The following is a 144,179-nucleotide window of genomic DNA, read 5'->3' as shown; positions in this document are numbered from 1 at the left end:
CTAACTAAGGGAAAGATTTCTGTCATTTTTGGTGTTTTTTTTTTTTAACGAGTAATGGCGGTGATCTGCAATTTTATTTGCGGGACTGCGACATTGCAGGGGACAGATCGGACCCTTGACTGACATTTTTGACACTTTTGGGGGTACCAGTGACATTACTACAGTAATCAGTGCTATACATATTCACTGTTACTGTAAAAATTACACTGGCAGGGAAGGGGTTAACTTTATTGGTGATGCAGGGGTTAAGTGTGTCCCTAGGGGCGTGCTTCTAACTGTAAAGGAGTGGCTAGTGATGTAACCACAGAGACAACTACATAGCAGGATTGTATGATCTCTGCAGTTAGATCAGGGAGAATGACAGGCGGCTTTATTTACATCAGCCGTCTGCCTTTCTCCCTCTCCACGGGGAGATCGTGAGTGACCGGCGGGCATCGGGTCCACCGGTCACACGCGCGGACTTGTTAGGGAACTAGCGGGGGCGGGAGCGCGTCTCCGGCGGCGCGTGCTCGCCCCCTAGAGGCTTTCAGGCTAGCGACGTAGTACTACATCACTTAGCCTGTACGGGGCTGACCAACGCAGTAAATAGTCGTGCGGCGGTCGGCAAGTGGTTAAGGGCCAGCACACATAAATTTTAGGCTTGCAAGCATGCCAAATGCAGATGCCTTTCATTGAATAGGAGTCAGAGATTTGTGTGGAATCTGTTTATGATGCATATATGATGCAAATAAATGTGATGCATGGCAATAAATGCATACTGCTCTGTTAGATCAACCATGATTTATATTACTCCACAAACTCATGTCAGGAGCAAAGAAAAAATTCCCATTTACACAACACCTTAGCCAATCCAAATCCTAACACGACACACAGGAAAGATGTGAGCTGTTTAAGACCACACTGGGGGATGAACAAGGGCTTGTGACTGTTGGAAGCTTGGTATTGGTCCCAATTTTAACAACTTGGATTACAGGTTAACTCTTTTATCTTTTACAATATTTGACATGTTACACCTATGTTTAGGGTGTAATATGGTGCCAAGCGTAACCCCCAAACCCCCAGGACTAGTAGTTCTCAGTGGAACATCAGTGCAGTGATCACTGAACTCATTTTCCATTGACCCTTTCTCCAGCTCACCAAATGAAAGTGGAAACTCATACCGAGAGAACTGTGTAGTTTGCCATTATTGATCTCTTTCTAAAAAGTCTAGTTGCCTAGAGACATGGTCAAGTGTGCAGGTCAAGATAGTCAGCAAGATAGCTCCATAATGGCCATAAAAACAGCAAGCGATAACAACCCAGAGGAGTGTTCAACATTTGTAGAGATTTTTCAATATGTTCAAGAGCCTCTGTAGGTTAAAGTTCACTTCATTTTTGCTAAAGAGATCTCCCTACAGGGAATGGTCCTTTTACTTTATAATATTCCCAAGACTTCCATGTGGCCATGGGGTGACTATGTACCTAAACCACACTAGAGGATATTTACTAAAACTGGTGCCCACAGAATCTGATGCAGCCGTGAATTGTAACCAATCAGCTTCTAACTTCAGCTATTTAAGTTAAGGTTTAAGAAAACCTTGAAGATGATTGGTTACTATGCAGAGCTGCACCAGATTCTCTGTGCACCAGTTTTAGTAAATCTTCCCAACTGTTTCTATGTCCGTTTTCTTTGTTTTTTTTTCCAACTGCAGGTAGTTGACAAACGTCGTGGGAAATTAGCAAACTGTAAATTTCCCATGTTTGCTACAATGGATTTTTATGTAACAGACCTACAATTCATTTACTCGTAGGCACAATACGAACATTTTCATGGGGTTAACAACTTGAGTATTATTGTTGAGGTGTAGAGACTACCCAGGAGACACCCTTAAAAAAAAAAAAAGTTTTAATTTGAAAAAGATTGTTTAGCAGTTGGGTGCCTCTTATTCATTCCTGAGCAAAGTGCTCTGATATAAAAATGCTGGCTTTGCTTGACAATGATTAGGGTGGTGCCACTCCATCCTGCCTTTTACACCTACCTATTGGTTACTGAACCCACCTACTATGCTCAAAGACCAATAAGTAAGAGAAGTTACCTATTCTCTTAGAGAGCAGGACTCTTCGAGGCAATGTTGCTATTTGCATAACAAATTACTTGGTGCTTCGTGGGTCCCCGTGTGCTTAGAATTGATGGAGACGTACGTGAAGGCAATGTAGGACCACTGTACACTTGTTTTTTTTAATGATAATAATAATAAAGTTCAAATTAAGTCTATAGACAATCTAAGGTGTGTGGTCACTGTTTCTATGGCTTGTTGATACTACAGTATATCCGTTAAAGAATATGTTAACCCAGTTAACCCAACATTTCATATTCCCATGGCACGCAGAAGGCAGGAAGGATCACTATGACACCTGAAAAGCAGGAAGGATACTAGGTGGTACATGGAAGGCAGGAAGGAAGGTCCACTATGGTACGTGGAAGAAAGGGATCACTATGGCACATGGAAGGCAGGAAGAAAGCACAACAATGGCACATGGAAGGCAGGAAGAAAGGACCACTATGGCACATTGAAGGCAGGAAGAAGCACTATGGTACATGGAAGGCAGGAACCAAGGATCACTATGGTACATCAAAGGCAGGAAGACTATTGCATATGGAAGGCAGGAAGACTATGGTACATGGAAGGCTGGAAGACTATGGCACATGGAAGGCTGGTAGACTGTGGCACATGGAAGGCAGGAAGACTATGGCACATGACAAATTGGAAGACTTTAGCCCATGGAAGGCTGGAAGACTATGGCAAATGGAAGGCTGGAAGACTATGGCACATGGAAGGCTGGTAGACTATGGCACATGGAAGGCTGGAAAACTATGGAACATAGAAGGCTGGAAGACTATGGCACATGGAAGGCTGGAAGACTATGGCACATGAAAGGCAGGAAGACTATGGAACATGGAAGGCTGGTAGACTGTGGCACATGGAAGGCAGGAAGACTATGGCACATGACAAATTGGAAGACTTTAGCCCATGGAAGGCTGGAAGACTATGGCACATGGAAGGCTGGTAGACTATGGCACATGTAAGGCAGGAAGACTATGACACATGGAAGGCAGGAAGACTATGGCACATAGAAGGCTGGAAGACTATGGAACATAGAAGGCTGGAAGACTATGGCACATGGAAGGCTGGGAGACTATGGCACATGAAAGGCAGGAAGACTATGGAACATGGAAGGCAGGAAGACTATGGCACATTTAAGGAAGAGATAGAGGGGAGAGATCACTCACTCAGGGCTGTATTGTCTGCAGAGGTTCAGGCATCAGGTAATCAGGATAGGAGTACTGGTTGAATTGAAATCTCCCGCCCACATCATCTTGTTAGGCACTGGTGCTGGGCTGAGGCTCCATGTCTAAGGCTGCATTCACACTTGAGCATAGCGTTTTACCGCGTTTTTTTACCGCGATTTTACAGTGATTTTTACCGCGATTTTTACTGCGATTTTACCGCGATTTTCAGGCGCTTTTTTTTCAGCCGTTTTTGGAGGCAGGCATTGACATCTATCAAAAACGCTGGTAATCAGCCCAAAAAGAAGCTCATGTACTTTTTTCAGCTACAGGCATTTTGCAAAATGCTCAGATGTGAACAGGGGCCTTTGTGGATGGGACCCCTGAATGGGGTTTTACTTGTTGGGCGTTTTGGAACGTTCTTTTTTAGCGTTTTTGGAGCTGAAAAACACTCAAAAACTCCCAGGTGTGAATGGAGCCTTAATGGACACAGGGAGCTGCGGCCTTCCATTTGCCATAGTCTTCCAGCCTTCTATGTTCTGAAAACACAATGCAATAAGGCTACCTGGACCTAGTCAGTATACAGAATGTATACTGACCACACCCCAGAAACATAATTTCCTGCTTGTGTGATTGGCTCACCAATTTTCCCAGAAGTCTGCACTAAAATGCAAGTCAGATTTCTGGCATCCCCTGCAACAAAAATGTCATTTTTGGTGAGATACTCCCAATAGGAACACGTCTAAAGGGATGCAGGCCCAGCAGCTTCCCTTATTAGAACCATGCAGCTGCCACAGCTGATTGATATGTAACCACTCCCATTAGACCCACTCAGCACATCAGCATCAGAGAAACAAACAGGGATTTTTTCAGAATAACAAAAGGTAGGAATCTGGAAACAAAGTTTGTTAAAATCCTTGTAATGTACAGAGATCACTCAGACGGGAATGTTTTTTTCTCAACAAAAATGGAGTTACGCTTTAATAATCTTCATTTGAAAATTGCATTTTATAATTATGCGGGTTATATTTGAGTAACATTAAAATTTGTTTGATGATCTGAATCATCAGTGGCCAGTTCTCTAGCTGTGAGAGCTCAGCCTGCTCTCCTCCAATGATCAGACTTGTCCTGACAGGTCCCCCATTCACAGCCATTTACTGGGAAGATGAGTGTGCTACTGTTTCTGCTCCCCCAAATCTTATGCAGCTGAGAAAAGAGGGTATCTGATTACTTACTAAAAAAAGGAAAAAGTTTAAATTTTTTTTATTTTTTTATCTATACACAAATGTTTTGCCTTTCATTTCTATTTTAAACTAAATAGGTTGTTTTACAAGGTGAGGGTTCACATATACTTATTATTATATGTAATTTGTGTTGTCACACTAAAGCCTTAATTCAACTTAAATGGTAAACTATGGACAACACTCCCAAATTGTGTTATGCAAGATTTTCTGCCAACACACTGCAGTGCGACACATTGGTGAGAAGAGATTTAGTTGAAAACAATTATTTTAGTAAAATGTACAACACTGCTTCTGGTGAGAACAAGCCCTAAAGCCAGCCAGTAGGAACCCGGCCAGGATTTGAACCATGTATGGGCTAGAGGAATGTACCCAAGTTAATCGAACGATCAACTTGGGTACAACCAGCCTGTCTTATTTTACATGTGATTGTTGCTAGTGGCTGTTATCCACTAGCAATAATCACTGTGTTCTCCTGGTGGGGACTGCTTCCCCTTCCCACCGCCGGGTTAACACAATGGCTCATCGGGAGGGATTCTCCCATCAACACTATCCCTTCGTTGCAGGAAAGAAAATCGCTTGGTCTATGGCTGACTTTATTTGTTTCCAGTTGTATTGCAGTTTAAACAGAAGATAGCATTTGGATATCTAAATGATCTGAATTGGTATGGATACCAATTCTTTAAAATGGTAACCTGTGGAGTATTTTATCCAGCAATTAATTTTCACAAATGTCTTTCATGCCAGCCAGTTGTCTATCATTTTTTTACCTAGAACATTGAAGATGTTGTTTGACTAGTCACATTTTTTTGTGAAACATTCATAGAATTTTCTACTTTTCCTACATGTTGTTGCATGTTGTTCCAGGTATGGACATGCTTGGAGTTTATTTATTTACCCATCTTTTCAAAATCATACTTTTCAGAAAATCAAAGTCAAACTTTAACACCCAACCTACCTTTCCAACATTAACCAGCTTCCGGAAGCAAATTAGCAGCCTGCATTTTTGAAATATGAAAAATTCTAGTATTATCCAGACAAACATACCTAGATCAATGAGTTTTCCCTGACAAATATCCACAACAAAGAGGACAAACAATTTGAAGTTGCACAAATCTATCTTTCCTTTAAAAGAGTTTTGTGTTAGTACGTTAAGGATTTTGTGAGATTTCCATTGCCCAATTGGCGACCTCTTCAGCACAGGGTCAAAACAAGGTCACCTGGTCAAGAGAGAAAGAGAAAGGAATGGTCTTTGTTCTACTTATCTCTCCTGTCCCTGGCTAACAAGACACACTTTGGAGAAGTTATGCCAGGAAAGGTGACTGCCAGTGACGGGCTATCAGGTCACTGTTAGGTCATAGGTTAATGGCCCGCCTTGTGACAAAACAAGATTCCAGGGGCAGATTAATGGTGCAAAAAATAAACTGTCTCTCCAGGTCTCTCTTGGCGCAAGTGAAGCCATGTTATGATACATCTCAAGAGCAGCCTAGAAATGAAGTGTTCCTGGATGTATCCTGTACAGGTTTCCAGTAAGGAAAGTGGAGCCATCACAGATCAGTACATCTCATCTTAGCCGTGCCAGGAGATGGCGGGGGTGGCTGTCTTCCAGGGCGTTATCAAACAAACAGCTCTTGGCCTTGATATAAAGGGGAACAAGAGATGACTCAGGACAGAGTATAACATCCTTCCTGTTATATGTTGTTGGAATGCACCTCAACTTACTCAAGTACGAAAAAAAGAGGCTGCGTTCAAACAAAATCCTCTTCACAGTTGTAAGAAGTGTAACACTCATCATTAGCCAACTGTGGACAAGTGGGCACAATCCAATCACTGAAAGATCTTTGTTTATGGATAATCTTGCTATAAATATGCATACATGGATTTATGTATGAAGGAAGGAGGGTCCAAGAGGAGCCAACAACTCTATTGAAAAAGGAAACAATAGAGATTGGCCAAATAAATGAAATCAGGCTAATCATTCATTTCTTCTGAAGCATCAGATGTCTTAACCTCCCTGGCGGTATTCCCAAGTGTGGCTCGGGGTGGGATTTCAGTGGCATTAGCGGTAACCCCGAACCACACTCGGGGTACCGCCAGGGAGCATTGCTGGATCCTGGTAGAGGTTACTTACCTTGTCACCGGGATCCCGCGATGTCTCACTGCAGCATACGGCGGCTGGATCTTACACCCGATGCTGTGAGCCCCGGCTTCTGTCTCCTGCGACGTGACGCTCGCAGGGGGGTGGAACCGGCGGCAAATTTGTAAAGTAAAACACACAAACACACTGATATATTGTAATCCTATTGGATTACATTGCAAAACAAAATAAATTGACATTAGTTTGCCCCCTAGTGCCCTTTCCTGCAGTTTTACTGTACTTTATATATATATCTATATATATAGATATATATATATATATATATATATTTATATATATATAGATAGATATGTATAGATTTACACATGTGTATATATATATATATATATATATATATATATGTGTATACACACAAATATATATATATATATATATATATACATAAATAATATATTTATACGTATATATATATATATATATATATATATATATATATATATATATATATATATATATACATATAATATGTATATGTATACGTATATGTATATGTATATATATATATATATTAACTAATTTATAGTTATTTATTATAATATAATTTATGATTTTGTGTTTCAAACTTTATCATACCCCGAGATGTTATAAAGAAGAACGCACAGTAAAAAAAAATCATATGTAAATAGTTGGTTTGGGCTGCTCGTCCTTAAGAATTACTAGCAAAATAATTGTACCGCTTTCAGCACCTAAAATCGGAAACAATCATACCGCCAGGGAGGTTAAGCTTTAGGTTAAGTATAATGATCATAGCTGAAATTGGTTAGAGTGGGTGGCAAATTTGGCAATCATACAGTCTTTTATCTAAATTACCAGTCTCCTAGTGGGATGCATAAATAAAGAATAATGGAAAGGGCTTTGATGCATACTCTTCCTAAAACGAATGTTGCCTCATTTGTGCTGAAAACCGCCTTAGGACTGACTAGATCAGATGCTACTCATAGATGGGTGGTAGTGTGGGCGGGTAGGAGAAGTTCCTCTTTGTGGGTTGTGCTCAATGATGTATAATGGCTGTTGACCCTCTTGGGGTTTAGGCTGCTGCCTTTTTTGGTACAGCCTTATGGTTGTTTCCACATGTAGACTTGGAAAAGTATCCAAAGAAATACAAGTTTAATGGTAGATTAAAACAGGGTTTATTGGAAGTGGGGAACAAGCATATAAAGCCAACCCGTTTTGGAGGAAAGGACTACCATTTCTTAAGGGCTATCTAGCAAACATTGCATATTTCTCCTGCTTGCTAGATAGCCCTGAAGAAGGGGGGGGGGGTCCTTTCCTCTGGCAATCGTTGGTTTGATAAATGTCTTTTAATCTGTATTTATTTGTATCCCGGATGCTCCTTCATTCCTACTTTTCCAAGTCTACATGTTGAAACTAATATTGCGGCACTCTCCCTCCAATGCTGGTTACTTGACCAAAGCCCTCTGTTGAAGTGGAGGATACATTTTAAGGTTAAACAGAAATCATGTCACCAAAATCTAAGGCTTTTGGTCACATTACTGACATAGCAGGGAGCCTAGACATGCATTTTGTTAGGGTAAGAACGGACCCTAGGGTTATAAATTACCGTTGTGTTTTTTGTTTTTCAGGTGCTTCACTGTAGCACAGAGTATTCAGATAAGTAAAAGGCAGCATATAGAAGAATGTGATAGTCTTCATCTTTTCTAAGCAGTAAAAGAGGAATCAATGCGGTATGACAGTAGATGACCTTCACTTATGTATTATCTTTAGCTTTTCGTGGAAGCCTAGCCTTGAACTAAGACCATTCCAAAGATTATTAGAGGAATAACGGTGACTAATATTTTCCAAGACGACCCTTGCACCTTCCACCTGCAGCTTACGTGTTTTCGGAAACAACTACACAGTTCTTCCTTAAAGAAACCCTTCACTGAGAGATTGTAGCGGCGGCCATTGCTAATGTGTCCCTCTGCAAATGCTAGCTGTTGGCTTGGCTGTGGCTTTAATACTTTGCGGAGGCATTGACCTATATATACATCAGGAGTTCTGACTTCACCATCTTTTGAAGTACAGGTTTCATCAGTGTAGGTTTGCTTTTATTTGGATAGTACTAAATTTGGTGAATAGCAGCAGATTATATATTTTTTTCCCTCTCTGTGACAATAACCCATGTCATAAAAGACTGGATGATTTAAAATCTGCAGGCCTGCCCAATTACTGATCGGTGCATTAGTGAACATGATAAGGATTTTGTGTTGTTTTTGGATAGTGGTGGCTGACTTGCCTGTCCCATGGTGACACGAAGAATCTTTTGGCACATTGCAGATGGTCTTTATCCCAACACTCAAACCACTGACAGCTTCTTAGCAATGGCACATTCCTCGAGCTTCACTTTGTGGAACAGAGGAGATAATTCATCACTGTGCCAGTGTGCCTGGAGACAGTTAGTCGGCAAACCAGTTCACAGTCATACTACAATAAATGTAGCACATAGTACCACTGTATTCCACATTACTTCGGTAATCAGAGCTCATATACTGCAGCATACATCAGTTTACAAAATCCTTACTTCAAGTTTTAATTGGTCCCTTAAAACAAAAATGGCAGCCTTCTTCCTTTGCACTATAGTACCTGTTATTGTATGCTTCAAGTGATCAGAGCTGTTATCTATATGTTTTCAATGTTACCTACCTGAAGCACTTTATTGTATTTATACTTTTTTTGATTACAATTAATTTTTTTTTTAATCATCTTTATTTATTTAGTTGTATAAAAATTCATACAAAACAAAAAGGAAACATAAAAAAGTTGCATATTGATTAAAGTTTATTTAAAATATTGAACAAGTAAATAAAAATGGCAACCGCTCAGATCAATTTATAACTAAGAAAAGCCTGGGAGGTACACGGAACAATACAAAACATTTCCCAGCACATTTACCTGCTAGTCAGCACATAAAACAAGTTAGCATTAACAAAAGATCATGTTGCATACATTTACAAATATACATAAAGCCATACTGCCACACCAAGGCACCTGAAAAGTGTGGCCCCTTGCTGTAGTCTAACTGAGCCCCTAAAGTGGGACTAATAGAGAAGTGAATAAATTGGCAGCATGTTTGCCTTTGAGTAAGTTCCTAATCTAGAAAATAGTACTATCAGCGTTTTGCCGATAAAAAAAATGGTGGTGATAATGGGTGCTGAAAAATGAAATTTTGCCACGATTTTACCACGTTGGCGGTGTGTTCTTCAGAGGTCGGGTGACTCAAAAAATGCATCCGAAACGCAACACAGTGGCTTTTTGATGCATTTATGCTGCGTTTTTGATGTATTTCAATGGGGAGTTGCGTTTTGGGTGCAGTTTTTTTTAACAGACCAAATATGGTTATCTGGTTAAATTCTGAAGTTCAGCTTTAACCACTTAAGCCCCGGAAGATTTTACCCCCTTCCTGACCAGGGGGTATTTTGCGATTCGGCACTGCGTGATTTTAACGGACAATTGCGCGGACGTGCGATGCTGTACCTAAACGAATTTGACGTCCTTTTTTTCTCACAAACAGAGCTTTCTTTTGGTGGTATTTGATCACCTGTGCGATTTTTTGATCATGCGCTATAAACAAAAAAAGAGCGTCAATTTTGCAAAAATAACAATATTTTTCACATTTTTTTATATGAAATTTCCCCCCCAAAAAAATGTAAAAATCTAAATTTTTTTAAATTTTCGGCCGATTTGTTTTATGCTACATATGTTTGGTAAAAAAAAATCGCAAAAAGTGTATTTTGATTGGTTTGCGCAAAAGTTATTGCGTTTACTAACAAAGGGAAAGATTTTTGTCATTTTTGTTGTTTTTTTTCTTAACGAGTAATGGCGGCAATCTGCGATTTTTTTTGCAGGACTGCGACATTGCGGCGGACAGATCGGACCCTTGACTGACATTTTTGACACTTTTAAAGTTACCAGTGACATTACTACAGTAATCAGTGCTATACATATGCGCTGTTACTGTAAAATGACACTGGTAGTGAAGGGGTTAACTTTATTTGAGAGGGAGGGGTGGTGTGTGTCCCTAGGGGCGTGATACCTACTGTGATTGGCTGTGGCTTGAAGTGTAGGAACAGTGATCAACGGTCCTACATAGTAGAACCGTATCATCACTGTTCATACACAGGGGAGAATGACAGGCGGCTTGTTTACATCAGCCGCCTGCCTTTCTCCCGCTGTCACGGACGATCGCGAGCGTCCGGCGGACATCGGGTCCACCGGGCACACGCGCGGGGGGGTCCGTGACCGCACGGGAGCGTGCCTCCGGCGGCGTGCACTCGCTCCCCAGAGCCTCACAGGCTAGTGACGTACCCATACGTCACTTTGCCTGTGAGGGGCTGACCGCCGCAATATATGTACTTGCGGCGGTCGGCAAGTGGTTAAGCACTTGCCGCCCTCCCACAGTAGATTTACTGCAGAGGGGTGGCACAGGCAGCCCGGACAGTGTATCTGTATGTCGCTGCCTGTCTTCTGGATTCAGGGCGTGCCTGTTGACCCGTTCTGTCATTGGCTACAACACAAGTTTTTCAGCAGGTCCCAGGCCAATTTTTGCCCGTGAACCTGCTAATTGGCTGTAGCCAATCACAGCACAGCTCTGTGTCTTGTTTACAAACACAGACACAGGGTCTGGCTGGTTCTTCTCTCCCTGAGCCCTTTTCGTTTGTGTGAGTAGAATCAGCACATTCAACCCTTTGATTACCCTCCAATTAACCCTTGATTGCCCTATCACCAGTGTCATTAGTGCAGTGTACAATATTTATTTACTGATCACTGTGTAAGTGTCACTAGCGACATCAGATAGCGTCAGAGTTAGTCAGTGAGTGCCTCTCCCAGCCAGGGTCAGCTAGCGCCAGATTGTCCGCCACACTTCACAGGCACACTATAAGTCGCTGATAATCCCCATTGCTAGTAAAGTGGCTGAATGGATCAGTATTTTGATCACAATCAGAACTATACTAGTGACCCCAGTAGTATGGTGTCCACAAAGATGCAGTTTGGTTTTTACCAGATATGTAGCAAAAATACATTTTGACCTAAATTTATGAAGACATTTTATTTATTTTGGATATGTTTTATAACAGAAAGTACAAAAAGTTGTTTTTTTTTTCAACATTTTCAGTATATTTTCATTTATATATTAAAATAAGAATCCCAGTTGTGATTAAATACCACCAAAAGAAAGCTCCTATTTGTGTGAAGAAATAATATAGATTTCAGTTGTGTACAGCATTGAATGACCACGCAATTGCCAGTTAAAGAAGCACAGTGATAAATAGCATTAACTGCTCTGGTTATGAAGGAGGTAAAACCTTCTGGAGATCAAGTGTTTAAAGATACGGAAAAACCTTAGAAGCCTAGACTGGCTTATTGGCAGCTATAGACCTCCAGAGTGCATCAAATCCGAACGAAAACTTCATACACTGATAGAATATTTATTTGAGAACATTTTTCCATCCTGCTCCTTCGAATTTTCCTGTCACTGCGGTCGAAAATGAATCTCAATTGGACCCCACTAATGATTAGAAATCTGAACGAGTCTTACTAAAACAAAAAACATTTGAAAAAAATTCTACTGGCGTGTATAGCAGGCTTTACATACAGACATACACACTCCGGTGCCAAACAACCTATACAAGTCGTTTTTTTTTCCAGTGTGGGAGGAAAACACATTATACTAAGCAGAACATCTCACTTGAAGATAGCATCTATGGTGGGATCTGAACTTAGGACCCCAATCACAATGCTAACCACATAGCAATGATGCTGTGGATTGATTTTGCAAACTATCCGATGATATATGCAGATAAGGTGTGAATTTAAGCCTGTGATCTATTCTGCCATTACTTGTATTGTTTAGTGTATGGTAAAAGAGATATCTTTTTTTTCTTTCTTTCTTTCTTTCTTTCTTTCTTTCTTTCTTTCTTTCTTTCTTTCTTTCTTTCTTTCTTTCTTTCTTTTCTTTCTTTCTTTCTTTCTTTCTCTCTCTTTCTTTTTCTCTCTCTCTTTTTCTCTCTTTCTCTTTTCTTCTCCCTCTCTCTTTCTTTCTCTCTCTTTTTTTCCCCTCTCTCACCTTTTCTTTCTTTCTTTCTTTCTTTCTTTCTTTCTTTCTTTCTTTCTTTCTTTCTTTCTTTCTTTCTTTCTTTCTTTCTTTCTTTCTTTCTTTCTTTCTTTCTTTCTTTCTTTCTTTCTTTCTTTCTTTCTTTCTTTCTTTCTTTCTCTTTCATTCTCTCACTCTCTTTTTGTCTTCTTTTCTCTCATCTTCTCTCTCTTTCTTTCTCTTAATCTCCCTTTTCTCTCTCTCTCTCTCTCTCTATTTCTCTTTTTCCCATTCTCTCTCTCTCTATCTCTCTCTTTCTCCCTCTTTTTCTCTTTCTTTCTTTCTTTCTTTCTTTCTTTCTTTCTTTCTTTCTTTCTTTCTTTCTTTCTTTCTTTCTTTCTTTCTTTCTTTCTCTTTCATTCTCTCACTCTCTTTTTGTCTTCCTTTCTCTCATCTTCTCTCTCTTTCTTTCTCTTACCCTCTTTCTTTCTCTTAATCTCCCTTTTCTCTCTCTCTCTTTTTTTCCCATTCTCTCTCTCTCTCTCTCTCTCTCTCATTCTCCCTCTTTTTCTCTTTCTTTCTTTCTTTCTTTCTTTCTTTCTTTCTTTCTTTCTTTCTTTCTTTCTTTCTTTCTTTCTTTCTCTCTCACTCTCTCTTTTTTTTCTCTCTCTTTCTCGCTCTGTCTATCTTTCCTTCTCTCTCTCTCTCGCTCTCTTTTTCTCTCTCTTTCTTTCTCTTACTCTCTCACTTTTTCTCTTATTCTTTCTTTCTATCTTTCGCACTGCCCCCGCAAGGACTGCCAGATTTACACTTTACGAGTTACCAGCACTCTATAGTAACAGAAAAATATGTTTACTTTATTCTTCCTCGGCTCGTTCCAATAATCAGTCCAGGGGTATTTAGCTGTTTTGTGTTTATTATAAATTAGGGATAGGAGAAGGGAATAGTAGGATACTTTAAATTAACTATGCACAATGGTTGAGGACTCCTATCTTCAGGTACAGCCAGGCTGTTGAATCACCCTGCCACTATGGGCGGATTTGGATTAAATCTCTTTTCCTAAGATGGCTTTGTGAACTAGCAATTATCTTCAGGATACTCTCCCTAGTATCCTCTTTCATTCTGCTGCCGACACCCACAAACTGGCTATCCTACACATAGGGTGGCCCCCTTCAGGTCAGGCCCCTTTGACACAAGTCCCTGTACTCATGATACTGTTCTCTCCAGTGTATCCCCCTCAGTCAGGTCTCCTGGTCCTCTGGGTTTAGCTTCTCTCATCCGTCCCTCTGGCCCTCAGGACGACCTCCTGAGACCGCATGCCTCTGCTACAGAGGAGGAGGCAGCTGCCCCCCTCCTTCCGGGACTCTGCTCTTCAGCCAAAGACTTTTATACAGCATCTCAGAATGCTGTATCAAAGCCTATGCACCCATTCATCAGGTTTCTTCTCACTGTCCAACATGCCTCCCTATTGGACCTGTGTGAAACACACTCCAGACTGAATGAATAGCATACTGAGCACAACAAGCAGACCTCACTAATCACAGATCTCTGGTAGGCAGAAAGCAATATAGCTTTACCTGCTGCCCCTCTGGTAAGCAGACAGAGCTCAAAACGATACTCTCCCACTATCACCTTTCTTTCTTTCTTTCTTTCTTTCTTTCTTTCTTTCTTTCTTTCTTTCTTTCTTTCTTTCTTTCTTTCTTTCTTTCTTTCTTTCTTTCTTTCTTTCTCTCCTTTTTCTCTTTCTTTCTCTTTTCTTCTCTCTCTCTCATTTTCTTTCTCTTACCCTCTCTTTCTTTCTCTTATTCTCCCTTTTTATTCTCTCTCTCACTCTCTCTCTCTCTCTCTCTCTCTCTTTCCCTTACTCTTTCTTTCTTTCTTTCTTTCTTTCTTTCTTTCTTTCTTTCTTTCTTTCTTTCTTTCTTTCTTTCTTTCTTTCTTTCTTTCTTTCTTTCTTTCTTTCTTTCTCTTTTCTTCTCTCTCTCTCTATCTTTCTCTTACTCTTTCTTTGTCTCTCTCTCTCTCACTTTTTCTCTTTCTTTCTCTCTTTCTCTCTCTCTCTATTTCTCTCACCCTTGTTTTCATTTTCTTTCTCTCTTTCTCTCTCTCTCTATTTCTCTCACCCTTGTTTTCATTTTCTTTCTCTCTCTCCTTCTCTCTTTCTCCTTTCTTCTCTATCTCTCTTTTTTCTCTTACTTTCTCTTTCTTTCCCCCTCCCTTTTTCTTTTTCTCTTTCTCTCTTTTTTTTCTTTCTCTCATTTTCTCTTTCTTACTCTCTCTTTTTCCCTTCCCCCTCTCTCTCTCTTTTTCTCTCCCCCCTCTCTCTCTTTTTCTCTTTCTCTCTCCTTTTCTCTCTCTCTTCCAAAGTGGGTTTGTTTGGTTTCTACAATTATCTTCTTTAATATGTAAGGCTTTAATAATATGAGCAAAAACGAGGAGCCTATGGTGTGGGTGTGTTTGGAAATACATTTCCTATATCTCATACAGGTGAGTACAGTGTTCCTAAATGACCAGATTACTGACTCAGGCAGGGTCCACACTGCTCCGACACGAGCACGCAGCCGTCAGGTCAGGAGAAGGGGGGACGAGAGAGCGCCCCCCTCCGGGACCATACCAGGCCATGCAATGGCCTCTTCTCAACAACCCTGGGCAATGACTGTGGGGATCTGTGGGCAGGGGGCTTATCGGAATCTGGAAGCCCTCTTTAACAAGAGAGCCCCAAGATCCTGCCCCCCCCCCATGTGAATGAGCATGGGGTACATTCTCCCACTACTAGTTCACCCAAAAAAGTGTCAAGAATAAATAAAAACAGTACATAGGTTTTTGAGAAAGTCCTTAAAAAGGAAGAATGTCCCATGTCGTAGCTCCAGGTGATGTCTTCTCCCTCTGGGTTTTCTGCCTCCACTGATGTCTTCTTCCTCTTGTTCTTCTGCTGGTTCTTCTCCCTCCACTAATGTCTTCTCCCAACGCTAGCTCCTGCTGATGTGTCGGCTTCCGCCGTCTGCCATTTCTTATATAGCCATGGGGTGTGGCCGTCTGGTAACATCATCCGGAGACCCAACCCCCTTGTGACATCACCGCCCCATCATGCCCCATGTGGTGAAATCATAAGAGGGCGAGATCTCCGGATGACGTCATCGGATGGCCACGGCCCATGGCTTTATAAGAAATGGCAGTCAGTGGAAGCTAGCATCGGGAGAAGACATCAGCAGAGGGAAAAGAACCGGCAGAAGAACCAGAGGAAGAAGACATCAGCGGAAGGAGAGGAACCGGAGGGAGAAGTACCAGAGAAAGAAGACATCACTGGAGAAAGAAGACACTGAGCTACGACGGGATTCTTCATTTTTAATAAAGGACTTATTTTTTGGCCTGGGGGTTCCCCTCAAAATCCATGCCAGACCGGAGGGTCGAATCGTCCTCTTAACTGATCGGACTTGTGCTCTGAGGATTGAAAGGGAACACCACGCCAAAATTAAAAAAAAAAAATGCGTGGGGTTCCCTTTCATGATCTTCAGAGCATGAGTCGGATTAGTGAAGATGATGATCTGATTCGATTTCAATGATATTGAATGGACTGAAAACAGACCAAAGTAGTGAAGGAACCTTTTTCAAAGTCGGAGCGTTTTGTGTCACACCAGGTAAGACAGCTCTCATAGGGAACCATTGATTTGATTTATACATGTCATGCAACATGTGCTTTCAAAGTAGGAGCGTATGTCTCACCAGTGTGAACCAGGCCTCACTGATACGGTGCGGGACACCGCATGTAATACATGCGGTGTCTCTGGGGTGCGATTTGAGCCATGGATTTGTATGGCTCAAATCACACTGCATTCGCACCCAACTGGTGCAGGAACCTTTTTTTGTTCGCACCAGAATCAGATCACATGGGTGTTAACATGCACATTAGGACGTTTAGAGGCATATTTTAAGTTCAGCATTTAGAGGCAGGAAAAAAAAAAAACCTTTGATTAGAGTTTTCTGGCAGAAAAAATGCTGACCACTTAAATGCACCTGAACACGTGAATAAAAACTCTCTATATGAGTGGTCTTTTTTTGCCAAGGAAACTGGTGTTTTTTTTTTAAGCCCCGTGTGCATGGAGCCTTAGGGATTAGTTCGAACAAACATTCTAAAACGTATATTATTAGTGCTGAAGAATTATCAGCATGCAGGAAAGCTTCTCATCATCAGGCAACTAAAACTGCGCTTGGAAGAATAAGTTTGCAGCTGGCGTTTGACATCCCTCTGTGACTGTAGTAAGCATTGGTGGTTTTCATTTTTTTTCTCTTCATCTGACAATAGAGCTCTGAATAGCCAGCTTAACTTTCACTTCCTCCCACATGAGTGTGTTTATCCTTCACTTTCTGGTGGCCATAGTTGCTTAGAACAATATCGGCTTTATTTGATACAGATAGAAGTGGTTTGTAGTTGCACTGGCCCTAATACAAACATTGTAAGCTGCATGTTTATGCATTTGAAATAACATTACAGCCTCCCTAGAAAAATAGCAGATTGGGGCCGAGCCTGCAAAATATAGCAACAACAAGGATTTAGTTCAAGGTTAGGCTGGGGATCCCTTATCTGATCCATGCCTGTAATTTATCACATGGAAGCCATCATTAGTGTCAAGCTGTTTTATTACCCACTAACCTAACACTGAAAGCTGTTTTATTAAGAGTCAAGTGTGATGTCACTGATGGGAGAGTGATTTACTACACACAGGGGGCTTTGGTGGGAGTCTTGGGGAACTCAGGAAAGACTGTCCAGTAAACTGTAGAGCAGGACAAGTCGTGATTGGTAGATGAGAAATATCGCAGAGATGATTAATATTTTACATTGAATATTCTCAGCCTTGTGCTTAAAAGGACTAGCATACTTCCCAACTTTCAGAGATGGGAACGAGGGACACCTCTTATCGCCAGAATGTTTCAATCAGTTCACATTAGACTATCAGTACGTCATTTGCAAATGATGCATTTTCTTGGATTTTCAGACACCTACAACTACTTGGACTACTTGAAAAAACTTCCCAGTGAGATTGCTGTCTTCTCATTCCTCAAATGCTGGTTGCCTGGCGGTCATGATGACCCTCTGACTCCAATGAAATAAGTCACTGACAGAGAACACTATACTTGTTAGCAACAGCAATTCCCGCATTTTACTGCTGCAGGTATAACGTTTTCCAACCACATATGCAGGTGCAACGGTGTGCCTGCATTTTTGCATGATTTTGTGCATAATTTTAAGGCAGGCCATTCATTTGTATTTATTTATCAGAGGTACTTACATAGCACCGTCAATTTATGCAGATCTTTACACATATATTGTTCATTCACATCAGTCCCTGCCCTCAAGGCATGACCTTTTCTTTAAAATTACACAAAGGAAGAACATGATTCTTTCTTTAAAATCACACTGCTCCAAAATGCCTCCAAAAGGGGTGCTCATTTTTTGTGCGTTGAGGGAATGCATGCACTTTTGCACAGATTTCCACAACACACAAAATATGTACCTAGCCCAAAAGGCTTGTTGCTTGTTTATAAATCTCCCATGGGAGAATAGAGCCAGTTCACACTACCAGAAAGCCGCCCCGTGACTTGAAGAGACTTGTTTAGAGACTTGGAAGAGACTTGGAAGAGACTTGTGCACTACTTTGAAGAGACAGGCGACTTTGTCTGTGGGGAATGCCTGGCTAATATCTTTCTTCTTCCTGGAAAGTCTGATAACAAGTCGCTTCAATTAAGATAAGGAGGCGACTCCCATTGAAGTATATGGGACAGTCGGATCACAGGTCGCCTCAAAGTAGTACAGGACCCTTTTCTGAAGTCGGAGCGACTTCAGTAGTGCCAATTAAGACGGCACTGATTGATTAACATTGCTTTTGTTATGTCAAGCGACCTGGGGCTACACAAGTCGCCTCACAAGTCGTGCTAGTGTGAATGGGCTCTTAACAGTGGCTGTTATTGCTAAACTTCTTTTGAAAATGTTAGAAATTTGGCTGTCATTCTGATCTCCTTGCTTCAGTATTTGATGCATCAGTAACCCAGAGCAGTTATACAATTAAGGCAATCTGACTGTGTTGGATGCATGCTTATTGAAGAGACTGTGATTTTTAGATGGAGGTTAGCAATGGCAGCCCACAAATTTTTCTTCAAAGGAATCGAATGGCATGACAGGAGGACATTTTCGTAGCAGAAAATCTTTCTGACAGTCTTTACCAGTAAACCTGAGACCCTATATAAACAGCCCCAGTACTTACAGCAACTTCTGGTCCTTTCTTTCCCAAGCACATGTACACCTGGGATCCCAAATCAAGGTCTACACTCACAATGTCCTAGGACTGCTGCTGTACACTCCAGTTTTAATGCGACACTCTTCAGTGAGGGAGAAAAAGGAATCATCTCAAGACCAGTGTCCCCAGGTGATGCCCTTCAGAAAAAATTCCTTTAGGCCCCTTTCACATGGGGCAGGCTCCAGTTAGGTAAGCAGGGCATCTGTCTGCTGATCTGAGCAGAGCAGGCAGATGATAGGTCTGTGTCCTCAGTTTATGCAGAGTGGACACAGACACACCCCACTCTGCTCAATGGCCCAGCAGATGTAAACAGACAGGGGAGGGGGGTGGCCTAGACTAAGGGGGACAGATCCCCTTCCTTTTTTTAGCAGACCAGATTGGATTGAAGGTAGGCGGTAAGTCCATTTACACACCACAGTCCATAGGGGTGAATGGAGGATCCAATCAGGTCTGCCTGAAAAACTGACAGGTGGACCTGATTGGACCCTTTGTGTCAAGGGGCCTTAGTCAAATTTCTTCCAGGCCCTCAGTTCAGCATATGCTAAGGCCCAATAGCAACTCTTCCAACACACTCTAGCTGTCTTCCAGGGGCAGGAGTCCCTGGAGAAGAGAAACCCCCCCAACAGAGGAAGAACACTCCATTCAGGCCTCCCAAACATTTATCACCTCCCTCAGCCACCTGCTGGACGCCCCCTCTCAGGGATTGGCTGAGGTCTAAAAAATGTTCATAACTCAGTGGTTGATGCTTATCTAGAAGCTGCTTCCAGAGGCAGACAGGAGCAATAACCACCAAGCTTGGAGAAACCTGACCAGACCTAGAAACAAACCATCACTCCACTGAGTACAACAGAGCCAAAAAGTAACTAAATGTAGCCTGACTAGGTCAGGTCGCTACATACAGTATATTCAGGTGCATCTCAAAAAATTAGAATATCATCAAAAAGTTAATTTATTTCAGTAACTGAATTCAAAAAGTGAACCTCATATAGTATATAGATTCATTAAACACAGAGTGAAATATTTCTAGCATTTTTTTCTTTTAATTTTAATGATTACAGCTAGTAAAAACCCAAAATTCAGTATCTCAGAAAATTAGATTATTACATAAGATCAATAAAAAAGGATTTTTAATACAGAAATGTTGGCTTACTGAAAAGTATGTCCTTGTACAGTATAGTATGCACTCAAAACTTGGTCGGGGCTCCTTTAACATGAATTACTGCATCAAAGCGGCATGGCATGGAGGCGATTAGCCTGTGGCACTGCTGAGGTGTTATGAAAGCCCAGGTAGCTTTGATAGCAGCCTTCAGCTCATCTGCATTCTTGGGTTGGGTGTCTCTCATCTTCCTCTTGACATTACCCCATAGATTCTCTATGGGGTTTAGGTCAGGCGAGTTTGCTGGCCAATCAAGCATCCGAACAGAGGACTTTGGACCACTGAGCAATAATCCAGTCCTTTTTCTCCTTAGCCCAGGTAAGATGCTTCTGAGGTTGTCTCTGGTTCATAAGTGGCTTGACACAAAGAATGTGACACTTGTAGCCCATGTCCTGGATACTCCTGTGTGTGGTGGCTCTTGAAGCCCTGACACCAGCAGTAGTCCATTCCTTGTGAATCTCCCCCAAATTCTTGAATGGCCTTTGCCTCACAAACCTCTCAAGGCTGTGGTTATCCGTGTTGCTCGTACACCTTTTTCTACCACACTTTTCCCTTCCACTCAACTTTCCATTAATATGCTTAGATACATCACTCTGTGAACAGACAGCGTCTTTAGCAATGACCTTTTGTGACTTTACCCTTCCTTTCGGATGGTGTCAATGACTGCCTTCTGGACAACTGTCAAGTGAGCAGTCTTCCTCATAATTGTGTAACCTACTGAACCAGACTGAGAGACCATTTAAAGGCGCAGGGAACCTTTACAAGCGTTTTGAGTTAATTCGCTAAATAGAGTGTGAAACCATAAATCTACAATATTGAACTTTTTTACAATATTTAAATTTTCTGTGTGTAGTGAATTTATATAATATATGAGTTTCACTTTTTGAATTTAATTACTAAAATACATTAACTTTTTGATGATATTCTAATGAGATGCACCTGTATAGAGATGCAGGCAGTCATATTTGCCGGCTTTCTAATTTGACGCTGACAACGTTTGCTGCAATAGATGTCCTTTCCACCCTACTGATGTTCTTCAAGTACAATGTGAGTTTCCCAAATCGAAAATTCATAGCATGATCAAAATCTATTTTCTTAAAGTTTTTTGTTGGCACACATTAATAACTATATATAAGTCTGATCACTGCAAAGGGTCCTCCTTCTTTTCATAAAAAATTAGCTCCTGATGAGTACAAGGGAGGCTGCCACTGCATGCCAACTGATATCGCTTCTCTGACTTTTGGCTAAGATCAAGTGTAGAATCTGTTCTTATCAGTAAACTAGTGGGGGCGCTGTGCTATCATTCTGACCTGACCAAGGCTGGGCCGGTGGCTATGCAAACTTGCTGGAGTGATGGGGGCTTGGATAGTTAGTACCGGCTGAAACAGAAACTGGGGTGCTCACAGACAGTTGGGGTGTCACAAGTTAGCCTAGGGTTAACTGGAGGTGTGTTTCTGGCCACACCTGGGAGGGAGCTATGACTGTCACCTAGTTTGAACTTCAAACATGTCTTCCTCCCTTCATTATCATTACACGGAAGATTAGAAGATTACAGAAGATTACACTGCTTGTTTTTTCCATTCCACTAACAGGAAGTGACAAGGACACTTTATTTCTGGCAGGATATACAGACATTTTATGTAGTTGCTGAATATGTCTGAAGCTAGTGCAGCCACCAGAACTAAGGCCTAGTAAGCTGCAATATATTACAATGTTTATTAGATATCCTCTAACACAGTGTTTCTCAATCTTTTTTTCAGTCAAGGCACCCTTTAAAAATTATGAACAATCTTAAGGCACCCTTTCAAAATTATGGACTGTCTCAAGCACCCCATTCTAAAATGTACAAACTATTCTAATTGTTTTATATAATGCAGCAACATCCACAAGTCCAAGTAGGATACCCAATGTTAGGAGTGATTTATTCTTCCGAAGCAAATATGCTTTTTCAAACTGGTACTGACTAGTATTCCAATGTTTCTCTTCTCTCTCAGTATTTCTCCATCACTCAGTTAATGTGACCCCACCGCTGATGGAGAGGGGCAGGGGAGGGTCAAACAAGGATGCTGTGCAGGCAACTGACATCCTCCCTATCAACTGATGATGTCATTGGTCGTTAGGACACCGGCAGCTAGAAGGTTGTAATTGTGTGCAAGGTTCAGGAAAACCTATGGCTAAAGCCCCGTACACACGTACCGAATGTCAGCCGAACGATCGGCCGTCTTTTGTCCGGTGCTGTCCTGTCGGCTGAAAAGTGCAAAAGACTGCACACGAATTTTGTCGGCCAACAACAGGCGACTGCAGAAGTGATGTCATGTGATGGTTAACTTTCCGTGTGTTTTTTCTTCTCTGAGCATGCCCAGTCTTGCTCATCTGCTGTTTGTCGGCTGAATTCTGTACTGACTGGCGAACAATCGGCCGTTCTGGTGATGGCCAACAAAAATTTTATAGCCTGCACACCCGATTCTGTTCGGCCAAAAAGTCGCTGCCGGTTGTCAGAAGCATCATACTAACAAGCCGACAATCGGTATGTGTGTACGGGGCTTTAGAGTAACTAAAAGGGCACCTTTCATCCACACGCCGGCTTGTATACAATTTTTGGGCAATTGTTAGGCATTTCGCCAAGGCACCCTTGAAGGAACCTCAAGGCACCCCAGGGTGCCTGAGCATCCCTGAAGAAACCTCAAGGCACCCCAGGCTGGCTGAGCACCCCTGAAGAAACCTCAAGGCACCCCAGGGTGCCTGAGCACCCCTGAAGGAACCTCAAGGCACCCCAGGGTGCCTGAGCACCCCTGAAGAAACCTCAAGGCACTTCAGGCTGGCTGAGCACCCCTGAAGAAACCTCAAGGCACCCCAGGCTGCCTGAGCACCCCTGAAGAAACCTCAAGGCACCCCAGGGTGCCTGAGCACCCCAGAAGAAACCTCAGGGCACCCCAGGCTGCCTGAGCAACCCTGAAGAAACCTCAAGGCACACCAGGGTGCTTGAGCACCCCTGAAGAAACCTAAAGGGACCCCTGAAGAAACCTCAAGGCACCCCAGGGTGCCTGAGCACCCCTGAAGAAACCTCAAGGCACACCAGGGTGCCTGAGCACCCCTGAAGAAACCTCAATGCACCCCAGGGTGCCTGGGCACCCTGGTTGAAAAAGGCTGCTCTAACATTGCTCTCCTGATGATAGTGGTTGTTGTGGGTAATTACATTGCTCTGCTAAAATAAAATAAAAAACTTGATGTATAAACAGGAACACCCTTATCGCTGCCCTTCAGCGACCTCATTTTTATTTTAAATACTGTGGATGACAGATATATTTGCATGTCATCCTAAACTCTGAGCCCTGGAATCAGAAAAAGCCTGCATTTTTATAGATTTCATTATCAGAGGTTGTAATTTTTGCCGGTGTCGAACATAAAGGAGAGTCTGGGGCCAAAAGGACTTGTCTCTCTTGGATAAAGGGCCAGTAATGGTACATAAGTATTTCTTTCCTCTTGTCTCTTGCCAAAGCCTGACAGTCTCGGGGTCACTCCGGGGCCACTCACTGTATTTATTAGAAATGAAATTTCCCATTTAAAGTACTTTCTGGCTGGAACTCTCGCGGCACACTTAATGAATCTACATTTGGGATTTTGCTGGGCGATTAGAACAAATCTATTTGTTTAACATTTCATTGGCACGAGTGTTCTCCCTTTTAGGTTAGAACTGAAATCAGGGGGATAGGTTCAGTGGATGCTTTAGTTTGTCAATAAGTACCAATACATGAGGGGGTGGACAAAGCGTTCCATTCTAAACAGTATACCTATGTGCATGTGCATTCCAGTGAAGACACTTCAATTTGCCAACACTGGATTGATTTATACAGCCATCATTTTATGACAGCCCACCTAAGGCCTCTTGCACATGATACTCCTGTTTGAAAACGTATTCTCGCATTCTTGTTTTGCACAATATTTAAATGCCCATATGCATATTTGCGCACATGAGGTGTAAATTACTGATCAAAAAAGTGTTTTTTTCTACTTATTTTTTTACTGAAGAATGCACTCCGCTTGTTTACATGCCTGTGTGTAAAGGCACTAGTGATCGACCGATATCGTTTTTTTTTATTGCCGATACCTATATTTTGGTCATCGCATATCTGTATCGGCCGATATTGGCCAGTGTTTTCGGACTTAAAAAAAAAAAATATATATATATATATATATATTTTTATTTTTTTTTTACAGGTACTCTTGTGGAGGGATCTGGGGGTCTAAAATACCCCAAACCCCTCCTCTGCACTTAAAAGAATTCAAAACGCCAAGTGCGGCCGTGCAGGATGGTTTCCTGGCTCTCAAGGTGGGACGGGAGACCCTGGCGAGCCACGGGAGGGGGGGGACGTCTCCTCCTGCTCCTTGTAATGACAGCTGAGCAGCTTCTCAGCCGCATCGGTTGCCATTACAAGACAGCCGACTGTTGGCTATGGACGCCGGTACCGGGGTGATGCCTCTAGCTGCAGGATCACTCCGGTACAAGCACTTTCCCAGCGCAGCGTGCCCCCCTTTCAATGCAGAGAGACCAGCGTGCCCCCCTTTCAATGCACAGTGACCACAGCATTGCCCCCAATCATTGCAGAGTGCCCACAGCATTGCCCCCAATCATTGCAGAGTGCCCACAGCATTGCCCCCAACCATTGCAGAGTGCCACAATATTGCCCGCAATCATTGCAGTGTGCCCACAGCATTGCCCCCAACCATTGCAGAGTGCCACAGCATTGCCTGCAATCATTGCAGAGTGCCCACAGCATTGCCCCAATCACTGCAGAGTGCCCACAGCATTGCCCCCAATCATTGCAGAGTGCCCACAGTATTGCTGCAATCATTGCAGAGTGCCACAGCATTGCCCGTAATCATTGCAGAGTGCCCACAGCATTTCCCCCAACCATTGCAGAGTGCCACAGCATTGCCCCCAATCATTGCAGAGTGCCACAGTATTTCCTGCAATCATTGCAGAGTGCCACAGTATTGCCCGCAATCATTGCAGAGTGCCACAGCATTGCCCGCAATCATTGCAGAGTGCCACACTATTGCCCGCAATCATTGCAGAGTGCCCACAGCATTGCCCCCACTCATTGCAGAGTGCCCATAGCATTGAGCGCAATCATTGCAGAGTGCCCACAGCATTGCCCCCAACCATTGCAGAGTGCCACAGCATTGCCCCCAATCATTGCAGATTGCCACAGTATTTCCTGCAATCATTGCAGAGTGCCCACAGCATTGCCCCCAACCATTGCAGAGTGCCACAGCATTGCCCCCAATCATTGCAGAGCGCCACAGCATTGCCCCCGATAATTGCAGAGTGCCCACAGCATTGTCCCCAATAATTGCAGAGTGCCCACAGCATTGCCCCAATAATTGCAGAGCGCCACAGCATTGCCCCCAATCATTGCAGAGTGCCCACAGCATTGCCCCCAATAATTGCAGAGTGCCCACAGCATTGCCCCCAATAATTGCAGAGCGCCACAGCATTGCCCCCAATGATCATCGCAGAGTGCCCACAGCATTGCCCCCAATGATCATTGCAGAGTGCCCACAGCATTGCCCCCAATAATTGCAGAGTGCCCACAGCATTGCCCCCAACCATTGCAGAGCGCCACAGCATTGCCCCCAATCACCATTGCAGAGTGCCCACAGAATTGCCCGCAAGGTTTACAATCGCTTTAACAGACCCTGAGCAGGTGAGCTGTGCTGTCTACAAAAACCTCAGTACAAAGTTTAATTTCCTGGTTCAACTAGAATTCACCTTTACATTCTAATAATAGGCATCGGGGAGTAAAGGTTTTGTTTGTAACAACCATTCAGATTCCTGGATATTTTATGGTGCAGGGTAGGAATCAGTGCTAGTTAGGGTGGATTTGATTTAAATCAACTCGATTTAAATCAAAACTTTTAAAGAGCAACTGTCATCTCTGTCCCGCAGCAGCTCCTCCTCTGACCCGCTGTTGACTCACTGACAGTTGCATTCACTTTAATGGGACGGCTGGTGATGCGGCAGTGACACAACAAGGTGAGGGACGTGGTGGCAGCAGGTGAGTGGATGCCCGCTGACAGGCGCTGCTATGATGGATTTGAAATGACAGGTGCTCTTTAAATGGAGAACTTATTCTTGTTGGTAGTTAGAATCTTTAATATTTGCAAACAAAATGAAGGTTTCCTATGTAGAATAATAAACTGTCAGATTAGTAAAACAGCAATATCAGAACCCATTCAATCATACAGTTTGTAGTGTACGTAGATTTGCAAAACAATGGGAGAAAGGAATTGTCCTGGACTTTGTTTTATCTCATGGTTACTGTGAAGTTGTGTGGATGCATCAATGCAGTGCATGTTATCTCAGCTTAAAGAGCTTGGATTCATTGAATGTGTTTTCCAAAAATGGAAATATTGCAGAATATACAGCCTCATGCTACATAACTAAGCTCCACTTCATGCTGAATAAACGAAATTAATAATGTATCTTAAATGGAAAACTATCTTTAGATTGATTTTTACTACAAAATTATTTTAGTAAAATAAAGTTGATAAAAATCCAAACAATCAGATTTAAATAAAACAAAATATATTATTTAAATTAAAAAAAATCAGTTTTTTTTTTTTAAATATCATTGATTTTTTATCCACCCTGGTGCTGGTATCATCAGTGTGCAAATTTCCCTATATATAGTACATCTAGCTCAGCCATTCTCAACCATAGTTCCTTCAGAAAAGCTAGGAGTTCCTCGAGCTGTAGCAGATTGACCTCCTATTTGATGGTGCCTGCATAGTTACAGGGCCAATGGTACTAGGCAGATCCAGCAGCATGACACCAATGATCTTGTCTTTAACTGGTTCCGGACCGCCCACCGCATATTTACTGCGGCAGGCTGGCCCTCCTGCGGGAACCAACGTAGGTCTACGTTGGTCACCCGCCTGCAGCTAGGGAGCGAGCGCCTGCTGGCGCGTTCCGGCCCCCACTCGACAGCGGGGACTCCAATGTACAGGGCAGGCGGCTCCGATTGCCGCCTGCCACCCGCGATCACTCCCCACTGAGAGAGAAGAACGGTCAGCTGTTGTAAACACAGCTGACCGTTCTTCTCTCTGGAATTATCACAGACCTCCCGTGATCCTTCTCTATAGGAACACAGGTCTCTGTGATCATTTCACAAGCCACGTCCTCCCACAGTTAGAATCACTCCCCTAGGCTCACATTTAACCCCTTGATCCCCCATGGTGTTAGCCCCTTCCCTGCCTTCCCTGCCAGTGTCATTATTACGGTAACAGTGCATATTTTTAGCACTGATTTCTGTAGTAATGTCACTGGTCCCCCCAAAAGTGTAAAAAATGTCAGTTAGGGGTCTGATCTGTCCTCTGCAATGTCGCATTCCCGCTAAAAATTGCAGATCGCCGCCATTACTAGTAAAAAAAAAAAACAATAAAAATGACATACTGTAAATCTTTCCCGTAGTTAGTATACGCGATAACTTTTGCGCAAACCAATCAAAATACGCTTATTGCGATTTTTTTTACCAAAAATATGTAGCAGAAAACAAATTGGCCTAAAATGTTTTTTTATTTTTTTTTTTTTGAGAATGTTATATAGCAGAATGTGAAATATATTGTTTTTATTTTGTTTGTTTGTTTTTCAGAATTATTTTTATTTTTGTTTATAGCGCAAAAAATAAAAATACCACCAAAAGAAAGCTCTATTTGGGAAAAAAAGGACATCAATTTTATTTTCGGTACAGCGTCGCACGACTGCACAATTGTCCGTTAAAGTAACCCAGTGCTGAATCGCAAAATATGGCCTGGTCATTAAGGGGGAAAATCCTTCCGGTCCAGAAGCGGTTAAGGGTGCCATTCTGTCTACCACTGTAAAGGTTGCATTCTTCCCCTTGACCAATGAGGGCATTGACCCCATATAAAAGGGATTTTGTAAAGGTTCCTGGAGACCTGAAAAAAATATTATAGGGGTCCCTGTGGGATAAAAAAGGTTGGAAAAGGGTAATTTAGTTTATCATGTGTTCTGAGTGAGTCAACACAAATTTCAGATCATTTCATTTTAGCACCGATTTCCCAGAGCTCTAAGAATTTGGCACAGGCAGTGTAAGGATTGGGCACATGGCATGGGAGACTTTCACTGCTGATAAGGTAAGAATTAATTGATAGTTAAGCTGATAGTTTAAGGATTACATGTTGGAGAAAAGTTAAAGCAGCTCTTTTCTTCACCGGTGTTTGCAGAAAGCACTGCCAAATATGAATTGTTCAGCTTATAAACAACTCACTGATACAAAACCACTGAACAAAATCTCATTACAGTCTGTCCCCTAGATACTCATTTATTCTGCTGTTGGACACTATCATATTGCCTCTAAAAATGCAAGGAAAGGGTATAGTGACAATGTTATTTTGGGTCAGTGTCTAGTGAGAGTAGTTATGGATGGAGAAAGGATTTGTGCTGTTAACTTTTTGCAAAAAAAAAGAAAAAGCTGAATTTTGCATATCAGAAAAAGTACTACTCATCTTCTTCGCCATTTTGGCTGTAGTTTGGCTTTGACACTTAACCTGACCCTAACACCTATATTTTAGCATAGCTTTCAATTTTTTTATATTTATTTCAGGATTAGGTAAGGGTGAAGCCCATCCGGTTCGTGCACCTTCCGTGTCCTTAAAGCGGAGTTCCAGCCATTTACTCACCTGTCCAACGGTCCAGCGATGCGGCCGCCGGAAGCCTCGATCCTCTCCCTCGGCGCCGGCATCACTGCTGTGGGCACCCGGCTGTTACAGTTTGCGGCTTCACAGTCGGGTACCCACTGCGCATGCGCGAGTCGCGCTGCGCGCCGTGATTGGCCGGCAATCTTCTGGGACCTCTGACGTGTCCCATAAGATTGCAGGGAGGGAGGGGGAGAGGAGAACTTCCGCTCAGGGCGCCGCGGCGCTCCGAGCGGAAGTGGGAGCGGGTACCTGTCAAAACTAGGTACCCACTCCCCCCCCCAAAAAATGACATGCCAAATGTGGCATGTCGGGGGGTCAGGACTCCCTAAAGCGGAAGTTCCACTTTTGGGTGGAACTCCGCTTTAAGACACAACTGGAGTGAAAAAAAAAAAAACACTCCAAAGTGGAGAAAATCCCATCAGACAGTTGTCACCTGAACAAGTGTCCCAATTGGAAGATTTATCTTCTATTCCTGTTTTAGTGATCACTCTGTATTTTGTATTTCCCTCACTTTCAGTACCAGTGACAGTGGTCTCTAATGCCTAGTACACACAGGCCGAATGTCAGACGACATCGGCCAGATCAAAAAAAACTGGCCACTCTAATCACTAATTTTTGGTGTGTTGGCAATGAATTTGGCATTCAAGTCCTTTAACCTCCCTGGCGGTATTCCTGAGTGTGGCTCGGGGTTGGGATTTCACTGCCATTAGTGGTAACCCCGAGCCACACTCGGGGTACCGCCAGGGAGCATCGCTGGATCCTGGTAGAGGTTACTTACCTTGTCCCCGGGATCCCGCGATGTGTCCCTGCAGCAAACGGCGGCCGGATCTTCCGCCCAATGCTGTGAGCCCCGGCTTCCGTCTCCTGCGACGTGACGCTCGCAGGGGGGTGGAACCGGCGGCAAATTCAAATAGTAAAACACACCAAACACTGATTACATTACAAAATAAAATAAATTGACATTAGTTTGCCCCCCAGTGCCCTTTCCTGCAGTTTTACTGTACTTTATATATATCTATATCTATATATATACAGTATATATATATATATATATATATTTATATATATATACATACACGTATATATATATATATATATATATATATATACGTATATATATATATGTATATATATCTATATATATATATTATATATATATGTATACACACACACACATATATATATATGTATATGTATATATGTATACGTATATATATATATATATACTTTAACTTATTTATAGTTATTTATTATATTATAATTTTTGATTTTGTGTTTCAAACTTTATCATACCTGAATGTTATAAAGAAGAACGCACAGTAAAAAAAAAAAAATCATATGTAAATAGTTGGTTTGGGCTGCTCGTCCTTAAGAATTACTAGCAAAATAATTGTACCGCTTTCAGCACCTAAAATCGTAAGCAATCATACTGCCAGGGAGGTTAAGATGAAGTCCTTCAAAAACACAATAGGGTTTATTTAATTAAGGCAAATAGGCTGTTCACTTTGAATTTTGCCCAGAGCCTAGTAAATAAGATCAATCTCTGTTGTCATCCATCATCCAATCACGTGCTAGCAAAAATTATATATATTTTTTTCCTTGCATGTGATTAGGTATTTTTTGCAAACTAAACTTTCACTAAGCTCTAAGGAAGATTCTCTTGCAAAGTGCAACTTCCCTTGCAAAGTAAAAAGCCTATTTGACTTTAGTAAATTTGTTTCAACACAGAGAGCATTAATGGATGCCCCTAAATGATCATTTGTATTAATAATGATGCATGAATACAATTATCGGCAAGTAATGCCTTCCCAACCAATTAGCCTGATCTCTCCTATTGCAGTCATCAGTGACCACTTTTCATCCTAGAATGTTATGGCTCTCATTCATATTAGTTTCACATGGAAGCGGTGGGGAAACTGCATGTGATTCCGAAAGGAATCGCACCGCATTCCTGTTCAAATCGCATGTAATTCTTTGCAGGGTGATTTGAGCCCATTTATTTTGTATAAATGCAAACTGCACTGCTAAGTAAAGGTAATTGGTATCAGTGAGTCCTTGACTGAAAGTATCGGTATTCGTACTCACTGATAAAAATGGGTATCCCCAATCTTTGTACAATTATGCAAAAAATGTTTGCAAGCAACAAAAGTCAATTAAATTAACTACCAGGTATGTAGGAGTTTGTTCTAATAGGACTGACAGTGTGTTGCTGTGGCAATTGTTTCTGTCAGGTAAGTGTATCTCTCAGTAGAAGCAGTCTGGCCCTTTACTGACCTCCATCCGGTTCAGTGCTTGGTTTCCTTTGCATGTGACACACATGCCTTCCATAAAGGTAGAATGAGTGCTCCTAGCACCCAGGATTCTGGATCCTGGCCCCTCCCCCTGTGAGTAGGGGGCTCTGTACTTTTCTACCACCTATAAATTAATGTGTGTTGGAGGTTTGCAGGGAGATAGCATGGTGATAGAGTGAAATGAGAGTCAGGGCTGGAAGGAGTCAGCAGTCAGAGAGGAGCCTGGCTCGCTCCCTGAAAGATTACTCACACTCCTCTGTGGAGCCCTGCTGCATTCCCCAAAATCCTAACAGCTCCACACTCCTCCTGCTCCTAATGAATCATGTTCTGTAACCTTTACCCCGGCCACCGCCAGGTTAATCTACCAAAATACACTCAGCACTCTACCTTCAAGGAGGGAGAAAGCTCAAGACTTGTGCTAACTGTAAGCCTGCAAGAGACTGCTACAGGAATTATACATTTTTTTAACAAGTGGGAAAACTGTAGAAAATGTATGTAGAGGCCTATATAGGGTCATCAAACCTACTACTGTAACATTCACTTCTGCATTACAATTGCTGGTGTGGTCAACTGTCATTTCATGTCGATGGGGATCTATACCTAAAGTATAACTAAAGGCAAAACTATTTTTTTTAGTTTTGGATAGAGTGGGATTATTACGCTTGTCAGTTTGTATTGCTGTCTGTGCCCCCGTTAGAGAGATTCACCCTATTTTTCCTGTTTACCATTATTTTTGAAAGTATAAGTTAAAGAAAATTTTGGGTTGTCCCCAAAATGTCCCCAAAAAAGTACTGGAAAGGGAAATCTTTCAATGGGGACACTATTTCTGGTGACCTGAGGGTCCCCAAGGAATAAGGAATGAAACGGTTCTTAGGTGAGGATGTGCTGTATCAATTACATTTCTATTGTATACTTATATGTTTGATAAGTACACAGAACATTTACACAGTTATCCATGTATGTAATCCATCCATGTCTTTATGGACCTTGCTTTGTGCACTGGTGTGTTAGTCATGTTGGAACAGGAAGGGGCCATCCCCAAACTGTTCCCACAAAGTTGGGAGCAGGAAATGGTCCAAAATGTCTTGGTATGCTGAGGCCTTAAGAGTTCTCTTCACTGGAACTAAGGGGCCAATCCAAACCCCTAAAAAACAATCCCACACCATAATCCCCCTCCACCAAATGATTTGGACCAGTGCACAAAGCAAGGTCCATAAAGACATGGATGAACGAGTTTGGGGTGGAGGTACTTTGTAATGATTCGCGAACCTCAATCAGGCTCAAAATAGATTTCTGCTGCTGGATCTAATTATTTGGTACTTGTAGTGCATGCACGAGAAGATCACACAGACACACGTTGCTCAGGTAAATGATACTTCCTGTTTATTTCCAATGAACAGCGAGTTAAATAGTTAGTAGGCGGTGTCATATGTTAGTACGTCATAAGCATAATATTAGCATAATACTGATTATTTGCAGCTTTCTGGTTAGTCATGTCCATTATAAGGTAGTCCCCTTTGAGTTTATGAATGTTATCTTTTCTTGAAGGCTCTGTGTCAAAAGTGCCATCTTTTTCAAAGATTCCATTGTTGTGGGGGGGGGGGGATCTAGTAACGGCCATTTTGAGTAAGGAAGACAGAAAAAAGATATGTACATGTACAGAAAAATACACATAGAAAAATAGACATTTTGCTTAATTCACAAGTGTTCATCACATTCCTTCACAGTCCCCCCTAAAATGGCTATATTTCTTCTGTCCCTCATACTAAAGTGCCTACTCACCTGGCCCAAACTCCTACGGAATTTTTTAGGGCTGTACATAGAGAAGAGCAGTAACTAGTTCACTACCCCCCTCGATACAGCCTGGAGAGGGCAGTCAGGTGCTATCTATCCCTATAGCCCTATAGAACTGTGAAATTATGAACAGGGAGTGACTGTAGAGGGGTGAAGGGTTTGTCCTCTTCCATCATAAGGCAGTCTTCTTCTTCTTGGTGGAGAAATGTAGGTGTGCTATTGTCTACAGCTTTGCTCATTAGCTTCTTTACAAATGTTAGAATACACCATACAATCAGGGCTAAAAGAACTAGGATTATTAGTACTGTTACTCCTACCTGGGCAAGCACCTTCTGCCAACCTACTCACCCAGCTAAAATAATGATCCCAAGGGTCTGTAATACCTGAGTTCTTTTTCAACTCAAACGACAGATCTTCCAATTTCTTGATAGCTAGAGTAACCTTACCATTTGGACCAGTGTTGTCAGGAATGTATATGCAACAGGTTCCCGTTTTTTCTATCATTTTACAGACACCTCCTTTCTCAGCTAACACCATGTCTAAGGCTATCCGGTTCTGGAATGTCATATAGGAAGTGGGGGCTAACTGGTCAGCAATTCCCTAAAGGGCATCCCTGGTGTAATTCACAAATCTCTGTTCGTTATAATATATGTAGTTAATCCAATCCACATTCTTGTTGACAGTTATTATGGGGAGTAAAGACTCAAAACCAGCTTTTACCTTATCCCTTGGCTTTGAATTCATCTGGGACCCCCCTCGGGACTCTTATGGCATCTATTTACACATGAGGATCAAAGCTTCCAGAGGGAGCTGCTCGCTTCCTTCTGTAGTTGGGTGCTGGGTCAGTGTATTTATCAGGGGTATTATACTACATAGATCAAAAATAAACGTAACCACTTGTGTGCTGGATGAATTGTACTAAAATGTAGTGACACCATTTGTCTTAGTGATGGCCACCTGTTGAGTACCTATTTTGGTGATAATCACCTGCTGAGCTTTTATTAAACATATAAGAAAAAAGGATATACAGCACAATCATTGTGCTGCCAGCAGAATCTTGTCTTTAGGAGATTGGGCTTTCTTGCTGTGAGAGGCGTGGCGTGTATCCAGGTGCTTATCCCTTCTAGCTTGACTGATGTAGCTATAGTCAGCAGCACCTGGAATGGTCCTTCGTATCAGAGATCAAGTGAATTTTTCCTTGTGAATTTCTTCACTAACACCCAATCTCCTGGCTGAAGACTGTGGGTTCCCGAGTCTGTTTCTGGATCTGGAATGGAGGAAAATACTGGAGAATGGATATTAGTTAAGGCTTTAGACAAATATGTAACATAACAAGTTAACACATCAGATTGTAACTGCAGCTGCTGTGGGGAGTAACAGCCAAGTCTGGGGCTGAACCAAACAAAATTTCATAGGGAGACAGGGCATGTTTCCCCCGGGAGGTGTGTCTGACACTGAACAGGGCAATAGGCAAACTGTCTGGTCAACTCATGTTAATCTCTTGGGCCATCTTTAACATCCTGTTCTTTAGAGTCCCATTCATCCTTTCTACCTTCCCACTACTTTGAGAGTGGTATGGGGTGTGTAAAACCAACTGAACTCCCAGTGCTGCCCAAATCTCTTTTGTTAGGGTTGCTGTGAAAGCTGGGCCCTGATCACTCTCTATCACCTCTGGGACCCCAAATCTACATACTATCTCACTAAGTCGTTTTTTTTTGCTGTGGTTTTAGCTGTCATGTTTGTGACTGCATAGGCTCCTGGCCAGCCTGAGAACATGTCCACCACCACTAGGGCGTATTCATATCGGCCGCTTTTTTGAATCTGTATGTGATCAATGTGTATCCTCTGGGGCGGATATAAGGGTTTTTTCAAATGTTTCTGCTGTGTCTTTTCTGTCCTCCCCGTCTTTCGTATTCTGCTCCTTTGTCAATCCATTCCAGCTTTCTTCTGTGTGAGCCACCCTTGCATAGAGGCTAGGTATAGTCTGTCAGATGGCACATGCAAAGCCAAAGGCATCTGCACTGGGGATTCACTCTCCTCTTCAGCCGCTTTGGCCGTTTTTCCTTGGTTTGTTGCTGCTTGTTTAGCCGCTTTATCCGCCAAGTGGTTTCCCCTGGCCTCTTGAGAATTCAGCTTGCCATGTGCTTTAACCTTCAAGACAGCCACTTGTTCCGGTAGGAGTAGTGCATCCATTAAATCCTTGATGGCCGGGCCATGTTTCACCGGTGTTTCGGCCACTGTCAGGAACCCTCTAGCTCTCAGCTCTCCGGATGATACCAAAATCATGAGCTACTCCAAGGGCGTATCTTGAGTCTGTGTAAATGTTGGCTCTTTTGCCTTCTGCTATCGTGCACTCTGCAGTGAGGGCTTGAAGCTCTGCTTCCTGGGCAGATACAGTTGGTGGTAATGATCCTGCTTGTAGGATTTCAAATTCAGAGGTCACAGCATAACCTGTGTGGTACTTGCTTCCTTCATCTGCATATCTAGAGCCATCCACAAAAAATGTGTAGTCAGGGTTTTCCAGGAGAATTTCACTGTAGGGAGATTTGAGGTTTCCAAGCACATAATTTCAAGGCAGTCATGTGGAGTATCATAGGGGTCTCCTTCTTCACCTTCTCCTTCTCCACCCTCGAAAAACGGCAGAAGGGTGGCCGGGTTGAGAGTGAGACACCTTAGGAGGGTCACGTTGTCAGGAAGTAGGAGGGAGATTTGCAGCCGTAGATGTCTGACCGTGGACAGGTGTCGGAGTTGCACCTGATTCAAGATGGCAGCAATGTCATGCGGTGCCAGAAGTAGCAGGGGGTGTGCTAAGACAAGGTCTGAAGTTTTGTCTAGAAGTACTTGGGCAGCAAAGACAGCTCTTAGACAGGAAGGACCACCCCTAGCCACGGGGTCTAAGCGGTACATGTACAGAAAAATACACATAGAAAAATAGACATTTTGCTTAATTCACAAGTGTTCATCACATTCCTTCACAACTTGACTGACCTGCACCTTAACCCGACAGAACACCTTTGGGATGAATTAGAGTGGAGACTGCCTTATCTCACAAATGCACTTCTGGAAGAATGGTCAAACATTTCCATAGACACACTCCTAAACCTTGTGGACAGCCTTCCCAGGAGAGTTGAAGCTGTTATAGCTGCAAAGGGTGGGCCAACTCAATGTTGAACCCTACAGACTGGGATGCCATTTAAAGTCATGTGCATGTAAAAGCAGGCCTCCCAATACTTTTGGTAATATAGTGTATTTTCTTGCTCATATCTTAGGAACACAGAATTCAGTGGTTCTGTGACAATTGGGTTATACTGCTGTCTTCAGGAGGAACCTGACACAAAAAATGCCATTGGCTAGCTATTTATAGTTTCTTCCACTCCCTCCCACCATGCTTCAGTTTTTTGCTAGTTTCCTAGGAGGATAGCCATCTGTTCTCTATTGAGAAATGTAATCCATTTTTACTATTTTCTCTTTTTTTTTAGATTATTTCTTTCTTAATTTAAGACAACACCTACGTGCTGTTGAGCTGGGCTCTTTATATGCAAGTTTATATTCAGGTCAGCGTATTCTCAGCAAAAGCCTTGGAGGCCATATCTGGACCTTGCTGGACTGAAGATTGCAGGGCCTGCCTAGAATAAGTTTTTTGGGCACTGAGCCCTGCTTGTGGCACTTTCCAGACCTAAGTGTATTGTGTTAGGTAACTGCAGAGCGCTTTCCAGGTCCAGAGGCACCGTAAAGCCTCAGTTGTGACCCTGTCTCTAAAGACTCCCTAGGAATAAGTTGTATAGGCCAATAATTGAGAATTAATACATTTTTTGCACTAGTTTGGTGCTGTCATGACTCCACACATTTTTCTATCATAGAAAGGCTGGACAATAAAGTGCTGCATCACAAACTGGAGGGTCACTCTGTGCTCTATTCCAGCCATTTTAGCATGAGTTAGCTGCTTCCCACCATTTCTCATCTTGGTTAGTCCTTGATGCTGCACACAGTGACCTGGCCAACTCTGGCCATTTGAACCTCTCCTGCTCTCAGTAGCTGCTTTGGGAGTACCCAAGGTTTTTACCTGGTGTTTTCAATTAGGTTGCCTTTGTTAAGCAGTGCGACAGACATGTTGGATCAACAGTACAAAGGGAGCAATCCCACAGAATTGGACCTTTCCAGCTCACGATCTTCTAACAGTTCCAGGCAGCCTGCAGTGACCCTCCTCAGCAGTGAAATTGGGTTAAGTTCAGGGCACCCCCATCCCTGCAATAAACCAATGTGTCCAGGGCAGCCGCCCCTCCTGCCCACCCTTTGTCCCAGCCCTGCTCCTCAGGAACCTGACACTGAGAGCCAGAGATCATTGTCCCCTGCTTGAATCAATACACTCCACTGGGTCTTCCTCAGCACCTTTAGGTGTGGCCTCCTCCTCTGCATTCCCAGCAGGATAGGCCTTTTCGCAGCTATTATGTTTATAAGGAGCCGCAGGCAGGTGCCGTTGATGCAGTGTGTGCCCCCTAAAATTAGTAAAACAGCCTGTAGCTTCTGCTACTGCATTTACTTGTCTGGGATCCCTGAAAGGCCACAAGTCTGTCAAAACTTTACGGTACACTCCTTTGTTGAACCTGTGACTTTGTGGGATATACATTTGGTTCAGTTAGCACTTCAAAGACTGCCTTTTGAACCCATTAAGTATATACCTATTTTAAACCCATTATCACTCAGAAGGTTGTATTCTTATTTGCCATCACCTTTGCAAGGTGTGTGCCTGAGCTGGTAGACTTGTCCTATTTGGTCCTACACAAGGCAAGGTAGTATTGGGGCCTAGAGCTTTCCTCCTTCCTCAGGTGGTTTCAGCCTTTCTCTTCAATCAGGACGTTGTTCTTCTGTCTCTCTGTCCGGCTTCAGTACATCCAAAAGACATTTGTCTTTACTGCCTGGATGTAGTTGTTGCTGTGTGTGAGTTCACCTATTAGCCACTGCTTCCATTAGAAAGACTGACTCTATTTGTCATTCCTGAAGAAGAGCATGTTGTGTATATGCACGGGATGCCAGGAGCAGAAAGCAGGGGCACCACATCTTTGTAACAATACCAAAACCTTGTACCCTCACCATGAATGGACGTTTGAGGTCTCGGGAGAAAACCACAAATATAAAATTAGGGGGGATACACATAGATTAGGGAAATATGTATTCATATAAGGGCAAAAATAAAACATATCAAGGTCTATGTACATATAAAAAAGAGAAAATGATAAGTCAACTTCCTTTCTATAGTCAACTGCTCTCTGTCTCTACTGCTAATACAGAAATGTCAGAATAGGGAAATCAATCCCCTATCAATCCCCTAAACCTCAATCACCTAATCCCTCAATCCCCAAATCAATCCATTAATCAAATCAATCAATCAAATCAATCCTCAATCCCCAATCCTCAATCAAATCAATCCTCAATCCCCAAATCAATCCCCTAAACCTCTATTTATCCATCATCATTATGCAATATTGTTCTTCATCAGAATTCTTCCTATATGCTTTTCGCAGGAATTAGTTCCCACTTCATCAGGAAAATACAGTGTAGAGAGGCCAGTTGCTATGCAGTATAACTTAATATTATAAAGAACAAACAAAGAACAAAACGCTTGGACAAACATACATATCAATTGGTATACTTCAAAAATATAAGTGTAGGACATTAAATACATACAATAAAATTAGTATGTATTGTCAGGGCTGCTGTTAGAAGTCAAGGGGCCCCATACAGCCACGGGGAAAGGGGGGCACATGGGGAGAGGAGGGATCAGGAGTAGGCAGAACAGGGAGGGGGATTGGTGTCGGAGAAGCAATTACAGGAAAGGTGCCCTGTGTCTGTGTCTCTCCCTGCAGTAGCTGAAAGCTGGCAGGAGTGGGAGAAACTGTCTTTCAGCAGAGAGCTGCACAGGGCTTCCTTCTGTCATTGCCCCAATGCCTGATCGCACCGATTCCCTGTGCTGCTGGGGCCCCACTGTGTGCCTGGGCCCCCTACAGGAGAACTGGTGGTCCCCCCCTATCAGTGGCCCTGTGTATTGAGCATCACCATGTCAACTGCAGTTTAAACAGAGGCTAAGATAGGACCTTTTTGACTGTAAAGCAGTGGTCTCCAAACTATGGCCCGTGGGCCAGATGCAGTTCTTTGCTTGTCCTTATGGCCCTTGGGGCATTTTCTCTTCTACTGACACCAATGATGGGGCACTATTCCTCCCACTGACACTAACAATGGGGCACTATTCCTTCAGCTGACACCAATGATGGGACACTATTCCTCCCACTGACACTAACAATTGGGCACTATTCCTTCCACTGACACCAATGATGGGGCACTATTCCTCCCACTGACACTAACAATGGGGCACTATTCCTTCAGCTGACACCAATGATGAGGCACTATTCCTCCCACTGACACTAACAATTGGGCACTATTCCTTCCACTGACACCAATGATGGGGCACTATTCCTCCCACTGACACTAACAATGGGGCACTATTCCTTCAGCTGACACCAATGACGGGGCACTATTCCTCCCACTGACACTAACAATTGGGCACTATTCCTTCCACTGACACCAATGATGGGGCACTATTCCTCCCACTGACACTAACAATTGGGCACTATTCCTCCCACTGACACTAACAATGGGGCACTATTCCTTCAGCTGGCACCAATGATGGGGCACTATTCATCCCACTGACACCAACAATGGGGCACTATTCCTCCCACTGACACCAACAATGGGGCACTATTCCTTCAGCTGATCCTAATGATGGGGTGCTATTCCTTCCATGATTACCAGACAATTCCTGCTTATACTGACCGTAAACAGTATGTAATTTTTCTACCCCCCCCCCCCCCACGCACACACACACACTGACCCCCTGAGGCATTGTTTACTCCCAGTGATGCTGGAAAATGTTCTACTCCCACTGGCCACAGTCAGGCCCCCTAATGTCTGAAGGACAGTAAACTGGCCCTTTGTTTAGAAAATTTGGAGACCCCCTGCTGTAAAGGATAGGAGGGTTTAGTTGCACTTTAACTGCAGCAGAGAAAAATCAGGTTTTGTGTCCTGGCATACAGGGCTGTGCTATGTGTCAGAGCTGTGGATATCTTAGGATTGGATGGACAGAAATACAAATACTATTTTTGTTATACATATTTTATCTGTGTGTTTAGCTTTTGCCTGGAGATTAGCTGTTCAGGGTAACCTATGGAAGGTTGATATTGAGTATTGACACCCTTATTTATCTTTAGTCTTGTATATACATGTATAAAAGACACTTGAAAGATTCCACTTTTGGGAAGGAATAAAAGAAAAACAGCAGTGCTGCTTGATTATGTGTGGAGCAGTCATAGGATCATTCTAACTAGAATAAAAATAACAATTGTGCCAACAAGTTGGATTCGTGAATGAAATAACTGCTTATATTGGAGGGGAAGTCAGCTGTGTGTTGGAGAATATAGTCCCCCCCCCCCAAACACAGAATTCCAATTTTTTTGTTCAACAGTTTTGGGTGGAGTTGGGGGAGGATGGTGAGAGTTGGTTTCCCCATTGGTGAGAATTGTACTTATTTTCTGTTGGGTCACTGAGATTGGAGGTGGAGAGGATCCAATCAGAGCACAGGATACCTTTAAAACGTCTACAAAATGATATCAGGATATAATTCCAAGATACATTTATGGCATGATAAAATTAATTGAGGTTTTTTATAGTGAGCATAACTGCACTTATGAGGAGCTGCATTAACCAATAATACATCACTGGCATATTAGTGATAGCACAGATCTTTTTTATATAAAATCAAAGTACCTTAATTAGTGGATTGAGAAGGGCTTTATATTTTTTTATTTATTCTTTAAATGTTTTCCATGTCGTGTTCACATATTTGGCATGCATTTGCTGTTCTTCACATATATTAAAATAAAATCAAAGCATGAACTGATCTCAGATTTAATTTATAGCTTATGTCCATTTATACAAAAATCCAGTTTTTTGTTTTGTTTTTTTTTTTTTGGATAGTGACAGGTTAAAACTATGGTCAGTTTATTGTTTGCTGTGTGAAGCCTGTTGGGGAGATTTCCCTTTTTTCCCTTTCCTGGTGAAAACACAGAAAGCAAAAAGAAATCTCCCCAAAGTGTGGCACCAGAACAAGTGTCCCCATTAGAAGATCCCTCTCTGTTCATGTTCCAGTGACAACACACAACTTTCCAATTATTTTGTAAGAATAGAGAAGGTGCATTTTCCCAGTCAGGACAGTAATGAAAACATGACAGGGGGTACCCCTACCTAATGTATACAAGCGTTACAATAAATATATATATATATATATATATATATATATATATATATATATATATATATATATATATATATATATATATATATATATATATATACATATATATATACTGGCTATACATACATACTCCTTAACTGAGCTCATAATCCCAGTTTTTGAAAAATATGTGATCTATGTACAGTGGTAGAACTCATGCTAGACTATAGGGGTTAATTAGTCCGGCTGAGTTTCTGATAGCAACAAACCAATTACCTAATTATACTCCACTTGTAAAGTAAATGTAATTGATGAGTAGACACGTTTATTGATTATTTGTTTTATTACCCCCAGATTTGGATACAACAATATACCCAGCCTAAAACCTGATTTATTTAATGCATCAACATCTAATATATCAGAATGATGCAGGACGTGTATGTAATTGTAATGGCTTTAGGTGAAGTCTGTTTGTGTGAGAAAGTTTTAGCTGTTTTTTTTCCCAGAGCTGTTATATGTATAAAATTATGTTTTATAAATACACACACATATATATATATATATATATATATATATATATATATATATATATATATATATATATATATATATATATATATATATATATATATATATATATATATATATATATATATATAAACATCTTGTTTTTATTTCTATTATTTTACATTATATGTATTCAAATATCTTGTTTTTATTTCTATTATTTTACGTTATATGTATTCAAATATCTTGTTTTTAATATCAGATATGTAATGTAACTGTGTGTTATCTTATGCTGTTTTACTAGAAACTTTTTCTCCACAATGTTGTAAAAAAAATTATTGGATCGTCATTTTTCTATCATTGTAGCCTCATTACTTTGTGACATTACCTTCTGACGTGTGATCATTTCTGTGTTACAAGTGTAATGATGTTTTAGACGATTGAATTTCGAATGAGACAATTTATGGGGTAGGACTGGCTTTGTTGGTAAATTACTTTCATCTATGTAGTATTAATATATATAGCAATAAATACAGTTGTATATACTGTATATACTATGTATACACTGGGAAAAATGACGCAGGAGTAGAAAGGTATAATGGATTACATGCGGATAGCCATTTGATGTTTTTATCAGAAACACCACTTAGAGCCATTTGTCATGTATAAGGTTCATAATTAACTCACAACAACTCTCTGTAAGTAATATTTTTTTCTACTGATAGCGCTTCTGTTTTTCATAAATGTGCTGTCCCGAAAATGTGTCTGTCTGTCCTAATCTAATCAATAGCTAACAGTTATCCATCTACCTTTCTTCTTTTATTTTTCTTGCTCTTATTTATTTAGTTTATTTCCTCCATTCTTTCTTTCTTTCTTTCTTTCTTTCTTTCTTTCTTTCTTTCTTTCTTTCTTTCTTTCTTTCTTTCTTTCTTTCTTTCTTTCTTTCTTTCTTCCTTTCTTTCTTTCTTTCTTTCTTTCTTTCTTTCTTTCTTTCTTTCTTTCTTTCTTTCTTTCTTTCTTTCTTTCTTTCCTTCTTACTTTTTTTCTTCTTCTTCCTTTCTTATCTTTCCTTCTGTGTGATCCTCAGTATAAGGGGGGGGGGGGGGGGGTCATGTGAAGTTATGATCTACAAGGTGATTATTAGCTGACGTTATTCTACAATACAGAGTGACCTAAACAGGCTGCAGCCCTGCTGGTGGACTAAAAATCACAGCATGACCTGCCACCTGGGGGATATTGGGTATGCACAGACCTATCGGTCTCCATCAGTAGGGGCTGTAATTTAAATTGCCCCCATTTGATAAGTGTTGTTAAATTGAGCATTGTTACCTATCATTATAGAAGGAACCATCTCAATGTCCCCCCCCCCCCCCCCCATAGGACCAATGTTTATCAGAGCAATTGTGTCTATCTTCACACACTGGCCATTGATGTCTGTCTACCTTTGTAGACAAGCAATGGTGTCTGTCTACCTCCATAGAAGGAGCAATGGTGTCTGTCTACCTCCATAGAAGGAGCAATGGTGTCTGTCCACCTCCATAGATGGAGCAATAGTGTCTGTCTACCTCCATAGAAGGAGCAATGGTGTCTGTCCACCTCCATAGAAGGAGCAATGGTGTCTGTCTATCTCCATAGAAGGAGCAATGGTGTCTGTCCACCTCCATAGATGGAGCAATGGTGTCTGTCTACCTCCATAGAAGGAGCAATGGTGTCTGTCTATCTCCATAGAAGGAGCAATGGTGTCTGTCCACCTCCATAGATGGAGCAATGGTGTCTGTCTACCTACCTCCATAGAAGGAGCAATGGTGTCTGTCTACCTCCATAGAAGGAGCAATGGTGTCTGTCTATCTCCATAGAAGGAGCAATGGTGTCTGTCCACCTCCATAGATGGAGCAATGGTGTCTGTCTACCTCCATAGAAGGAACAATGGTGTCTGTATACCTCCATAGAAGGAGCAATGGTGTCTGTCTATCTCCATAGAAGGAGCAATGGTGTCTGTCCACCTCCATAGATGGAGCAATGGTGTCTGTCTACCTCCATAGAAGGAGCAATGGTGTCTGTCCACCTCCATAGAAGGAGCAATGGTGTCTGTCCACCTCCATAGATGGAGCAATGGTGTCTGTCTACCTCCATAGAAGGAGCAATGGTGTCTGTCCACCTCCATAGAAGGAGCAATGGTGTCTGTCTACCTCCATAGAAGGAGCAATGGTGTCTGTCTACCTCCAAAGAAGGAGAATTGGTGTCTGTCTACCTCCATAGAAGGAGCAATGGTGTCTGTCCACCTCCATAGAAGGAGCAATGGTGTCTGTCCACCTCCATAGAAGGAGCAATGGTGTCTGTCCACCTCCATAGAAGGAGCAATGGTGTCTGCCCACCTCCATAGAAGGAGCAATGGTGTCTGTCTACCTCCATAGAAGGAGCAATGGTGTCTGTCCACCTCCATAGATGGAGCAATAGTGTCTGTCTACCTCCATAGAAGGAGCAATGGTGTCTGTCTACCTCCATAGAAGGAGCAATGGTGTCTGTCTATCTCCATAGAAGGAGCAATGGTGTCTGTCCACCTCCATAGATGGAGCAATGGTGTCTGTCTACCTCCATAGAAGGAGCAATGGTGTCTGTCCACCTCCATAGAAGGAGCAATGGTGTCTGTCCACCTCCATAGATGGAGCAATGGTGTCTGTCTACCTCCATAGAAGGAGCAATGGTGTCTGTCCACCTCCATAGAAGGAGCAATGGTGTCTGTCTACCTCCATAGAAGGAGCAATGGTGTCTGTCTACCTCCAAAGAAGGAGAATTGGTGTCTGTCTACCTCCATAGAAGGAGCAATGGTGTCTGTCCACCTCCATAGAAGGAGCAATGGTGTCTGTCCACCTCCATAGAAGGAGCAATGGTGTCTGTCCACCTCCATAGAAGGAGCAATGGTGTCTGCCCACCTCCATAGATGGAACAATGGTGTCTGTCTACCTCCAAAGAAGGAGAATTGGTGTCTGTCTACCTCCATAGAAGGAGCAATGGTGTCTGTCTACCTCCAAAGAAGGAGCAATGGTGTCTGAATACATCCAGAGAAGAAGCAATGGTGTCTGTCTACCTCCATAGAAGGAGCAATGGTGTCTGTCCACCTCCATAGAAGGAGCAATGGTGTCTGTCCACCTCCATAGAAGGAGCAATGGTGTCTGTCTACCTCAATAGAAGGAGCAATGGTGTCTGTCTACCTCCATAGAAGGAGCTATGGTGTCTGTCCACCTCCATAGAAGGAGCAATGGTGTCTGTCTACCTCAATAGAAGGAGCAATGGTGTCTATCTACCTCCATAGATGGAGCAATGGTGTCTGTCTATCCCCATAGAAGGAGCAATGGTGTCTGTCCACCTCCATAGAAGGAGCAATGGTGTCTTTCCACCTCCATAGAAGGAGCAATGGTGTCTGTCTACCTCAATAGAAGGAGCAATGGTGCATGTCTACCTCCATAGAAGGAGCAATGGTGTCTGTCCACCTCCATAGAAGGAGCAATGGTGTCTGTCTACCTCCATAAAAGGAGCAATGGTGTCTATCCACCTCCATAGAAGGAGCAATGGTGTCTGTCTACCCCCATAGAAGGAGCAATGGTGTCCGTCCACCTCCATAGAAGGAGCAACGGTGTCTGTCCACCTCCATAGAAGGAGCAATGGTGTCTGTCTACCTCTGAAGAAGGAGCAATGGTGTCTGTCCACCTCCATAGATGGAGCAATGGTGTCTGTCTACCTCCATAGAAGGAGCAATGGTGTCTGTCTACCTCCAAAGAAGGAGCAATGGTGTCTGTCTACCTCCATAGAAGGAGCAATGGTGTCTGTCTACCTCCAAAGAAGGAGCAATGATGTCTGTATACCTCCAGAGAAGAAGCAATGGTGTCTGTCTACCTCCATAGAAGGAGCAATGATGTCTGTCCACCTCCATAGAAGGAGCAATGGGGTCTGTCTACCTCAATAGAAGGAACAATGGTGTCTGTCTACCTCCATAGAAGGAGCTATGGTGTCTGTCTACCTCCATAGAAGGAGCAATGGTGTCTATCTACCTCCATAGATGGAGCAATGGTGTCTGTCCACCTCCATAGAAGGAGCAATGGTGTCTGTCCACCTCCATAGAAGGAGCAATGGTGTTTGTCTACCTCAATAGAAGGAGCAATGGTGTCTGTCCACCTCCATAGATGGAGCAATGGTGTCTGTCTACCTCCATAGAAGGAGCAATGGTGTCTGTCTACCTCCAAAGAAGGAGCAATGGTGTCTGTCTACCTCCATAGAAGGAGCAATGGTGTCTGTCTACCTCCAAAGAAGGAGCAATGATGTCTGTATACCTCCAGAGAAGAAGCAATGGTGTCTGTCTACCTCCATAGAAGGAGCAATGCTGTCTGTCCACCTCCATAGAAGGAGCAATGGTGTCTGTCCACCTCCATAGAAGGAGCAATGGTGTCTGTCTACCTCAATAGAAGGAACAATGGTGTCTGTCTACCTCCATAGAAGGAGCTATGGTGTCTGTCTACCTCCATAGATGGAGCAATGGTGTCTGTCCACCTCCATAGAAGGAGCAATGGTGTCTGTCCACCTCCATAGAAGGAGCAATGGTGTCTTTCTACCTCCATAGAAGGAGCAATGGTGTCTGTCCACCTCCATAGAAGGAGCAATGGTGTCTGTCTACCCCCATAGAAGGAGCAATGGTGTCTGTCTACCTCCATAAAAGGAGCAATGGTGTCTATCCACCTCCATAGAAGGAGCAATGGTGTGTGTCTACCCCATAGAAGGAGCAATGGTGTCTGTCCACCTCCATAGAAAGAGCAATGGTGTCTGTCTACCTCCATAGAAGGAGCAATGGTGTCTGTCTACCTCCATAGAAAGAGCAATGGTGTCTGTCCACCTCCATAGAAGGAGCAATGATGTCTGTATACCTCCAGAGAAGAAGCAATGGTGTCTGTCTACCTCCATAGAAGGAGCAATGATGTCTGTCCACCTCCATAGAAGGAGCAATGGTGTATGTCCACCTCCATAGAAGGAGCAATGGTGTCTGTCTACCTCAATAGAAGGAACAATGGTGTCTGTCTACCTCCATAGAAGGAGCTATGGTGTCTGTCTACCTCCATAGAAGGAGCAATGGTGTCTATCTACCTCCATAGATGGAGCAATGGTGTCTGTCCACCTCCATAGAAGGAGCAATGGTGTCTGTCCACCTCCATAGAAGGAGCAATGGTGTTTGTCTACCTCAATAGAAGGAGCAATGGTGTCTGTCCACCTCCATAGATGGAGCAATGGTGTCTGTCTACCTCCATAGAAGGAGCAATGGTGTCTGTCTACCTCCAAAGAAGGAGCAATGGTGTCTGTCTACCTCCATAGAAGGAGCAATGGTGTCTGTCTACCTCCAAAGAAGGAGCAATGATGTCTGTATACCTCCAGAGAAGAAGCAATGGTGTCTGTCTACCTCCATAGAAGGAGCAATGCTGTCTGTCCACCTCCATAGAAGGAGCAATGGTGTCTGTCCACCTCCATAGAAGGAGCAATGGTGTCTGTCTACCTCAATAGAAGGAACAATGGTGTCTGTCTACCTCCATAGAAGGAGCTATGGTGTCTGTCTACCTCCATAGATGGAGCAATGGTGTCTGTCCACCTCCATAGAAGGAGCAATGGTGTCTGTCCACCTCCATAGAAGGAGCAATGGTGTTTGTCTACCTCAATAGAAGGAGCAATGGTGTCTGTCCACCTCCATAGAAGGAGCAATGGTGTCTGTCTACCTCCATAGAAGGAGCAATGGTGTCTGTCCACCTCCATAGAAGGAGCAATGGTGTCTGTCTACCCCCATAGAAGGAGCAATGGTGTCTGTCTACCTCCATAAAAGGAGCAATGGTGTCTATCCACCTCCATAGAAGGAGCAATGGTGTGTGTCTACCCCATAGAAGGAGCAATGGTGTCTGTCCACCTCCATAGAAGGAGCAATGGTGTCTGTCTACCTCCATAGAAAGAGCAATGGTGTCTGTCCACCTCCATAGAAGGAGCAATGGTGTCTGTCTACCTCCATAGAAGGAGCAATGGTGTCTGTCTATCCCCATAGAAGGAGCAATGGTGTCTGTCTACCTCCATAGAAGGAGCAATGGTGTCTGTCCACCCCCATAGATGGAGCAATGGTGTCTGTCTACCTCCATAGAAGGAGCAATGGTGTCTGTCTATCCCCATAGAAGGAGCAATGGTGTCTGTCCACCTCCATAGAAGGAGCAATGGTGTCTGTCTACCTCCATAGAAGGAGCAATGGTGTCTGTCTATCCCCATAGAAGGAGCAATGGTGTCTGTCTACCTCCATAGAAGGAGCAATGGTGTCTGTCCACCTCCATAGATGGAGCAATGGTGTCTGTCCACCCCCCATAGAAGGAGCAATGGTGTCTGTCCACCTCCATAGAAGGAACAATGGTGTCTGTCTACCCCCATAGACGGTGCAATAGTGTTTGTCCCCACAGAAAGAGTGGTATTCTGCCTTTCTACCACAAGAGACATAACAATGTCTTCTAATAATGGAGGGGGCAGCGATATCTACCTACACCTTATCTGTGTAGTATATATATATATATATATATATATATATATATATATATACACACACACACAAACAATAATACTGTAGATAGAAATATATGGTCCCTTTCCAGTAGAATACAACTTTGTCAGTCCTCTTTCCAGGTTCAGGGATACAGAGCCTAGCCATCCACTTATCCATCACATACAGTATGCAAGCCTTCAGTATGCCTGGCTGTAGATAAACAGGCCATGCTGATTAGATTAGAGACTGTCTCCGGGTCAGTCGGATATAATGTTGTCTTCTTCCTCCCCACTGTGCACACTGTGTGACCTGGGGCTCTCTCCCCATCCCAAGGCCTGCAGAGTGCTGGGTGACAGGGGACAGCTGCTGTGCTGACTTGTCATACATACTGCTGGGCTTCTCAATACTACAGCTGCTTATTAAAGTCCAGTTATAGGTCATTGTATAGTAAATGATTGCAAGCAGCAAGGACAGGTATTTGTATAGATGGGGGTTTCACAAATGTACCCCATTGTTCATCATGGAGCCCTTCACACTCATCTGCCCCCCTCTTTCTAACCAATCACCTGCTTCATCACACTATTTCTGTAACCTCTGCTAATATGCTTACAGGCTTATCATTCTATATGATCACACATACAAAGCATTCTATTGGACAGGATATTATTCTTGTATGTGATATCTACCTGATGATCATACCATTTCAGTAGTTTATGAGGTATAGAAGAAAATGTTTTATTATGTAGAAGAAGAAGAGTATTCATATGAATGTGGCACACAGAGAAGGGTGTATTATAACAGGCTATCGATATTATACAGGTATAGTGGGGTGGATTTGCTAAAGGCAAATAAAGTGTGCACTTTGCAAAGCTTAGTATATTAGGTAAATCTTCACTTTGCAAAGAATACTCAATCACATGCAAGAACAAAAAAACAAAAAAACAAAACAGCATTTTTGCTTACACACGATTGGATGCTGGAAGTCAGTAGAGCTTCCCCTCATTTACTAAGCTCTGGGGCAACTGCAATTGGCAAAATGCGCAGTCTATTTGCCTTTAGTAAGTCAACCCTGCAAAGTCAGGAGAGCTGATTATGATTACACTCTCACATTTTGGGGAATGGTTTACTAAAATAAATTAGACTGTGCACTTTACAAAGTGAAGTTGCACCCTGCAAGTGCATTTGCTCCAGTGCTTAGTAAATTAAGTAAAGCTTGACTTTGCAAAAAGTACCCAATCATGTGCAAGGAAAATAAAACTGCATTTTTTTTTTTTTTTTTTGCTTGCACATGATTGGATGATGGAAGTTAGCAGAGCTTCCTTCTAATTTACTAAGCTCTGGAGCAACTGCTCTTGCAGAGTGCAATTGCATTTTGTGCAGACTATTTGCCTTTCATAAATCCACCTCAGTGGAGGTTGTTTACATTATGGCACATGGGTTATTGGTGAGGTGTGCATTATCTTTAGGAGAAGGTGTCCTATGAAGCGGAGTACATGGACAAAACAAATATATACTGAGGTCATTCAGTATTACACAGTGTACAAAGACAGAAAATGCTCACCATGTCCCATTCTATAGCACCTGGAATGTGTACATTATTGTCATTACACTCACTCCCCTATCTAATATTTGAATTTATGAAATGTATATATACAGTAATATGAATGTATTCCCTGCTAGACTTGTTTCCTAAAAGGCTTTGGAGGTGGAGGTATCCGTCCATTTGGAGGTGGAGGTATCCATCCATTTGGAGGTGGAGATATCCATCCATTTGGAGGTGGAGGTATCCATCCATTTGGAGGTGGAGGTATCCATCCATTTGGAGGTGGAGGTGTCCATCCATTTGGAGGTGGAGGTGTCTATCCACAGGTTGCTGATATGACAAGTCAGGTTGTATCATAGAAATATGTTCGGGCACAAAGGCGATGTAACTACAAGAAGCCTGGAGTCACAAATCAAAACTATTGTCTGATTTTAAAAAATAAAATATAATTCGTTTCTGATGTTACCTGTTCTGTCACTATGAACTGACATTGGGGGCACTTTCATATATATATATATATATATATATATATATATATATATATATATATATATATATATATATATCTTAGTATGGTCTCAACTGATCCTGTATCTGCGCAGTTGTGTACCTTTTCCATTGTTACAATGTGTCCAGCAGCAGCAGGAGTGTTTGTTATTGTCTGGGTGACACTGTATCACTATGTATATATTCAAGCCTGACTTCAGTAAACACGATCCCTTCTGTTCCAGCTTTCTGTTACAAATAAACAATCTTTTCCTATGTGATAACCAGTAAAAGGCCTTCAGACTGGCGCAGTGTGATCTCAGAGATGGCGACAGTTGTCCTCTGTATCCCTGAATGACTTTGACACGCTGGGACTAAAGGGGAGACAAAGTAAATGTGCTGCCCAGTGCCCACACCCACCAACCAGTCACATCTGTGTGTAGAATGGAATTGCCATTTGGTTACTGAGTGAAAGAGATACATCTTTATTATGCCCACTATGACCATAGTATCAGGATTTTGTGTGCTCTAATAGGTAGAGAAGCTCACCGAGATGATGGAAAATACACAGGTTGCTATTTATATTGAAATGTGTATATGATTTGATTTGAGATTTTAATGTATAGTTTGGGTCCTTCTATATTTGGACTTTATCATAAATAACGAATTGAGCAGCATATAGTATGGAATATTATAGACCTCACATAGAACATTATCACACATGGGTTAGGTGTTCATTCTCTTGTTTAGGAGAGGTTTTCATTATTTGGTAGTAAAAAATGCCATGATCTGTACCATGATTACATGACTAGAATTATGTATTTTTAAAATGTGCATTGGGTATACAATATATACAATGTCAGTGTGTTGTGTACTCCTGAGTATACAAACACATTCTAATATTTGTAATAATAATAATATCGTTCTGAAAACCAACCCTGCCTTATGAGGCATAAATATGCCTAACACTGCCTTAGGATATATAGATACATATGTCTACCATATATATATCCTTAGTGTATCTAATACATTTATAAAGTACTGGATTTGGGTTTTATATCAACAGATATTTTAATTATAAGTAAAAAAAAAAAAATCTCAGTAAATACACAGCATAAACGTTCTATATGAGACATGTATTCATGTTACAGGCATGTCTAAGCAATTAATGAAATGGCCTAAAATTCGCATACTGAGACGCGTGTTCTGCAACTTAACAACCAGTGTATTCTCTCATATAACAGAATAAAAGTACACAATATGAAAAACCAGAAAGGAAGAGGTTAATCTAAATCCACATATATTGGCCATTTAAATGGTGACTCCCAAATGAAAGAACAACCAAATCAATAACTTATTAGAAAAGTGCAAAAATGCATTTACTTAGTATCCACAGTCATATATAGACAACGGGTTGTTTATATATGTCTGTGGATACTAAATAAATGCATTTTTGTAATTTTCTAATACGTTATTGATATGGTTGTTATTTAATTTGGGAGTCACCATTTAAAAGCCCAATATATGTGGGGCTAGATTAACCTTTTCCTTTCTGGTTTTAGCTATAGAGCTGGTTTCTCCCAAATCTTTCTTACTCACATCTATTACCATAGGACACACATTACTTAAAAGTACACAATACCTTTATTAAACGTTTACTGTCACTTTACATAATAAAAGGCTGCAGTGTAGACATTCGTTATATAAATCATACATTGTATAATAACATCTATATGATCACAGCGTGTATTAAAGAACTATAATCACATTATTGCAGATATGAAGACTTGTCATTGTGCACTCTATACAACCACACCAGTACCTGCAGATAAACCCACACCAACTGATGTAATCAACACTAATATACTGGACATTCACATCTTATTGTTTACCCACTGCTAGAAATTACATTGTGTGTCCTTTTTATTCCATAGTGTATTCTTGCATCTTATCGTATCCAAACTACTCACAATGTATCTCCATTCACGAATAATGAATATAATTATATATATATATATATTTACAAATAATTAATATGGTTATATCACACACACATATACACAATACATATATATATATATGTATATATATATATATATATATATATATATATATATATATATATATATATATGTATATATATATATATATATATATATTGGTGATGATGCACCCTGTGACCCTTATACAACAAATCAGGTAAACGTGATTCGTCTGCTAGGGACCACAGAAGTTTGAATAGCGTATATATATATATATATATATATATATATATATATATATATATATATATATAATGTAATTTTGTGTAAATACATATATTTATATATAAATATATATGTGTGTGTGTGTATATATATATATAAATAAAACAAATGTAATTATATTTTATTATGTCAATGGAGATAAATTGTCAGTAGTCTGGATAAGATGCAAGAATACACTATGGAATAAAAAGGACACACGATGTAATTTCTAGCAGTGGGTAAACAAGAAGATGTGAATGTCCAGTATATTAGAGTTGAATACATTGGTTAGTGGGGGGTTTATCTGCAGGTAATGGTTTGTGTGTGTGTGTGTGTGTGTGTGTGTGTATGTGTGTGTGTCTTTCTCTCTCTCTCTCTCTCTCTCTCTCTCTCTCTCTCTCTCTCTCTCTCTCTCTCTCTCTATATATATATATATATACATATACATATATATATATATATATATATATATATATATATATATATATATATATATATATATATATATATATATATATATATATACACACACATATATATAAAACATTTTTCAGTACTTTACAATCACATTTGATACTGTTCTCATTATTACACATTTACACACTTACACTATACACTGTGGGGGGAATTTACTAAAACAGAAGCAGGCAAATCTGGTGTAACAGTGTATAGTGAGCAATCAGCTTCTAACTTCAGCTTGTTCAGTTTAAGCTTTGTAAATGAAAGCTAGAAGCTGGTTGGCTCTTCAGAGAGTCTATCTGATAAGTGTTAGTAAATTCCCCTCTGTATAAAATTGTAAACATAATATATTGTCGATAGACGTGCAGTCAATTGTTAGATATCTATCCCCATTCCCAATACTGAATATAATATACTCTATACATTGCACAATGTACACCCCTGTGTGTCCTTAGAGGGAGAAAATGCATCGGGTCTCTCCGACATTATGTATATATATATATTCATTCCTATACAATATACTCTATACATTGCACAGTGTACATTCCAGGGAGAAAATGCACTGTAGGGTCTCTGACATGACCATCGTCATAAATATATATATATATACATTGCACAGTGTTCATTCTATGTGTGTGTGGGGGGGGGGGGGGGTACATTGTAGGGTCTCTCTGACATGACCATCTTCATATATATATACATTGCACAGTGTACATTCTATGTGGGGGGTAAGAGACATTGTAGGGTCTCTCTGATATGACCATCTTCATATATATATATATATATATATATATACATATATATTCCTATACAATGCACAGTGTACATTGTGTGTGTGTGTGTGGGGGGGGGGGGGTGTTGGGGGGTAAGATACAGTGTAGGGCCTCTCTGACATTGTCACCCCCCAGCCCCCAGTACGAACACAGTGCCAGTGGGTGCCAGTTGTCATCGTGTTCCTCTTCCCATAGACGTCCAGGTTGTCCATAGGGATGCATAGCCTGTGTGAGCTCAGTTCACCAATCCCCTGGGACAGCAGGTCCTATCACGTGACTCTGCCCATACAATTGCCCTGCTGTAAAGTCTGCCACAGTCACTCGCACTCACAGGTCAGTGGAGCACAGCAGAAGTAAGCCGTCTTCCTGAGGATTCTCACCCGATCCGGGCGTCTTACTCCCTGCAGGGTGACCAGCAGAGGAATCCTGGAGCCTGGGACAGAGCTCTCCAACTCGTGCAGAGCCCAGAGCAGAGTGAGTACCTTTCTTCCCCCTGCAGCCCCATATCTAAGCAGCTGCCCTTATCTGTCAGATAAACCAGGGGAGGCAGATCCGGATAAAGTGCTGGAAGATCAGCAAGGACACTGATTTACACCGCTGCCGCCTGATAATCTGCCGCATAATGAGGGATGGATCGCTGTTATCACAATACAAATGTTTGCGCTTGATGCACGATTTATACCCCGTGTTATCATGAGTCTGGGAGCCGTGTGACTGCATCACCCAGTGTCCCCAGCACAGCCAGGCGGACTACACCGATGCCAACTGCAACCATCCCTAGGATCTGGACGCAAATTGTGATTTGCAACCTTTCTCCTTCTTGCTGATTTTAATTCTGGAATGGCAAGTCTCACCAAGCCATGCCAGGCTCATAGAGAATGCCCACATGTCCCCTTTCATAGGTACCGGATACCTTATTTTATTTTTGAAGCAAATTGCAACATTACCCAAACATTACTTTTTGTTGTTGTAGGGGATGGTAGTCCAGCTATAGGTTGTCCTTTCAATGAGGACAATTGCCCAAAACGTGTTATTTTTTTTTGTCTTTTTCTTTGGAGGGCCTAGACTTCTTAGTATGCCATGCCATCCCATTCATGGATAGAATACCCAGATCCCACAGGCACGGGGATGTGTCCTTCAACGTATGACGCAAAATGAAAATGCATGTTGTATTTTATACCAAGAAGGGCAGACTTTACAGTTCTGTGCTTGCATTTTAAATTTTTTTTTTAATAAATATTTTTGTCAAACTTATTTTCCATTCAATTATGGGTACGCCGAGGCCTTCTATCCTGGGTGGATGGTAACAAACTATTTGTCCTATAGGAAAAGAATACCTATGTTCTTAAAGGTTTCATATACATTGCAATTTGCATAATATTTTCCCCAATAACAGGTAACCCAGAATCGTCCAGCTTTGGAGGGTGAGGGTGCTCAGAGTCTGGATGAGCATGTTTGTAACCCAGCTTGGTCCAGCTTTGGAGGGTGCTCAGAGTCTGGATGAGCATGTTTGTGACCCAGATTGGTCCAGCTTTGGAGGGTGCTCAGGGTCATGATGAGTATGTTTGTAACCCAGATTGGTCCAGCTTTGGGGGGGAACTTGGAATCTAAGGGTGATTAGAGTCTTAAAGGGCATGCTTATATCCCAATATCGTCCAGCTTTTAAAGGAACTAGAGATCTGATGGTGCACAGGGTCTGGAAGGGCATGCTTGTAATCCAGAATCGTCCAGTTTTGGGGATCTAGAGACCTGAGGGTTCTCAGGGGCTGGAATGGAAGGGCATGCCTGTAACCCAGAATCGTCCAGCTTTGGAGGAATTAGAGATCTGAAGGTGCTCATGTTCTGGAAGGGCATGCTTGTAACCCAGAATCGCCCAGTCTTTGGGGGAACTAAAGATCTGAGGGTGCTCAGTGTCTGGAAGGGCATGTGTGGCTTAGGTGTGTGGGGTGCCAGTTGTGCCCTGAGTGTTGGTATTGGGTGTATTTTCCCCAGAAGTCAGTTCCCTCCCACAGCGGAGTTTGGAGTGTCTTGTTAAGTTTCCTTTTCTCCACACTGTTGCAGGTACTTGTCCTCTGCAGATCTGGAAGAGGGATCCACGCCTGGAAGAGGGGATCTTACCAGTCCTGGAATCCCGGAGAGCCTTTATTACCCTTACTTGTTTCCAACCCTTCCATTGGATCTAATCTGCACTGAGAGAAGATGTACCAAAGCCTGGCGCTCACCTCCAACCACGGCCAATCTGCCTATACTCATGACTCGGCCAACTTCCTCCACCAGACCACCAGCCCCCCAGTCTACGTGCCCACCAGCCGGGTGCCCGCCATGCTACAGCCGCTGCCTTACCTCCAGAGCTGTGAGAGTGCCCACCAGGGGCATCACCTGGGCAGTCACCCTGGATGGCCACAGACGGCCAACGAGAGCCACGCTTTCAACGGTAGCAGCCCCCATACCCCCTCCGGTTTCACCTACTCCCACAGTCCACCGGTGGGCAACAACACTGGCAGAGAGGGAGCCTACCACCACCAGAGCCCTCTGATGCTGAGCGGGGGCGCCCGGGAACAGTATGGCAATGCCCTGGTGCGTTCAGTCAATGGCTCTTATTCCACGCCGTACCCCTATGTCAGCCCAGAGATGGCACCTACCTGGGCACAGGGGCACTTTGACGGCACCATGCTGCACACTTTCCAGGGAAGATCGGCCTTGTCTGGCAGGAGATCCAGTCTGGGTAAGTATAGTCCAGAGGCGGCACATATCCCTCTTTTTTTTACTTGTCCTATAAATAATTCAGAGGCATGATGGCAATCAAACAGAATATTAACGCTGGAATCATGTTTGCATTGAAAAGTTATGTAAGGATATTATTTTTATTTATATAATAGAATCTTATTGTTTTTCTATTTATAACAATTTTAACTCATATCTGTCATTGTGCATTATAGAAGCATAGGGGATTATTATTATTATTATTATTATTATTATTAGTAGTAGTAGTAGTATTTGCAACCTCTCTAGTGTATTCAATTTGGGAGAAAGTGTTCTGGGAACCCCTGGAAATCTTGCTTATATTAATACACAATGCTATTTTGTTTGCTATGTATATCAGTTTTAACACATACCTGGCACTGCATATTATGTATAGGCATAGGAGAATATTATTAGTAATATCAGCCATATACACTATATGTTCATGTTTTGAGTGCTGTTGTGCCATTCTCCAGACTCCCCCAGTGCATCATATTTGGGAGAAAGTGTTCTGGGAACCCCTGAAAATCCCAGCCCCCCCCCCCCCCCAAGCCCATGTAATAACATTACTTATATTAATACACAATGCTTTTTTGTTTGCTATGTATATCAGTTTTACCTAGCATTGCATATTAGGTATAGAGGCATAGGAGAATATTATTATTAATATCAGCCATATAGGTTAGGATTGCTGTTGTGCCATTCTCCAGACTCCCCCAGTGCACTATTTGAGAGAAAGTGTTCTGGGAACCCCTGGAAATCTCAGGCCCCCCCAGCACATGTAATAACAGATTCAGCCCTGTGCTTTGATCATTGCTTATATTAATACACAGTGACAGCTGCTTGAGTTAGAGGATAAAACAAAACATTTATCACTGTGCTGGCAGTGTGTGTGAATCCAGATGAATATTAGTATTCTTCACCAAGTAATTATAATCGTGTCTATACAATAAGAAGGCAAATGTGGGTTACATTGGATAAAGGAGCAGCCCCCTCTTTAATCCCCAAATTCTATGAAAAAGTGAAAGCAGAGTTTGACATATTAGAGAAGCAATCATCACATAAGAGACATATTATATATGCTACACGATCTGATTGTAACATTTACATCATAGGAAGATTGTAATGTGTAGGGTGATAATGGGGGAAAGGTCAGTCGATTATAATTTAATTCCAATGGCTTTTCTTACAGTTATTAAATAGTTTAGTTAGGTCCTAAATAAAACAGTTTTGCTTTAACAGAGCTTATAGTAATTAACTAGAATCACGTTTTCTTATTCTTTTCTCTTCTATTAGTAAACAAAATCGTACATATCCATCGATTTGTGTTATACTTTTATGTCATCTATGTAATATACACATACACAGATTTTCCTGTATGTCAGTATTGAAGTATCACGGTACAGTACAGTAATCTAACTAAACATTTTCATTGAAAGGTGTGTAGTTAGAAAAATCGTATATACTTCTATATACTTACCTAGAAAATTCCTATATATCGCACAGATAAAAATAAGTCTTTTTATCTCCCATGTATAATGTCATTTAAAAAGCAGTAGTGGAAAGTACTTTAAGGAAAACAAACTACGATAAACATTATTTTAAAATGCAATTATACAATAACAATTACATCCTGATTACAATATTCTAATCGCATTCTATTATACACATTGAATACAATGCCCAGCAAGTGTGTATATACATTACATAATTACTAATAGTAATCTATCTGTACTTGGCCTTTGGCCTGATCATTTATATACCTGCTATTGACTTGCTAGTATTTCTGAGCAGATAATTTCTCCTATGTGGCAATGGAAGTATTTTATCTAACAGAGAGCCCTGATAATATTCTGCTCCCATTGACACCTGCCTGTCCCTGTGCTGGACTGTAAATACCCACAAATGTCTTCTTATCTAATCCCAGGGGATTCTCTTATTCTTCACATCGTCTTCATTTGAAGATGTCATCTTCATTTTGGAAATAAATATTCTCAAGTGCATGCTTGAGATATATATATATATATATATATATATATATATATATATATATATATATATATATATATATATATATATATATATATTTAGATATCTATAGATATTTGGACAACATCTGTAGGCTGATTTACTAAAACTGTTTGTTGAGTGTACAATGTGGTGCAGCTCTATATAAAAAACAATCAGCTTTTAACTTCAGCTTGTTCAATTGAACTTCGACAAAACCAACCTGGAAGCTAATTGGTTTCTATACAGAGCTGCACCAGACTTTGTAAATAACCCCCCTATGTATAATTGAAAAAGCGTTTTTCATTAAAATATGTAAAGAGTTGAAAATATGATTATTGGGGCTTTTATACCATTTTAGAGGTGTGCCTTGCAAGTTTAACACTCCTTGTCATATGGATGGATAGAGCAATACCTAGATATAATGTGTAACGACTGTGTAATAATATTATATATATCATAAACATAGAATTAAACAGTTAATATAAATTTATTATATGTGTATTATAATTACCATCCTGCATAGTAACTATATTATTTAAAGAGAACATTATTTACAGCAGGAGTCTTTGGTATAGCAACAAACATACAAGAATAATAATGATGATAATAATAATAATAATAATAATAATATTGACTAGCAGTAATAAAGCTATAAAAACATAATAATAGTGGTGATGATGATAATAATAATAATTATTATCATTATTATTATTATTGGCAGTAGTAAAGCTGTGAAGACATATAATAATAATAATAATCATAATAATAACTAGCAGGAGTAAAGCTATGAAGACATAATAGTAATAATAATAATAATAATAATGACTAGCAGTAGTAAAACTGTGAAGACATTATTATATTAATAATAATGACTAGCAGTAGTAAAACTGTGAAGACATATAATAATAATAATAGTAATAGCAATAATAATAATGACCAGCAGTTGTAAAGCTGTGAAGATACATAATAATATTAATGAGAAGACATATAATAATAATAATAATAATAATAATAATAATAATAATAATAATAATAATAATAATAATAATAATAATATAAATATATATAATAATAATATCAATAATAATAATGACCAGCAGTTGTAAAGCTGTGAATATACATAATAATATTAATGAGAAGACATATAATAATATTAATGAGTGGCGGTAGTAAAGCTGTGAAGACATATAATAATAATAATAATGAGTGGCAGAGGTAAAGCTGTGAAAACCTGTAGTAATATTAATAATAAAATTGTCCAGGTGTGGTAAAGCTGTGAAGAATTATAATAAAAATAGTAATAATAATATTAATGACTGGCAGTAATAAAGCTGTGAAGAATTATAATAAAAATAGTAATAATAATATTAATGACTGGCAGTAATAGAGCTGTAAAGACATATAATAATAATAATAATACTAACAATAATAATAATAATAATATCTGACTAAGAATAATAATGACTGTCAGTAGTAGAGCTGTGAAAAGCTGTAATAATAATAATAGAATGGTCCAGGTGTAGTAAAGCTGTGAGGATAATAATAGTAAGGTGCGGGGAGTATTTCCCCTCCCGGTTGTATATAATATAGGTGCTGGGAGAAGTCGGTATCGGTTGGGATTAGGAATAGTCGCCGGTCTCATGTAGCACAGTGAAGATCGGTGTATTTGTGTGGCGGGATCGGGAGGGAACACATTATTAGGACAGTAATTAGCAGCTTGGACAGCGGCTGGATACAATGTAACATAAGTGGCACTTCATCTCCTACAAAGTGACTGTATGGGAGGTAAAGACACCCGGGGCTCCCGGAGACTCTCCGCTACAAGCCGCAGCTGGGCCGGGTCAGCCAGATATACCGGACCGGGAAGGTGGGATCACTGCACATCCACCGGATCCACTAATCACTACAGATTCATATTCCCCCAATCTGGTGGATATTACACTGCTTCTATGTCACCTAACAACACTTCTCATAATACTACTGCTAGCACTAGACAATTATTATTATTAATATTAGTAGTAGTAGTAAATATTAGTAATAGCTGCAATGAAGTTAATAGTATAATGTGTTATATTTTGTGTTCTGTTGCAGTAGAATATTGAATTCCTTTACTGGGTATACATTTATGTTTTATGTAACTACGGTATGTTATTGTGCTATAAATATACATAAAATATTACATAGTAGCAGCAATACAATTATAGATAGATAGAAATATACTGTTTATTTATAATTGTATTGCTGTTACTATGTAAAATTCTATTTTAACACAAAAATATAGTTACATAAAAGCTAAATTAATATCCAGTAAAGGAATTCAACATTATAATGCAACAGAATGCTATGTATATTAATAACACAATAGCGTAGTATAGTATACTGTATATAGTATTATATTGGTATTAGTAAAACATTAGAGTAACTGCTAATTGTTTAAAGTGTTTAATTGCTAAAGTGTATTATACTTCATTATATTTTAAATTGTTATTCTTTAATGTTAATTTCCTTTATTGGAAATTAATGAATGATGCATGTGATGGATTTACAATTATTTATTGCATGCTGGTGGTATTAATCCTAGTAGTTGGATCTATTCTGCTATTAGTATTCAGTATATAATAATATATAAGTTTAATGTCAAATTCTATTGTGGCATCATACTGAACAATGTTAATGCTACTGTTACTGCTATTAGTATCAATACTACTACTACTACTACTACTACTACTACTACTACTACTACTACTACTAATACTACTAATAATAATAATAATAATGTGCTGTTGAGCTGAGATGGTGGAGCAGGGTTCTGAACTCTCCCCATATTAACTCCAGTTTTTGGGGTATGGAATTTTACCCTAAACCTCCTCCATATTTCTGGAGATTTTGATTTATTTAAAAAAAATGTAAAATATAAAAAAATGAAGCAGATAGGTATTAAAGAGGGGTACAGGAATTCAGAGTTAAACAAAGAGTTTCCCAGAATTAAAAAAAAAAAAAAAAGTAAATACATATAGTTAAACAGAAAACTTCTGTAATCTTCTCTAGGTCAGATTAGGTTAATTCTTTCAGTGCCCACATGAAATGTAAAGCCAAGCAGATACTTTGCAATCTGCATGTACAATCGATTCCAGTTTCTTTGGAAATAAGACTATGTAGCAGAAACCCATCAAGCGATCCACACAATTTGTATCTAGTCAAGTAGTCTCTTATACTACATCGTTTTCGGTTGAGGAGATTGTTCAATCAAATTGTAAGATATATGAAAGTTAAACAACTACAGTCAGACTGGGTAACTATTAGATATCTGTGGTACACCTGCAGATACCCCCAGTTGATTTTCATAAAAGGGGGGTTAGTGATGAGAAAGAATGAAACCTTGTGTGATCATTGTTTCCACTTGCTGGACTGGATATTGCAATATCACCCCACCCCTGTGTTCTGCAAAGGCTAAAAAACAAGCAGCCCCCCAATGTGACCATTTGTGTTTAGGGGTGTGCTGGTCAGCACAATTGTCCAAGAACAGCCAGATTCTGCCTGCATGACTTATCTTTCTTATGCCTAGTACACACCATGAGAAATTGGACGAAAATACATTTTTTTTTAGAGTGATCGTTTGAAAATCTGATCGTAAATACACAGCTTTTGAGAGCCAATCACGACAGTTTATGTAAAAATTTACGAAGGGGCAAGCACTAAAATTTTTGTTGTACGATGACATCACCAACGATTTGCCTGGTACACAGGATGGGATTATTGGATGATTAAAAGTCAATTTTGTTTTTTTGCACGCCAATCTCATATCGAAAATAAAAAGTTTACTAAAGTTACGTAAGTTCTCGTATGACAGGGAAAAAAATTGGAAGTGATTTATATGATCTGGTATTGTACAAAAAAAAAAAATGTCATGCTTGTCCGATCTGATAATATCAGATGAACTGTCATGGTCGGCTCTCGAAAGCTGTGTACTTACGATCAGATTATCGTACAATCGTGTCGAAAGCGGTATTTTTCGTACGATTTTCTGATCGTGTTTTCGGGCCGATCTGATAATATCAGATGAACTGTCATAGTTGGCTCTCAAAAGCTGCGTACTGACGATCAGATTATCATACAATCATGTCGAAAGCGATATTTTTGGTACGATTTTCTGATCGTATGTACGGGCCATTGTTGGTAGAGCATTTGTACAAAAAAATCATGCTACCAAGACAACACATGCTCAAAAAATGAAAGCATATATTACAATAGAACACATTACATCACTTGCAAAGTTATATTCTGTTGTACAATCATTTTCGTTAGTCTAGTAACCTATTGGTTTTCGATATGAGACTACCATGAAAAAAAGAAAACAGTCAATAGTTTGTCTGATATTCTCATCGTGTGTACTAGGCATTAGTGCCTATGTTAAAGGGATTGTAAAGTCAGAAGGATTTTTTTATCTTTATGCATTCTATGCATTAAGATAAAAAGCCTTCTGTGTGCAGCAGCCCCCCTCAGCCCCCTAATACTTACCTGAGCCCCCTCTCTATCCAGTGATATCCACGAGTGCCTCAGCTGTCTGGGACTCTCTCTCCTGATTGGCTGAGACACAGCAGTGGCGCCATTGGCTCCCGCTCCTTTCAAACTCAGCCAGTCAGGAGAGAGAGGCGGTGGGGCCGAACGGCAGCTCCGTGTCTGAATGGATACATGGAGCTGCAGCTCGGCTTGGGTGCCCCAATAGCAAACTGCTTGCTGTGGGGGCACTCAACAGGAGGGAGGGGCCAGGAGCTCCAGCCAGGGAAAGCCCGAAAAGAGGAGGATCCTGGCTGCCCTGTGCAAAACCAACTACACAGAGGAGGTAAATATAACATGTTTGTTATTTGAATAGAAAAAAAATGAGACTTTTCAATCACTTTAATACATAGCTGCATGTACTGCCAATGTCATTGTACTAGCTAATTCCCACATTAATATATGGTCTAGCCGTAGTGATGTCTTTGGATCAATATAGGCCAGGCAGCCCAGTTATCCAGAGTAACAGGATGATCTATATGCTGTTCATCTCATTCCCAGTAATAAATAGGGAAGAGCTGAGGAGTTCTGAAACAAAAAGCGTCCGTAGAAAATAATAGACTTTACTTAGTGGGAACATTTTAGCTTGTGAACCACCCAACATTTTTTCTCAATAGTCAACAATTTGGGAAAGAAGAAGACATATCCGTCTGTCAAGATGTAGGCAACCATTGGCGCTCATGCTGTTGTGAAACTTCAAGTCCCAAGAGTCATTGATAGATTCTGACAATCCCAGGCATGACTCCTAGAGGCAGAGGCATGATGGGATTTGTAGTTTCACCACGGCTGCAGTGCTAAACTTTGCCTACCCCAGACCTATGGGGCAGTGAGACATGTAGGCACACTCTTACTTTCCTGAGCCTTAACATTCACATTTCAGTTAGCAGCCACACACTTCCACTTACATACACCTATAATATAAAGGGAAAGAACTGCAGGTATGAAAATATATGGTTGCATCATTTGCATAGTCTGTTTCTATAACACAGGTGACTTCTCTAGCACATACAGGAACACTGCATGTCGTTTTATTCTGCCTTCTAACCACCTTTAGTCAAAAGGGACAGCTAACATGGGGCGAGACTGTGTTTTGTAGCGTGTCTACACAGCAAACCTTTAGCACTTTATGTATAATCTTTATTTTACATTTTAAAAAGGTTGTTGTAAACCCCCCCCAAAAAAAATATGCATCGCATACTAGCTCATTATGAAATACTTACCTTAGAACGAAGCCCCCGCAGTGCCACCCGCTCAGCAGAGACACGGCCAACATGTTCGGCCGTCCTGCTTCCTGGTTCGTGTCCTCCGGCCATCTGATTGACTGGAGGCGCAATTACATCACTCCCCCGTATGCGCGGGAGCCGCCGTTCACGGCACAGGGCTCTGAAGGAACGGCACGGGTGGCCGTTCCTTCAGATCGCATGCGCCAATGACGTCATCGACTGCATTAAAAGTAAATATCTCCTAAACAGTGTAAGTTTAGGCGATATTTACATTACCTATAGGTAAGCCTTATTATAGGCTTACCTATAGGTACAAGTTATAAGAGAGGGTTTACAACCCCTTTAAGTCATACAAAACAGTGAGAAAAGGGATGGGGAAAAGGAAAGCAAAATTCACATAAATGAAAAGCACTGGTACGGGTAGTACGATAAGTCATTACACTATAACCATTAGGAGTCTGCCCCTGTCCTAAATATTCAATCTAGGTGGACATTCCCCTCAAACTTTGGGGAAGGGAGAGAGGGCTCATATAGCAAGCCAAAAAAAGAACCTTACAGTATCTATAGCTCTTTAGGGTCAAATTTTCAGGACTTTCACAGTTTTTCTGCAACTCAACATATTTCTTTGCAATGATAGTATTTACATGTTTGGGAAGTTATCCAACTTAAAAGAAAGTTAAATTATCATAAAAGGCTTAAAAAATAGAAAGTGCAAACTTTGCAATGTTTTCATTTCTGTTTCTCAGCTCGGGGCTTTGGGTGCAACATTTTGTGGTATTTTCTATGATAAAATTAGGTAAAAATGTTTTAGTTTTTTTTTTCCTAATGCTATTGTAGCATCACTTGAGTGTTGTGATTTTAAAGCACTTCCCTCCTCCATTTTGGATGCAACAGGGTTGATTTAGTAAAGGAGCAGAGGCTGTTCACATAGCAAAGTGAGTATTGGTAAATAAGATGAACCTATACTGAATACTCATTTATGTGCAAGGGAAACGGGAAAAAAAAGATTTTTAATTTTTCAGGTACATTAATGGGTATTTAATAGAGAAGTTCTGCATTTTGCAAGATTCTGCAAGAATCAAACTTACCCAGGTGTATGCTGCATCTGTCCCCCACCGACACTGAGAACTGAGCAATTAAACACCGCTGATCGCTCGGTTCTCACAGCCCTGTGAGCAGAGAGCTGGAGACTGTCAGTCGGCTCTTTGCCCCCCCCCCCCCCCCTTGTGCTCACTGGAGCACTGGGCTAAGGAGCGGGTGGGAGCAGCTGGCTCAGGCTCTCAGCACCTCGCTAAAAGACTGAGCCAGCCATCCATTCAGGGTTGTGGGCGGATCCCGATCGTATTGTTGCGATCTTGCCCCAGCCTGAACCGGGTCTGTGACGTCAGCAGACAGCGGACTTCAGCCCACAGTCTGCTGAGAGCAGGTCACAGGAGTGCAGAATGGACTGTACTCCTGTGATCCACAGGAGAAGTACCGCCAAACGAGCTTTGGCGGTACTTCTCCTTTAAAGTGACACAGATTTGCTTTATTTACTAAAATTAATTTGGCAAACTGAATATACTTATACTTTACAAAATGAATAGCCTTTACTTAGTACAGGGTTTATTAAATCAACACCATTAGTATAGCTATTCCTGTTGTAGAGTATAGAATAAAATTGGAGAATAATGCCGAAGCTTTATCCATGTTACTGCTTGTAGTTATTAATTTTGGGAAAGTGGGGGCCAATTATAAAATAAATAAACAAATAAATAAAAAAAAAAGACGGAAACAGGATACAATTGTGTTCACTTTCAATAAATAACATGGTAAAAATGGAAAACAAGGGATTTTACTAGAACATGGTTGGTTAATTGAAGTCATCACAACTTTACCTTATTAACTGGAACATACACTTTACACTTGATTATTCACCTTGTTAGGTGCACAAAAAGTACTCTTTTAGTAAATAAACCCCAATGTCTTCTTTTTCAGTCACTCACATTAAAACAGCAAAATGTGGTATTGCAATTGTAATGTCTGCCCTCATATTGTAAAGAGCTGCGTAAACTGTTAGCGCTATATAAATCCTGTATAATAATAATAAAAAAATGTTGCTATGTATAAGTGGGTCATTTTTAATGTGAATGGCAAAAGAAGAAAGAAGAATGGCAAAAAGGAGTAACCAGCGCCCGGACAAGGTCATCTAGAGCAGTGGTTCCCAACTCCGGTCCTCGGGACCCACCAACAGGCCAGGTTTGCAAGATAACTAAATTACATCACAGGTGATCTAATTTGCTGCTCAGTGATTGCAGTATTCTAGTCTGCATCCCCCAAGGTAATACTTAAAATCTGGCCTGTTAGTGGGTCCCGAGGACCGGAATTGAGAACCACTGATCTAGAGCCTAGGGAAAACATACCAAACTGCACCCCCCTCCCCCCCAAGATGTATAAGTGTTATGTGTCAGCAAAATACCCCCCATACTGAACACTAATCTGAATGCTTACCCTTAAAGCATTCATTCCTCCTCCTCCCAGTACAAATCTGTTGATTTGATCTGCTGAAACCCCCCCCCCCCCCAAAAAAAAAAACACAAGCACAAACCCTCTACCCCTGAAATTTCTCTTCCTAGTACACATCTTCTACCCCCACTTCAAATCCCTCCGAGCACACATCTCTGCCCCCTCCTAGAACAATACTTACCCCCTGCTGAATCCCAAATTCCCCCTTTCCAACACAAATCCCCTCCTTCCAATCTCCTTGTGGCACCCTTCCCCTCACATGATACCATAGTGCCCAGAGCAGCTGCCTCTCCTGCCCACCCTTTGTCCCGGCCCTGGGAGTAACCTTGATTTGTTATAATGTACAGTCGTGTCTCTGGAAGAGGGGCACAGTAGCTGCTTTGGAGGCTGGCTGCAATCATTTTATGGCTAATCAAATGTCTGCCGCCATCACTTGTGATAACTAGAAGACTCTCAGACCATGCACAGGTTAACTAGAACCAGATAAGTGCTACTTCTGAGCATCAAAGGTGGCCAGTATTACACAGAGATTATAAATCAAGATGAGAAATCTCTGTATTCCCAGACGCATCCTCACTTAGCAGTGCTAGAAAGACAATTGTCATGGACTGTAGCAGCCACCTGTAAGACTGGGTTCACATATGGTTTTGACAGCGGGATTTCAGCCCCCTCCTGTGGGACTTTGTTTAGGAGTTCAGGTGCAAATTATCAAAGTGTATGACAATGGAAATGCACCTGAACCGTGCAAAAATGTACTGAGCTCTTTTTGAAAAACACGCTGCGGCCGGCCGGCCCGCACATACAGTGTGTTAACCGGCTCCATTGAAAAGACTGCCGGTTCACATGTCATGCAAATCAGATGAGGTTCAAAACGCAGCCAATTCGCATATATGTGAAATGGGTCTAACTCTTAGGCTCCATTCACACCTGGGCGTTTTTGAGTGTTTTTCAGCTCCAAAAACGCAAAAAAAAAAATGTTCCAAAACGCCCATCAAGTAAAACCCCATTCATTTAAATGGCCCCTGTTCACATCTGAGCATTTTGCAAAACGCCTGTAGCTGAAAAAAGTACATGAGCTTCTTTTTGGGCTGATTACCAGCGTTTTTGATAGATGTCAATGCCTGCTTCCAAAAACGCCTGAAAATCGCGGTAAAATCGCTGTAAAACGCTACGCTCAAGTGTGAATGCAGCCTAAATGACATATGTCTGCATAGATTGCCTAATTTCCTTCCTTATTCAATGTGTAATAAATCTGTTACACATGAAGCAAGAACATGTTTTTGTAGAGTAAATGGTAATGATCTAGAATTTGTTTTAATTTTTAATTTTTATGTTTTCATCAGTGATCAATGAAAAATCAACTGAAAGACAGGAACTGAGAGAAATATGAAAGCTGCCACTACTGACCTCTTTCTGAAAATGTTTGTTGCCTGGCCATCTCCGGATTCAATGCTTTCTGACCTGGAATAAGCATTTGGTTAGAAGTATTGATCTCCACTTTCAGAAGAAGAAGTCAGCAATAGCAGCCTTCATGTTTTCCATGTTTTTCTCAGTTCAGGTTTCCAGCTATATCAGTGGCCTCCGAACTGCAGAATGTGGGTCGGATGTGGCCCTTTGCTTTCCTTTATCTGGTCCTTGGGGCACTATTTCTTCCACTAATATCAGGCACTATTCTTCCCACTGATACCAACAATGAGGTACCTTTCCTTTTACTGACATCAACAGTGTGGTATAATTCCTCCCGCTGACACCAAAATAATGTCATAATTTCTCCAATGATGGAGCACTATTCCTTCCTCTGATATACTGTAAATCAGGAATCCTCAAACTGCGCCCCTCAAGCTGATGCAGAACTACACATCCCATGAGGATCCCCATTGTAAAACTCTGACATTCACAGACATGACTAGGCATGATGGGAATTGTAGTTCCTGAACAACTGGAGGGCCATAGTTTGAAGACCCCTGCTGTAAATGATAGAGAACTAGTCCTCCTTCCACTGACACCCACAATGGGGCACTATTTCTCCCACTGACACCAACAATGGGGCAGTATTCCTTCCATTGACACCAATGATGGGACACTATTCCTCCCACTGATACCAGTAATGGGACACTATTCCTCCCACTGATACCAGTAATGGGACACTATTCCTCCCACTGATACCAGTAATGGGGCACTATTCTTTCCACTGACACCAATGATAGGGTACTATTCCTTACACTTACACCAACAATGGGACACTTTTCCTCCCACTGACACCAATGATGGGACACTATTCCTCCCAAAGATAAATGTTGGGGAACTATTCCTCCCACTGACACCAGTAATGGGGCACTATTCCTCCCACTGACATTAACGATGGGGCACTTATCCTCCAACTGACACCAATGATGAAGCACTATTCGTCCCACTGACACCAATGATGGGGGCATTATTCCTCCCACTGACACCCATAATAGGGCACTATTCCTCCCACTGACACAAATAATGGGGTACCATTCCTTCCACTTACACCAACAATGGTGCACTATTCTGCCCACTGACACCAATGATGGGGCACATACACCAACAATGGGGCACTATTCCTCCCACTGACACCAATGATGGGCATTATTCCACCCACTGACACCAATGATGGGGCACTATTCCTCTGACTGACACCAATGATGGGGCACTATTCCTCCCACTGACACCAGTGATGGGGCACTATTCCTCCCACTGACACCAATGATGGGGCACTATTCCTCTCACTGACACCAATGATGGGGCACTGTTTCTCCCACTGACACCAATGATGGGGCACTATTCCTCTCACTGACACCAATGATGGGGCACTGTTTCTCCCACTGACATTAATGATGGGGCATCATTCTTCCCATGGACACTAATGATGGGGCAATATATCTCCTACTGACCAAGGGTTCTACTGTATGTCATTTTATTACTCCCACTTACACCTGGCTTTTCTTATTCCCACAAATCACAGTCCTCGCCCCCTAAAATCCAAAGGGCAGTAAACTGGCCCTTTAGTTAGAACGTTTGGAGGCCCCTGAGCTATATTATAGAAAGTTTTATGAAGCTGGGAGCTTTTCATTTCTGGTCTGGATAATTGTTCAAAATGTCCCCTGCATGACAATGTAATTTCATTGTGGACAATGACAAAGGTACTGGAAATGTTACTTTACTTAGTGCTAATTAAATGCCAGTGTTAATTAACTGCTGCAGTGATCTTTTCCCACTGACAGTTTCCTTTTATTAATATAGTGAGCAGCTGGTATTTTATGTATTTAGTAAAAGGCTTTAACAGAAGATACATTGGCCATACACGGTCAGACCAATCTGTCATTGATAATCATGGCAGATTGCCTATTTTTCTGTTGCATCACTTGGAAAAATTGTCCCCTAAGGACCTTTCGATTGTCCACAATGTGTACACAAGTCATTTGGCTGCCTGGCTCTCATTGCTGAGCTGGAAACTTTGCTGGCTTTGACAGGTGGAGATAAGTGAACAGCTACAGGTTATGTTATCAGCGAATGATCACTGCAGGGGAGTAATTGACCCCAGATATTAGCCATGTCAAAGTGATCAGTGTGCAGAGTGAGGTTACACAAGGCAGCGGACAGCTCTGATTCAGTCATCAGGATTTATATACAGTCAGGCCCTTCTTCAGCTCACTGTTTGCTAATTAAACCCTATTTTCCCACCTGGGAGTTAGGTGATCAATCCATGTCGGGGAGCAGAGTGTTGTGTGCAGGGCATGGCCAATACAGGCAATAGCCATGGACTGTGCTTTGTATTCTTTGTTATTATATTCTAATTTGGCACATAAACTGAGTATTGTCTTATTCAAAACTCTCTATTTATCTCCCTCACATTCTTTTTTCTCTTTCCTATTATTCACTCTCCACCATTCACTCTTAATTTCCTTATTTCCTATCTTCCTTTCTTTTATCCTTCCTTCCTTCTTTTTTTTGTCCCGTTTTCTTCCTTCCTTCCTTCCTTCCTTCCTTCCTTCCTTCCTTCCTTCCTTCCTTCCTTCCTTCCTTCCTTCCTTCCTTCCTTCCTTCCTTCCTTCCTTCCTTCCTTCCTTCCTTCCTTCCTTCCTTCCTTCCTTCCTTCCTTCCTTCCCCACCCTCCCTTCCTTCCCCTCCCTCCCTTCCTTCCTTCCCCTCCCTTCTTTCTGTCCTTCATTCTCTCTTTTTCTATTTCTTTCTTTTTCATTCCTATCATTCCCTTACCCTCCCTTTTCTCTCTTCTTCTTCCACTGTTTCCCTCGTCTTCATTTCCTTTTTTTCTTTTCTTTTCTTTTCTTCTTTCTTCCCTCCAAATATCCCTCCTTCTTTTCTCTCATTCTTTCTCTCTTTTCTTTTTTTCCCCCTTATATTCCTTTTTTCCCTTCTTTTCTCTCAATCTTTCTCTCTTTTTCTTTTTTTTTCCCCTTATATTCCTTTTTTCCTTTTCCTCTCCCTTTTTTCTGTCCCTCATTCTCTCTTTTTCTATTTCTTTCTTTTCTGTTCCTATTTTTCCCTCTCCCCTTACCCCACCTTTTCTCGCTCTACCTCTTCCTCTGTCTCCCTCTTCTTTTTCTTTTCTTTTTGTGTCTTCCCTCCAAGCTAACCCTCCCTTCTATTCTCTTATTCTTTCTCTCTTTTTCTTTTTTTCCCTTATATTCTTTTTCTTTCTTCATCCCCTCCCTTTCACTCTATCTCTCAGCTTTCCCCATTCATTTTGGAAAAAAAATGTTTTACAAATGAAACTACTTTGTATCAGTCTAAAGCAATAAAAAATGCCAGCAATACACTGACAAATTAATGTCGCTGCCCGTCAATTCAAATCTTTCCTATACATTTTATAAAGCCAGTTATATTGAATGTTGCAGGTAGTTCAAAATGGAGGTGTGTAGAATGAATTTGCTTTGTTTCTTTATTCTGGACTCTGATATTAAGCAGAAATTAATCTAAATGCTCTCTTTATATGATTATTGTATTTGAATTGGAGGGAAAGGAAATGTGTATTTTAGGAAAAGTTTTAAAGGTTAGTTTCAGAAGCTCCAGTATTTTTAGTTAAGACAGTCCCTCATATTTGTCCCATTAGAACAACAACTTAATTTTCAAAAAACAACTATAAGAAACTTATCATAAGATTATTACAGTCACCACCATTGCTGATATATATATATTTTTTATAAGAAACTGTTAGATTCCTGGCTGTTAAGCTCATTCTATGACAGATTTTTTAAGCTGATGGTTTTCCCTCTTATTCCTCCTTTACATTAGCATGCAAAGTGAACAAGGCCGCAAAGTGTTTGATAACTTATTGAGCTTAAGCTTATCTTATATACTTTTGTAGCTGCGCTATCTAAAAAATGTTTGCTTTCACCCTTATCAGGCAAAAGTTTGAAAGATGCAATAATCTAAACGTACACAAATATAAAAAAGTTGAAATAGTCAAAATCAGGACTCGACAAACCCCAGGCGCCAGGTCGCATTGGCGACTAGAATTAGCGGCGGCCTGGCGCCTGGACTACACTGCAGCTGGTGTCTTGTCCTCATGCGGCCACCGCCCCGCGGGTGTGCGGACTAAGATGCTGCGCCAGCCGGTAATTGAGGCTGCAGCTTTGCGGCCTGCTGTAGGGAGGCGCTTACATTGGGGAACTGGCGCCCTCTTCTGGTGGCCGGGGCTGCAACAAACAGTCACTGGCAGCGCCCTCTTCTGGTGGCCGGGGCTGCAACAAGCAGTCACTGGCAGCGCCCTCTTCTGGTGGCCGGGGCTGCAACAAGCAGTCACTGGTGTTTCCCCTGCCTGTTCTCACTGCTCGTTGAAGATGTTGAGGGCTTGATCTGGCGCCCTGTCCTTACCGGTGAGTGGACAGGGAGTGTGGGGCATTCATTTTTTATTATTTTTTTATTCTCTCCCTGTCATGCCACACAGTCAAAGGCCTCTTTCACACGGGCTGTCGGATCAGGTCCGCCTGTCAGTTTTTCAGGCAGGCCTGATTGGATCCTCCAGTCTCCTCTATGGAGTGGTGGATGTCTGCTGACAACCGCCGCCATCCGATCCTGTCGGCCAAAAACAGACAGATGGTGATCCTACTTTCGATCTGTCCGATCGGATCGAATCAGATGGCACCAGATTGAAATTGACAGGAATTCCATTTCCTTCCGACTGCCCCATAGAGAAGAGCGGGACTGTGTCTTATGTTCGCTCTGCATAGCGGACCTGCTCAGTGTGGATTAGTGGAGAAATCCACGCTGAGCAAGCGGATTCCGCTTAACGAAGGTGCACGTGTGAAAGGGGCCTAAGGTGGCATGAGTTACTGGACCACTGGATCTCCTATCGCCTCCAACTTGCTGCACTGTCCTTCTCTAGTGGGCCACTGCCCATCAGACCATCAAGCCAAGTACACACGGCATGCCAGGCAACATCAGTCGCTTCATTAAAAAAATGGGCGCCATTCGGCCTGTGTGTATGGCAGCCGGTCTGACAGAAGCCGGCCATTTGGCATGCGCAAAAAAAACTGGCTTCTAACTTTTTTAGCTGGCTCCTAGATTTTTAGGCAAACTTATCAAGCTCTGGCCTAAATGAACAAAATTCTTTCTTTCTAAACAAAAAGTATAATTAGTATGGTATGTGTTGAAGAATTTGGGAGGGTTATGTTAGGACAGTATTTTGGCCCCTGTAGGTTTATCCTGCTAAATTTGGTACTCTATAACATTGAAGGTCGATATGTTTATCCTAATACTTACCTGGAATAAGCATGTTGCCAGAAGTTCTAACTTGTGGGAACTTATTGGGGTTGATCTACTTAGGAAGTAAAGGCTGTTCTCTGTGAAAAGTGTTTTGTCACTTTACAAAGTAAAAATGGTTAAATAATGTGAACCTGAGATAACTTTGAATGTCCAATCGTGTGCGAGGGACTGGATTTTGCTAGCACATGACTGGGTATTTAAAGTGAACACGGCTTCCATTTATTTAATGACATTCGTTTAGTAAACTGAACATACACTTTACAAAACTAACATTTACTTTGCTAAATTATAAACCTGCGGTATATTCTTTTAGTAAATCAACCTCTAAAGGTATTGAAGCCTTAGGAGGATCATGAAAACCATGTAGCTTGCACCATCTAGTATTTTTTAACCACTTTACCACCGGAGGATTTTGCTGTCTTACGTCTGGGCCACTTTTTGCGATTCGACACTGTGCGACTTTAACTGACAATTGCGTGGTCGCGCGACGCCGTACCCAAATGAAATTGACGTCCTTTTTTCCCACAAACAGAGCTTTCTTTTGGTGGCATTTGATTACCTGTGCGATTTTTACTTTTTGCGCTATAAACAAAAAAAGAGCGTAAATTTTGAAAAAATAATATTTTTCACATTTTTTTATATGAAATTCCCCCCCAAAAAAATGTAAAAGTCAAAATTTTTTTACATTTTTGGCCAATTTGTTTTCTGCCACCTATGTTTGGTAAAAAAAATCACAATAAGCGTATTTTGATTGGTTTGCGCAAAAGTTATTGCGTTTACTAACTAAGGGAAAGATTTCTGTCATTTTTGGTGTTTTTTTTTAACGAGTAATGGCGGCGATCTGTGATTTTTTTTGTGGGACTGCGACATTGCGGCGGACAGATCGGACCCTTGACTGACAATTTTGACACTTTTGGGGGTACCAGTGACATTACTGCAGTAATCAGTGCTATAAATATGCACTGTTACTGTAAAAATTACACTGGCAGTGAAGGGGTTAATTTTATTGGAGAGGGAAGGGTTAATGTATGCCTGGTGCTTACTAACGTGTGTGGGGGGAGGTGACTGAGTGACACAAGGACAGATCCAGGGTTCAGCTATGCTGAACCCTGCAATCTGACCCTGCCTGTCACTTCGGAGATCCGCCCGCTTGTGTTTACACAGGCGAGCGGATCTCCACACTCGATTCCCCGACGATCGGGGAAGAGCAGCGGCGATCGCCGCTGCTCCTCCCCTGACCCGACTCCCGCTGTGACTGAATACAGCGGGAGCGCGCCTCCGGTGGCGCGCGTACGCCGCCTAGAAGGGGGAGGGTCTGCCGACGTAGGTCTACTTCGTCAGACCTACAAGAGCCACTTTGCCGCAGTACAGCTCTAGTGAGCAGCGGCAAAGTTAAAGTGCCGTGCAACCTGTTGGCGGTATATAAATCCTGTATAATATTAAGACATTTCTGTCCTTGAAATCAGAAAGCACAGGAGTGACTTCTAAGGGGTGAAATTACCTAGAGGCCATGTGCTGAAAACGTCAGGGGACTGGGCAACAATAATCTGACATCTGCAGGTAATTTCACAGATACATATTATTATTATTCAGGATTTCTATAGCGCCAGCAGTTTACGCAGCGCTTTACAATGCTAGAGGGAGACAATACAGTTACAATACAATAAAATACAAGAGGATTAAGAGGGCCCTGCTCAGAAGAGCTTACAATCTAATCTATTTTATTTGCTATAATGGACTTGAAAAAAAATCGACTTGGTCAGATTGTTAGCCCCATGGTTTCGGTGTTAGTTGTACAATGCTGTGGAATATGTTGGTGCTATGTCACTGAATAATCATAATTTGTGTGCACAGAACACACTGTCCAGGCCTCTTCTCATTCATTTCAGTGTCAGGGTCGTCCTCAGACAGGAGGATGCTCAGAGATTGTTTCACATTGACTGGGGAATCTGCCCCCTCCTCCCACTCCCATGGTCTGTCATATGTCAGCCGCCGAGGCTAGGATGATAGATTTGTATTGTAGGAGCTCACCAAAAACTGTGTCCGAACCCTGAGCTGCGAGCCATGAGCATTCCATCAGCTCCAGCCTGCCTGTCGCCAGCAGTCAGCGCCGAGAAACTATGTGATGGAGTTCAGGAAAATTTCCAAGCCCCCTCCTCCTTTTATCATCTTACAATAACATTGGAATAATCTTTTATTGTCCAGCTCTGGGTGGGGGGGGATTTCGAAAAAACACAACCGTGCTGCGCTTGGACGTAATAGAATCGGATCAGATAGAGAATCAATCAGAATCGCCCATGTTGGCAAAGATCAAGAACTGCCAACAGTGGGGAGATCCTAAATTTACCAATGACTTATGATAGTGAAACTACAGTGCCCATGGCTTTGTTCATGAGGGTATTCGGGGGCAGAGCCGTGACTTGACCGCACACTGACATTGACTCCATAAACCTAAACGCACAGCCAACGAGTGGTGACTGTCATCTCATGTCTGGGACCACCTTTGTGCTAGAGCAGTGGTAACAAATTAAGACTTTCATAGGCCAAATGCAGTACTCAAGCTACTGGCCTTTATTATAGGAAACATTATCTGCTCACCCCCTAAGAACAAAGTGTACCCTTTCTACTTATTAAAAGATATGAAAACCTTACATTTGTAAGTTCCCAAACTGATTAATATAGTGAAACATAGCAGAACGATTGTATGAAAAAGAATAATAGTAATGAAACTCAGAGTCATGGGAGACGTGCTGTCCCAAGCACAGATGACCTTCTGTGAGTAATTTCATTGGAGACATTACAGGCAGTCTCTAGTAAGCTTCCTGCTGCCCAAAATGGCTGATAAGATAAAAAAAATGCATCAAAGTTTGGTCAGAAGTTTTTAAGAAAGAGCGGCCATGACACATCTGTCTGTCATATATATATATATATATACACTTATAATGAGTGCGCATCAATACAAATAAAAGTCCACAAACATCAAGTAAAAAATTCAGTAGCGAGTCTTCTAAAGACTAAAAAGTCCTGGAATGAAGTGCAAAGATTCAACCATCCACCAACTCTGTGAATATACTGCGGGTAAAATAAGAATTGAACATGGCACCATTTTGCTAGGTAAATATATTTCTAAGAGCCGGTTCACACTGGGGCGACTTGTCAGGCGACTTGGTCGCCTGACAAATCGCCATGGGTCACCTGCCATAGATTAGCACAGGACCCGTTCTAATAGGAGCAACACATGTCGCTCTGACTTAGAAAAAGGGTCCTGTACTACTTTGGGGCGACCTGCATTGACTTCAATGATATGAAGTCCGTGCATGTCGCTCCGAGGTCACGGTGCGTGCTATGCAACGCGACTTCACGGGTCACCCCGGCAAGTCGGGTCGCCTGTATGTGAACTGGCTCTAAAGGTGTTAGGCTACATTCACACCTGAGCATAGCATTTTCGCGCATTTTTTTACCGCGATTTTTACCGCGATTTACAGGCGTTTTTTGTGCAGGCGTTTTTTGATTGAATAGAAACCAATGGAAAACGCCTGTAATCTGCCCAAAAAGAAGCTCATGTACTTTTTTGAGCGTTGGGCGTTTTGCTTACAGCGTCAAAACGCTCAGATGTGAACAGGGGCCATTGAAATGAATAGGATTTGTCTTGTTGGGCGTTTTGAGAGCTGATCCTAGAGCTGAAAAACTCCCCAAAAACGCCCCAAAACGCCTACATGTGAACGGAGCCTCATTGTCATAAAATTTTCACCACATGTCGATAACAGTCCATGCAATCCATACATGCAAAGAAACCAAAACAAATAAGTTCAAAACAAATTACTTACAGAAATGAAGGAAAATTTCACAGCATGTATCAAAGCCTTGCTGGTATCCACTTGGCACGCGTGATGACATTACAGGGTAAGCCCCGCCTAAACCATTTCGACATTAAACAGCGTTGCCCCCCTAGACATGACACATCAACATCTTGTCTTGGTGAGATCAAGCAACAAGCTTGCATCTATTGGAGAGAACCTTACTCTGTCTGCTGTCTGGGGGGAATTATTTATTGAGTGGGTTAAGCCCGAGTAAACCAGAGGTGTGAATATTTGCATTCAGGTAAGAGCATGCCTGCATATCCTACCAGCCTTTACTGTTATAACTCCTGATCAATCACTGGAGGATGCCCTCTCCAACACTGGTCCTACCATGTAAAGATGTTCAAAACTATGAATTGCATGGGAGATATAATTGCCTCAAGCAGAGGCACTTTTGATGGATTCTACCAAACCTGGTTTCACTGGCCTGAGTTCTATACCACTTTGGAATATGAAGCTCCTATGCGCACTAGTTTTTCACATTGAGAGGTTTGATGTACAGTACTTGTAAGGATGGAGACTGGGGTTGGGTTGAGGGAGGGGATGCTGCCTTTCTACCTTTGTCCAACTGGAGCTTTTTTACCCCACCAACTTTTTATTCCTACTTTGCTTGCTCTTTGTTTTTGACATATTTTTAAAATGCATTTATACATTGGTGGACATATCACCTCAGATGCATTCTGTACCTGTTGGATAGGACATTATAGCTACTGTTACTGAGCTCGGTTTTGGGACACAGGTAATCCTGTGATTGGGGGTACCTAATCAGCTGTAGGGCTCTGTGAGTACTTAACCTGAATAACCAGATTTTTGTTATTATTTTACTGTCAAATACTGTGGCCTATCAAATGTACATGTGTCTTTGTTTAAATAAAGAAATAAAGAGTGAAAAAAAAAAAAAAGGCACCCAAAGCATTTCAATCAGTTTAGTCTAGGTTAGGAAGCCATCACACGTCTTAAGAAACCTTTCTCATGGAGATATAATCATCTTAAAATGAATGCTCAGACCCTTGCAGGTATGGATTACACTTGTATTAAACTGTATTTAAACTCAAGAACAAATATTCCATGTTACCAGCCTTTGGATGAGGGGTTGCATTCGTATTTTTTTTTCCAGGCTTTTCTAATGAATTTTTATCTGGTGATCTTGCCAGTTCCCTGCACTCTGTGGGTCTCCTACTCCTGTCCCCTGCACTCTGTGTGTCTCCTACTCGTGTCTCCTGCACTCTGTGTGTCTCCTACTCCTGTCCCCTGCACTCTGTGTCTCCTACTCCTGTCCCCTGCACTCTGTGGGTCTCCTACTCCTGTCCCCTGCACTCTGTGTGTCTCCTACTCGTGTCTCCTGCACTCTGTGTGTCTCCTACTCCTGTCCCCTGCACTCTGTGTCTCCTACTCCTGTCCCCTGCACTCTGTGTGTCTCCTACTCCTGTCCCCTGCACTCTGTGTGTCTCCTACTCCTGTCCCCTGCACTCTGTGTCTCCTACTCCTGTCCCCTGCACTCTTTGTGTCTCCTACTCCTGTTCCCTGCGCTCTGTGTGTCTCTTACTCCTGCCTCCTGCACTCTGTGTGTCTCCTACTCCTGTCCTCTGCACTCTGTGTGTCCCCTACTCCTGTCCCCGGCACTCTGTGTGTCTCCTACTCCTGTCCCCTGCACTCTGTGTGTCTCCTACTCCTGTCCCCTGCACTCTGTGTGTCTCCTACTCCTATCCCCTGTGCTCTGTGTGTCTCCTACTCCTGTCCCCTGCACTCTGTGTGTCTCCTACTCCTGTCCCCTGTGCTCTGTGTGTCTCCTACTCCTGCCCCCTGCACTCTGTGTCTCCTACTCCTGCCCCCTGCACTCTGTGTGTCTCCTACTCCTGTCCCCTGCACTCTGTGTGTCTCATACTCCTGTCCCCTGCACTCTGTGTGTCTCCTACTCTTGTCCCCTGCACTCTGTGTGTCTCCTACTCCTGCCCCCTGCACTCTGTGTGTCTCCTACTCCTGCCCCCTGCACTCTGTGTGTCTCCTACTCCTGTCCCCTGCACTCTGTGTGTCTCCTACTCCTGTCCCCTGCACTCTGGGTGTCTCCTACTCCTGTCCTCTGCACTCTTTGTGTCTCCTACTCCTGTCCCCTGCACTCTGTGTGCCTCCTACTCCTGCCCCCTGCACTCTGTGGGTCTCCTACTCCTGTCCCCTGCACTCTGTGTGTCTCCTACTCTTGTCCCCTGCACTCTGTGTGTCTCCTACTCCTGTCCCCTGCACTCTGTGTGTCTCCTACTCCTGTTCCTGCACTCTGTGTGTCTCCTACTCCTGTCCCCTGCACTCTGTGTGTCTCCTACTCTTGTCCCCTGCACTCTGTGTGTCTCCTACTCTTGTCCCCTGCACTCTGTGTGTCTCCTACTCCTGTCCCCTGCACTCTGTGTGTCTCCTACTCCTGTCACCTGCACTCTGTGTGTCTCCTACTCTTGTCCCCTGCACTCTGTGTGTCTCCTACTCCTGTCCCCTGCACTCTGTGTGTCTCCTACTCCTGTCCCCTGCACTCTGGGTGTCTCCTACTCCTGTCCCCTGCACGCTTTGTGTCTCCTACTCCTGTCCCCTGCACTCTGTGTGCCTCCTACTCCTGCCCCCTGCACTCTGTGGGTCTCCTACTCCTGTCCCCTGCACTCTGTGTGTCTCCTACTCTTGTCCCCTGCACTCTGTGTGTCTCCTACTCCTGTCCCCTGCACTCTGTGTGTCTCCTACTCCTGTTCCTGCACTCTGTGTGTCTCCTACTCCTGTCCCCTGCACTCTGTGTGTCTCCTACTCTTGTCCCCTGCACTCTGTGTGTCTCCTACTCTTGTCCCCTGCACTCTGTGTGTCTCCTACTCCTGTCCCCTGCACTCTGTGTGTCTCCTACTCCTGTCACCTGCACTCTGTGTGTCTCCTACTCTTGTCCTCTGCACTCTGTGTGTCTCCTACTCTTGTCCCATGCACTCTGTGTGTCTCCTACTCCTGCCCCCTGCACTCTGTGTGTCTCCTACTCCTGTCCCCTGCACTCTGTGTGTCTCCTACTCCTATCCCCTGCACTCTGTGTGTCTCCTACTCCTGCCCCCTGCACTCTGTGTCTCCTACTCCTGTCCCCTGCACTCTGTGTGTCTCCTACTCCTGTCACCTGCACTCTGTGTGTCTCCTACTCTTGTCCCCTGCACTCTGTGTGTCTCCTACTCTTGTCCCCTGCACTCTGTGTGCCTCCTACTCTTGTCCCCTGCACTCTGTGTGTTACTTACTTCTGACCTCTACATTACTTCTGACCTTGTTGCTTTGTGCATTACTTACATTATCCTGACTCCTGCACGCTGTGCATTACTTACGCTTGACACCTGTACATTGTGTGTTACACACTCCTGTCCCCTGCACTCTCTTTATCATTTACTCCTGACCCCACTGTTAGCAAACTTTGAAATACCAATATTCACCACATGGTGCTATATGCACTGCCTCATTTCTCTCTGAGGTTATCAGTAAGTGCTAACCACAGCATGAAACGCGTCATCTTTTACTGTACCATGCACTGTCTGTAAAGTCTTTTGCATGAAGGATCAATAAAGGTTGCAGCAAATTTTGGATTTCTTTTGATTGTGTATCTGCAGACCAGCTGTGCTAGCACCTTCACCTAAACCCTGGCTATGCTATGGATAGATGGCCAATGTGCTCACCTGAAGTGGCTTTCTCCTCTGTGCCTCATTCCTCTCCTTTGGTTGCCCCAGGGTGCTCCCAGTCTTTCACAATTCAAGCAATGCACCTGGTTTTTACCCTAGAACAGAAAGTGTTTTAGGACTACAACTTGCCCTCTCTCCTCATTTTCAGAACTTGCGGGTATGGGGGGGGGGGGGGGGGGAGCTGTTCTGTAGTTTGCAGTTTGCAACACTGGACTTCTGGTAGGATCAGTAGGTATTTTTTGCACTCAAAAATGTTAAAGTATAACGAAAGGCAAAGTGTGCAGAGGAATTAGAACCCCTGTCAGTTTTTATTGCTGTCTGTGCCCCCGTTAAGGAGATTCACCCTCTCTATTTGTCCTGTTTACCATTATCTTTGAAAGTGAAAGTAAAAAAAAAAATATTTTGGGCTGTCCCCAGAAAAGTAATAGAGGGGAAATCTTCCAATGAGGACATTAGTTCTGGTGACCTTGGGGCCCCCAAGGAATTCCCCTAATTTGTAGGGATTTCCACTCACTTCCTGTTTGGTTATGGGACAGGAAGTGAAGGGAAATCTCCTCAATGGGACACAGATGATAGAAAAAAAATCTGACAGGGGGTATAACCCTATCTTGCTCAATCCAAAATGAAAAAACAAAAGGTTTTGCCTATAATTCTACTTTAAATAAGCAAATGCTGTTGTGTAGTGTATGTCTGCTTACTGCCTATGAGGTAGACCTGCATGGTGCTGAATTGCAGCATCTGGAAAGATCAAAGCTAAGCAGGTGGACATTTGCAGCCCTTTAGAGCAGTTTTTCTCAACCTTTTTTCAGTCAAGGCACCCTTTAAAATTATGGACAGTCTCGAGGCACCCCATTCTAAAATGTAAAAATGATTCTAAAAGTTTTACAAAACGCAGCAACATCTACACACATAGGACACCCAAGGTTAGAGGTGATTTATTCTTCCAAAGCAATACACTTTTACACACTGGTACTGACTAGTATACCTATGTTTCTCTTCTCCCTCAATTTCACTCCATCAGTTAGCTAATGTGACCCCAGTAATGAGGGAGAGGGGCATGGGAGGGTCAAACAAGGATGCTGTGGAGGCAACAGCCATCCTCCTTTTTAACTGATGATGTATTTGTTGTTAGGATGCCAGTGTCTAGAAAGTCATAATGGTGCATAATGAAAACCCGTAGCTTTGTGTAACTAAAATACGTACTCGATCCACCTGCTGGCTTGTATACAAGTTTCAATCAATTTTTTAGGCATTTTGCCAAGGCACCCCTGAAGAAACTTCAAGGCACTCCCAAGATGCCTTGGCACCCTGGTTGAAAAAGGCTGCTTTAGAACATGGGTGCTCAACCTGTGGCCATCCAGCTGGGAAAATACAATCCCATTATGCCTCTGCCTTTGGGAGTTATGCTTGTAAATGTCAGTCTTGCAATGCCTCATGGAACTATGGATGCAATAGCTGAAGGGCCATAGGTTGGGCATACATGCTTTAGAAGTTGTTGATGGATACATGGACATGTGACTGGCATCTTTCCCATCCATGTATGACAATCCCAACAGGATCAGCACTGGAAGTCACTGCCAATGTCAGCATATGCAAGGCATAAACTAATATATGAACTGTAGAGTTTAGATATCAGGAAATATCCCATTAAAGAACTCATTGGATCCACTGGCAGGACATTTTTACATTGCCAACATTTTTGAGCATGCTAACAATTATTTGATTGACTTCCCTCACTTTCAGAAACATATCGGTTGTTTGCCAACCTGTGTATGAGTTAGAATCAGAACCTGGTAAGCTCTTCGACTCTCCTAAGCTTATTTGCGGGTTTTAACAGCAAATTGTAGTTTGTATAGCTGGCCCTTTAATTTTCTTGCATTTGTTAATTCCCCCCCACCTCCCAAATTAACCCGAGCGCCATTGTACAGGCAGCTAGTTGTGTATCACTCACACAAATGAATGCATGTTAATGAAGGAGTGCTTGGCCACGGAGTACATTCTTCATGTAGCACACAGAAAATATTGTCCTGTACATTAGAGTCAGGTCACCCCCTTCACCCAAATAGTGATTACAACATTTAGCATTAAGTAGAGTGCAGCTGACATGTGACAAAGATATAAGTGCACAGTGTGTTCAGTGAGAGGTTGAGTATAGCGATTATTAAAGCCGTACCAAGAAACACACTTCTGGATAGTCTGTCAGTTGTCACATCTATCTCTAACTTTCACAAACTGTCTTGGGCTTTGAAATTAATCCTGCAAAGTTTTTGCACCTATTAATGTCCTTTTTAAATGTACCAGTTACTTAGCAAAGTCCATTTCTGTTTGTTGGGTTATACTGTCCTCACTTTATGCCTTTTCAATTTGGTTTGAAGTGATACTAAAGGATTTTTTTTTTTATAACAATATACCTACCTGTACTGTGCAATGGTTTTGTACAGAGCAGCCCGATCCTTCTCTTCTCATGTCCCCAGCCGGCGCCTTGGGCTCCTCCCCAAAATCTTCAGCCTTTAGAACCACTTTAACCACTTCAGCTCCGGAAGGTTTTACCCGTTTAATGACCAGGTCATTTTATGCGATTCGGCACTGCGTTGTTTTAACTGACAATTGCGCGGTCGTGCAACGCTGTACCCAAATACAATTGGTGTCCTTTTTTCCCACAAATAGAGCTTGCTTTTGGTGGTATTTGATCACCTCTGCGGTTTTTCGTTTTTGCACTATAAACAAAAAAAGAGCGTTAATTTTGAAAAAACACCAATATTTTCTACTTTCTGCTATATAACATTCCCAATAAATAAAATCTAATATTTTGATCAGTTTGGGCCAATTTGTATTCTGCTACATATTTTTGGTAAAATAAATCCCAAAAAGCGTATAATAATTGGTTTGCACAAAAGTTATAGAGTTTACTAATTACGGAATAGATTTATGGACTTTTTACATTTTTTTTATTAGTAATGGCGGCGATCAGCGATTTTTATCGGGACTGTGACACTAAGGGGGTTATTTACTAAAGCTTAGGAGTGCAAAATCTGGAGCAGGTCTGCATAGAAACCAATCAGCTTCCAGGTTTTATTTTTAAAGCTTAATTGTACAAGCTGAAGTTAGAAGCTGATTGGCTGCCATGCACAGCTGAACCAGATTCTGAGTGCACCAGGCTTAGTAAATCTCCCCCTAAATGACACTTTTTGGGGACCAGTGACTTTGAGAGCATACAGAACCATATAACGATTGTAGTACTACATAATTTGTATGGAATTTGTTAAAAATAACAAGTAAAACAGTAAACTATAGCACATGCAGCCAGCAACAATAGACCCCCTCAGCAACAATGAACCACCCGGAACGAAATAACCCCTCCCCCAGCAACAAAAGATCCCCAACAGCAATAACAGATCTCCCTGCAGCCAGCACCAATAGACTCTCCAACAGCCAGCAACAATAGACCCTCCCCCAGCAACAATGTATCACTGGCAACAAAATACCCCCTCCCCTAGCAACAATAGACCCCCAGCAGCAACAACAGATTTTCCTGCAGCCAGCATCACTAGATCCCTCCCAGCAACAACTGACCCCCAGCAACATATGACCCCCCCCAGCAACAGTAGATCCCACACCAACAACAATAGACCTCCCCACCCCGCAAAAGTAGATCTCCTCCAGCAACAATAGATCCCCCCCAGCACATAGCATCAATAGACCTTGAACCCCTTACCATTACATACAGTCAATGCTGGAGGTGCCGGAACTGCGTTCCCCTGCGTTACCGCTGAAAAAAAGCCCTGGATGTAACCATTTCTAGGTATTCTGTAAAGCACTGCGTAATATGCATACGATCTAAAACGAATCTAAAGTCAAAACTTTTCTTTAGTATTAGGTAGAATACAAAATAATTGGAACTCCTGCCAGAGTCCCAGTCACTGGGACCTAAATGGGGGAACAAAAAACTATAATTTCACAAGAACGGGAATAGAGGAGATTTCTTTTTACTTCCTGTTGTATATAAAGGACAGGAAAGATGAAAGATGACAAAGTAAAACATTTCTAACCATTCACTACTCTATTCAAAATGCAAAAAGAGAACAAATGTAGGCATTCGTTAGACTTTAAATAAGGGAAATAAAGTAAAATAGTCAGTATGGCATTACCATCAATGTGTCCCTGCAGATTATGGTAAAATGTTACCCAGGATTTGCATGCAGTGTAATGTATGATTATCAAATGTAAACGCAATAATCTACACAAAACTAGTGGCCGCCATGTTTCAAGAGCAGAGAGTTATAGACACGGAATTAAGCTACTTGGGGTACATTTCATCAGTGGGAGTACAAATGGCTTATATTGGCTGTAGGTTTTTTTCTCTTCTTCTGGTCACATTAATATCTGGATGTTATTATATCAAAATGCAAATGTTTGATGCTTTATTTAACCTTGAATAATTCATCCTTATACAACCAGTGAAACTTTCATAGGAAAAGTAAAACGTCAGAGGGATGGCACATTACCTTGGTCTTTGAGTATTTCCTGTCCCCCCCCCCCTCCCATACATTGAGACAAACTTTAAAATGGCATTTGTTTGCCATCTACACCCCAGTCTAGTAGACGCAGAAAAAGTTATTTATGACTCTAGAAACCGCAGCAAAAATGCAACCCAGAACTTATGGCCAAAGAGAAGTTCTCTCTGTGTGAAAGAAAACTTTATAGCATTCCAAATTATGGCTCTCAGAAATACAATATATTTGCCATTTTTCATTTCTCAAAAAAAAAAAAGCGAGACTGAAGCCTTTTTCAGGTTTTTTGATACACATGTAAAAGTGATCAGCTTCTTGTAAATAAACTTATCAAATGATTCTTTGCATTTCTATATGCACTCAAGGGACGTGAGTACTAGTTACAGTATCTCACAAAAATGAGTACATCCCTCACATTTTTGTAAATATTTTATTATATCTTTTCATGTAACAACACTGAAGAAATGATACTTTGCTACAATGTAGTGAGTATAGCTTGTATAACAGTGTAAATTTGCTGTCCCCTCAAAATTACTCAACACGCAGCTATTCATGTCTAAACCGCTGGCAACAAAAGTCAGTACACCCCTAGGTGGAAATGTCCAAATTGGGCCTAAATTGTCAATATTTTGTGTTGCCACTATTATTTTCCAGCACTGACTTAACCCAGAGCTTCACAGGTTGCCACTGGAGTCCTCTTCCACTCCGCCATTACGACATCACGGAGCTGGTGGATGTTAGAGACCTTGTGCTCCTCCACCTTCCATTTGAGGATGCCCAACAGATGGCTAATAGGGTTTAGGTCTGGAGACATGCTTGACATGCTTGGCCAGTCCATCACATTTACCCTCAGCTTCTTTAACAAGGCAGTGGTTGTCTTGGAGGTGTATTTGAAGTCATTATCATGTTGGAATACTGCCCTGCAACCCAGTCTCCGAGGGGAGGGGACATTGCTCTGCTTCAGTTGGTCACAGTACATGTTGGCATTCATGGTTCCCTCAATGAACTGTAGCTCCTCAGTGCCAGAAGCACTCTTGCAGCCCCAAACCATGACACTCCCACCACCATGCTTGACTGTAGGCTTGACACACTTGTCTTTATACTCCTCACCAGGTTGCCACCACACATGCTTGACACCATCTGAACCAAATACGTTTATCTTGGTCTCGTCAGACCACAGGATAATCCATTCCAGTAATCCATGTCCTTAGTCTGCTTGTCTTCAGCAAACTGCTTGCGGGCTTTCTTGTGCATCATCTTTAGAAGAGGATTCCTTCTGGGACGACAGCCATGCAGACAATTTGATGCAGGGTGCGGCCTATGGTCTGAGCACTGACAGGCTGACCCCCAACCTCTTCAACCTCTGCAGCAATGCTGGCAGCACTCATACGTCTATTTCCCAAAGACAACCTCTGGATTTGACGCAGAGCACGTGCACTCAACATCTTTGGTTGACCATGGCGAGGCCTGTTCTGAGTGGAACCTGGCCTGTTAAATTCTGTATGGTCTTGGCCACGTGCTGCAGCTCAGTTTTAGTGTCTTCGCAATCTTCTTCTAGCCTAGGCCATCTTTATGTAGAGCCACAATTCTTTTTTCTTCAGATCCTCCGAGATTTTTTTCCTATGTTGAACTTCCAGTGACCAGTATGAGAGAGTGAGAGCGATAACACCAAATGTAATACACCTGCTCCTCATTCACAACTGAGACCTTGAAACACCTTGAGTCACATGACACCGGGGAGGAAAAATTGATAATTGGGCCTAATTTGGACTTTTTTCTACTTAGGGATGTACTCACTTTTGTTGCCAGTGGTTTAGACATTAATGGCTTTGTGTTGAGTTATTTTGAGGGGACAGCAAATTTACACTGTTACACAAGCTGTACACTCACTACTTTACATTGTACCAAAATGTCATTTTTTCCATGTTGTCACATAAAAAGATAGAATAAAATATTTACAAAAATGTGAGGGGTGTACTCACTTTTGTGAGATACTGTACATACTGTGCTGCTTGCTTGCTTAGCTTTGCTTCACAATGACTTACTGACTTATCTCGCTGCAATTGTACCAGACTGTCTGTTCTCTCTAATAAGAAATACCTGATAGCCGCACGATCAAGGCTGCCTCAGTATAAGGTCTTGTCAGGTAACTTGTAAGTGTTTTTGTTCTATTCATGGCAAGAAAATAAAAATGTTTTCCTGTAAATGTAATGTATTGTGTATTAATTTGAATTGTAATGATGGATCCACTTTGTCATAGTTTTAATAGTAGTTTTCTAGAAACATAGAAAAGTGACGGCAGAAAAAGACTGAGTAGTCCATCGAATCTGCCCATTTTTTTTGGTTTTTGTTTTGTTTTTCATTAACTTTATTGTCAGACTTTAGATCTATGTTTGTCCCAAGCATGTTTGAAGCCATTTATTGTCAACAGTCTCACTAACTCTGCTGGTAGTTTATTCCAAGCATCAACTACCCTTTCAGTAAAATAATACTTTCTAAGATTAGTTTTGAACTTTCCTCCAGTTAGTTTGAGGTTGTGTCCCCGTGTTCACGATTTTGGACACGGAGAAAAACTGCCCTCCTGAACCTTATTTACTTCCCTCATGTATTTAAAGGTTTCAGTCAAATCTCCCCTTTCCCTTCTTTCCTCCAGACTGTACATATTAGGTTCCTGAAGTCACTCTCGATAAGTTTCACCCCCCGAAACCTTTCACCATTATTGTTACCGTTCCCTGGACTCGTTCTATTTTATCAATATCTTTGTGTAAGTGAGGTCTCCAGAACTGGTCACAGTATTCTAAATGAGGTCTCACTAAAGATCTATATAGGAGAATCAGAACCTCCTTCCTCCTGCTGGTGATCCCTCTAGTGATATAAAGATCTATATAGGGGGATCAGAACCTCCTTCCTCTTGCTGGGGATCCCTCTAGTGATATAAAGATCTATATAGGGGGATCAGGACCTCCTTCCTCTTGCTGGGGATCCCTCTAGTGATATAAAGATTTTTATAGGGGAATCAGAACCTCCTTCCTCCTGCTGGGGATGCCTCTAGTGATATAAAGATCTATATAGGGGGATCAGGACCTCCTTCCTCTTGCTGGGGATCCCTCTAGTGATATAAAGATTTATATAGGGGAATCAGGACCTCCTTCCTCCTGCTGGTGATCCCTCTAGTGATATAAAGATCTATATAGGGGGATCAGAACCTCCTTCCTCTTGCTGGGGATCCCTCTAGTGATATAAAGATCTATATAGGGGGATCAGGACCTCCTTCCTCTTGCTGGGGATCCCTCTAGTGATATAAAGATTTATATAGGAGAATCAGAACCTCCTTCCTCCTGCTGGTGATCCCTCTAGTGATATAAAGATCTATATAGGGGGATCAGAACCTCCTTCCTCTTGCTGGGGATCCCTCTAGTGATATAAAGATCTATATAGGGGGATCAGGACCTCCTTCCTCTTGCTGGGGATCCCTCTAGTGATATAAAGATTTTTATAGGGGAATCAGAACCTCCTTCCTCCTGCTGGGGATGCCTCTAGTGATATAAAGATCTATATAGGGGGATCAGGACCTCCTTCCTCTTGCTGGGGATCCCTCTAGTGATATAAAGATTTATATAGGGGAATCAGAACCTCCTTCCTCCTGCTGGTGATCCCTCTAGTGATATAAAGATTTATATAGGGGAATCAGGACCTCCTTCCTCCTGCTGGTGATCCCTCTGGTGATGCATCCTAGAATTCTATTCACTTTTCTCATTGCCTGGTCACACAGGCCACTGATTCCCTGCTGTGCTGAGCAGAGCGACCAGATGACAGATCCATGTCCACTCCACTTATGCAGAGCAGACATGGACACAGCCCACTCTGCTCTATGAGCATTTAGATGTAAAGGGACCGACTGCCCTACGATCTGATCTGGCAAAAACAAATGGAAGAGCATCCATTCCCCTCTACCTGGCCAGATCAGATTGAAAGTAGCCAAGTGTAAACAAACAGCTGACCTGTTTACATCCAACTGCCCATAGAGGAGAATGGAGGGTCCAATCGGGTCCCGTAAAATAGACAGACGGGCCTATTGAGACCTCTCATGTAAAAGGGGCCAAAGTGTTTTGCTTCTTGCAAAAAAACAGATACTATTTTACTTTACAGAACAAGGAATGTTTTATTCAGCTTTTATATTTATGTATTTATTTTATTTATTACAGGTACTTATTTAGCGCAGTTAATTTACGCAGCGCTTTACATGTACTGTATATTGTACATTCACATCAGTCCCTGCCCTCAAGGAGCTTACAATCTAACATCTCTATCTCACATTCATACATACACATACTAGGGCCAATTTTGACAGGAGCCAATTACCCTACCAGCATGTCTTTGGTGTGCAGGAGGAAACCCACACAGGCACAGTTTATATTTGTTGTAGCTTTGACTGCCTGCATGTTTGTATCTTTTTATGGTTTGTTTCTTTCAGAAATGGATTTGTTTCATCAATCAGAGAAGTTAATTTTTGTTAAGCATGGGATTCAGCGGATGATATTTTGGTAGAAGCACTACCAAACTGTTTGTTATCAGATAATGATTATTATTATTAATAATAATAATAATAATAGGATAATATAAAAAAAGAAACACTGGTGATAACACAAGTCCGAAAGGGATGTCCATGGGAAATTAGAAGTTTTTGCAGGTTACTGTTGCAAGGGACAACATAAGACTTGCTTTGGCCATAATAAAGAACATTGCATGACAAGCAAACGCTGCTAGGTAGTTATTGCGATTGCAATCCAGTGACCAATTTTGCTTCTTGTTTTTTCTCCAGAGAGGAGCTACCTTTCATTCAGTTCAGTGCTGCCATACCTACAGACAATTTTACTGTGCCCAATCTTCCACTAGCGATGACATACTGCAGGGTAGTGGAAGAGCCTCTTTCATTGGTGGAGCTGAATATTATATTCCTGCCTCAGACCTGCACATCTTTTAAGGAGCAACAAAGGTTCAAATCCCTCTAGATTGCATTTACCATAGAAACACCATAGAAATGAGATAATCAGAAAAAGAATGAGTGATATTTTAGATTCAGATAGTGTTTTTATAAACAGTAAAATCTGCTGGAAAAAGCTGTAAATTGTCCTGAAACATCTAACAACTGTAATTCTCCACAGAATTCCTTGAAGATTTCCATGCTGAGGGCAGGGAATGCGTCAACTGTGGTGCAATGTCTACGCCTCTGTGGAGACGAGATGGCACTGGACACTACCTGTGTAATGCCTGCGGACTGTACCACAAAATGAATGGAATCAACAGGCCACTTGTGAAGCCTCAGAAAAGGCTGGTAAGAGACCTCCCTTAATTGGATAGATGAAATTAAATGTTAGTGATATGTTTCACAGATTTCAGCCTAGTGCTTAGATATCCTAAAGAAAAGATAAACATGGGGACTGCCATTGATGACTTGTTTTAAAAGTATAATCTCTGTGGCTGTCACCCTGAACTTTGCTACTAATTAAAGGCCACAGTTCCTGAGGATGGATGATTGTAGATTCTGCTGTAAACTTCTATCTTCAGAGACAACAATATGTCAGCCTTTCCTGAAAGAATGGTAGCAGGAAGTGTTGGAAATCCATCACATCCAATTGTTTTTTTCCTCTAAAGTTGGCCATAGATAGATCGAATTTCTAATGGAAATTCTTAGGAAAAGTAAGTTTGTGCGAATATTTGCAGAACATTCTCAGAATATTAAATGTCAGTTGAAAGATTTCGTAACAATTGATTTTCGAATAAATGGACTTTACTGAACAAAAACCACAAACATTTCTTAGTTGAAAAAAAATTTCCATCCTGTTACTTTGAATTTTTTCGTCACTCTGGTCGAAAATTACCATGGATTTGAGCCACTAAAGAAAAATGAACAAACTTTCTTAGAACATTCTTTTCAGAAATATGGGTTTTTTTTAGGGCTGTCAATCGATTAAAATATTTAATCGCGATTAATCGCATGATTGTCATGAGTTAACTCGCGATTAATCGCACATTTGTATCAGTTCTAAATGTACCTTAAATTAATACTTTTCAAGTTTTGAATACATTAATCAACATGGGAGTGGACAAATAGACGCTTTATGCAAATGCATGTTTATTATTAGTGAAACCATACTTAACATAGGATGAAGACTGGACATCTATCAAAGGGACCATAGTATCAAAAGTCATATGTTTATCAAAGAACTTGTTCATGTCTATTATACACATGAAAAAACAACAACATAGAAATAAACGGTTCCCATTACTTCTCTTTCTTTACTCAATTTACTTACACAAACCTTACATTTTTGCACGATAGGGCAGCTCACTTCTTGTAAACATGCTAACCTAAATGTACATTTATTATTACTGAAATCACCCTAAACAGAGCATAAAGAACATTGACATGTTTTACAAAGAACGTGTTCATGTCTATCAAACAGGTGGGAAAAAGAATATAAAAAACCCACAGGTTCCTCACAGATTATTTCTCTTTCTTTGCACTGAGCCAGTTGCTCAAACAGACGAGCCTGTTTACATTTTCAGATGACAGGGCAGCTCGCTTTTTCTGAACAACATGTCCTGAGAGTGAAAACAATCTTTCACAAGGTACGGATGTGGCAGGTGTTGATAAGTATATGCGTGCAAGGTAGGCCATCTCACTGTGTGCCCCTTCATGATTGGACCACCACTGCAGGGGACAGTCCTCTATGGCAATAGAGGGCTCTGCCTTGTAGCGCTCCACACATTTCTCAATACAGTCCTCTTCATCATCATCAGATGAAGATTCTGGCACAGACATGAGACATGTTATCTTCTTAGGTGGTTCAGTTGTCAGTGTCACTGGTTTATCTGGCTGTGCAAGCCCCTCCCTCTTGAGCAAGGCACAGACTGAACTCCACACCTCAGCTCTGTCAGCCCTGCTCAGACATTTGAGGTCCTTAAACCTAGGGTCCAGTGCTGATGCAACCCTCAGCCATGTGGTGTTGGTTTTTTCCTTCCGTTTGTCCATGTCAGTTGTGAAAGTTTCCTTAAACTTAATCATGTAGGCTGGGTCATCTTCTGAGACCTCCATCACACGTGATAGATGACACAACGCGGGCAGCACAACTGAGCAAGAAACAAATTTCTCTCCTCCTAAAAGTTCACTCACATACCTGGAATAATAGAGAAAAGCACTTTAGTTAGACATAATGAATCTCTCACTCACTTTCAATCTCTCACTCTTAACACACGCACGCGCACACACACACACACACACACACACAAATATAATAATAATAAGAGTATCAATAAATTACCTGCAGTGTTCCAGCACAGTCTCCAACCTCTTCAGTTTATCAAATTCAGCTGCAGTTGGCATGTTGATGTTGCCTGCATGTAGGCCCAGTGCATCTCTCAATGGTTCTTGATTTCTCTCAACACGCTTTATCATTTCTAGGGTGCTGTTCCACCTAGTAGACACCTCCTGTACGAGTGACTCTTTCTTTTGAAGATGTTTGACTTGCTGCTGTTCAAGCTCGGCTGCGTTAGCAGGGCTATGCTTGAAATGACCCACTAACTTCCTGCATTTTGCCAAGGCGCCATCAAACGGGCTGTTTTGGAGAGAAACTGTGATGGCTCGGTGGAGGCTGTGTGCAATGCAAGGCATATGCTCGAACGGGAGCTGCCTGGCCGCTGCAATCATGTTGCGTGCACTATCAGTGGTCACTATTTTAATTTTGAGTTCAATGTTCCACTGTCTGGCTACTTGAAGAAAGTGCTCAGCGCAAACGTCAGCATAGTGTCTATCTTCTGTCTTCATAACGGTCAAAGCGTGAGACTGAAGTTTCCAGTGCGCGTCAAAATAATGTGCTGTGACGCCTAGGTAGCTATGGTTACTGAGGGAAGTCCAATAATCTCCGGTGAGCGCAACCGTGTTTGTCTGTCTCAATGCCTCCTGAACTTTAGCTTTCTCCTCTTCATATAAGTTGTGAATCTTGGTTGTAATGGTGGCTCTTGAAGGTAGTTCGTATGTAGAATCGTTAGATGCGATGCGAATAATTTCAAGTAGACCCTCGTCCTCGACCACATTAACTGGTCTACATGCTGTAGCCACCCATTTAGCTATAGTTGAGGTGAGTCTATTAGTTGTGGACTTATCCATCGATCTCCGCTGCAAACTTTGATCCATTGTGGTCTGCCTTTGACGAGGGGGAGGGGGGCTCTCCGTGTCAGTTGTATGCTTCGCCATCAAGTGATATTTTAAACTCGACGTGCTGCGGTGATAACTTAATTCACATCGACAATAACTGCAGATAACTTTTGTCTTGTCGACAGAACCATCAGACCTCGTTTTGTATATAAATTTTCCGTTTCTGTTTGCTGCTGCATCTTTATCTCTCCAACTACGGGCTAGGCCACGGGTCAATATATATGAACTTCATGAAGTGTTTCTTTCTGTATAGACCACAGAAGAAAGAGGGTCAATTTAGTCAGCAGTAATGTTTGAGGCTATTAGTGTGTAACATAGACAGTTTATTGATAAATTAAATATATTGGGGTTTAGTAACACCCGTGCAAGATAAGGTTGTTAGTGAATACAATCAGTGCATTAATAGGAAACAAGACAGACATAACATAAAGTGACAGATAACCGGCCGGCATATACTTCAAGTGATATACATATATTAATCACAACATGCTTTAATAGCCGTAAATGTTCTTGAAGGGGCTCCTTTTGGGCAATCGGTCGTCGATTTTAATTGGTGACTGTGTATGGGCAGTTGTTCTTATTGAGTTGCTCCGAGGGGTGGTTTTATCTAAGTATTGAAAGCAGGGCTGTAAGAACTACCAAGATTTCCTTGGTTGGGACAGCAGAATATGGCTGTATTGCCGTTATTATATAAACGTCGGTTCAGTACCGCATATAAGTGGAAACAGTGCTCCGATGGCTAAAAGCCATTTCTTCACCCCTGTGTGGTGAATGCTTTATTATGTACCTTTCTGCCGATCTGTAGGTCAGTGCGTCTGCTTCCGCTGTCCGCTCTCGTGCTGTCATCAGTCTCCGCTCTTCCTCGTGGTTCCTGGCGTCCGATGCTTGCTTGGAGCGATGAGGGGGTGTGCCGCCAGGCTAACTTGCGTAGCTTCGTCTGGACGTCGTAGGCCACGGGTCAAACAGCAAACAGGTGACAGGTGATGCGCGCTGCATTAATCGCGCGTTAAAAAAATTATCGCCGTTAAAATGAATCTGAGTTAATGCGTTATTAACGCGCTAATTTTGACAGCACTAGTTTTTTTACAATCCTTTTAAAATCCAATATGATTTTACTATCATATACTTACCTAGGTTTCATGATACTTCAGTCCACCGCTAGCTCTAAGGCTGAGAACCGAGCAATCAAACAGCACTGATCGCTTGGTACTCATAACTCCCTGAGCAGAGAGCTGCTGACTGTCAGTCACTGGCTCTCTGCTCTGCCTCCCCCACGCTCACTGAGCTGGGCTGGGGAGTGGGGGGGAGCAGCCAGCTCAGGCTCTCAGCAGCTTGCTGAGAGGCTCAGCTGGATGCCAGTCTAGGCATGTGGGCAGATCCCGGCCATATGGTCGCGGTCTTTCCCGAGCCTGGAGCAACTCTGTGACATCAGCCAACAGTGGGCTTCAGCTTGCCCATATGGAAGAAAAATGTATTTCCAATATATTTAGGGAAAAATATTTTGAAATATATTGAATATGGCCAAAATTGTAGCATTTCAAATATATTTCCAATATATTTGGGAAAAGTTAAACATTTTATTTTAAAATATATTTTTAATATATTTTTCTTCCATGTGGGTGCTGTCTGCTGAAAGCGGGTTACAGGAGTGGAGAAGCAACTGCACTCCTGTGATCCACAGGAATTGTACAGACGAACAAGCTATGGCTGTACTTCTCCTTTAAGCTGGCAATAGATGGATCAAATCTCAGCTGGTTCAGCAGGGACAGGTCGAGATTCGATCCATCTATGGGCACGTTGATTGTACCCAAATAGATCAATCGATCGACTTAGATACAAGCAACATGTCGGATTTTTAGAAGGTGATTATTGCCAGCAGCAGAAGTCACACAATCTATGGCTTTCTTAAGAATTTTGGTTCAAAATTCTACCCATCTATGGCCAGCTAAAGACAAGCTTGCAGAGCAACAACTGACATCCGATATAACCATTGCCCGATCCAAGGACAATCAGACAGTTCTTTAGTCAGTTATCTTACATACATGAGTTGGCCATGCAAAGCCTAACTTTTGGAAGCAATGCAACTTGTTTTAGAGTTACTTGAAGCAATCCTACAATATGTAGGTTTTTATAGTTCAGCAATCAGTCATTTGCTAGTTCCAGAAGTGTTTGGCATTGCAAATAATGTCTGTCCAGCATGCTGAATACCTGTGACTATAGCCAAAAAAGGCGTATGCTTTTTCCCAGCTTAGCGTATTAAAGACATTTTACTGGGTTTAAATTCCCGCAGTGTTCCATTGCTTCTATTGCTGCTATTACTGTTAAGCGAGTTGCTTTTAGCCCTGACACGAGACAGGGAAGGTGTCCACAGTACACCTTTGAAACGACAGTTGCTTTAGATTAACACCAAGAATTGCAGATTTTTTTCCGAGGTGCTAGATATTTTCCATATAGATTGATGTGTGAGGCTAATGAGGTTGTCAAAGGCAGTGATCTGGAAAAGCTGCAGTCTATAAAATCACTTTCCTCTGTGGAGCATTAGTGACGTTGTTATGAGCTTCTGGAGAATCCATCTACATTTAATGCAATTCAGCAAAGAGCACCAACAATAGGCCTTGTATGAATGTGTATAAAGGAGTAGAATGTTTGTGTTGGCTTTTTTTTTTTTTTTTTTTATTATTATCTAACCTATGCCAGGAAGATTTTTAGGCATAAAACCCATTTTTGTTAACAATTTACACTGCAGTCAGATGAAAAATATTTCCATTCAGACTGGCTAAAGAGGCAAGACCTACCTTCTAAGTGACCCAGACTTTCATCTTAGCATTACTCTTGTGCCGCTGGATGCCCTGTAAGCCTAATTTCCATGGTAGCCAGTGTTCATATTTTCTGACAGACCCAGAATCTGAGTTGGTTAAAAATGCAAAAAAAAAGTATGTTTTCTGATTCATAACACTGCCCGGCGTAGTAGTATGAGAGGGAGGTTGCACAGAATTATACAACAAAAAGTCCACTCAGAAGCATTTTAAAAATAAAAAAAACCTTGAATCTTGCATGTGTAAATTTTAAATTGAATATACTTGCGGTGCCAACGTTTCCTGACTGGCATTAGCAGCTCACTGATTTTATTTGCTGCTTGCAAATGCAGTTTCAGCCATAGACACTGAGATGCAGGTGGTGGTTGATTTACGTAATTTGAACTTGAATGGAGTTCAGAGTGTAGACCAGTCAATTTTCTGCTTCAATCACATGTCCAAATACATAGGCTTTTGGTTATGGGGACAGCCCCGGAGGACGCCTGAAGCAGCAGTTTCTTCAGGAAAGGTAAGTATTTCAACCTTTCTACTACTCTCTGTTTAATGGTTAGCACTGGCAGCACTAAGGTCCCCAGTTTGAATTCCAACCAAGACGCTACCTACATGGAGTTGGCATATTCTCCCTGTGCCTGCATGGGTTTCCCCCAGTTTTCTTCCATATTCCAAAAACATTCTGGTAGGTTAATTGGCAGCTGTTTAAATTGACCCTAGTATGGGTATGTATACATGTGTGGCAGGGACCGTAGATATTTTTCCACTCCTCTGGGTCATCGACACAACTGGTTTCAGTGCTGGCTGCAGAGAAAAAAAGAGGAGTGAGGAAATGCAAGGGGAGTATATGGGAGCAGAGGCGTAACTAGAATCTTCAGGGCCCCGGTGCAAGAAACCATAAAGGGCCCCCCCGGACCCCTGACCTTCCCTTCAAGCCTGGGGCTCTTCCCACTGATCCTGGGGCCCTTTACTCTCATTGCGGGGCCCTTTATTATGGTCCTTCAGCGGGGCCCTTTCACAAGTTCTGCAGTAAAAGTCCCCTTCCTGCAATCTTGGGGATTCCCCATGGTGGTGGAATGTCAGGGCCCGGTCGCAAGTGTGACCTTTGAGATCCTGAAAGTTCACCCACTGGTGTCAGTAGTTTTTATTTTTTGGTATTTTAATTGTATTATTTTTTATAATTTTATTAAATTTTTTTACAATGTCACTGACTATGACTCTGTCCATTCAGAAAAGGAAGGAGCTGGTGAATGACCTATTTACCGACCCCTTCCTGGTTCTCTATTGTGACACATCCCCTGCAGCAGCCGGCAGGAGAGGAACAGGAGCACAGTGGGGGGGGGGGGGGGGGGAGACTCAGAAAACGCTCAGATGTGAACAGAGGCCATTGAAATGAATAGGATTTGTCTTGTTGGGCTTTTTTTGAGCTGATCCTAGAGCAGAAAAACTCCCCAAAAACGCCCCAAAATGCCTACATGTGAACTTAGCCTTAAGCCCCATTTAAGCCACACCTTGTTTTTTTCAAATCTTTGTAGCTCTTATAGCTTTTCATTGCTGTTTTCCATTGGGTAGATTCCATTTACTTCTTGTGTGTTCACTGGAAATAGACTGACATTTTCCCAACAGTGACACAGGCAAGAAGATAATCTAAAGAAATCTCCTAATGCTTTACAACTCTATTTAAAACTGAAGGTCTTGTGTAAAGTTGGGCCTTACAGCAGTGCTGTAGGTAGGCACACATTGACACAAAGGGCCTGTTTACACATGTGCTTTGCGTAGTGTTGCCACCTCATCCCTTTAAACCTGAACACATGTTCATTACACAGGTTCTGAGACAAATTTAATGCAGATAAGGCACTAAGTGAGTTTATTTACCACCTTAATCAGCCACAGAACCTGTGTAATTAATACATGTTTGGGTTTGAGGTGGCCACCCTAGCTTTGCGGCAATGTGCAGTGAAACTCCCATGCTACAACAATGCGCAGTAAGGATGCACCTTATGCATTTTTAATTGCCCCAGCTTCATGATGCACCTAAACTATAGTATACTGCACTTCACCGCAATGATCTGTCTTTCTTGACAAATAAGTCCTAATTCTTCTTAAGGCAGTCTCTTGCCAGGCAAAATTGCTACTTTGGTGACCTCACTTTTCTCCATTGCAGTGAAGCACAGACCCATTTCCAGCATCCTAATGGGACAGCAATTCACTGATTAGATCCTGTCCCAGCAATCTCCATCTCTGTATTAGTACAGCCTGACTGACTCAGAGTGCTGGCCCTTCCTCCCTCTTCTAGTCTAAATCCTGCTCTATGAGAGAGTAGTATAAACACAAAGTAACATACTATAAAAAAAGTCGACTTTTGCAGCCCAGGTCTCTGTACAACTTCAATCCAATTTGTCCTGTGCACCAACGGTCACATTTTTGCTGGTCAATAAAAGGAACTAATAGATGCCTGGTGTACTGCTGGAGGCCACACAAGTGTGAACGTGGCCTTCACAAGTACAGCCGATTTTGACCTGAGCAACTAATGAGTTAAGCAACATTGGCATGTCCCTTTGCATTACCTTATCTGTTACAAAGCTGTACAATGTATAACAGGTCCAAGAGGAAACAGAACATGTGTTCAATATAGCCAGCACCGCTGTGTGCTTATTGTATACTGAGTCAATATAATAATCAGCAAACACAAAGTAGATCTAATACTAGGACAATATAAAGAAGAATACTGTCTGCAGTGGAGAGACAAATACTGTTTAACTAATACATCTCAAACAATTCAAACATTATAGTAATTGGTTATCAAGCAAGCAGGTACAAGGCAATTACATATGGGAAGGAATCAGTGACATAGCTTAGCAGCTATTGAAAGATTTCTTCCTGCTAGATGACATGACCCATTATGTAAATATGGCACAGTCTGAAGGTTCTTCCTGTCAGCTATTCAAAAAAAATAGATATGTACCATTGTTAGCAGGTAAGGAAAACTAATTACCTCTATACCAGCTTAGATTGCACCAGCTCCCACTGGTGTCACTTTATCATGTTGGTAAAAGCAAACAGGAACTTTAAATATAATTTACAGCCAAAGGAACAATGGGGTGAAGCACAGTAAATGGGGAATATGAATGAATCATCAAGCCATATGATAAAATAAATAATACATTTTGCAACCGTTGTTTTAATTGTTTTAATTGCCCAGAACTGCGCAGAACAGCTATCCATGAACTGGCATGAATATTCACAAGGTGGGCTGATGTCTTCAAAGGGATCCTATTGAGTTAGAAAAATGGAAGCTGCCCCAAGGCCCTCTTGAATAATCAAATCCAAGGTATCCAGAGTAAAAAATATTGGATTCATATTCAGTGCCACCAAACAAACCAATCATTGAAATCTCCCATACTAGGCTCCCAAGAGGTTAAAGCACAACTAAATGGCACAATGATCAATGAAATTTAACAGCTATTTTATTAGATAAATGTAAGAAATTCCTAAAAATGTGGCCCCTTTGTATAGTCTCATAACAAATCTGAGAGCCCTGAGTGTATATGACAATAATCAAAAGGTTGCCCAACACCCAGGAAAGAGGAATTCCCCCTCCTGTGCCTTTAAATGTCTCTTCATCACCCCCCCTCCCCCAATTTTGTGTTGCTAGACTTTCAATAGTTTCATTCTCGGTCTTCTAAGTCTTCCCCCTTTCCTGTGCTCTCTCATTTCTTTTTGGTAGTGCAGATATACCTAATTATAAAACCAAAACTACTTAGAGCCCTTTAAAGCTGCCCATTGATGGTATAAACTTTGGCCGGTGCAACAGTAAGTTGCCAAATTTCGATCCATCTATGGCTGTTTCCTCTAAAGATCAACTTCTGTAGAACAGGACTGTTGGAAAACTTTTCACTAACAACCGGCTGCAGCTGGCGCAGATCAGTGTATTCAGACAGCGGACTTGTCCCGACATCGCACAGCGGGGAGGATTCCTATATCCACCTTGAGTGTGTGGATGTGGGGATTCATTTGTTTTCTTTCTTTTTTTGTTTTGTTTTTTCAAACAGCCCCCGAAAAAAATAAAATTGGCATGTATGAACAGCCTTAGTGCTACCTTGCTAAATATGTAGAGCAGTACCAAAATCTAGATTGGCATATATTACAACTCCCATATAAAAAACAACACTTGATACCCTACTCAGTAATGCTATCCTCACACTGTATCATTTGAAAAGGATCATGGTATTATTTTGATACTCTATTATTGGTCTGTGGACCTTGTACTGGCATTGTACCATTAAATGAGCTAGTATATACTTTTACCTACATTACTTATAAAACATATTAAACATGAAAAATAGATGCTGCCATTACTGATTTGTTTTTTTGGAGGTGCTGTCATCTTGGGGTGATGCATGCTGGTCCAGCAGACACATACTTGTATGCTAACTTACATTACTTATCTCTTCTGCTCCAGCAAAGGTGTTGATTTACTAAAGCTGGAGAGTGCAAAGCATGGTACAGCTGTACATGGTTGCTAATCAGCTTCTAACCTCAGCTTGTTCAATTCGGCTTTGACAAAAAAACCTGGAAGCTGATTGGTTTCTTTGCATAGTTGCACCAGATTTTGCACTCTCCAATTTTAGTAAAATTTGCCCCAAAGTGTCCAACAGGTTTTCAGTATTCGTTTTTAGGATGTGCCACCAGTCTCCCAATCCTCTTCAAAAGGTTTTAATTCATAAGTCTCTACAATGTTGATCCTGCCCAGCCCTTCCTCTGTTGATTACAAAGCTCTTAATGATTGCACTATATATGTCATGTAATATACAGCTTCCTATTAAGTGCAAACTTTATTTATATTATGTATTATTCATTTTTGCTACTCATTTTACTGTAGTTTTTTTTCTCTTACCTTTGAATACAATTTTATTGAAAATGCAATGATAGAAATTGTATCATACATGTCCCCTGAATGGGAGATATTCATATCATACAAATTACAGTCTAATGTGGATAGATTTTTCAGTGCTGTTTAGCTAGACCAGTGGTCTCCAAAGTGTGGCCCGGGGGCCAAATGTAGCCCTTTGCTTGCCTTTGTTCAGCCCTTGGGGCACTATTCCTCCCACTGACACCAATGATAGGGCAATCATTTCTGCACTGACACCAACAATGGGGCACTATTCTTTCTACTGACACCAATGATGGGCCAATAATAATTCCCCTTATAACAAAGATGGGACATTTTTTACTCCCACTGATGCCAGGGTGTTTTCTGTCCCTTCCAATGACACCAGTTATGGGGCACTATTCCTATCCCTGACATCAAGGATGGGGCACTATTCCTCCCACTGACACCAATAATAGAACTCTATTCCTCCCACTAACGCCAACCATGGGGCACTAATAATTCCCCTAATAACATGTTTACTACCATTACTACCACTACCATGTACTACTGTATGTTTACTTCCACTGATGCCAGGGTGTTTTCTACTCCTACTGGCCACAGTCCAGCCCCCTGTCTGAAGAACAGTAAACTGGCCTTTTCGTTTTCTGGATACAATTTTGCCCAGGCTCCTTCCAGTGTGAGCAAAAGCCAAGGCTTTTGATTACATGTTCATTGCTGAAAACAAAGAACTTCAAAACTTTTTAGATCACATTATATATTGCCTGGGCTTTTGGGTATATGAAGAGTACTGAAGGGTGCTTGTAGCACCATTTTTTTCAGAAAAGGCAAGTTTTTCAGCCATTCTTTTGTTTCTTTTGTTTTTGTATTTAACTATCTCATCATAATGATTAACGAAGCATTGTCATTTTTTTTCATATGATCCATTTTTTAGAGTATGATGCCTCCTATTAGAAACACAGTTCATTCATCCAAATTATTTAATACTAACGTTCACATTTCCACGTATATGTATCAACCGGAGACAGTCCGGAAAATCATAATAGAACCTCATATTTGTACGACCGATGCGCTGTTCTTTTTAATATAAACAAGCGGCCCAGTTCAAAGTTAGAGAGCGAGGTTCTTGCAGACAAGGTCAGAACGTTGCCAGGGAAATGTGACCGGCCCCCTTTCGTTTAAAGTAAACTGAGAGGAAATTAGGAGTAAAATATGGTTGTTCTCCTGTCCTTGACAAGCCCCTGGGCCTTGCCATCGTCCATCACTAGCGCTGGAGATTTAGGGTTGAGGGAGGAACATTTGCAGAGACAATATTTTTGGAAGCAGCTAATGGAGCCTCTGCCTTTCTCTGCCTGTCTCCAGTTCTGGAGCTGCTGGTTGATGGGGGATTAACCCCTTCCTGGGCCTTTAAAGTCTTGCAGACCTTCAAGATAACAAATAGAACTTTGCGCAAGAAATGAATCTGCTCTAACATAGTGACACTCAGGCCTCATGCACACTGAACGGTATAAAACGCCAGCAGCGTTAGCTGTAGAAAGCTGTAGCTTTAGAATCAGTTTTGCAGCATTTTTTAGTGTTTTATTAGCATGACTATACTCCCAGAAAAGCTTGTGGCTCAAAAATGCTGATAAACGTTGAACAGCTGTGCTTTTTAGCGTTTTTCAGCATTTTAAAGCCTTAATAGAGTTAGAGATTTTTTACAGCTGAAAAACTCTTCTTAAAGCAGAGTTCCGGCCTCAAAATCGAAAAAATCGATTTTGGGCCATCCGCTTGCTGAGTGCAACCTGAAAAATAAATGGATACTGCCGATTTTTTATTTTTTTTTGGTCATTTACCTTATTATAGAAGAAAATATACTCAACTTCCTTCCACTTCCTCCCTCTGCGGCCGCGGCCGCGCAGTCTCTTCCGGTTTGCGATGACTCCTGGGAGCTGAACGTCATCGCTCCCAGGAGTCAAAGCGCCTGCACCGGCCCCGCTCATCACTTCCGGTGCAAGCACGGCATTTCCTCCTATATAGCTTCTGGGCATGCCCAGAAGCTGTGCAGGGATGTCGCGCTTGCACCGGAAGTGACGAGCAGGGCCGGTGTAGTGCATTGTGGGACTCCGATGTCACGGAAGAGGACACGAAGAGGGACGCTGCTCCTGAGATTACAGCGCTGGAGAAGAACTTTTCAAGGTAAGTATTTCTTCTTACAGGTAAGTGCGACCTGGGACAGTTCAGAGGCTATCCATTATGGAATGTACTAGCCCTGACTGTCCCGGGGGTATTTTTAGCTAAAACTGACCCCCGAGGCCGGAACTCCGCTTTAAAACCCACTAGATCTAGGTTTTTTTTCCAGACAGAAAACGCCCCTCCCAAAAAACGCTGATAACAGCCTGTGTGTGCATGGACACATAGGATAACATGCTGGGGAGTTTACTGGCTGCAGAGTTTATTGGCTGCAGAAAAAAACTCCAGAAGCCAAAAACAGCCTCTGTAAAAACGTCCCGTGTGCATGAGATCTTACTTATTCACTGATTGCAAAATTTGCTGCAGTACTTCAGAGTCAGAAAGGGGTATTCAGCGTTCCATTCCCACCTTCTTCAGGTGAACTGGCTCAATACACACGAGCTGTTAGCAAAGTGTTTGTCTTTATCTATGCTCCATTCTGCTTTAATGAGTGATGCTTGAAGTGTTTGTCAGGCATTTACCGTAAGCTACGGTACTTCACCAGTTCAATTCAATGGCTGCCTTGCTCAGGGCAATGCAGGAAAGGGAATTGGCCAATATATGTTAAAATAGTGGACCTGATTATAATAACATTCATTGATTTGTGTGAAACTATTTTATGTTGTATATATAAAAAATAAATGTCCTCTTATTAAATTAAAGTGATAATAAAGGCAAGTTAGTTTTTTGGTTTTAAGGTAACAAACGTGTTATACTTACCTTCTCTGTGCAGTGGTTTTACACAGAGCAGCTCTGATCCTCCTCTTCTTGGATCCCCCTCCAGCATTCCTGACCCCTTCCTCCTGCCAAGTGTTCCCAGAGCAAGCGGCTTGCTGTGGGGGCACCCTAGCAGGCTCGCTCAAAAGCCGCTGCTCTGTGTGTCTTTTTAGACACAGAGCCACTGATCATTCCCTCCCCGTCTCTCTTCCCATTGGCTGACTGGCTGTGATTGACAGCAGCTGCTGTCTCAGCCAATAAGGGGGTAGAGTCCCCGTAGAGCTGAGGCTCTTGTGCGCAATGCTGGATCGCGATCGGGCTCAGGTAAGTATTAGGGGGGCAGCTGCACACAGAAGATTTCATACCTTTATGCATAAAATGCATGAAGGTAAAAAAAAACTTTGAGCCTTTAGAACCACTTTAATTGTGTGCTTGTTAATTGGTTGGGGATAGTAGGAAACTTCCTACGTTTTGTACTAACAAAAAAAAGTTTGGCCTGCAAAGCAATTTGATTTATTAATTTGGCAGTGAAGAAATGTGCCCAGCTGACCAATTTGCTAATGTCCTCCCTACATCCCAGTGAAAGTTCTGGTCATCTCATTCATAAAAATGTGGGTGAATGACACCACAGGCATTGTCTGGACCGTTTCCCATCAAGCATCATTAGAATTAGATAAATCCAAGCCAGACCCAAGTTCCTGTGGATGACCATGGCCATCCCAGGCAAAGTAGCCATCACAGGGCCTCATGTATAAAAACAAAAAGGAAGGGAAGTAGACATATTGACAACAGTATCCAGATTCGAGCAGTCACAATTCTGCTATGAGAGAGGTCATACTTGCTGATGTTCTTGGTTGCATCTTTTGAAGAGGAGCTCTAACCATAATGGGGTTGATTTACTAAAAGCTGTGCATGGCATCCAATCAACTTTTAACTTCAGCTTTGTTCAATTAAGCTTTAACAAAACTGGAAGCTGATTGGTTTCTGTGCAGAGCTGGACCAGATTTTGCACTCTCCAGTGTTACTAAATTACCCCAGCATTTTCTATAAATACAAATGTAGGCAATTAGCTTATCATACATATTAATGTGTTAATGTTTTACAAAACTTGTGTTTGTTAATGTGCTATTTGTAATTATAAATTCAAAATTATAAAATCTAAATGGGAGCACGTATATTTGTACATTATATATATATGCGGGAACTTCTTCTTTCTTGGTAGTGCTGTGCAATAATTGTGCCCCACTATCTTGTTATTTTGCTGCAAGTCTGCTTGTGTGATTGAAAACAATAGACTATCCACAGTTTTTAATGTTGTGAAACAGCAGGCATGGCTAACAAGTTTCTTGTCAAATTGCTATTTAGAAAGGGAAGATTTAATTTTGTTGATAATATTTATTTTGGTTTCTAAGACCCCGTTCACACTGGGGCGACCTGTCAGACGACCTGGTCACCTGACAGGTCGCCTGGCATAGAGAAGCTGTGGACCCGTTCTAATAGGAGCGACACAAGTCGCTCTGACTTAGAAAAAGGGTCCAGAGCTTCTTTGGGGCGACCTGCATTGACTTCAATGTTATGAAGTCCGAGGCGGCCGCTGTGAGGTCGCCCCGGGAAGTTGGATCGCCCCAGTGTGAATGGGGCCTTAAGAATAAAGCATTTCCATGAAAAAGATACAAACAGTTAGCATAGGCATATTGTATACACATTGATGTCAAGTAAAAACAATGGTGAGTAAAGCATCATAAAAAAACCTAAACTAGCCATATAGCCTTCACCATAAGCCATGAACAATAAGATAAGGTAAAAACTAGAAGTAAAGGGGAGGGAATAAAGATCAGGCAGTGAATTGTAGTTCCTCACCCCCCAGGGAGAAAGTGTAAGTTTAAATATTTGGCCCACTTAAAGTGGTTTTAGACCTCAGACATGAAACACGAACAAAGCATATACCTCTATAGTGTGTACTTGTCTCAATTAAGAGCACTAAGTGTTATTTCGGTCTGCTGCTTCCTTCCTCTGTTATCAGCATCTGACAAGTTTTCCTGACACCAAGAGAAAAATGGTGACAGGGGAGGGATCTCCAGCTGATTTATAGCCTCAACTCTGTTCCTGTGTACTGTGTGAAGGGGGGTGTGTCTCTTCTCTCCAATCAGCTCTCAAAACTCTCCTCACTGAGAGCTACAGAGTGTAATTTCAGCTCCCTGCCCCCTTTTTCTGAACCCTCAGACAATCTTTATACATTTTGCACTTTGAAAAGATGTAGAAAAGAGAAGGTTGTAGATAAACAGGTACAACGTATGGAGGAGGCTTTGTTTAAAAGAGAATTTGAGGATTTTCTCTTTTTAAGAAATAAACTTACCTAGGTGGATGCATCATCTGTCTCCTACCGGCTCTAAGACTGAGAACTGAGCGATCAAAGACTGCCGACCACTCGGTTCTCAGAGCTCTGTGAGCAGAGAGCCGGTGACTGTCAGTCACCGGCTCTCTGCTCTGTAACCCCCCCCCCCCCCCACGCACTCGCTCACTGGAGTGCTGTGCTGTAGAGGGGGCGGAAGCGGTTGGCTCAGGCTCTCAGTAGCTTGCTGGGAGGCTGAGCCGGTTGCCGGTCCAGGCATGTGGGCAGATCCGGACCATATGGTCTCGCTCTTTCCCAAGCCTGGACCAGCTCTGTGACATCAACCAACAGCAGGCTTCAGCCCGCTGTCTGCTGAAAGCGGGTCACAGGCATGCAGAACGAACTGTGATCCACAGAAATACAACCAAACAAGCTTTGGCTGTACTTCTCCTTTATTATCTGTGCATCACCTGAGGCCAGTCACTTCACTGGGTATATGTTACAGTTTACAACCACTTAAAAGTGTATGTAAAGCCAAAACTGTTTTTTTTTTCCCTCAGTTTTGGGTAAGTTGAGGAAGTTTTAAAACCTTTGCCAGGTATTTATTTCCATCTGTGTCCTAGCAGGGGAAGAGGTATTCCCAGTCAGTGGAACAGAAAGTGATATCATTTTTATAGCTGTCACAGAAACAGGAGGTAAGCAAAATTCTTCCTAGGGGGACATCTGTTACAGTGACAACTGTCTGAAGCCGGCCATAGATGGATCAAATCTCGCCTGGTTCAGGAGGGACTGACCGAGATTAGATTAATCGAAAGTGCAGGGTGGTTGTACTGAAGTCGATCCATCAGTCAACTTCAGTACAACCAGCCTATCAGATTCTGTTTATGCTGTCACTGCTGGCAGCCAGCAGTGATCATCCAGAACAAAATAGTGCTGTGGCAGGGATTCCCCCAATAACACTGACCATGTTGAAGAGGGAATAGGGCAATTATCTTTCCTTTAATCTATGGTGGAAGGAAATAAAATTGCATTATCTATGGCCTTTGCTTTGAAGAGATAGCATCATGGTGTTAATAGAGGACAAAAAATGATATCTCCCTAATGGGATGCAAAAGACAAAGAAAGAGTTTTAGAGTGGAGAAGGATTAGACCCTTTATAGAGTTAGTTGGGACTCCGTTTTTCCAGACAGGAAAAGGGTGTAAATCTTTCTAACAGATTTACAGATAGCAGTAAACACCAGACAGGGGTTCTATCCCTCTTAAACTCAATCCCAAACTAAGAAAAAGAGTTTTGACTTTACATACACATTACTCTTTCCTTATTCTATACAAAACTGAAAATAAATTGGCTAAACATACACTTTAATGTCATGGAGAGCTCCCTGGCAGAATTTCCAGCTCTAACTGCTGCATTCTCCATACTGTAAAATAAATAAAAACACAATAAGGGGAGTGAGACCCCCCCTAGTAATGGCTGCAACGAGTCCTTCTTTGCTGTTTTAAGTTGCCTATTACCAGCAGGGCCTCAATACAGTTAACAGATTAACGTCACACCATTCTTCATTGCTCTAAAGTTACACAGTGTTGCCATAGCAAAAACGCAAGGAAAAATGAGGTGTGATGGTGTTGTACGGCCGTGGCTGTAATTTTTCCCTTTTTCCACCATCTTTCTTTCCACTTTCTCATTGCGAAGTGACACATTCTCATGAACAAGTCCACTAAATCAGAGTTAGCCATGTTGTAATGCGGCTTTCAATACATTTGCTATGATTTGTTGCTTGGTTTAGGGCAACATTGTGTTTTTAAATCAGTAAAGTACATCTTATGTTAAAGTAGATGTAAATCCTTACATTTCGTTTTCTCTGTGAAAATAAATAGTTGCCATGTTTACTTTTAATAAAATACTGTTTTCATATTTTTTTTTATTCTTTTGGCCTATTAGTACTGCAGATTTCCTGCACCCTCTTTTGGTCACTTCATGTCTACATGTACTTGCTCTATTGTTGCTTTGACGTTTTTGCTCTGGGCTTTCCTCCAGATGATGACAACAGTGGGCCCTGCCTGTGCAATCTGTCAGAATTATTGTTGGGCCAAACAACCCCCCTGTTCGATTCGCACCAGAACCCCTGAACATGTAAAAAATTCAGACTTTGGGAACCGAACTTGAAAAATCAAAAGTCCCCAATTTGAAGGCTTATATGCAAGTTATTGGCCATAAAAAGGGTATGGGAGCTGGGTACTGACCTGAGGAACATATATCAATGCCAAATTTTTTTAAAAAAGATTGTTTTTACAGGAGCCATGATTTTAATGATGCTTAAAGTGAAACAATAAAAATGGAAAAAAAAAAAAAATATATATATATATATATATATATATATATAATATATAGTGCCTGGGGGGGTCCCCTTAGTTTGCCTGTAAAATGGTGCATCTGTACCGTGTATAGAAGCTGCTGCAGCAAAACTGACATTTATAAAGAAAAAAAATGACATTTAAATTGCTGGCAATACAATACCATTGCCGCCAACACAAAAATGTTTAAAAAACAAGGCCCAGGCCCTTGGATTTTAAGGGGAACCCTACGCCAAAATTAAAAAAACAAATCTAAGGGTCTGGTATGACTTTTTTTTGGGGGGGGGGGCCCACACCATTTTTTCTTTTTTGTGGGTTATTTTTTTTTTACGTTTTTCTATTGCCGGCAATGTTTTTTTTTCAATCAGCTGTCACCGGGGAAGTCTGATGACTCATTCGTTGTTGAGGACACCGCGGCTGGCATCCTGGCTTGCTCCATAACAACCAGCTATTGACTGTCCCCCGATTGGGCAAAGCTTTGCCAAGTCAGGGCTTAGAATGCACTGTGCAGTGCGCAGGGCACTGTGGAGCGCACAGCGGATGAACATCCTACCAAACGCTCCTTAAATTCTGGTGTTTGCCAAATGGGCTAACAGGCGATGTTTTTAGGTGGAACCTTTGCTCAGCCTAAACTGCTCACCCAACTCTAATCTAGATTATAATGCACGATTATGTTAGGAGCCAGCTGTTCCCACATAACAGGAAGTACATGAACACTGACCTTCATGGCGGGGTCACCTGGTATTAATTTACTGAAAACTGCAGAAAATAAAATAGATTAAAATTACTTTTTAAAATTCCATAAAAATGTTATAGTTTATAAGGAATTTGAGTTTAACCTACTTTGCTTAAAACAGCTGTCAGAACCAATCATCATTTATTTTCCCCCAGAGCATATTAAAGTGATACTTTAAATTGTCACTTCTATTTCTGTATAGAGATGATGGCACTGTAATTATTTTAATAAAAAAAGCATCTAAGCACTTTTTCCTATTCAATATACAGCTGTCACATGGCCCAGCTCTCTCCCTGCCTGTCTGCAGGGAAACATGATCAAAAAAAAAAAACAGCCTTTGGAATACAGAGTAAAAATAAATAATTAATATCAATAAACTGCTTTAAATTGTCATACAAATATATATTTGAAATAAATCTTTATTATTTTTTGGCAATAGCATGATGTGGACGGATTTATGCAAGTCACAGGCTGTGTCACACCCCTCCAGCCTGTGTCTTAGAATAAGAGGGAGGTGAAGCCTCCATAAATCTACATGTAAAATCCCGCATGATTGTGTTTGACAGGTTAGTGGGCAGTAAGGAGGAGAGAGGGAGTGGGCTGTCATTTACTACTGTATATACGCCCACATGTGTGACTCTAAAGTCATATGGGCTGCTCAGATGTGATAGGGGAAATGCTCAGCAAAGAAACTCATTGAAAACTGAGCATGTGCAGAGTTGCCACCACAACTGCAAAATCCCTAGCTGAATTGGGGACATGGACAGAAGGGGGAGATAGAGAACAGCAGGATCAACCAGGTTTTTTGCAGAATACAGAAAACCAATCTCAGTGACTCTGAGAAAACAAATTTGAGTGCATATGAACAACATGTAATACACCATTTATTGATTGTTTTTTATGATGTGGATTTAGTGACACAGTGACATTGAGCACACATTAAGATAATTGTTTTAAAGTGTAATGCCAATTTAATACATGTCTCCAATGCATGCAAATCCCAAAATACAATAAAAGTATCAGAAATATCTTAGTGGGTTATCTCTTTCTCTCTTCCTACAGTCTTCCTCTCGACGTGCTGGACTGTGCTGTACAAATTGCCACACAACTACTACAACCTTGTGGAGGCGAAACTCAGATGGAGAACCAGTATGCAACGCCTGTGGCCTTTACATGAAACTACATGGGGTAAGAATCTCAGTTACAAGAGGGCATTTTACTGCCAGTGGTTTGTATGGGTAACTGGAATACATAAATCATCTTGGTAATGGCCAGGTACTTTGCAATAAGCAAACATGACACAGTATAATTTATTTTAAAAAGCAGAAATGGAAAATGGTTGTGTTGTCTATAACAACCAGTATTTGTCTAAAAAGTAGACTTGTAGATGGAGTCTTTGCTATGCGAAACAAATCCATATTTCCTCCTCACTTTTATACATGATTTCCAGTTCTGTTTAGAAGACCATCTTTACATTAAGTGGTTGATTTACTAAAACTGGAGAGTGCAAAATCTGATGAAGTTGCGCATGATAGCCAATCAGCTTCTAACTTTAGCTTGTTCAATTAAGCTTTGACAAAAAAAAAAAAAAAAACTGGAAGCTGATTGGTTTCTATTTAGAACTGCACCAGATTTTGCACTCTCCAGTTTTACTAAATCAACCCCTAAGAAAAGCATCTTTGTTCCCAGTGTTGATTGGGCTTCTACTGGAGTGTTTTGCTCCCTTTAGGCCCTCTGCACACCTCATAAAACGCTCATCTCTGAAGTCTCAAAACGCCCAACAAGCAAAATCCCATTCATTTCAGTGGTCCCTGTTCACATATGAGTGTTTTGTCACCTGAGGCAAAATGCCTGAAGCTCCAAAAAGTACATGAGCTTCATTACAGATTACAAGTGTTTTTGTTAGATGTCAATGCCTGCCTCCAAACATCTGCAAAAAAACGCCTGAAAAAACGCCAAAAACAACGCTTGAAAAAAGCCCAAAGAAACGCCTGAAAAAAGCCCAATGAAACGCCTGAAAAAAGCCCAAAGAAACACCTGAAAACGATACGCTCAGGTGTGAATAGAGCCTTAGGACTTTCTTCCTTCTAGGTACAGAATTTCCGAAACCTTGTGGAAAAAAAACGCACCCCAACTCCAGTCACCTGTGCTTCCTTTTTTAATGTACTGTAAAAGCCACAGGGAGACATTCTCTATAGATACATCTGTTTTGGATAGAGCAGTATGTTCCTTTTTTTAGCAAAAACCCACACCCAACCCTACTAGGTCTGTATTTTATACAATTTTTATTCAGTTTATACTCTGGTGGGGGAGCCCTCCACAACATTATATATTGAAACAAAACCCAAAGCAAAATATGAATATGGGCTCTACCCCTTCCTTATTTAATTGGGGTGTGTAACTCAAAAGCTTACTCTAGAAGGTGTGATCTTAGACTGAAAAATACAGAAAAAACGTGCTAACAGCTCCCAATTGAAAAAATATACCAAATCTTTATTCTTTGTTTAAAAACACATAATTTTATGCACATAAAGACACCTTATCCTACACAATTGGTTAAGAACAACAACCAGCTGCCCACATTCCACCTAAATATCCAAACATCATATCTAGTAAACCGTACTTATCATCATATCAAGTATATCTTTGTAGCTATCGGACCACTATCCATGATAACTATTGGAGAGCTATTGTTGGACTTTTAGCAGAAATGGTATATATAAATGCAATTCGACGTTTTAAATGTAATGCTGTTATAAATCCAGAGTAGGATGTGCCATTCTGTCAAGAACGTTGATTCCTGAAAAGGATGTATTATCTCCAACTCCCTTACATTGAACAATTTGGTTGAATGTACTTCTCTTAGTCCTGTATATGTATTTCTGTCAGCAAACGGTTTGCCTCTCAAGCAGCCGGGGTCACCGGCGTAACTGGGCTCGTTTGCCCAGCTGCCCACTTCCACCATCTATTTACCACTGACATATTGGACGTGGACTACTGCCCTTGCTGATAGGATAAGTATCTTCATTCATCTAAGCTTTGATATGGAGAAAGCTTGATTTGGATGCAACCAATAATATGCATGTGAGATGTCAAAAGTTCCTGTTATGGAATATATGGGGATTATGAATTGCAGCAAGGACTCCTTGAGACACTTTATGACATCACGTGAACTGTTTTGAATGCATCTTGGATAGTGATTATTAGAGCTCTGTTCTCATTAACCAACCTCAGTCCCTTGTCTGTGGGATAATTAAGAGGACACACACCTGAATAACATTTATGTGGATACCAATGTGAGGAAGGTAATGTACATCTGTGGGTGAGACACAATACAATAACTTTTATAACCTCCTCAAGACCAGAAGTATCTACAACGCATGCTTTAGAATATTTCATTATATATATCTGTAAGAGGGAGACAATATGGGCATATAAACAATCTTGGATAAAATCCCTTTCCATCTTGCCTTCTCTTGACCACAGGTTGGATGTTGATCCACCTCATCCATGAAACTTGAATGACCCTTTGCAATGGAATATAAATCAAGTTCACTTTGAAATACTCTTATGTAGTTCCAAACATATTACACTCAAAGGATTCACAAATGAAGCATAATTGCTGACAGAAATACATCTATAAGGCTAATAGAAGTACATTCAAGCAAAGTATTAGGGGGGTCTGATATAATACAACCTTTTAGGGATCAGTATTCTTGGCAGGATGGCATATCCTACTCTGGATTTATAACAATTGGGAGCTGTTAGCACATTTTGTCAGTAATTTCCAGTTTACTATCACTCTCACTAGAGTATGTTTTTAAGATATACACACCAATTTAGTAAGGGAGCGGTAGAGCCCATATCCATATTTTGCTTTGCTTATGTTCTTTTTGTCCATCTACCGTTCTCTGCCAAAACTTCTGTTGATAGTTAAGACACTGCAAGAGGGAACATTGCCGATTATTACACGCTTCTTTCAGGAAAAGTTTCAAACTTGAAAGTGTAGTCAGACTATTTGATTTTCCAAACCTGTCTTATATACCACCAAATGTCCTTGTTTTGAAGTTCCCTTCACAAATACAGAAGGAAAGTAGTTCAGTATTTTGATTTTTTTGACCCTTTTCAGCACATGACTTTGACAACAAAAACAAGTTTAAAAAAAGGTTCCTCCACAGCTCTGACCTCTAAGTCCAATGGTTAGGTTGATCGTAATACCTAATCCATTGCCCACTTAAATATTTATTCTTAACCTAATCCATAAAATAAACCTTTAACGTGTAAGCTTCCTCTTAATACATAAATGTACCACAACTGTCCCCTGAAATTTTTATCTTAACCTGATCCTAACACTTAACCCAATCCTCCCTCTAACTATAGCTCCTAATGCTGACACTAAGTTAACCCCTTAACTCATAATAGTTACTATCTTCTTAACCTATACTTAACCAGAATTCCCCTTTAATCTTAACCACTTAAGCCCCGGAGGATTTGGCTGCTAAACGACCAGGGGGTATTTTGCGATTCGGCACTGTGTGATTTTAACGGACAATTGTGCGGTCATGCGACGCTGTACCTAAACGAATTTGACGTCCTTTTTTTCCCACAAACAGAGCTTTCTTTTGGTGGTATTTGATCACCTGTGCGCTTTTTACTTTTTGCGCTATAAACAAAAAAAGAGTGTAAATTTTGCAAAAATAACAATATTTTTCACATTTTTTTATATGAAATTCCCCAAAAAAAAAATGTAAAAATCAAAATTTTTTAACATTTTCGGCCAATTTGTTTTATCCTACCTATGTTTGGTAAAAAAAATCGCAAAAAGTGTATTTTTATTGGTTTGCGCAAAAGTTATCGTGTTTACTAACAAAGGGAAAGATTTTTGTCATTTTTGTTGTTTTTTTTTAACGCGTAATGGCGGCGATCTGCGATTTTTTTTGCGGTACTGCGACATTGTGGCGGACAGATCGGACCCTTGACTGACATTTTTGACACTTTTGGGGTTACCAGTGACATTTCTACAGTAATCAGTGCTATATATATGCACTGTTACTGTAAAAATACACTGGTAATGAAGGGGTTAACTTTATTTGGGAGGGAGGGGCTGTGTGTTTCCCTAGGGGCGTGCTTTCTACTGTGATTGGCTGTGGCTTGAGCTGTAAGGACACTGATCAACGGTTCTACATAGTAGATCCGTGTGATCAGTGTTTTTACACCGAGGAGAATGACAGGTGGCTTGTTTACACAAGCCGCCTGACTTTCTCCCTCTCCCCCGACGATCGCCGAGTGACCGGCGGACATCGGGTCTGCCAGTCACACGCGCGGGGGGGTCCATGACCGCGCGGGAGCGGGAGCGCGCCTTCGCGGGCGCGCGCTCGCTCCCCAGACCCTCCCAGGCTAGTGACGTTAATTAACGTCACTCTGCCTGGCCGGGGCTGACCGCCGCAGTTAATCTACTTGCGGCGGTCGGCAAGCGGTTAACTATTAAACATAGGCTAGCCATAGACCTTAAAGGTTATTGTAGTAGAATTCCCCATGCATGCTATATAGAATGAATGGAGGTATCTTGCTATTGTAATCAGATAATGGCTTCTGCAATGGCTGTCAGGATACCCGAACAGTGACTACATCTGGTTGGTGACAAATACTGTTTGGCAGAGCATTTTCTGCCTGGCTCCTTCAATTTTCAGATTACAATTTGTCAAGCTGGGTAGTGCTAAAAGTGGCACCCATGGCTCAAATTTCAACCAGTTTAGTAGGAATTGGCTGAAATTTGAGCCATGTATCACCAACATAATACCATCTAACCCCTAACATTGCATGAAACGTACCATATCAGTGCTGAATATATCCTCTTGATCTTAAAAACTGAAATCACTCCTCAAGGACAGAATGATTCAGGAGTAGTTAGAGCTTCAGGAAGTTTGCTAACTGCAATATCTGCACAAATTTGACCTGTTTGCAGAACTTTAGAACAGGTTTGGGGAAAACGTGATAGGGGAGCAATAGTCACTTAATGTTTTAAAAAATGTTACTTTTCCTTTAGGTTCCTCGACCTCTAGCCATGAAGAAAGAAATCATACAGACACGAAAAAGAAAGCCAAAAAACGTGAAGGGAAAGTCCTCCACAGGTAATCAAAGACATCAGACTATGGAATTCATTCTTCAACTCATAATAAAAAGTGTATTGTGCTATTGTGGCTGTCCACTCCTCATTTTCTTAGTATTTAACTCTCCATATTGTTCTCCTTATGCAGTTATTTTACTGTATATGCGGTATTTTTTATAGATTATAACCTTCCATCACTAATTCAAACCTGATATGCTTTTCCAGGGTCATCAGCTTCGGCTAATACCTCGCCATCCTCAGTTACAACAGACACCACACCGGTATTAAAAACAGAACCTGCTCTCTCTGTACAGTACTCAGGGCAGGGGATGGGAGCTGCTTCCCAGGTAAGACATCACAATTAACAGATGGTGGCTTTGTTTATTCTCAATTTTAAAGTTTAGCTTGCACTTTAAATTACATCTGGAATCTGATATTATTATTAGTGTTAGTATCATTATTTCAATGTTTAGAGACGTGAAAGCAGCATCTTTGTGCATAAATTATTTTAAAATCATGGCTGTTGCATGCAAGACATAGCAGAAAATTTACTGCAAGTAATATTTGCTGTTGTGAAAATAAATATGCTTAAATAATAAGAACCTACAGAAATGACTTGTAAGAATAAAAGACTAACTTTTTTTTCCTTTTAAAATTGTTTTCCTTTAATAAAATAAATTGAGGGCTGCATGTCTATTAAGTAAAAAAAAAAAAAAATGAAATTTGTTAAAATTTGTATTAAAAAAGGAACAGAAGGCATGGTGGTATGCACCCATAGCTGTACCCAAAAAATGAATGTTTCGTTATGGAATTACACGTTAAATATGGTCAACTATAAACTTCTGGTTGCTAATCTGCTCAGCTAGCATAATAGCACCAATGGTCTCATGTATTATTTTGTTTTGTTTATAGGGTCAAAGCCAAGCAGATGATCTTGTACCTGGGTCCCATGAGCTAAAATATATTTCAGATGAATACCCCTTCAGTCAAACTGGCTTGAGCCAGCAGTCAGGACTCAATGTTCCTCTTCGTCAGGACTCATGGTGTGCACTAGCACTTGCTTAAATTAAAACTGCTCTGGGGCAGAGGGACAGTTGTGTCTGATCTAGACATGTGCCAAAGGGGCTCTTCTCAGCACAATACTATAAAGAAACACAAGATGGGAACTTAGGGGTTACAATCAATGGCTGCAAGTTTGGAAACCCTAGGAAGAACAGATGTTGTGGGTATGATGTCTGATGTTCCCAGCATCCTGCGCCTCAGGAGGAGAAGACCACTTTCCCCGAGGAGGATGTAGCGTCTTGTATGAGATCCAGAAGGTGATGGGACGGGATCAGGACAATCACGGATAACAAAAAATAATTTACAATTTGCCTTATTTGGAAGCCTTAAATTGTCACGGTGACAGGGGAATCTTCTTAACCAAAATCCTTGATGTCTTCGACAATCAGAAAAAGAAAGAAAATTGGAACTGGAGATTATTAAATGGCAGAAATACCACTTCAGGCCTTGGGACAAAATAAAAGTACAAACATTCCTAACATAGCCATTTAAAAATATATATTTGCCAAGTGCTGATTACTTCCCTTTTCATACCTTAAGTGCAATTGGTTTCACTTTCCAATAAAGAGTGAAAATGTGGCGCAGAGATAAAATTATTTTATCTAACTATTGGCACAAAGTTGTGTGCACTTTTTACTTGTAAATTACATGTTTTTCTTCAGTTCAGGTTTATTGTAATAATTGATGATTTATAAATTGCCGGTTTAAGGCAAAACTCAGAATGTGTAATAGTTTTGTTTTGTGAAACTTTTGGGTAATATTTGATGGAGAATGCTATCCAAAGCAAAAATCATGGAATTATTTCTTTGGATTTGGTATTTCGAAGGCCTGAATAGAGTCTTTGTGGCAAGTGCCCTGTGCCAAGTGTGCTGCTGATTACCTTGCTGTATTGAAATGTTGATCTTTCAAAAGAAATTCTGGTTAACAGGATGTTGAAGAATGAAAAAATTCTAACAACATTCGCCTTTTCTGTATAAGTGCGCCTTCCATAAAAAAGTTTTTTTCCTGACTTCATAATGGTTGAAGACATCCAAGACAGATGGGAAAGAAATTGTCCTGTGAGGTGCAAACCTTATTTTAGGAAATGTGTTTAGTATGGGTTTGACTGTGTGATTTGATGTCAACTGAAGGAACAGTTTCTCCTGTGCAAAAGTCCTAGGCAGGTGTGAAAAAATGCAGCAAATTAAGAAAGTTTTTAGAAATAGAAGTGTTAATAGCTTATTTTTATCAATTAACAAAATTGAAAGTAAATGATTAGAAGAGAAATCCAAATCAAATCAGAAAAAATTGGTGTGACCACCCTTTGCCTTTAAAACAACATCAATTCTAAAATTCTTCTAAGTACACTTGCACACAGTTTTTGAAGGAACTCGTCAGGTAGGTTGTTCCAAACATCTTTGAGATCTAACCACAGATCTTCTTCTGTGGATGTAGGCTGTCTCAAACCCTTCTATCGCCTAATGTAATCCTAGACAGACTCTATGATGTTGAGATAAGGGCTCTGTGGGGGCCAATCGATCTTATCCAGAACTCCTTGTTCTTCTTTATGCTGAAGATAGTTCTTAATGACATTGGTTGTATGTTTTGGGTCATTGTTCTGATGCAGAATACATTTGGGGCCAATCACACGCCTCCCTTAAGGTAGGGAATGATGGATAATTATCTGCCTGTATTTCTCAGCATTTAGGACACCGTTGATCCTGACCAACCCCATTTGCAGAAATGCAGCCCCAAACTTGCAAAGGAACTTCTACCATGCTTCATTGTTGCTTGCAGACGCTCATATTTGTACCGCTCTTCAGCAACTGACTTTTGCTAAAGTCAAATATTTACTATTTTGACTTATCAGTCCAGAGCACCCCAGTTTGTATGCACCCCAGTTCCTATCTTTAAGTGCATAGGACATGGAAACAAGGCTAAGTGACTCAACTAAGACTTTTGCATAGTACTGTATAGTTAAAGGATGAAAAGCAAGCCCTTCCTTTTATTAAAAAAACATTGGTACTTTTTTCTCAGATTTCTTCTTTCTTTACCTGGCTATCTTTCAATAAATAGGAGATTCGAAAGAAGCCAAAGATTTGAAGGTTGCCTCATTAGACACCACCAATCTAATTTTTGTTGTTGTTTTTGCTTGATGACTAGGTGTTTGCTAGGCGTAGTGATGGCTGTAACTCAAATGTCAGTGCCAGACTGAAGTACAACACTGCCAACGTCATCTGAAATCTTTAGTGGAACGAGGATTATCCCTAAAGTAGTCCTCTTTGAAGATTGCTTCTAGGCCCTTCATTACATATTAGGGCTCCAAGGCTGTAGAGAGGAGTCACTGGAGGACTTCAGACTGATTTATATTGTGTAGTTAGTTTGTGTTTTGGAGCCCTTGGGAATAGGATGTTGCCTGAGAAAAGCTTCTCCTTCTCCAGCAGCAAGCATTTTTCTTTTTCGTCCAAACTGCCTCCAGACAGACTTCTGGTTCACAAAAATTATTTTTACAAACAACATCTAAGCATGATCTAATGAGAAGTGACATAAAGCATCATAGTTTTAATTTGTTATTTTTTTTTGTTGTTGCTTGACAGCCGTGTGCTGTGAATGTGTCTCTTTACCGTCTGCACATTTGTATCATTACTTGTCATCCCCCCACGATTTCTCCTGCAGATAAAAGTCGCCTCCACACTTTCACTAAACGACTCACTAAAAGAGACCTTCAAAAGGGCGACTACAGCTTCTTATCCATTTTATTAACTGTGGAAGAAAGAAAGCAAGGCCCTTCCAATCTCAGCCTTTGTCTGACCTCTGTACCGGTGAAATAGCTGGTACTGTTTTCAGGACTGAGGATGTAATGCACATGGAAAGGTGGATTTCACTTAGAATTTATATGCCTGCTCTCACTCCACAGGATAAATCAAACTGAATTAAGGTTACTAGCCACAAGAAATTAATGGCGTTTTTCTTCCCTCCTTTTGGCTCCACAGCAGCCTTGCTCTGAAAACCTTTTTTTTTTTTTTTCTTGAAGGTTGCTATGAAATATCGTGTCACCATATTTTTACAATGTCAGTGTTTCTTCTTGCATGTTTGTGGCTTGTGTTAGGGGTTATAGTGTAAATCCTTTTTTAAATGTTCAGTGATAAATGCAGCATAATTACACTGCAACTTTCATCGAATAACTGTTTGCCATATGGCTGTGCCTTTTCCTCATATCTCTGACAGATTTCCATATTTAACTCCTTGCCTGCAGAGATTCCCATTTTTAGTTGGGAGTCTGTCCTTGGTTTTTTGAATGAACCGCAGACGGCATTTTTACCAGTGACCACACTGCTCTGACTTTTTGAGTGCTGTGTGTTGTATGATTTTTACTTAAATCATACATTTTTGTACAACTTTATTGCATTCTTTCTTGAAAATGTACATTTTGAAAAAAAAAAATATTTATTTTACTGACATAAGGCAAATCCATGGCATTCAGTTGCCAAAGTTTACTGTGGTTTCTGCTGAGTCCAGCTCTGTCTACATGATCAGAAGCACCCTGCTAGACAAGAGAAGAAGGGTGTATCTCTCCTGTATGATCCATTCCTAAATCTGATCTTCCTGCTAGTTAACTACTTCTGGACCGGAAGGATTTGCCTCCTTATTGACCAGGCCATATTTTGCTATTTAGCACTGCATTATTTTAATGGACAATTGCGCGGCCGTGTGATGCTGTTCCTACTGTATATACTCGAGTATAAGCTGAGTATTTTAGCATGTTTTTTCATGCTGAAAATGCACCCCTCGCTTATACTCGAGTCACTGGCTAGAGTGTCTTTTAAAAATGGAGACGTGTCACTGCGCATGTGCCGCATGCCCGGAAATAGCCGAACGTGTTCGGCCTTTTTCCGAGCATCGGTGGCGCATTTGCTGTGACGTATTGGCGGCGTTGGATGGCAAGATTTTTAAATAGAAGGTGCCTCACCGACAGGTAAGTGAGACTCCTCCGCAGCCCCTGCATTTCCTCATGCAGTGCTGCGGGCATGATACAGGACATTCTCCTGTACCATGCCCGCAGCCCTGTATCTCCTGTGCCATGCCTGTACATACTGTGCCATGCCTGTACTTACTGTGCCATGCCTATACCCACTGTGCCATGCCTGTACATACTGTGCCATGCCTGTACTTACTGTGCCATGCCTATACTTACTGTGCCATGCCTATATCGTCACCTGTGCTATGCCTATACCATGACCTGTGCCATGCCTATACCATCTCCTGTACCATGACCTGTGCCATGCCTGTACCATGACCTGTGCCATGCCTGTACCATGACCTGTGCCATGCCTGTACCATGACCTGTGACATGCCTATACCATCACCTGTGCTATGCCTGTACCATCACTTGTGCTCTGACCTGTGCCAGGCCCATACCATGACCTGTGCAATGCCTGTACCATGACCTGCGCCATCTCCTGTACCATGCCCACAGCCCCTGTTTTGTGTCTCGTGGTGGTCCAGTTGGGTCCAGTAGCTGCTGCATTTCCCACCCTAGGCTTATACTCGAGTCAATAAGTTTTCCCACTTTTTTGTGGTAAAATTAGGGGTCTCGGCTTATATTCGGGTCGGCTTATACTCGAGTATATACGGTACATGAAATTGATATCCTTTTTTTCCCACAAATAGAGCTTTCTTTTGGTGGTATTTGATCACCTGTGCGCTATAAACAAAAAAAGAGCAACAATTCTGAAAAAAAAAAAAAAACAATATTTTTCACATTCTGCTATATAACATTCTTAAAAATAAAATGTAAAAATCAAAATTTTTTAACACTTTAGGCCAATTTGTTTTCTGCTACATATTTTTGGAAAAAAACATTTGCAATAAGCATATTTTGATTGGTTTGCACAAAAGTTATCGTGTCTACAAACTACGGGAAAGATTTATGTCATTTTTATTGTTTTTTTTTTTTTACTAGTAATGGCAGCGATCTGAAATTTTTTGCGGGACTGCAACATTGAGGCGTACAGATCGGACCCTTGACTGACATTTTTGAAACTTTTGGGGGGACCAGGGACATTATTACAGTAATCAGTGCTAAAAATATGCACTGTTACTGTAATAATGACACTGACAGGGAAGGGGTTAACATTGTGGGTGATTAAGGGGTTAAATGTGAGCCTAGGGGAGTGATTCTAACTGTGAGGGGGGCGTGGCTTGTGAAATGCCCATAGAGACCTGCGATACTATATAGAAGGCGCTCTGTGATCATTCCAGGGAGAAGAATGGTCAGCTGTGTTTACAACAGCCGACCGTTCTGCTCTCTCAGCGGGGAACGATCGTTGGTGTCAGGCAGCAATCAGAGCCGCCTGCCGGGTGAATCAACTTTCCCGCTGGCGAGCGGGGGCGGGGACACGAGCTTGCCCCCTTGCTCCCTGCGCGCGACCGACATATACCTACGGCAGTTTGCGCAGGAGCGGCTGCCTGCCGCAGTATAACGGTGGTCGTAAAGTGGTTAAAGTATTACTAAACCCACAATAGTAAAATCAGTCTGTATATGCAGTAAAGCATGCTTGTTATACTCACTGTGGAACCTAATCCTCTGCATTGTGTAAAAAGGCTGTTTGATTCTGTCTTCTCTGATCCTCCCCTTCTTCCACAGTCCCCAATTTATCTCCTGATAGTACAGTGGGTCGGGGACAAGCTGCACACTTTAGGTCTATTTTATAAGATCAGCTGTCAACAAAGCTGCTTCTCTTCCTGAAAGCTCGCCACCTGCTGTCTACTAATATGAATTTGGCTTATGCAATAGGTAATGTATACCTAACTAAAAGAAACATAAACTGTTTTGAAAATGTTAAATTCTGCTCTTGAATGTAAAAAAAAAAAAAAGCTGAGATATGCGAGATATAAACATTTCTAACAAAAAAGAGGCTGATTTATGTACGATACATTGTGTCATATATGGTGTTAGGGTCTTTGCAAAAGGCAAGGTTTTTACAGTAAAGTGATTTTGGAAAGTGTATGAATGGAATTATAGAAAAGAATGGGAAAAATAAAGTTTCCTTTTAATTCTGAGAATGATAAATTGGTAAAAGCAATTGTGAAAGAGAGTATATCAAACTCATACAGAGAGATACAGTTATCTGGAGAGCAAATCTAGTGACCCTCAACCCTTATCAACAGGAACAGCAGAAGACAATCTAATGCCAGGTACACAAGATGAGATTATCTGACGAATTATCGTCCATTTTTTTTTTTTTTTTTGGATGCTAGTCTCATACCGAAAATAAGAGGTTACTAAAGTTACAAAAATTCTCGTATGACAGAATAAAAATAAAGTGATGTAATGTTTTATATTGTATTTTCGGATGATAATGAAAATTGTACGATCCGGTATTGTACAAGAAAATGTTTTGTGTTTGTCCCTTTGGATAATATTGTATAAACTGCCGTGTTCGGCTCTCAAAAACTGTGTACTAACTATCAGATCATCGTACTATGGCTAAGAAAGCGGTATTTTTCGTATGACTTTCTGATTGTGTGTACGGGCTTTTAGGGGACAACTTATTCAGGCAGTGGTACAGACAATAAATACCATAGAATAAGTACTTAAGGCAGTAATACAGGCTATTAAAACTACAGGACAACATGTTCAGGTACTTATACAGACCATAATTATGCAGTGCAACTTGTTCAGAGAATGGTAGAGACCATTGATACCACTGTGTATGAAAATTTGTTCAGGGAGTGGTACACACAACGTTGTTACTACAGGATATTTTTTCCAGAAATTAATACAGACCATACATATTACAGAACAACTTGCTCAGGTAGTAATGTAGACCAATAAAATATGGGGCAACTTGTTCAGGCAGTAGTACAGACCATTAAGATACGGGGCAACTTGTTCAGGCAGTAGTACGGACTAGGGATTGACCAATTATCGGCAAAGCCGATTATTGGAGAGCCGATATTGACTTTTGCCGAAATATCTGTATCGGCCGATATTCCAAATATTGCTCATGTAAGGGTAAAATGATGTCACATAGCATAATTCCGTTTACAAATGTTATTGAATATGGCACTCACATATGTACAAATTAAAGATATAAGCAATTCCAGATTAGCAGATCTGCTGGCAGATCGGTATCTCTCGCCCGGCGTGACCACGTGACCTCAGAGATTGTATGCCGGATGGAGCGGTATCACTTACGGCAAGTGGGTGAGAGATGGATCGGTATCGGGTGGGAGATGGAGTGGGTGAGAGATAGAGCAGTATTGGGTGGATGCTGGATGGAGCGGTATCACCTGGGTATCACTTACACCAAGTGGGCGAGAGATACCGATCTGCCAGCAGATCTGCTAATGTGGAATTGCTTATATTTTTAATTTGTACATATGTGAGTGGCATATTCAATAACATTTGTAAACGGAATTATGCTATGTGACATTACTTTACCCTTACATGAGCATCACCACCTAATGGTTGGAGGAGGAGAAGACTAGACTCGGACCCTGACATAGGGCCGATACGGATATGCAATGGCCAAAGTATCAGTATCGGCAACGAAAAACCGATATCGCTCGATCCCTAGTACAGACCATTAATACCATAGAGCAGATTGTTCAGGCAGTAGTACAGACCATTAATACCATAGAGCAGATTGTTCATGCGGTAGTACAGACCATTAATACCATAGAGCAGATTGTTCAGGCAGTAGTACAGACCATTAATACCATAGAGCAGATTGTTCAGGCAGTGGTACAGACCATCAATACCATAGAGCAGATTGTTCATGCGGTAGTACAGACCATTAATACCATAGAGCAGATTGTTCAGGCAGTAGTACAGACCATTAATACCATAGAGCAGATTGTTCATGCGGTAGTACAGACCATTAATACCATAGAGCAGATTGTTCAGGCAGTAGTACAGACCATTAATACCATAGAGCAGATTGTTCAGGCAGTAGTACAGACCATCAATACCATAGAGCAGATTGTTCATGCGGTAGTACAGACCATTAATACCATAGAGCAGATTGTTCAGGCAGTGGTACAGACCATCAATACCATAGAGCAGATTGTTCATGCGGTAGTACAGACCATTAATACCATAGAGCAGATTGTTCAGGCAGTAGTACAGACCATTAATACCATAGAGCAGATTGTTCAGGCAGTAGTACAGACCATTAATACCATAGAGCAGATTGTTCAGGCAGTAGTACAGACCATTAATACCATAGAGCAGATTGTTCAGGCAGTAGTACAGACCATTAATACCATAGAGCAGATTGTTCAGGCAGTAGTACAGACCATTAATACCATAGAGCAGATTGTTCAGGCAGTAGTACAGACCACTAATACCATAGAGCAGATTGTTCAGACAGTGGTATAGACCATTAATACCATAGAGCAGATTGTTCAGGCAGTGGTATAGACCATTAATACCATAGAGCAGATTGTTCAGACAGTGGTATAGACCTTTAATACCATAGAGCAGATTGTTCAGGCAGAAGTACAGACCACTAATACCATAGAGCAGATTGTTCAGGTAGTAGTACAGACCATTAATACCATAGAGCAGATTGCTCAGGGAGAAGTACATACCACTAATACCACAAAACAGCTTGTTCAGGCAGTCATACAGACCATTATTACTATTGGATAATCTATTAAGACAGCAATACATACCTTTATTACTACAGGACATTTTTTACAGGCTTTAATAGAAAACCATAAATACTGCAGGACAACTCGTTCATGCAGCAGTATTTACCATTAATGACACAGAACAACTTGTCCACGCAGAACAGATCAGTACAAATAGAAGCTGAATAGGACAAACAGCAGTAAAGAAACCATGGCGTCACAAAAAGCTTATGTATCATTACAGGAATTTGACAGAAATAAATGTAGGCTCTAGCTACTGAGGCTGAAGCTTCTCCCCAGGACTGAGTCTTTGTGGGCCTAAATGCCACTCAGAAAATCTTATTTAATACTAATGGTTTTATGTGTGTTCTGTGCCTGGGGCATAACTAAATGACCTAAGCCCTGATGCAATAAATGACTCAGGATCCTACAATGCCTGTACTGTATAACACATGGACATTTCAGAAAACATTAAACAATATAACCTAGCCAGTAAACAGACCATAGTGAGTAAACAGACCACAGTGATACTTCAGTTGCTTCATTGGGTGAAGGAGACTGACATATTTGAATTAGAAGCAAATACGTACTTTCCAAATTTTAGATAATATTGGATAGATGGTCATGTATTGATGGTTCTAAGCAGTAATTATAAATATATGTATTTATAACACCAAAACCCATTTAATGTTGGAGTGCTGGTGACATATATACTAGCTGTTGAACAACGTGTCATGTGACCTGGTGCCCTTTGCACCATAAGACTTCTTGGTCAAATAATGGATAGGACAAGTGCATTGTATTGTGCCAGGCAGATGTTCTCAGAGGAATATCATCCTCCTTCTCTCTGGATTGGCTATAACTTTTTACACCAGCATGGCCAAAATGATGGTGTGCACTGAAGTGTTCAGGAGATTTTGTGGTCCTAAAGGTGGATAGAACATTCCTTCACATTGGACTGCCTATAATATCTATAGGTGGCCTGGTCAAGGAGGATGCAGACAAACTTGTATAATTGTAGAATGATTTTTCATAGGAAAGATTGCTTGGCAGTCAGATCATGCATGCATGGCTGATCACCACCTGAAGGCAGCCCTAGGCCATATTTATTCCTTGAAAAGAAACCATAACAGGGGGAGGGAGAGATATTAGGATTTTATTAGCCACAGATAATTTTTATATATTGAAGGTTCTTGCAGTTGGGATCCCTGCACAACCCACAGCCAGCAGCGACTGCAGCTCCATTACTTGTTTTAGCTACTGTGTGCTGCGCGGCCTATCTCTACAGTTATTATACAGCTGTTTTTTATGAGTTCCATTGTAGCTGCACAAAGGTCACCTCCCCTAGCGATTTTTACATTTTAAAGACGTCAGCTTTTTATTTCTGCTCCAGAAGAAAATTGCTTGTCTTGGAATTATGTGATGCCTTTGGTCTGGGAAGACTGTCTGCAGTGCAGTGGGCGGGATCTCTGTACCCTTTATTGATGAGGACATGAAAGGGCTGCTGCTTGTACTAGCTGATATTTCTCAGTTTGCTAGCTCTGAGCTCAGTGTTTGCAGAGGAGTGAACTTTACACTTTAGCTGTCAGGTACAGGGGGAGGTCACCAGGTGAACTGGAGGAGAGTACTTAACCCTGTCAAATCCATAGAGGTTAAATACAGGTCCACGGTAGTAAACAGTCCTTGCCTAATTTAAGTAAACCGGCGGGGACACAAATCTGGGAACAGCCATACTGACTTATTTTTAAAGCTGCAGGCTCTGAGGCTGCCATTATGATTGCAGCTTCAGGACAGACATGCAGGATGTGAGCTTAGACTTTACTGGCTATATGTATTTTGGTTACTGACTTAGGCTACGTTTCCACTATTGTGGCTACAAAGTCGCAATTCTTCTAGCACGACTTTGTAGTGGGACTTGTTTGCGGCTACTTCTGGGGACTTCAGTGCGACCTTCCTTCTATGAGGGACAAGTCGCACTGAAGTTGGCCCAAAAGTAGTGCAAAAACTATTTTTCAAGTCGCTGCGACTCAAGTCGCAGCAGTTAGAACGGGCCAAATTGAAATTAATGGCTTTTGACTTGCTGTGCGACTTGACATGTGTCAAGTTGCACAACAAGTCTCAATAGTTGAAACAGAGCCTTTCTTAGTAATGAAGTCAGGAGGTTGGTGTGTGGTCTACAAAATCCTGAAAATTATGCTGGCTTTTTGCTATCCGACATTGGTGCAAAAACGTGAAAGTCATGCAGACTGGGCACAATAAACTGTCTTTCTTGTCACTGGGCAGACTATTGCTAAGGCTTGGAAACAACCAACCTTCTCTTTAGTATAAGTAAAATACATTTAGGCGCAATGGTCAATAAAACAAACGAACTGCCATTTTCTCTTTCAATACATTTTTATTGAAAATTTTTGAGGAATACAGTGTGTAACTGTGCTAACTGCCATTTTCAACAAGACAAATGTCACACTTTCTCAAAGCCTGGTCACCTACATATGGCCCACTGACATTGACACAAGACTTATGCTGGCCATACACGCACAGAATTTCACCCGAAAATGCTCGTTTTAGGAAAGATCGTTCGAAAATCGGGCCATTAGTGAACACAAGTTTACCGACGATTTCAATCGTGTGCCCAGCTAATGTCGATGGATCCATAGCGAAAACTTTTATCGTTTCTACAAAAGTTGTTATGTGTATGGTAAAATTGAAACGAAAATAATATTCTGACTCGTATTGTGCATGTTATGGAACTATCATTATGATCATGAAAACGATTATGTAAAAGAGTTTATTCTGTGAGTTAGTGGCCAATTCGCTTTCAACTGACGAATAATCGTTCAGTCTGCAAACGGACGAAATTCTGTGCGTGTATGGCCAGCATTACTCTTGTACTCCAGTAGTAAATCATAAAGTACCACAGCACCCTGAATAGACCTCCTCATCCTCTGCCACCAATGTCTTATCTTTCGTTTTGTTTTAATATCCTGCAATCCCTCACCACACACCTCCATAGTTCACCTTATATTCTCGTTCTCCACTCCCAACCACCTTCCTCTTCATCCTGATTCTCTGCCAATTCCTACACTCAGCTCTAACCATCTAATAATTCTTGTTTGCACATGCTGCACCATACATGTCCTCTAACCCCCTTGGGCAGTAAGACCTTACATCAATCAAATCAATTTGTTAGTTATACAAATCTATAGGTTAGTTATACAGAATCAAAGTTAATAATTCTGACCACCTAAATCTCATCTCCTTCACTATCTGTCATGCGTTGTTTGAATTTACATGTACTATTATTTATTCTACTTTAAAACCCAGTAAAGCTTATGTGAAAAAGGTGTCAAAAATCATACCCAACAGCCTATAACTAATTAACAAATCTAATGCTCAACCTTACCTCACCCCTGTTGACAGGAACCCTAACCCTGCCTGTAATCATTAACTCTCAGTCTAACTGCTAAACCTAATCCCTAAACATAATCTTGCAATAGTCATAATCCTAAAGCTAATATTACTCCCGTGCCTCACAATATCTTGGGCTGAAAAAAAAATCCAAAGCAAGAATATATCACCTACAAACATTTTGTGGCAGCATATAGTACAAACAGAAAGCCAATGTAAAAACTTCTAACAAAATATCTGCACCAAGTACAAATGGTCACCCCATTTCATGCAAAAGTTGGACAGTTACAATTGAAATGAAGCTGGTGGGGAACAGCTAATGTGACAGAAAGCAAACATTTTTTAAAAAGCTACCATTGCCCAGTGTCCAAAAAATGTATCTGTGCTGTTTTCGTGCCATTTTTGTTTGCTTGCTTTATAATGTGTCATACCAATAATATTTGCTATGAGTGATAGCATCTAGTGTTTCTTTTTTTTAAAGGGGATATAGAAAGAAAAAGGATTGGGGGGGGGGGTGGTACAAAGGAAACAAACATTTAAATGGAAGGCGATCAACAGAAGCCATCCATAGAAACATATTAGAGCATTCAGAGTACATGAAATGACAGTATGTGCAGCATAGATGTACGCAGCCTACTGCTCAAACACACATGCGCAGTAGAGCAGTAGACAATGTCAGTAGAGTAGTGGATGGTGTCAGTAGAACTGTGGATATGTCAGTAGGACAATGGATGGTGTCAGTCGGTAAAGCAGTGTCAATAGGGCAGTGGACTTTATTCGTAAAGTAGAGATTGGTGTCAGAAGGGCAGAGGATGGTGTCAGTAGCAGTGGCGGCCCTATCCCCCCCCTATCCATGTGTCCGACCCCCTAATCTACATGCGGGGCGCAGGACGCATGGAGTTCAATGGTTTTTTTTTTTAAATCACTTGATTAGAGCCAGAGGCTCTAATAGGCTTCAGAAAGGGGTGGACCCGGGGCGCAGAGCAGTGTGCCCCGAGCCCACCCATTGTGTGACAATAGCGAATGAAAATTTGCTATTGTCACACGGATCCCCCTCCTGTCCAATCAGGAAGCGGGTCCGAGACCCGCTTCCTGATTGGCCTAAAGGCGAACGCATGCCGTTGGCCTAGAAGGAGGCGGGAGGACTCAAGGAGATGCCGGGGGACTGAGGAGAAGCTGCCGCTGCAGGTAAGTCTCTCTGTATTGAAGGGGACAAGGCACGCTGGTCACTGCATTGATGGGGGCACGCTGGTCACTGCATTGAATGGGGGCATGCTGGTCACTGCATTGAGGGGGGGCACGCTGTAGTAACTCTGCATTGAATGGGGGCATGCTTTTGTAACTCAGCATTGAATGGGGGCATGCTGTAGTAACTCTGCATTGAATGGGGGCATGCTGTATAACTGTATTGAATGGGGGCATGCTGTAGTAACTCTGCATTGAATGGGGGCACACTATACTTTGATTACTGAAGGCCCCTTTCACACTTTTGTGACCTCAAAGTCATGTAATTTTTTGCCGCGTTTTTTGCTGCAAGGCAATGCCTATTATATTTTATCTGTTTGCGCCCCCCCCCCCCCCCCCCAAAAAAAAAATTTTGAGCACCAGCCGCCACTGGTCAGTAGAGTAGTGGACAGTGTCAGTAGGGCAGAGCTTGGTGTCAGTAGTGCAGTGGATGGGGTCAATTGTTTTTTATTTTTATTATTTTATTTTGTTTCAATACAAGTTTATTTTTTACTATTTTATTTTTAAAATTATTTTTTACAATATTATTTTGGGAGGCTTTGGTGAAATAGCAGGGATCTAAACAGACCTCTGATGTCTTACTTTTGAAACAGAGAAAGGGACTGAGGACAGAAATTCCCCAGTCCATTTCTCTGTAGCCTCAGCTGCCAAAGGGGAGGGGATGCAGCAGTCAGCAGGGGGAATCTGATTAGGGTGTACCTTGGCACACCTGGCACACCACATGCGCACGCCTATGATGTACAGATTATTTAATATTCTGTATACAATGTGTCATACTATACACTGTCAGTCCATATGTGCGTAAGCTTTATTAGGGAAACCTGAGTCACATGGGACTTTAGACGTTGAAGTTCACAGAGCAGTTTGGACCGTTTTTTTCGGGATTTTTAGTTCCTTGACTTTGTAAGATGTGAACTGTATGGTCAGCATTTGGCTGTAGGGGATTAGTTTCCCCCCTGAGCACACAGATAATCGGCACACAACGCTAGCCAGAGGGGGCTGGTGGGGAAATCATGGGAGCTAGGGAAGGGGAGATAAGGAGAGGAAAGTAACTAAAAAAAAAGAAATGGGGAGGGAATGGTAGGGGAAGGGCTGGAAGGCGAAGGGCGTATTGCCTTTCTTTTGAATGTAAGATTGTTAGACCAATAAATCTTTTGTGAATAATCAGACTATAGCCACTGACACGAGATGATCATTGCCTAATTATGGCTGGCTTGGGGAACTAATGCATGACAATGGGGTCTCTGCAGCCACTACTTGACAACCAATCCCGACAAATAGAATCAATTGTCTATGTTAGATCTTCCCGGCCCATTGCTGTTATTTCTTTTTAAATAATAACCAGAGTTGTCTGCCTAGTACATAATTGTGTGCACTTTGACTGATACAAGGATGTATGTTTATTCCATATAGTTGGAACTTTTGGCCTCCATGCGTTTTTTTTTCCCCACACCTTTTTCAGAGTGACAGTTTCACCAGACAAACCCTTGATTTCTGCAAGAGCCTGCAAAGTTTTAAAACACACTTGACTGAGATTGCCATGGCTTTGGACCTACCTTTGTCTTTTTCACCCATCTTTTAGCGGATCTTCACTGCATCTGAGCACCACAAACCAAAAACACTTTCATTCATTTTTAATATTCAAAGCAAACTCCCCCATCCATTCATGTCTCTATGCTCTATTTTGGTGAGGAATCTCTTTGAAAAACACCCCCTAGCATTTCTAGCCATGGCCAGCTTGAATAAGGGCAAATGATTCATGTAGTATTTACTTCTTGTCCTTAGCTCCGGCATGCAGGCAGGAGAGCGTGCTTAGCTGAGAAAACTCCTCCTCTCCTCCTGAAGACTCCTGGGATGTATGACATTCATTTGCCTAGGCAGGAAACCAGGAAGTAACTGAAAAAACATAAAAAAAAAGTTTAAAACAAGTAAATATGATATTGTTTCCTATCTATTTACTAATGCTGACAGTATAGGGATTAAAACTAATCAATGTTGATTGTTAATGTGAAGTTCCACTTTAAGGACTGTCATATATCTATCACTTAAGTCATCATATCCATCTAATGCTTCTCTAGATCATGGACATGGACATTTGGGACAGCACAGCCAAGAAGCTCAAAAAAATGCAGGGCAAACTGCATTTATGTATGCTGTGTGCTATTTTTTTTAAACCTTATGCTAAAATTTCCCAGCATACTAGGAGATACTCAGGACCCAGTTTTGTCCCTAGGTTATCACAGATGATCAAATCCTTGGTGGAAATAACAGAAAAATGTTCCCACCTCAACCACTTGCCGACCGCCGCAAGTACATATACTGCGGCGGTCAGCCCCGGCCAGGCAAAGTGACGTACCGGTACGTCACTAGCCTGTCACTGACTTGTGAGCCAATAGCGGGCGAGCGCATGCCCGCTGAAGCGCGCGCCCGCCCCGGCTCGTTCCCTAACAAGTCAGTGCGTGTGACCAGCGGACCCGATGTCCGCCGGTCACTCGCGATCGTTCGCCCGGAAGGGAGAAAGGCTGTTTACATCAGCCGCCTGTCATTCTCCCCTGTGTAAAAATGGAGATCAGACGGTTCTACTATGTAGAACCGTTGATCTCTGTTTTTACACTATTAGCCATGTCCCATCACAGTTAGAAACACGCCCCTAGGACACACTTAACCCCTCCCTCTCCAATACAGTTAACCCCTTCCCTGCCAGTGCCATTTTACAGTAACAGTGCATATGTATAGCACTGATTACTGCAGTAATGTCACTGGTACCCCCAAAAGTGTCAAAAATGTCAGTCAAGGGTCCGATCTGTCCGCCGCAATGTCGCAGTCCCGCAAAAAAAATCGCCATTACTCGTTAAAAAAAAAACCACCAAAAATGACAAAAATCTTTCCCTTAGTTAGTAAACGCGATAACTTTTGCGCAAACCAATTAAAATACGCTTTTTGCGATTTTTTTTTACCAAACATATGTAGCATAAAACAAATTGGCCGAAAATGTTAAAAAATTTTGATTTTTACATTTTTTTTGGGGGGAATTTCATATAAAAAAATGTGAAAAATATTGTTATTTTTGCAAAATTGTCGCTCTTTATTTGTTTATAGCGCATGATCAAAAAATCGCACAGGTGATCAAATACCACCAAAAGAAAGCTCTGTTTGTGGGAAAAAAAGGACGTCAAATTTGTTTAGGTACAGCGTCGCACGACCGCGCAATTGTCCGTTAAAGTCACGCAGTAAAAAATCGCAAAAAAAACCTTGGTCAGGAAGGGGGTAAAATCTTCCGGGGCTTAAGTGGTTAAAGAGTAACTTCACTTTTGTTGAGAAAAAAATATTCCCCTCTGGGTGATCTATGTACAGTACATTGCAAGGATTTTAACAAACTTTGTTTCAGATTCCTATATTTTGTTATTCTGGAGATTTTGTTTGTTTGTGTCCATGTGCAAAGTGAATCTGTATGGGAATGGTTTTATAATTATCAATCAGTTGTTGCACCTGCAGGGCTCTAATGAGGAAATTGGCAGGGTTTGCATCCCTTTAGACGTGATTTAGCTTTGGGAGTATCTCACCAAAAATGACATTTTTGTTGCAGTGGATGCCAAAAATCTGACTTGTATCTTAGTGCAGACTTTTGGGAAAATCCGTGAGCCAATCACACAAGCAGGAAATTACATTTTCAGGGGGCGTTCAGTATACTATCTGTTGCATTGCATTTTACTGAAAATGACAGCACTGCAGATTGAAAAGGAAAGGTAATTTTTAATAACATTCAATTACAATATGATTGTGTCGCAATTGTATATGCTATTTTATTTTTTTCATTATTTACAATTTTTTTCCCTACAAAAGTGGAGTTACCCTTTAACATAATATAACCTGAACCGCGTGCATTGCTGTGTCACCGTACAACACCACCCCTCAGCCATATGTACAAGTGGAGTGGCAATATGTCAATATATGAACATAGAAAATGCTATTCAGAGTGACTGGCTAAGCCAGAAATGTGTTAGGCCATTTATCATGGCTATAGTGTGAGCAGTTTCCTGTCTTTTGTGTGTTAAGTGGACGCTGTGTATGAGCACCTTCGTTAGGATTGATGGCTTAGTAGCCAGTGTGTTAAAATAATGTACAGAAATAAATCTGCAGCTAGACTCTTAGGGTATGACAATCCCATCTTGTCATATTTACTTAATTGAAATATCTGAATATGACTAGCACAATACAGATATTCTTCTGAATGTGTGTTAAAAGCTTTAAAAAGATTGCTTTTATTTATTATTTAGTAATTATACAAAGGACAGCCATATTTGCTCATTAAAGACAAAGTAAACTCTTCCTTTTTTTTTTTCTTCCCTGCAAATTAAATGCATAATGTGGTAGTATGCATCGCATTCTAGCACATTACGTGACACTTACCTCCAAACGAAGCCCTCATCGTCCCCCCTGGCAGCCGCATCCATCTTCTGCCATCTCCCTTCCTGGTCTGCGGACTCTGGCTATGCTACTGGCTGGAAACCGTGTGACGTCACTTCCGCGCATGCGCTCGGCAGCCACCGGTCACGGTGCAGGACTCTGAAGAAACGGCAGATACAGGAGATATTTACAGTACCTATAGATAAGCCTTATTAAAGGCTTACCTATAGGCAAAAGTTATCAGAGTGGGTTTACAACCACTTTAACTGTGCAGGATCTATTTGCTGCTTCAGAGTGCTGTATAGTGACTGTGCTAAACCAGTTGAAGACCAGGCATTTTCTAGCACTTTTTGTTTACATGTGAAAATCATTTTTTTTTTTTTTGCTAGAAAATTTGTTAGATTCCCCAAACATTACATATTTTTTTTTAACCACTTAAGCCCCAGAAGATTTTACCCCCTTCCTGACCAGGGCCTATTTTGCGATTCGGCACTGCGTGAATTTAACGGACAATTGCGCGGTCGTACGACGCTGTACCTAAACGAATTTGACGTCCTTTTTTTCCCACAAACAGAGCTTTCTTTTGGTGGTATTTGATCACCTGTGCGATTTTTACTTTTTGCGCTATAAACAAAAAAACAGCGTCAATTTTGCAAAAATAACAATATTTTTCACATTTTTTTATATGAAATTCCCCCCAAAAAAAGTAAAAATCAAAATTTTGGGCCAAATTTTTTTTTTACCATATGTTTGGTAAAAAAAATTGCAAAAAGCGTATTTTGATTGGTTTGCGCAAAAGTTGATGCGTTTACTAACAAAGGAAAAGATTTTTGTCATTTTTGTTGTTTTTTTTTAACGCGTAATGGCGGCGATCTGCAATTTTTTTTGCGGAACTGCGACATTGCGGCGGACAGATCGGACTCTTGACTGACATTTTTGACACTTTTGGGGTTACCAGTGACATTTCTACAGTAATCAGTGCTATACATATGCACTGTTACTGTAAAATTACACTGGCAATGAAGGGGTTAACTTTTTTTTGAGAGGGAGGGGTTATGTGTGTCCCTAGGGGCGTGATTCTAACTGTGATTGGCTTTGGCTTGAGGTGTAGGAACAGTGATCAACGGTCCTACATAGTAGAACCGTATGATCACCATTCCTACACAGGGGAGAATGACAGGCGGCTTGTTTACATCAGCCGCCTGCCTTTCTCCCTCTCCACCTGATCGCGAGTGACCGGCGGACATCGGGTCCGCCAGTCACACGCGCCTCCGGCGGCGCGCGCTCGCTCCCTAGACCCTCACAGGCTAGCGACGTAGCCCTACGTCACTCTGCCTGTGAGGGGCTGACCGCCGACATAAATAGTCGTGCGGCGGTCGGCAAGTGGTTAAAGCCGAGGTCTTAGAGAATTAATTGGTGGGTTTTGCAATTTTTTAAGTCACACAGTATTTGGGCAACATTTTTTCAAACACAGTTTTTGGGGGAAAAAATACATATTTTTACATTTTAATGAAAAAAAAAACACAGCACTAACCCCTTTTGTTTCTAAAATATGCAAGATGATGTTACGTCGAGTAAATAGATACCAAACATTTTAAAATTATGCATGCCCGCACAACAGTGACAAACTACATACATTTTACTATAAATAGGCGACACTTTAAAAGTCCTTACAGGTTACCACTGAAGATGTACAGTGGAGGTCTAGTGCTAGAATTACTGACCATGATCCGTCGTTCCCGGTGATACCTAACATGTATGGAACAATCGCGGTTTGCGTGCATTCGGCACCGACACACGCGTTCGCCCTTGTACCTAATGCAAAACTGTTACAAATGACACATTACTAATAGTATTCATAATTATGTATGGAAAGGTTCCCAAATACAAGACACGTTATTCAGGATCATTTCCCTTGCAAACTCTATTGTACAATACATGTACCAGGCTCACTAAAGATAAGAAAGTTAAAACATAACTTTTTCTTTAGTCAGATTGCTAAAATGTTACCGCATGATTCCGCCACCATACAAGTTCTGCTTGTGTGCTTCATCATGGGAAAAAAACGTTTCCACACCCATGCAGAAAGTGAGATATTTGACATTTCTATAACCATGCCAATACACAAGCCCTGACTATCTGATTAATTATTTAACCATTTAAGCCCCGGAAGATTTTACCCCTATTCCGACCAGGGTTTTTTTTTGCGATTCGGCACTGCGTGACTTTAACGGACAATTGTGCGGTTGCGCGACGCTGTACCTAAACTAATTTGACGTCCTTTTTTTCCCCACAAACAGAGCTTTCTTTTGGTGGTATTTGATCACCTGTGCGATTTTTACTTTTTGCGCTATAAACAAAAAAAAGAGCGTAAATTTTGCAAAAATAACAATATTTTTCACATTTTTTATATGAAATTCCCCCCAAAAAATGTAAAAATCTAAATTTTTTAACATTTTTGGCCAGTTTGTTTTCTGCTACATATGTTTGGTAAAAAAAATCGCAAAAAAGTTATTGCGTTTACTAACTAAGGGAAAGATTTCTGTCATTTTTGGTGTTTTTTTTTTTAACGCGTAATGGCGGCGATCTGCGATTTTTTTTGCAGTACTGCGACATTGCGGCGGACAGATCGGACCCTTGACTTACATTTTTGACACTTTTGGGGTTACCAGTGACATTACTACAGTAACCAGTGCTATACATATGCACTGTTACTGCAAAATGACACTGGCAGGGAATGGGGTTAACTTTATTGGGGAAGGAGGGGTTAAGTGTGTCCCTAGGGGCGTGCTTCTTACTGTGATTGGACATGGCTACTGGTGTAGAAAGAAAGTATGTTATTAAAGCGCTCACAGGGGGTGCTGCTCTCTATTATGGCTGCTAGTAGAGGCAAATGGTCAGGCGGGGTTCAGGCAGGACACTGGTACTTAGACGAGTTGTCAGCTGGAACAGCCTTGGGGGGGAGTAGGGCTCAGATGCCTGGAGGCTGAGAGTGTTGGGCTGACCCCGGGTGTAAGGGGGGAGGGGGGAGGGGGAGTCCGGGTGTGGACGATCCACTGTTCAGTGGGTGGATGAGGATGGGTTGCACTCCGGGCTGCTCTCCGGGTGAGCGAAGCAGCTCAATGTTAATCATAAAAGAAAGGGGGAAAAAAGCGCCAGTGGAGTGCAGTTTTTAAAAGAAGGAAGTTTTATTAAAAAAGGAACAGGTGACTCGATAATGGACTCACTTCAGTGCAGTCACTGTGGTGCCCTCCCTGGTGTTGGTCAGTTAGCTCGGTGCCTGCTCTGGGTCCTGATGCGGTCCAATCATCCGGTCAAGTGTCAAGTGTCCGGATAATCTCCTGCACGTCCTCCCATCCGGACACTTGACAAAGGAGTGCGCATGCCCGCCAGCGGCATGTTGCGCATGCTCCGAAACATGTTGTGACGCCCGGATACGCCCACCAAAGCCCAGACACCCCGTGACGTCAGACGCAGCCGGAAGAAGCCTCCACAACGCTCCACATCTCCTATGCCGATCCGACCCGGAAGTCGCCTGAGAGACCCCGGACTTCTCCCGGATGATTGGACCGCATCAGGACCCAGAGCAGGCACCGAGCTAACTGACCAACACCAGGGAGGGCACCACAGTGACTGCACTGAAGTGAGTCCATTATCGAGTCACCTGTTCCTTTTTTAATAAAACTTCCTTCTTTTAAAAACTGCACTCCACTGGCGCTTTTTTCCCCCTTTCTTTTATGGCTACTGGTGTAGGAACAGTGATCAACGGTCCTACATAGTAGAACTGTATGATCATCATTAATACACAGGGGAGAATGACAGGTGGCTTGTTTACATCAGCCGCCTGCCTTTCTCCCTTCACGGCAGACGATCGCGAGTGACCGGCGGACATCGGGTCCGCCGGTCACACGCACGGACTTCCCAGGGAACGAGCCGGGGTGGGCGCGCGCCTCCGCGGGCGCGCCTGCCCGCTATTGGCTCACAAGGAAGTGACAGGCTAGTGACGTACCGGTACGTCACTTTGCCTGGCCAGGGCTGACCGCCGCAGTATATGTACTTGCGGCGGTCGGCAACCGGTTAAAACAAACAGAACATCAACAGGCATTAATACACTGCCCAGGCAAAAAAAAAGTCGCCACCTGTAATTAACTAACAACTAACTAAACTAAGCATGCAATAACTATCCTATTGGAGGAGGATCTCCTATAAAGAATGAGGTCAGCTGACTCCCTGAATATACTGAATGCCCAGGTTATTCCATCAATGGATTTTTCTTTCCTGATAGCACGGACATATTTCAAGATGGCAATGCCAGGATTCATCGATCTCAAATTGTGTAAGAGTGGTTCAGGGAGCAAGAGACATCATTTTCACACATGGATCATTTTCACCACAAAGTCCAGAACTTAACCCATTGAGAATCTTTGGGATGTGCTGGAGAAGGCTTTGCGCAGTGGTCCGACTCTCCCATCATCAATACAAGATCTTGGTGAAAAATTAATGCAACACTGGATGGAAATAAATCTTGTGACATTGCAGAAGCTTATCGAAACAATGCCACAGCGAATGCGTGCCCTAATAAAAGCTAAAGGCGGTCCAATGAAATATTAGAGCGTGGGACATTTTTTTGGTGGCGACTTTTTTTTTTGGGCCAGACAGTGTATATCAGGCAAGCGTGCATGTTCATACATTGTAGCAATACCCTGAACTCAGGGGAGTGCTAATAGTCAGTCAGGAATGTTGATCCAAATTTATCATCCTTTTTGTGAAGAGGTATCTGCAGAAGTTGACTATATATACACTACATTACCAAAAGTATTGGGACACCTGCCTTTACACACAAATGAACTTTAATGGCATCCCAGTCTTAGTCCTTAGGGTTCAATATTGAGTTGGCCCACCCTTTGTAGCTATAGCAGCTTTGACTCTTCTGGGAAGGCTGTCCACAAGGTTAAGGAGTGTGTCTATGGGAATGTTTGAACATTTTTCCAGAAGCGCATTTGTGAGGTCAGGCACTGACGTTGGAGAGAGGGCCTGGCTCGCAGTCTCCGCTCTAATTCATCCCAAAGGTGTTCTGTTGGGTTGAGGTCAGGACTCTGTGCAGGCCAGTCAAGTTCCTCCACCCCAAACTCGCTCATCCATGTCTTTATGGACCTTGCTTTGTGCACTGGTGTGCAGTCATGTTGGAACAGGAAGGGGCCACCCCAAAACTGTTCCCACAAAGTTGGGAGCATGAAATTGTCCAAAATGTCTTGATATGCTGACGCCTCAAGACTTCCATTCACTGGAACTAAGGGGCCAAACCCAACCCCTGAAAAAACAACCCCACACCATAATCCCCTCTCCACCAAATGATTTGCACCAGTGCACTAAGCAAGGTTCATAAGGACATGAATGGGCAAGTTTGGGGTGGAGGAACTTGACTTACCTGCACAGAGTCCTGACCTCAACCCAACAGAACACCTTTGGGATGAATTAGAGTGGAGACTGCAAGCCAGGCCTTATCGTCCACATCAGTGCCTGACCTCACAAATGCGCTTCTGGAAGAATTTACAAACATTTCCATAGACACACTCCTAAACATTGTGGAAAGCCTTCCCAGAAGAGTTGAAGCTGTTATAGCTGCAAAGGGTGGGCCAAATCAATATTACTACGGACTAAGACTGGGATGCCATTAAAGTTCATGTGCTTGTAAAGGCAGGCATCCCAATACTTTTGGTAATATAGTGTATAAAATCTTGATCTTTCCATGGTTGCCAGATCTCATGGCAGGTAACATTCTGGGCAGCATATTTCTGTTATATATAAGGTTGCCACTTTTTTTGGTAAAAAATATCAGAGTTCGTATCTTTGGTCTGTTACTGGCATTGGCAGCGAGTCCAGTTTGTAACTTGCAGGGAGCAACTGCATCTGTGCAGCTTATTGTTCTAAGTTAGCTGTCGTGTTCAGGAAAAGGAGGCACCAGTATTACCTCTGTAAATTTCACTTTCAGACAAAAAGAAAAAAGGGGAAGCTACTCTAAATTGAAATCTGTGAGTGAATTTATTTAAAGCGGAGTTCCGGCCACAAAATCGACATAGTCGATTTTGGGCCAATTGCTTGCTTTTGGTCACCTGACACCTGAAAAATTAAATGGATAGTTACGATTTTTTTTTTTCGTTTACTTACTTTGTTATTGAAGAAAAATATACTCACCTTTCTTCCACTTCCTCCCTCTGCGGGCCGCAGCCCGCGCCGTCACTTCCTCCTTGCATTGATTCCTGGGAGCTGAACGTCATTGCTCCCAGGAATCAATGCGCCTGCACCGGCCCCGCTCGTCTCTTCCGGTTTGGGCACGTCATTCCCTGCTAAACAGCTTCTGGGCATGCCCAGAAGCTGTGGAGGGATGACGCGCCCGCACCGGAAGTGACGAGCGGGGCCGGTGCAGGCGCATTCTGGGAGAAGAGGACACGGAAGAGGACGCAGAAGAGGACGCGCTGGCTTCAGCTGCCCACAACCGAGATGGCAGCGCTGGAGAAGAAATTTTCAAGGTAAGTATTTTTTCTAAAAGGTGAGTGCGACCCGGGACAGTACAGAGGCTATCCATTATGGAATGTACTAGCCCTGACTGTCCCAGGGGTATTTTTAGTGAAAAAACATTTTCGTGGCCGGAACTCCGCTTTAATGTACATACTGTTACACCTATTCTACAACTCTAACGCGTTTCACTCCATCTGGAGCTTATTCGTTGAGTGAGGATCATGGGCTGAGAAATCCCTTAAATTAGGGCCTAAAAACACCCGTATAAAGTAAAAATCAAAACATGTCTACAGGCTGAAAAGGAGGCTCATATAATATGACATGGATGCTCAGTTGCAGATGCGAGAGACACACTGGGGTTGATTAACGAAAACTGGAGAGTGCAAAACATGGTGCAGCTCTGCATAGAAACCAATCAGCTTCTAGGGGGGGTTTGTCAAGCAGAGTATGACTAAAGGCACATCTTTTTTTTTTTTTTTAGTTTTTGATAGAGTGGAGAGGGATTAGAACACCTGTTAGTTTTTATTGCTGTCTGTGCCCCTGTTAGGGAGATTCCCCCTCTCTATTTCTCCTGTTTACTATTATCGCGGCTCACCCGGGTCTCCCGTCCGACCGGGAGACCCGGTCATCCTACCTGCACCTGCATATTCGGCTCTGATCGGGTCTCCATGTAAAAACCTGGAAGTGATGTCATGACATCACTTCCAGGTACTCGGCGCCAAATTAAAAACAATTACAGCATTCAAAACAGCCAAACTTGGTGTTTTGAATACTTTTAAGTGCAGAGGAGGGGTTTGGGTCTTTTAGACCCCCAGATCCCTCCACAAGAGTACCTGTAAAACTTGGTCGCCTGACAAGTAGCTGTCCATGCTGTGCAATGGAACTGTTCTAATAGGACTATTTAGAAAAAGGTTCCTGCACCTTTTTTTGCAAAGTCGGAGCAACTTGCATTGACTTCCATTATGTGAAGTCGTTGCAAGCCGCACCGAAGTCGCGCCGCACGGGCGACTTCATTAGTTGCCCGAAGTCGGGCGACTTTGGGTCGGAATAGTGTGAACCGACACTAAAACATGGAAGCTGATTGGTTTCTATGCACAGCTGCACCAGGTTTTGCACTCTCTACAGTCATTTGCCACAGCTGGCAAGATAAAAGAATTCAGGTTTCTGCAAGTGATGTGTTTTTAAGAAATGATTTTCTAGCAAAGCGTCACTTTTCTTCTCTGCATTGCAGATTTCCCGTTGTTGCTGTCTTTTCCCTGCTGCACTGTCTGCAGATTCAGATTGCAATATTGCAGGCAGACTTGTACAATGCACTTTCTTTATCAAAGCATGCAAGGCAAGGACTTTTTGCCTTGCCCACTACAACCATTGGCATTGCTTAGAATGCAATACCTGAATATAACTTCTAGGCACTTTGCTGCTGAGCTGACATATAGAAAACTTACTTGCACAGTGCCGTCCTTGTTTATTATACACATTACTATAGTTGTTATTTAAATTATAATCAATAGTCTTGATTGAATTTTAGATTTGTCAGCAAATATGAAAGTAGATCTAAACCGTAAGGGCTCTTTCACACGGCCGCTCCGTGTGAAAGCTCCGCTGCGGGACTTTTTTTTTTTTCACGGAGCGGATGACATTTGTGTCATCCGTTCCATATGTCCGCATATCATCCCATCCGTTTGCGGATGATATATGGACATAATGTAAGTCTATGGGCATTGCGGATGTCAGCGGATGACACCGCTGACATCAGATTTTCCTTCCTTTCCGTTTTTTGAACGGATGAAAAAATAGGGTTCTGTTCCGTTCCAAAAAATGGAACAGAACTGAAAGGAAGAAAATCGGATGTCAGCGGATGGTATTACGCTGACATCCGCAATGCCATAGACTTACATTATGTCCGCAAATCATCCGCAAAAAAATAGGATGTGTGAAAAAAAATAGGCCGTGTGAAAGAGCCCTAAGTCAATACTTAGACTTCAGAAGTGCACACCTGTGATTGTATTAGTGGACACAAACATTCTGTCATATATAAAAAACATAAATTCTATTCCGAAAATAATGCACATATTCCACTAACTCCCAGTTCCAATCTCCCCTCCCAGCACAAATCTCCCTCACCCCGGAAAAATCACCCGCCTAGCACACATCCTCTTTCTTCTCAAACTTTCTATCCTAGCACAAATCTTCTCCCCCAAATCCCCCCTGGCCAGCACAATTCCCCCCCAATCCCTCCTATTAGTCTAAATTTCCCCACCCCCACCTGGCACTAAATCCCCCCATCTCCCCTCCCAGCACAAATCCTTTTCTTCAATCTCCCTCCTAGGACAAATTCCCACAAATCCCTCCTCCTAGCACACCACCCTCTAAATTACCCTTCCCAGCACAAATTCTTCCTCCCTACCCAAATCCCCCCCCCCCCCAGCACTAATTCCCCACACCCATCTTAGCTCAAACATCCTCCCTGGCACAAACATCCCCTCTCCTGGTTCACCCCCCCCCCCCCCATACCTCCTCCTAGGCCATATCCCCCCCCCCCTCATTCTCCCTTCTAGCACATATATATGCTTTCCCCAAATCCCCATTACATTTCCTAACACAGATAGCCACCCATCCCCCTCCCCCAATCTACAGGGGGAAGCCACTAAAAGCCAGGAGGAGGTGCGTTGTGTTGTGCTCTCCCTCCTGTCAGCAGAGCGTTCATCTATACAGCACATAAGACTGGTTCGCTCTTACTGTAGATTGCATTGCACAGTACACACACAATTGCTCTATCTCCTCCAAGGGCTGCTCACCTCCCAGCATTAGGAAATGTGAATAGGGGGCAGTGTGTGTATACAGTGCAATGCAATCTACAGTATGAGTGATCCGGTCTCATGTGTTGTATAAATTAACGCTCTTC

General features: G+C 41.8%; 2 protein-coding genes across 2 annotated transcripts; one reads left to right on the top strand and one right to left on the bottom strand.

Moving 5' to 3' along the window:
• Positions 1 to 54,018: 54,018 nt before the first annotated feature.
• On the top strand, positions 54,019 to 117,707 carry GATA5 (GATA binding protein 5). Its single transcript, XM_082271211.1, has 7 exons — positions 54,019 to 54,274; positions 55,862 to 56,525; positions 90,804 to 90,973; positions 110,968 to 111,093; positions 115,952 to 116,036; positions 116,240 to 116,361; positions 116,927 to 117,707. The coding sequence occupies exons 2-7, from the start codon at positions 56,000 to 56,002 to the stop codon at positions 117,077 to 117,079; spliced, it is 1,182 nt and encodes a 393-aa protein (XP_082127337.1). The 5' UTR covers positions 54,019 to 54,274; positions 55,862 to 55,999; the 3' UTR covers positions 117,080 to 117,707.
• LOC309566944 (E3 SUMO-protein ligase ZBED1-like) lies at positions 92,147 to 109,608 on the bottom strand (the record flags this gene model as incomplete). Its single annotated transcript, XM_082272269.1, has 3 exons — positions 92,147 to 92,819; positions 92,964 to 94,056; positions 109,545 to 109,608. The coding sequence occupies 3 exons, from the start codon at positions 109,606 to 109,608 to the stop codon at positions 92,147 to 92,149; spliced, it is 1,830 nt and encodes a 609-aa protein (XP_082128395.1).
• Positions 117,708 to 144,179: the final 26,472 nt, after the last annotated feature.

This window comes from Pelophylax lessonae, assembly GCF_965119305.1.
Source record: "Pelophylax lessonae genome assembly, chromosome: 11".
In the NCBI taxonomy this organism is placed as follows: Eukaryota; Metazoa; Chordata; class Amphibia; order Anura; family Ranidae; genus Pelophylax; species Pelophylax lessonae.
The sequence above is the reverse complement of the archived record's forward strand: the minus strand, read 5'-3'. Positions and strand labels throughout refer to the sequence as shown.

Coding starts and splice junctions, on each gene's coding strand:
- GATA5 (XM_082271211.1), top strand. CDS start 56,000: ATGTACCAAAGCCTGGCGCTCACCTCCAACCACGGCCAATCTGCCTAT. Junction 116,037..116,239: donor GAAGGGAAAGTCCTCCACAG/GTAATCAAAGAC, acceptor ATGCTTTTCCAG/GGTCATCAGCTTCGGCTAAT. Junction 116,362..116,926: donor GGATGGGAGCTGCTTCCCAG/GTAAGACATCAC, acceptor TTTTGTTTATAG/GGTCAAAGCCAAGCAGATGA.